This window comes from Pleurodeles waltl, chromosome 3_1 (genome assembly GCF_031143425.1).
Source record: "Pleurodeles waltl isolate 20211129_DDA chromosome 3_1, aPleWal1.hap1.20221129, whole genome shotgun sequence".
Classification (NCBI taxonomy): domain Eukaryota; kingdom Metazoa; phylum Chordata; class Amphibia; order Caudata; family Salamandridae; genus Pleurodeles; species Pleurodeles waltl.
In genome coordinates this window covers 1640156289-1640300467 of record NC_090440.1, presented here as the reverse complement: position 1 = coordinate 1640300467, position 144179 = coordinate 1640156289, and the positions used below count along the sequence as shown (strand labels likewise).

Here is a 144179-nt window from a genome sequence, read left to right as displayed (position 1 = left end):
TCATAGATTGCTACATGGCAAAGGCCCACCCCTTTTGAAAACATTAGCCTCTTTTCACGTCCCTACAAGACAGCTGAGATCTTCCTCTGCTGCCCTTGTATCTATTCCCAGAATCAAAATAACTAGATGGGGAGGAAGATCGCTAAGCTATCATGGTGCTAAATTGTGGAATTCACTACCACTGAATTTATGAAAAATCAGTCAGGAACTTCCATTTCGGAAGTTATTGAAAACCTGGCTGTTTTAGTGCTGGTCCCTTGTGTTGTGTCTTTGAGGATTTCCTTGTAGTGCTGGGAGGCCTTCGGGTAGCTATGCGCTATATAAGTGTTAATAACATAACATAACCAGACTGGGCCCTCGCCCTGGCACCGTGTGTGAACCCTTCCAGTTTCCCTTTGCCTCCTGACGAACGAAAACTATGCTCCTGTGTGCTTACACCTTCTCTGGCAGCCACCACATGATTAGTAAAACCCTCAACATCCTGCTGGTCCCATACGATAACTGGCCAGGTTTACATTTTTTCTTGAAAACCCTTGTCATTTAGCAGTGAGGCATCCCCCTGCTACTTCAACTGTGCTGATGCACTCTCTACTCATGGAGAAACAATACTGCTGTGCTCTCTGGAATTGTTTTTACACAAACACACAGGCCAAGGTCCAGAATGCCCGTAACCAATTCTCAATGGTTCTCTCTACCCTTGGTCAGCTCCTGTCCCTCTTTTCCTTTTCTTTTTGTCGTGTGAGGTCAAGTCTAGCCCGGCCTGGTGTACCTTGAGTAAGGAGAAAACATCTATGAACTCCTTTCCCCAAATCCTTTCCTTGACAGCTAGTGGAACAAGGCTGGCGAGGACTGTCTCTCTTGCCGTTATTGGAGGATCACCAGGGGATGCCTGATATGTTCACATGCTGGTTTCCCTACCCCCCTTGCGACATTCTGCCTGTCTAGACCTTTGTGGGGACACTCCCCTCTGTGGGGGCCCTGCCCTTCTCTGGCTCTTGTCCTGCCACATTACCACTCTCTGTAGTCTTGGCTTGGCCCTCCTGGCTGGCTGTGGCCCACTGGTCCTGGCTTCTGCTCCCCCAGGTTCAACCCCCGCCTGGATGGCCGCCTTTAGTGTCTGCTCTGTGCTCGGTCCGTCCCCACACCACCACCATGGCTCTGCCAGGGGACCACACTGGGCCAATATAGGTTGGGAAACCTAGCGGAAGAGTGGCCACCTCACCCTGCCACGCCCACCATGCTGTGCCTATAAGAGGTGCTGGGGCCTGTACTTGCTGTGGCCAGAGACCCATCCCCCTGAGCCATGGGCTGGCCTGACTGTACTGAGCATGGTTGTGCCCTGTTGCCTGGGACGGTCCTGCTGTTTGGAATTTACTACCCCCACTTGTGTGGCACAATTCGCTATGTTCCCGTTATGTATGTTTGTGCTGTGCTTCTTGCAGCTTTCGTACTGCACCTGAGTCTCACCAATTTGTGCTGCCTGTTGCTTCTTCCTGTGCCCCAGGGTCGCCGCCGTACAGGGTCCATTCGCCCTGTTTTGTTCTCTCTCGTGGTCCTCGTCACTGGCCCCAGCAAATTCCTCCACTTCTGGGGAGGTCAGTGGGTCCTCTTCTTTTGACTCTGTGTGGAGGTGAGATTCGGTATCCCATGCTCTCCCAGCATTTGCTCTCGCCCTTGGCCCAGAGCCACCGCCCTCTTCACAGGGGCTGCCGTTCTGGCTGAAAGCACCCTGCGCCCAGGGGCTACTTGCCTTTGAGTCCCTCTGTGACTCTCGGAGGCCCCGCTCTTTAGGTTCCAGGACTTTTTCATTCACCCAGTCTCTGCCCTTTCTGATCACAAGTCGCCTTGCCTTCATGAGTAGCTCTTCCGAACCATCATACAGCTCTGGTTCAGTGTTGCTTCTGCCCCTTGTCTGCGTCTTCACTGCTGTTGCTATCTCTCCGTCATCTCTAAAGTGGGTGGGGCGCTACCTCTCCCTACCCCAACCCTCATGAGTATTCTCCTGCTCCAGTCAGCTCTAAAAAAGGCAAGGGGGATTGGTAGGGTAAACTGGCACCCCTTTTCAGTGCTCTTGCAAAGATGAGGTCCCGGCCCGTGCCCTTGTCACTGATTAGCAGCTTCCCCCACCTTGCAGAGCCTGAGCACGTGCTTGAGCATTAGGTGGAGGGCTCGTTCCTTAGAGGGCTGTAACTGCCTACTTCTCCAGGGGGATGCCATGGGCAACCTTTCTCCTCCTGCTTGCCTGCACTGCAGCCGGCTCCTGCCTCGAGCGTTGGCCCACTGCAGCCTTGTTTGCTGTGTTCGCTCGACCCGGTTCGGTGTTGGGTGGGGCCGAGCACCTGATCAGATGAGTGGGACCCACAGCGTCTCTTGGAACAGTTGGTCATGTAACTCCCTTCACCTTCAATTCAAAGGATGCGGGTCCCGGGATTGCCGCCTCGACCGCTGCTGCACACACACCTCTTATGCTGCTGGAGCCTGCTGGTACTGTCCTGAATTTGGTGCCTGGTCCGCTCCAGCTGCACCTGCTTCTCCTTCTTTCAGGGGGGCCTATCAGGAGACGCATGGTGAGCCTCACCATGACAGTGACACTTACAGAGATCCGTTTGGTGGTTCTTGCGATGGTGTGAGGTCAGTCCTTGCTGGTGATGTCATCCTGTACCCGCCTTTTGACCTCGATGGCCTCTGCCCCCTGGCACTCTGATTGGTGGCTTCGAGCAATGCCGACCAATCACTGTGCTTGATTTTTGCAGGCTTGTGGCCTCCTGAAACTTGTTGGTCCTGCTTTCAGGAAGCATTGTGAGCAGGCCCCATATTGGTCTACTCCACTAGCTGGCCTGTGACCATAGTTCACAGTGGACATGGATCTGGCTTATTGCTTACTATTTGATTGGCTTCATTGTCCCTCTCATTTGCTTGCTTCTTATTCCTTGTTAAGTGGAGGTTTTACTTCCTCCTTCCTCTTCTGGTGTTTGTCCCTCCCTGGATCATGGACGCATTACTTCTGTCCTTTAACTGCTCCCTTTCCACGTACTAATTGCTTTCTTCTTATCGTCAAGCCTGGAAGAGCATGCACTAGCGCATGTGTCTCGCTTGCGAGACACTATTGTTTACAAAAAACCTTGGAGCCCTCCTATTGCTTACCATATGTTGGCTGAGGCATCCCTCTGCTTTGCAGATTTCTTAATTGGCCAGTACTGATCAAACAACATTTCTGATACTTTCTGTGGAACAGGAACCAAGCACAGATTAATTAAACTTAATCAATGCCCATCCCTTGCTCCCTCCTATTTTTTCCCCCTCAGCATATTCAACCAAATCCAAAGGTAATGGAGCACTTTATATTAGCACTAGTTACATTTGAAACACTTCCAGCTGCACTTGAAAAGAGGCAGCAAGCACATAGGCCTTTTTGTAAAGGCAACACTGAAAACTCTGAACTGCCCTTATCAGCAGCAGACCCTCAGATTCATGCCCATGTACACAGATACCCTGGTACAAGAATTGGTTAATAGAGCCTGGTTTTCAATAATGGGCCAAGCGCTGTCCCATGCCTCACATATAAATTGCATCGGGTATGGGAACGTGTGAGAAACATGATCAACTTGAATTACGGAAGGTGTGCAAAAAATCATGTCAAATTATTGAGGTACTATTTCTTCTTCCACCCATTCTTTTTTTGCCACCTTCATATTGATGTAAACAAACATGTTTCAAAAATGGCATATAGGTAAAGGTAGCTGAGTCCTTTACATCTGCACATGTAAAGTTTAAAGAATTATTTCTCTAGTAAATCAATTTTTGTTTGCTATCCTTGCCAACTTTACATTTTTTTGTTTGAGGACTTTTGTGCCTGCAAAGCAAACCTTCCTCATACCTCACGGGTCTGTACGCTATAAAGATGTTTCAAGCAAATAATTCAGAATCTAGTGCCAATAATATGGCTTCTGGCGGAGGGAACATTATTTACTTCTGGTCTCTCTGTTCCCAGGCTGGTTTATTTCATCTCAGTTAACTGTGCTTTCCAGCCTATATTACCTCTCCCTGGAGGAGGACAGTTTGGTTCCAATTTGTGGACTCCTGTCTCTCTGCTTGTGACCTCTGAAGCGTGGCAAAGGTTAGTAGCGTGAGTGAATTGGACCTTGTGTTTTTTTTAACCATTGAGAGAGCATAGCTTATATAATCTATATTAACATGAAATGTTTATGAACTAATGTGTAATAATGGCGCATAGAAAATGCATTAATGTATTTTGCCATAACATGCGTTTGAAATGTGCCCACGGGGAGTGGCCGCCAATGTATGCGGGGACTAATGAAACAAACTAATAATGTTGAAGTATTATGAAAGAGTACATGTTTGCACTAATATTAAAAGGATATGTATTAGAGTTTTGTTAATAAATCTTTAGACTTTAGTTAGCATGAGTCGAGGCCTAGCTGCCGGACTCTCATATTAAATGTATTTTTCTAACGTGCAGTGTGCTGACTTGCTGAAAGACATGAACTCTTGTTTTCCTAAAAGCTAGAAGCTGAATGTAACTGTAGTAGATCCGTTCTCATGAAATTCGACTTGCTTGTAGGAACATTTTAGCTGAATGCAACACTGTAGATCATCCGTAGGTACAAGGTCACCCGAACCGGTACAGACAATGGAGCCACTGACCGAAGATGTGCAAAGGACCACAAGACTATGAAATCATACCGGACATTCCACCTGCTAAAGACGTCAATCATAAGGACCAATAAAATACGTGAGAACTGTTATGGGGTGACAAATTCGATGAACTAATTTGAAGTTAATTGGTTAAAGATACTGGGGTGCAAACCTTTGTCCAACCAGATTTTAGGGGAATGTACAACAGAAAAGGGATAAAAAACCCCTTGACACACGGAAATGAGTTAGGTAGTTAGGGAGATGCTGATGCGATTTGCTATGACCCAGACACTTTGTCATTTTGCATAGAGATTTTGCTGTTTGGTTCTTAAAACCATTCTTACCTTATATTGCCCGTTTACACTTTACCTCCTTATGAGGGAAGTGTCCCTTTTACCCTTCCTGCCTGAGCTGAGTTCTTGGCTGATGGCGAATCAACTGATGTCCTGAGGACGAAGACAGAACCTGAGTGCTGACCAACTTCAGAGGGTAACTATATGACAATGAAATTGTGATTGTCTGTTTGCTTTTCCTTTCTAGGTACCAACTGCTTCTCTTTTACAGAGACCATAGCTAGATGTTTTCCAAATTGGTGTTTCTAAATTGTTTTGCATGAAGCCCAACATGCCAATGCTAATTCGAGGTTAGGTGAGGGGTTCACTAAGTTGACGCAAATAGACAAATGACTGAATCTATGCTTTGTTGAATAATATATTAATGTACTCTGCGAAGGATAACCTATACTGACGTCATGTTATATTCTAATGTTTGTGATTCTTGCCTTGATGAAATCTTATCAGAGTTGCCATATTGTGACTATGCTAATGAGTTTCTTGGTTTTGAGATTATTAAACTTGCTAATAGAATTGTAATCAATAGGGAATAAATATCACGAAATTCATACTAAACTGGTGTGGTTATTCATGACTGCAAGGTCATGGTGGTTTCTGAGTTTATTAATGTCTTTGACTAAAGTGAATTGTCTTATTCTGGTAAATATTGATGACGTTATTAACATATTGATTGACATGCTGATTAGCTATCTCGTCCTAAGGTGTCTTCAATCAGGGTCAAAAGATTCATTGGCCTAAAACGAGTGCCAAAGTGAGTAAAATAGTCATAAAGGGACACGTTAACACCATCATAATACAGAGTTAAGCACCTTGACCCAGCCAGCATGAGCCCAGCTCAGGAGTAATTTAATTTTCACAGCATTTGCATTTTGTGGCCATTTGGTAAATCTTCAGTAAATATAAATGGGCAAAGTATCGAAGTCCACTCAGAATTTCAAAAGCTGCAAAGGATACACAAAATACATCCAAACATGAAAACCAGTATATAATTAAACCTCCATGTGCAGGGATTACAAGTTGTGCCTTTTGAAGTACTAATAGTTTATTTAGTCTCGTTTATATTTTGCTTTGCATTTTACGCCTTGTGCGATTGCCTTCATTAAAACGCAGAACTAGGAGTACCGCAAAGCCCAGCTAATCTCACTTGCCTTGTGTCTCTCACATGGGACATGAACCATGAGATGTTTTGAATGCATGAGTGCAGCCTCAGTTTATTTAATTTAATGAATGCAGTTTGGGATTTTCTCCATATATTAGCAAAACTAATGCAATCCATGTTTGTGTAGTTTTACTAACGGTGACGTTGGGAAAAAGTGCTATGGCATTATAGCATTTTATTGCTAACTTTACTTTTAACCATGCTACAAAGCCATGCTGCCATCCCACATGGCTAAAAGACATTGACAAAGCCAATAGCTGTGACACAGCGGAGACCTATTGGATTTGCCAATGCCTGTAATTTAAGCTCTCAAGAGTGTGTGTATTTTCCACCTGTCTCCCTCATGTACTTTTCCCCCCTGCCGCGCTCGATCGTATTGCTCTTGCTGCCAACATGCTAATCCTCTGCCCTCTTCCAAGATGCCCTCATCTGTTTAGCCCCAGATGTTATATCCTCGGGCTTGGAATGCGGCGAGTGAGGGTGGAACGCAGGAAGAGAATGGGGATGGGCAGCAACAGCTGCTGGAAGCCTCCCTCCTGGTCATACCATGCTAAATAAAGCACTTACCTCTACATGTGGATTATTTCACCGGCGACGAGCAGTTTCGACACTGAGGAGAGCCGCCACAAACCCAGCATGGTTTCTTCTGGCTGCCTGACTTTTCATTGAGCTGATTTCTTGTGAGCCAGTAAATATACTGAATAAGGAAGGCTGTCAACTGAGGAGCAGCAGCGGATGGTGTTTCCAAGTTCCGACTTGAAAGCAGGTCACCGTACTTTGAATTTAGTAATTGAGGAGACAGTTTGCTGTCCTAAATTGTGAGCAGGTTGGTGTACCTTTGACTCCGATATTGAGGAGGCAGTTGACTGTCTGGGCGACTTCTTGCCTGCTCATTCAACTATCATGTTTTGCGTGCCCACAACTGAATGCTGATGTCAATGTGTGGCTAAGTGAAGCTATTGCAAAGCTAACATACGGAGAATGCAGGTAACTGGTTGCTAAGCAACCTATTTATGTACAACTTCTAGGCCACATGGAAAAGAAAATAAGGCATAACAAGCAATATTGGAAGCAAATATTTGCAGCCTGTCCCTCACAGTTTTAGGAGAAGAGGTCTGGAAAATCAATTACAGTGCACTAATATGTATATTCAGCTCTTATTGTCTCTTTGTAATATTTTCAAGTTTTCCGATTAACTGGTCCGGTGGAGTATTGATTGTCATTGTACAGGGACTGAATCTTTGATTGTGTCTCAGCATGGAAGGTTGTATGGCCCATGCACTTTTCTTAAACTCACCTGGAGAACCAGCCATTACCTGGGAGGATTGGAGAGATGGTTTTGAGGCATATATCTTGGCTGTGAGAGGAGACATTTTCACTGCATACAGGAAGTTGGCAATGCTCAAGCATTGTTTAGGAGCTGAGGGAACGCACATTTTAAAGTATCTTCCACCTATTGAAGAAGAAGAAGAGGATTTGATTGAATTCGATGTGGCAATGCAGCAAATGAATTTGAATTTTGGCAAAAAGGAAAATTAAGTGGTGGGGAGATTACATTTTTTAACAAGGAGTCAACACCCAGGAGAGTTAGTAGAGGGTTGTGTGGCTGGACTAAGAGCTCTTGCATCGATTTGTAATTACAAACATTTTTACAGCGAGATAGTGAGAGACCAATTGGTTTTGAAAGTGAATAATAAAAAAGTGCAGGAAAAACTTTTGAACACAGGTTTGACCTTACAGATGGCCATTGATATAATGAAAAGGGCGGAGTTAACCAATGGAGGTTTAAAAGAGTTGTCTTCATCCTCTGAGACAGTTGACTCTGTTCAACGGGAGTCTCACAAGCTGAGAGGGGCAGAGTTAGCCAGTGGATCCACAAGAATCTATGAGAGAAACAGTGTGACTTGTTTTAAGTGTGGATTGAAGGGTCATGTAGCAACTGATGGTAATTGCCCTGCTATAGGTCAAAGTTGTAGGAAGTGTAAGTCCAAGGGACTTTTTGCGAAGGTATGCAAAGGAAAACAGAATGACATAAAAATAAATAAAGGTCCAATCAATTTGGTGGGAAATCATATGTATGAGACAGAGGATCAATAGGTCATTTTACAAGTATTTCATGTGGGAAGTATAAATGGAGATGGTCCATAATGTGTCATCCAAATTGATGTGGTGAATGTGAGAGTAATGTCTGATTCCGGGGCTAGGTACATGTTGGTGGGGAAAGGATATATGTGCAAGTTTCCTAACCATGAAGTTAAACCTCCTGATGTGCAGTTGGTGGCCTATGAGAAAAAAACAATAGAATTGCATTGGGGTTACAAGGGGCTGAAGTATTGTTCAAGGTATATTTTGTCGAAGATAGTGCCTTTCTCTAAGGATGGCCGCAACAAAGAGATCTGGGGATTTGTCTTGAGCCCAATCATCCGCATCAGGTGTTGGGAGCACAGTCTGATGTGAGGGCTGTGAGCGAATCAACCATTCTGGAAGAGTTCCCCAAATATTTAAAAATGGTCTAGGAACATTGAAGGGATTCATGCATACAATTATTTTAAAGTGTGGAACAGTACCCAGAGCTCACAAGCCATGCCCTGTCCCTATTGATATAAAGGAGCCATTGTGTAATGAGTTGCCGAAATTATGTGAGGAAGGGGTGATTGAAGAAACTGAGGTGTCAGAATGGCTAGCTCCTATTCTGACAATGGTGAACTGCGTCTTTGTGCAGACCTATGAGACCTGAATGCGGCCATCTGGGTGGACAGGCATCCTTTGCCCAACAGAGGAGATGTGGACTACTCAAGGGTTTTTCCACATTGTACTTGTCATCTGCCTATCACCAAATAGTGCTGCATCCCGAGTCTCATGCTTTAACATTTTTTAATACACCTGAGAGTGCGAACAGGTGTACCCTTTAGTTTGACTACAGCATCTACTGTGTCCCAAAGAGCCATGCATCATTTGTTCAAAGGTATACCAGGTGTCACTTATTTCCAAGACAATATCCTAGTGTTCGGTGTTGACCAAAGTCACCATGTCTGGGTTCTAAGAACTGTACTCAAGATTGTACAAGAGACTGGATTGATCATTTAGCAAGAAAAATGTAAGTTTGGAGTGCCTGGCGTGCAATATTTAGGTCACTGCATATATTACAATGGTATTTCGCCTAAAATGAAGTTGGTGTTTGCAATCGAAAAAGCGCCCTCCCTTGAAAACAAAGATCATCTCAGGTCCTTTTTGGGATTAGCGGAGTACTACTCGAGATGTATTCCTGTTTTCTGATAAGACCAAGATTATGAGGAGGCTCATTTTCAAGAATGAATGTTTTGTATGGGGTGAGGAGTGTGAGAATGAGTTCAAGGGGTTGAAAAAATAAATTGCATGTGCTCCTCCTTTGAAACCAGTTAACACTGGATTTGACCATTATTAATACTGATGCCAGTACAATAGCTCTGGGTGTGGTGCTGTGTCACGGTCTGCACATCGCTTCCCTCCGTTGGTTGAAGAACTTGAAGGAGCACCCGGTCTTCTGCTGGTTCTGGACTGACCAAGATAAGGGCGACCCTTTCTAGTAGCAACGATGCTGCTTGACAGGAAATGCCTAAGCAGACCGTACCCTCCAGAAGGAGTCCCAGAGGTAAAAAAAAAAAAAAAAAAAAAAAAGTGGGAAAAATCTCTACACAGGAACTCCTAAAAAAGAGGAAAAGAGATAATAAAAAAAAAAGGGAATAAATGGAATAATCCCTTGCCAAGAGCAACAGGAACTGGAGAAAAACACGAAGAAACAGGAGTGAGGATCACCACCAAGCAGAAGTGCCTGCAACGCAAAGAAGACCAGAACTGAAAGGCTTGTATACCAGGAGACAGGAAGTGACAAACAGAAAGAAAGAGTGACACCATCTTGGATTGGGAAGGCCACATAGGAAAGAATAGGAAAAAAAGTAGCAGTATGAAAGGAAAAAGAAAAAAAGGCATGCTGGGAAAAAAAGAACACCAAGGAGAAGACAACATGGACACCAGAACAAGGAAAGAAGGAAAAGTGGAAGACAAGAAGTAGAAAAAACTAAGAAAGAAGAGGATTCCCCCCAGGTAAGGAAGGGAAAGTGTATCAGGTAGGTAGGCTGGAAAAGCAGCGCGACTGGGCGCACAAAATGTGCTTTCTGGGCCACGCTGCGAGAGAAGACAGGCAGAAATGCGGGCCGCGGCGATGCCTGCGCTCCGATACTTGGAGCGGCGGCCTGACCGCGGCTCGCAGAGGGATGCCGCGGTAGAGCGTGGCGTCACAGTAGGTCCCCTCCCCGAGGCCCCAGGTTTGTCAGGAAAACGAGAATAAAAAAGGCAAACCAAACGGGGTGCATTGACTGAAGAAGCATCCCCCAAGAGCAGTCACTGAGAGGATAACCCTTCCAGTGGATCAAAAAATGCAGTTTGTTCTGATAAAATCAGGAATCACAGATCTCTTGTACCTCATACTCAGGATGGCCATCCACAGAGAGGGGAGGAGGACATTGGAAACGTGGCTGATATGGATCAGGAATGAAAGGCTTTAACTGGGACACATGAAAGACTGTATGAACCCTCCAAGTATGAGGCAACTTTAGCCTAACAGCAACAGGATTCAACAATTGCAGTATCCGAAAAGGGCCCTAAAAGCAAGGTTTGAACTTGTTTTGGGAGAAATGAGAGGGCAGAAATTTAGAGGAAAGCCAGACTTTGTTTCCTGGTTGATACAAAAGTGCCACTTGACGTTGATGATCCGCCTTTCTTTTCATAGCCTGTTTAGAGGCCCATAGGGTAGTATGGATTAGGTCCTGAATATGGCAGATTCTTCATGCAAATGAAGTGACTGCAGGAACAGACGGAGATCTACGTGGAATGGTGGAAAAGGCTCTAGGATGGAAACCATAGGTGCAATAAAAAGGTGTTGCTCCAGATGCGCTATGCACCATGTTACTGTGGGGAAATTCAGCTAGAGAAAGGAAGTCTGACCAATGACTTTGAGTGGCATTACAGAAACACCGTAAGTATTGTTGGAGTTCTTGATTCAAGCGTTCAGTTTGACCGTTGGTTTGTGGATGAAATCCTGATGAAAGTGATATATCAATGTTCAGGAACGCGCAAAAAGCTTTCCAAAAACGAGAGACATACTGTGGTCCACGATCAGAAATAACCTCTTGTGGGAGCCCATGGAGGCGAAAAATATCTTGAATGAATATACAACTCATTTCAGGGGCCATGGACAATTTCTTCAGGGCTGTGAAATGCGCCATTTTGGTAAAGAAATCAACAGTTACCATGATGACCTGAAGAAGATGGTAGAGAACATATGAAGTCTGTGGACAGGGTACACCATGGAGCTGAAGGAACAGGTAAGGGCATCAATAATCCTGCTGGTTTGGGGTATCTTGGTTTGAGCACATACACGACATGCTGATACATAAGTTTCAGTATCGTTCTTAAGGGTAGGCCACCATTCTAAATCCACGATGACCAGCTACAGGAGAATCATAGCACATCTGTAATGCCTCGGTTTGTACCTTCTTAGTAGGTAAGATAAGAGCGTCTTGATAATAGAAATAATCTTGATCCTTTTGCAGTTGAGGAGTCAACTTATTCCACTCTTTAAGTGGAAGATACTGGTATTCAGATTTTACTAGATCAAGAAAGGTCTGAGTGACCCCAATGATTCGATTGGATTCAATGATGATTGGAGAGGAGGTATTGGTGCCTTCAGGATAACGACAGTATGATGCTTCAGCCACTAATTTCTGGGATCCGGGAATGTAGGTTATAACAAAATCATATTGGCTAAAAACAAAGGCCCATCTTGCTTGACGGCTGTTACGACATTGGAAACTCCTAAGACACTATAGATTATGATGGTCCGTTCTAGCCTCACATGGTTCTTTGTAGTGTCAGGGTGCCGCAAGATAGGCGCTTGGGTAAAGGATCGTTTTAGATCTTGAAAGGCCTTTTCTGCACTATCCATCCAAACAAATCCTTTCTTCAGATTTTCTTTCTTAATAGTCTGGGTGATAAAACTTTGTTGATGGGCAAAGTCATGAATAAACTGTCGATAAACGTTTGAGAGCCCCAGGAAGCACTGAGGCCCATATTTATACTTTTTGACGCAAACCAGCGCCGGCGCTGGTTTGCGTCAAAAAATTTACCGCCAGCTAACGCCATTCCTACGCACCATGCAGGTGCCTTATTTAAGGAATGACGTTAGCCGGCGCTGCGGACTGGTCTGAGTAAAAAAAAAATAACTCAAACCAGGCAGCGCCGGAGTAGGGGAAAATGGGGGTTGTGTGTAAAAAAATTGTACAAGTCAGGTTTGAGGCAAAAATCATGCCTCAAACCGGACTTGCACCATTTTTTGACACACAACCCCCATTGAAATGACTCCTGTCTTAGCAAAGACAGGAGTCATGCCCCCTTGCCCAATGGCCATGCCCAGAGGACTTCTGTCCCCTGGGTATGGTCATAGGGCACAGTGGCATGTAAAAAATTAAAAGAAAATACTTACTTGAACTTACCTGTACTTACCTGTGATGGGTCCCCCCATCCATGGTGTATCCAAGGGTGGGCGAGGGTGGCAGAGGGTGTCCCTGGGGGCAGTGAAGGGCACCTCTGGACTCCTTTCATGGTCAGTGACCATGTAAGTGAGCCCACAGGTCCCTTAACGTCTGCCCTGACCGAGGTGTTAAAAAACGGCGCACATCAGTCTGTGCGCCGTTTTTTAAGGCCTGCCCCCTCCTGTGCGTCAAAATGACGCAGGAGTATAAATAAGGCGCAGAGGCCTTAAAGTCATTTTATGGGCGGGAACGCCTACCTTGCAAAGCAGATTCCTGCATCCAAAAAATGACGCATACGGAGGAATTTTGACGTCTGCGGGCTCGGGCGTCAAAGTTTAAATATGGTGCACGGTATGCACCGAATGTGTGTCAACATTTTTGACGCACATTCGATGCAAACAGAGTATAAATATGCCCCATAGTTTCTTTTACAGAAGAAGGAGAGGGTCAGTCCAAAATGGCTTATACCTTGTCCTGATCCATGGCTATTCCTGTCTGATTGATGCAGAAACCTAGATACTGTACTTCCGTCTTGTGAAATTCACACTTTTCTGGTTTACAATATAATTGATTCTGTCTGAGTCTTTCCAGAACTTGTAGTACATGTTCAGTATGTTGATCAGGGTTACGAGAATATATTAGGATATCATCCAGATAAATCACCACGCTTTGATTTAATATGTCCGAAAACACGGAATCCATGAATCGTTGGAATATAGAAGGCGCATTGGTTAAGCCAAATGGCATGACACGATATTTGTAGTGACCAAATGGAGTACGAAAGGCTGTTTTCCATTCGTCTCCTTCTTTGATACGCAAGAGATGGTAGGCACCCCTTAGAAGTCATTTAGTAAACATCGTGGCTCCTTGGACAGCGTCCAATATATCCCTAATCAAGGGTAAGGGATAACAATCCTGGATTGTTATCTTGTTGAGTCCACGAAAGTCAACACAGGGACGCAAATCTTTCATTTTCTTAGAAAGAAGAAAAGAGGAGCCCCTGCAGGAGATGAAGCGGGGATAATTAAGCCATTCCGTAGATTGTTATCTAAGTATTCTTTGAGTACCTTCTTTTCTTGTTCTGTCAAGGAATACATCCGACCAAATGGAACAGCTTTGTTGAGAATCAATGGAATAGCACAGTCATAGGCAAGATGAGGAGGTAAGACAGGCTTGCTAGGCTTCTGGAAAACATCAGAGTATTCCTGATAACAACTAGGTACTCCCTGTATCGTATTAATAGAGCTGTCATTATTCTTGGGAGAAAGTCTTAACCCTTTGGGAGACCAATAAGAGTTCGTGGAGTAGCAATTTTGTTGACAAAACTGAGATGTCAAAGATATGGTTCTTGTTTCCCAATTGATATATGGGTTGTGCCGAGTCAACCAGGGTATTCCTAAAATCATGGTATGGTTGAGTGAGGATATGAGATCGAAAGTAATATTTTCCTGGTGTCTACCAAAACGCAGACAGAGTGTAGACGAAGATTCCACCACTGGTCATGGGGTCAAAGGAGAACCATCTACAGTGTGTACTTGCTCCGGCCTTTCTTTAGGAACACGTGGAATACCTTTTTCTTTGGCCCAGGCCTCGTCTAAATAGATACCACTGGGCTCCACAATCCAATAGAGCAAAAAGCTGCTCTTCCTGACCTTGTGAACAATGTAATGTAACAGATAATATAAATACAGTGGAAAAATTATCTCTGAAGGAACATATTGAAGGTAATTGTACTCCTCCCATCCCCTTCCTCCTCACAGGGGGCAGGAGTTTGTGTTTCCCGAAGGCCTGGATGGGCGAACAGGACAACTACGGATCACATGACCAGCTTTGTCACAATACAGACAAAGATCCTTTCACCATCTTTCCTACTTTTCTGCGTCGGATAAAGGACCACGGACCAAATCAATCTGCATAGGTTCTTCCTCGGTAGATTGTGGTACTTTAGGATGGACTTCATCAGACCTTCGGCTTGTGGTACGGTGTACTCCAGGCTGGTACGCTAATTGAATTCTTCGTCTTTCCATCTTACGTTCTCACAGTCGATATTCTATATTCATTGCTGGATCCATCAGTTCTTTCAGAGATCGAGTTGGAGTGGAATGTACCAATTCATCTTTTATTTCCCCTCAAAGTCCACGGCAGAACAGGGTTACAAAAGTGCGTTCCACCCACGTGGTTTCAGCTGCTAACTGTTGAAAGTGGGTTATATATTGTAAGACATCCTGACTGCCTTGCTGTATATCACATAATGCTTCCTCACCAGCTGCCTCCATTCCAGGTCGCTCGAACATCTGCTTGAAGAGTTTAAAAAATGCAGGATAGTAATTTAAGACAGGATCTTCCGCCTAGATCAAGGGGGTTGCCCAAGCTAATGTGGGGCCAAATAAGGCACTGATTAAATAACCCACCTTGGCCTTGTCAGATGAGAATTCTATCGGTCGAAAGGCAAAGAAGACTGTCAAGGCATCCAGAAATTCTTTTATCTTATGCGGAACTACAGAATATCGAAGTGTTGAGGTGGACACAGGAGGTACATCCATTGATCGGGAAGACAAGACTTGTCGTAGTGCGGTATTCTCAGCCCGCAATTGTTGTTATCCTTGGGCTTGTTGTTGCACTGTCTGAAGCATGGCTTGTGCATTTTCTATGACATCTTCCTCCGGTCCTTCCATGGTTATCGCACAACGCAGATTCTTTTGGCGTTGCAGTCTGTCACAGTCTGTACGTCGCTTCCACCGTTGGCTGAAGAACTTGAAGGAGCACCCGGTCTTCTGTTGGTTCTGGACTGACCAAGATAAGGGCGACCCTTTCTAGTAGCCACAATGCTGCTTGACAGGAAACTCCTAAGCAGACCGTATCCTCCAGAGGGAGTCCCAGAGGAAAAAAAAAAAAAAAAAATGTGGGAAAAACCTCTACACAGGAGCTTCTGAAAAAGAGGAAAAGAGATAATTTAAAAAGGGAATAAATTGAATAATCCCTTGCCAAGAGCAACAGGAACTGGAGAAAAACACAAAGAAACAGGAGCGAGGATCACCACCAAGAAGAAGTGTTTGCAACGCAAAGAAGACCGGAACTGAAAGGCTTGCATACCGGAGACAGGAAGTGACAAACAGGAAGAAAGAGCGACACCATCTTGGATTGGGGAGGCCACATAGGAAAGGATAGGAAAAAAGTTGTTGTATAAAAGGAAAAAGAAAAAAAGGCATGCTGGGAAAAAAGAACACCAAGAAGAAGAAAACATGAACACCAGAACAAGGAAAGAAGAAAAAGTGAAATACAAGAAGAAGAATAAAGAAAGAAAGAAGAGGATTCCCCCCAGGTAAGGAAGGGAAAGTGTATCAGGTGGCCAGGCTGGAAAAGCGGCGTGACCGGGTGCATGAAATGTGCTTTCTGGGCCGTGCTGTGAGAGAAGACAGGCAGAAATGCGGGCCGCGGCAATGCTGGCGCTCCGATACTCGCACAAGGGACGCCGCGGTAGAGCGCAGTGTCACATGCTGATGCAAAGCAGAAATGGAAAGGAGGTGACTGTGCGTATGCATCCAGGCCTCCGAGAGATGCAGAAAAAAAATATTCTACCATTGAGAAGGAAGCTCGTGTGCTGGTGGGTTCTTAGTCATTTTAGGAAATATGTGTGGGGAACAGAGGTTGTGATCCGTACTGACCACCATCCTTTAGTTGAAGTTTTTTCAACCAAGGGGGCCGGAAGGGCTATGCCCCACATAGCACGCTGGTTAATGAGGATGTGTAACTACACCTTAGAATATGTTCCAGGAAAAAAAATGTGTTGGCAGACTTTGTCAATATTGGCAGTGGATGATGGTGTGGTGAGTGGTGATAAACAGGAAGAACTAGTGGCAGCGGTAGTGGAAAGGTTTACTGAAGGGAGAATTTCTTATGAGGAACAGGTATCAGCAGTGCACAATCACTCTATTTCCCTAGGAGTTAAGGGATATGTGCAAGGAGAATGGCCTTCAAAAGGATGTGCTTCAGTTGATGCTGAATACTTACATTAGGTTAAGTGTGGTGGAAGAAGTGATGATGAGAGGTGAGTTAGTGGTGGTTCCTTCTGTGTTACGGGGACGTGTAGTAAAACTCACGCATGAGTGTCATTTGGGTATGATTGCTACCAAAAGACGCATCAGGGCAGAATACTGGTGGCCAGAAATTGATCATGAAGTGGAGCATTATGTCAGGAACTGTGTTTTGTGTGCATAGAACGATAAGGCGCAACAAGTGGTGCAATATCTTCCACTGGTTTCTGACAAATCTGGTGGTCCGTAGAAAAAAATTGCCATTGATGTCATGGGACCATTGTGTGCATTGGACAAGGTTCCCAAGTATGCCCTTGTAATCGTTGACTATTTTCGCAGTGTAGTGAAGTTTTTAGATAGTGTGACTACACATGTGGTGATTGGGTTTTTAAGCGATCTGTTTGATGCAGAGTGTGTACCAGAAACAACTGTCTCTGACAATGGAGTATAGTTATTGTCTGCTACCATGAGAGACTGTCTTGGCATGCAGGGCATTGAACACATTTGGGTGTCAGTTTATCATCCTCAAAGCAACACATAAACCGGGACAGACCAGACATAGAAGTAAGACTAAAGGCTCTAGTCCTACTTTTATTAGTGGCCTGTCCCTGTTTATGCTTTCCAAAATCTGGTCACCCTACTCCTGTTGCCTCCCCAGTACTCTATGATTCCTCTCATCCCCATCTACAAGTCTACAAAATGACACAGCCAGCTTTGCAGGCTTCCACTTTTAAAGAAAAACCCATGCAGAACAGCACAGGGGATGCTATACAGCATGGCTAAAACCACTAGCAAAGCCTGTAGGTCCCAAAGGAGCGACCAGTTGACTTTGCCAATGCCAGTTCTCTATGGTGCTCTCTCTCTCTCTCTCTCCTTCTTTTTCCCTTTTGTCCTCTGCTTTCTTCTGTAGAGTTTTTCCCTTTGGATCATCAGAACCCGATTTTAGTCCTGGCATGCCTAAATTAAGATCAGGGCGAGTTATTACTACCTATGTTCAATAACATTTACTGTGGATGTAATGTGCTATTATTTTAGAAGCCTTTTTTGTGCTTTATCTCCTGCAGAGTAAACCATTTGACCCAGCATTCCAGCACAAGCAGGGTTCCATGTTTTGTCCCCACTCCTCTTGTTTTGTTACCCGATCTCCCTTTTCTTCTTGGTTGTCAGTCCAGGTCTTGTCTGACCACTTTTACAACCATCAAAATTGCTTAATGCTGCCCATTTATTCCATCGTCCTCACTGGATCTCTAAACTAAGAGATCCAGTAGATGTATTTGTTTAAAGCGCCACTGCACAACTGGACAAGATCCAGAATTCCCAGGAAGCACCCATCTTGGGTGCAGCACTTAGAATGAACGAGAACTACACCCAGTACCACACGCTCAATATGGAGTGGTCACGCAGTCCACGTGGAGCCTCTGCAGAATGCTGTGAAAGGAATTCTTTTGGAGAGCTTTGGAGGAGAATCCAAAACAAGAGCTGAAGCTCCTGAGACCCAGAGGAGAGAAAAAATCCTCCTTGATATTCTGGTAGGTACACATAAGCATGTTATAGGACTATGTTCAATGACTTGGCCATAAGAAATATCATATTTTATCACTGCCTTTTTAAGACCACAGTTGAGAATTGGAGAAGAATTTGGTACAACAACAAACTGTGAATTACAGAGTAAAAGAGTAAAGCCTTACTGAAGTGAGATTTGACATTGCTTTAATTGAAAGACATTATTTTGGAAGAGCCAATTATTGTGAAGGCAACAACTACATGAGAAGTCCTAAGGTCTGAAAACAGACTTCCCAGCAAAAAGACTGTGATGATTTAGCTATCTCTGTGAAGACCAACAGTAGGTTGATATACTTGCTTTAATCAGTAATTAAGAGTCTGTCAAATTAAGAATATATTGAGCTAGAGTTTCTTTCATTTACAGAATTGCCATTACAGTAAGGCTGCAAACCCATTACCCCCTAACCCAAAACCAGCCAGGAGGAAGAAAGACTGGTCTCAAGAGGCATTGGAAAAATAGTAATATAGAATTACAATTAATCTGTAAGGTTGCAAGAGTAACTACTAATCTGGTTATTTGTTGTTGCAAGTGTCCTCTGCTGGTCCCATCCCTCAACCCACTCCCCTCACCTGGCCAACCTAATTTTCTGCATAAAAATCAAGCAGAGTTGGTGGTGCCAGGAAATGGGTTCCATTGAGCATTGTCTCATTCCCAGGGAAAAAATCCAAGCATGGCAGTATACTGAGTCCACAAATTATTGGTCCTCTGACGTGATAACCTCAAGATGGCTGCGCTGGATGAAACTGTTAAAAGCTTACAACAAGACATGGCTGCAGCCTATTCTGAGACTGCAGCTTGGCAAATAAAGTCACATTCACACTCCGAAAGCAGTAGGTCCCATAATATTGGGGTCTTTTCAATATCTGGGGGTATCTCATCCAACAACCTTAGCTCAGACCATACCCTCAAACATTACAGTTTCTGTATCTCCTGTAGTCACTTTAGTTGCCCTAGAAATATTTTCACTAAATTCCAGGCTTTTACCACACAAACTCAATTGCACTTCATGTGTAAACCAGCACCCTTCTCTGATGCTTAGTCCAGTGTGGCCTTCATAATCTCCTATTTTGGAAGGTCCACTTCTGGATGATCCCTTTACTTAATCAGGAGGATCCAAAGTTTTTTATAACTGTACACCTTTAAGGCTGAGTTAGAAAAAGTCTTTGATCTCCATACTGCCTTCTTATCTGCAGAAAAGGAGATTCTGGAACTCCATCAAGTATATGGAGAATGTACATATGTTTGGCCCAGTTTACTGACTTGGATGCTAAGACCACTTAGCCAGAGGAGAAGAGACTGACTCATTTCTTTCAGGGTTTGAAGGACGATCTAAAATTTGTCCTCACACAGATAGACTCTCAACCTACTATCTGTACTGACTGAAAATACTTAACCTTATAATTAGATCATAGCCTTAGAAACAGGAAGAGCAATCGTAATAAGGGGGATAAGCCTACTGGGCATTTCAAACTCATCCGTACCTCCAAATCATTGAAAATCAGCTCTGCTCAAACCCCTTTATTTGATGAATAGAAGGTCACACAAAAGAAAATGACATCTGCATGCATTACGAAAAAAGGGACATTTCCTCAGACAACGTCAAACCAAACGTAAAGGAAGACTTGTAAGTTCAGACCCCAAAGAAGACCATGGTTAGTGCAGCAGTAGATGTACCAAGGCAACCTAGAAAGGTGAAGGTGAAATGAAGAGAACAGCTTGAGCAATAGCTAAGAAGTCCTTTTACTATCACTTATTACCACAGGAATTCCTGTTGGTAACCCAGTCTTATACAGGTCTAAGCCTTAGTAGGGGCCTCCTAAATTCCCATAGTAGCTATGATTGACTCCGGTGCTGATGCTGTAGTAATTGCTAAGTTAAAAATCCTAGTTGAAGATACAAAAGTACCAGAAAACGGTGCAGCGGTTGATGGGAAGTGTTTATCGTCCGGGCGATAACCAAACACACCAGAATTGTGACCCTAGAGTACAAGGATGAGGAACTCCAGTATTTACAAAAAAAAACATTTCAATCTTATAGATGCTTCTCAACATAGTTTCATGCTAGGTATACTTTGGTTGGATATCCATAATCCCAGTAGTAATTGGGTGGCTCAGACTCTCATATTCCCTTTCTCTTTCTGTTTAAAAGTTTTGAAAACTAAATCCTTAATGCCTGTACAATCCTTTGTGCATAGTCATGTTGTAGCCATAGCAGCAGCAAAAGAGGTAGTCTTGCCTTCACTATATTCAACATTTGCTGATGATTCTGAAAAGAAATGGCAGAAGTACTACTTCCTCACAGGCAATCTGACTGCAATATTGATTTAATTCCAGAGACAGAAGTGCCGAACTGTACAATCTATGTATTAACTGAAGCAAAGACTGTTCATCTAGGAGACTATTTAGACATATATCTTGCCGGTGGGTTTATTAAACCCTCTAGATCACCTGCAGCCACTCTATTATTTTTTGTGCCAAAATTGAATAATGTGCTTTGTTTTTGCATTGATTACAGGGTGCTAAACAAAATCATGGTCAAGAGTAAATACCCTCTCCTTCTCATCACTGTCTTGCTTGAAAAAGTGATAGACAAGATTTACTCCGAAAAGGATCTACGAGAGCTTATGTTTTTTGGATGAAACTGGTGGATGAGTGGAAAAAAGCTTTCAAAACAAGGTTTGGTCTGTTTGAATATTGTGTTATGCCATTCAGACTATGTAATGTCCAAGCAGCACTTCAGCATTTATCAATGACATGCTCTGTGATTTTCTTGACCGCTTTGTAGTAGTTTACATTAGTGACAGATTGATATACCCTCCTAATGAAAAGACCCATATTTGTCTCAACACGTAAGCATCCTGTGACTACAAATTGCCAAATGTGATTTCCCTGTGACTAGAGTTGAATTCCTAGAAGTAATCTTGACCCCAATGTGAATGAGCAAAGCTGAACGAAAAGTACAAACATTAAGATATATTTGCCAACCCCAAAGACCGTGTGAGAGGTGCAGTGTTTTGTAGGGTTTGTAATTTTCTACAGATTTTTCATAGAACGCTCCTCTCTTGTAATTGCCCCAGTTACTCATTTGCTGGGAAAAATGGCCTTTTCTAATGGTCCAAAGAGGCCAAATGTGCTTTCCTACTTTGGAAACAAGCCTTCAAATCAGCTCCAATTCTACTCGACCAAAAGCTCAACCTGCCTTGTTCCACAGAGTAAACGTATCTAATGTGGCCGTAGCAGCTATCTTGTTGCAAAGACATGAGAAAATCAGGCAGATGCACACATTAAACTTTATGTCTAGGAAAATAAATACTGCAGAATCGATTTACATCATTGCCGAGATATACTCACCATTCAAGAAGCCTTCCCAGAACGGCTGCACCTTCTTATGGGACCTAAACATATCGGAACAGTTTTCACTGATCAACGTGGTCTTCAATACATGCATTCAGATTGAATAGTAACACTGCTTTATTAGAGTTTCTGGAAGAATCTGATTTTATTGTAACTGTTAAACCTGGCCATCAGAATAAAAAAGGATGATGCCTTGTCAAGAAAGGATTCAGCAAAAATTAAAATTTTACATATCCAAAGCTCTATCTTCAAATAATGCAAGTCAGTAGAGTCAACAAACTCAACTGACTTCTAGAGTGGGTGTGATAAGCTTTCCATCTCTGTAGGAGGCATCTTTGATTAGAAAATTTGAATAAGTTTAAGCAAGCAGTATCATTGATTAGAATACGTTTAAGTAAGCAGAATCATTGATGTCTTGTCCTTTGACAACATTAAACTCTTCAAATCCTCTTAGGAACTTGATAGAAAGATTTAACATTGGTGCCATGAAATGCCACCTGCACGACAACTAGGAGTGGTTAAAAAATTGGGTCTAGTCCGAAGAATATTCTGATGGCCTACTCCACCCAACAACATTGTACCTCACGTACAGACCTTTAAGACATGTATGTGTTCCAATGCAGACCATTTGATTCGCCAATTCTCACTGTGTCCTTGAAAGTGCATGAATAAAATATGATCTTTTCTTAGGTCCAAGTCACTGAACATGGTTCTTTTACATTAGTAAGTTTAAAAATTCATTAACTCATTACCCAGTGTTGAAAGATTCACTGGTAAAGACAAATTACTTTTTCAGACAAGCATAGAACTGTCCAGAGACACTTTTGTAAGGCAGAATGAAAAATGCATCACTTAGGTATAACCCTGTTCTGCGGAATAATAACAATGGCTGTACTGGACGTCTTCTCTGTGAATATGATGAAGACTAATAATCTCAGAACTCACGACCAGTTTAGGGAACCACCTCTTTTCTTCTACTCAGCATTCTCTAGGAGTGTATGTGTTTTCTTACTTAGTTTAGGAGTGTTGCTTCCCCCAAACATCTTCCCAATTATTGTGCTCTGTTTTGCTTTGTCCTCCACAACCTTGTCGGTTTCTTGCACTATCCCTTCGTGCCCAGCTTTTATATTTGCTTTTTAAGATTGTCATTTTCTCATGCCTCAATCTCCTCTCTTGCTCCCTACAGATCCGCTACCCCCAGGTCAACGTACCCCCCTGCACGCACCTACACCTGGGTTGCTCCCTCACTCCTCTCATAAAAGTCTTTTAAAAACAAAAAATAATAAACTTTTTTAAATTATTGGAGTGCCCTGGAAGCTGCAGGTTGATGCCAGGTCCTTCTTTTACAAAATGCACTTTTGTGCACATTTAAATTATTTATGTATTCACTAGTCGAATATTGGCAGCTCCCGTATTGAAATTGTGAAACAAGTAATTAAAATGGCAGCAGATCATGCCATATGTGTGTCCATGTGTGGTGATGCATGCAATAGAATATGTCATCGCCTTTGTCTGCTGTATCATTGTGACACTTTCGGGAACATTAACCCTTTACGCATCACTGCTGCAGAGCACTGGCAAAAACATTTGCAAACCCAAATTCTGCATTGGCAGCAAAAAGGTGACACCTACTGGCTTTGCAATGCTTGTTATGAAAAGCATGTAGGGGGTATAGGTTTAATTTCAATACATTGTTGAGGATTATGTTTTATGCCCCTTTATTGGATGTTCCATGCTGCGCTCCTGATGGCAGATAATTTCTAAAAACATTTACTATAGAAAACAAAAGTATATAGATGATAATGTCACTTGGACATTTGCTCTTGGCACTTAGATATTTACCATTCAAATAGCATACAGTCCGGCGTTAACAGGGTATGGCAGCCCTTTTTTACAGGTCCAGGGAGAATAGCAAACGTACATAAACTTGTGTCATGCTGTTCCAGAGCTCCATTAACACAAGGCAAACAGCTGTAAATAGATTACATAAAACTGTACACGTCAACCTATTGTAATCCAAGCGATTCCAATACTTTTCATAGTAAAACATGTCTTCAATCTAAATTGAAATCAAATGACCTTCAGTTTTGAAGTAAACTCGATTAATTAGTTTAATTTTAGAGCAGTCAGCTTGGAAACAACAAAAACAAATTAGGGCAATGCCTAAATGCATAATGAGGAGCTGTTGCCCTACCGATAAATGCTTACCCGAGACAAGGAGTGCATGTATTTCTTGTAATAAGCAAAGTTCATTAATATTATTAGACACAATTTAATGGACTAAATTGTGGCATCCGCGATCAATAGTGAGGTAAGGCCAAAGCTTCATTAACACAATAAAGACCACAGCAAGAATACAAGCCATGTTTATTGAGAAGTACCAGACATCTACTGAAATACATTGCACATTAACATGTTGTTCTCTTCTATTATCAAAACTTTACAAACTATGCTACACTTATATGATTTTTAGATTGCTGAAAAACGTCCTCACTATAACATATGCAGAAGCAAGAAGAGAAATATCTTCCCATGTGGAAATATTTATAGACGTCCTGTCATTTCACCATAATAATTAGGAATCTCCCGTTTGCATACATGCATGCTCAGTGACTCAGTGAAGGTACATATACTAAACAGACTTTTTAATTAAATTCTGGTATAATAATAAAAAACGCAAATTTCTGGCATTTATACGTAATAAATCTCAACACCAAAGAACATTACTACCAATAAAACATAAAATATATTTTTATTTTAAGAAATGTAAACTTTTGCCTTTCTTGTGTGGGCATTTCCTGCAGATGCTGCAAACTGGTTGATAGTGAAAGGCTGGCTTGTTATGAAGACGTGCTTGAGTTATGTTCTCTAACTCAGGTCAAGGCTCCATGTAGTCACCAGAATACACCCTATAGCTTTGGGAAAACATTAAAAAAAATCAACCCGTTTATTTATAAGTGGAATTAAAATGGTTTAAAGTGTTTTAACATATTTGATCTGTGTACTAAACATTTGAGATAGAAAAACTGCAAAAGTAGGAACAAAGTACGCAATTTCTGCAAGATTTTATTCTGTAGTGATATTAGGAAGAAACGTTCTATTTCACTTACTCAAGCATACATACCCTTCCTTGTTGGAAATATATACGGCCTTCACAGTTAAAAAAAAGAAAAACAGATTATAATTTACGCTCCAACTTAAACTCTGCTGCTTAAAAAACTACAACTCTCCAAGTAGAGTACCAGAAAGATTACCAGCAAGTAGGTGAGTTATAATCATTCATGTCATCATAAAAGAGATTTGATAGAAAATAATAAAATGGGGCCTTATGAAAATACACCCGTGGATTTATTTGCAAAAACAAATAAAGTTACTGGAAGGAAACAACCAGGAGCTTCACTGTGCAAAAGGGAGCTTATTAGGAGCAGCTGTCACCCGGGGTCAAAGCTAGGTATGGAGGCAGAGGTTGCTGTGCAACCGTTGTCTTCTACGTCAAACCCAGACAACTCTGGCAGGAAGCAGCAACAACTCCTCTTGTACATCTGACTTGAACACCAGCCAGCAGCTCCATCTAGGAATGCTCATATAGCGATGTGATCACCAAATGTAGTCCCCACCTTGTTCTGGATGCAGAGGGCTGCTTGTCTTTCTTTGGTATCCACGTAGCCTAAAGGAAGCATGCATAGATAAACAAGGGAACAAAGCAAAGAAAGGGAGAACGATTTCCTTTTCTTTACAGTAAGACCACAATTCCACCATCGTTCTGGTTGAGATGAATGCACGAACCTAGGTTTATAAGGCAAAACAGCTCTGAAGAAACACTGAACTGTACATAGTAGGGTGGAAATAATTTATGGTCATGTAGATAGTTGCAGGATAGGTAGTCTCCCTAACACCTCAAATTGGACAGTTGAGGCCCCGCTTTCGGAAACCATGTGTTTCTCTTACCTCTGCATGAGGTGAGTGGGGGAGGGAACTGCACGTTTAGTGGGCTGATTTATGTGCTACTTCCACTCTGCCAAACCCCAAGTGATCCCTTTGCCTGAAAACATGCTACAAAGAATTTTCAAGTTTCGGGATTCCCCTCTATTTTTAATCTTTGAATGCTTTGATGACTAGGGCACCTTGATGCACAACAAAACTATTTCTGTCCTGTGAATGGTAAGTCAAGGTATTCCTTAGTGTGACATTATGTTTCCAGTAGCACAGCTAGATATGATGAAGAGCTACCACCCAGTGTCTCTGCAGTCAATGCTGCAGCTTGAATTGCATCCAATGCAAAGTTTGAAAGAAGTGTCACGTGCAGCTAACTGCTTTCAATAGTTCTGATGACAACTCAGACCTCTCAGTCTGCCTTGCAAATCCTGACAGGGACTGTGAAGTGCGAGCTGACCAGTGTTGCAGAGCAGATCCCATTATGGGGCCAACAAGGTACCACGGTACTACTTCTTCAGGCACACTAAAAGGCGCTTTGCTAAACAGGAGAGGAGGGAGTTCACTTGACAAGCTTCTGGGAGTTCCAAGTAAGCTTTCTTCAGTCCATATAGACTCACCATAAAACACAAATATATCAACCTGTCAGGTTTTTCCACTCCCTAAAAATGACAACCCTGACATCATCATGGAGCAGTAACATTGAGGTAGGAGATTGAGGGTACTGACTGATCATTCCTGTAGAGGTATCGACCACTGTGGACAGAATTAAAAAGTTATCCTTCAGCTGAATCAGTAAATCTTTGAATGCTACACTCTTGATACATGCCCCACTGCCTTTATTAACAAGAAGAATTACAGGATGTTGGCCAAACACCCTTACAAGGAAGAAAGCGGTCTGACATACTTTGCAAGGGATGCAGCAACTACCTAGATTTCAAGAGCTAGAATAAGCTCTGGAGACTAATGAACCCCTGTGAGAATGTTTTCTGATTCTCCATCTTCTATCCATCACAAGAGGAGGAAAGACCTCTCCTCTTATTTTGAGGGGACATGTCTCCATTTTACTTGTCCTGGTCTCTGTCGTACAAAAAGGACAGACTCCACACATTTACCTACCTTGTATTTTGTTCCAATAATTATTTAAGCCAATGAAGGAAAAAACACCTGCACAAACCTTACATCATTACTCAATCAAACACTTCTGCAACCTAGGGAAAATGACTGCATATGTTAAATGATGTATACTGGAACTGGATGAATGGCTATGGTATGCTGCAAATGCGAGTGAATGGACACCATCAATCTGCCATTCGACAGGTGCCTTCATCAAGTGCGAGGCGTTCTTAGAGCATAATGGAGAAGAACTAAGGTACCGGAGCCTGCACCTCAATTGAGGGGGCATATGGGTTTTCATGCATCCAGCAAGAAGTTCTGTACTGGGTTCCAAAGTGAAGGCCATTTCATAAGAAAGGGAAACACTTATCTGAAAATGACCACCATCTGGAACACTTATCCTGGCTCCCCACCAAAAATATGTAATTAGGCTTACAGAAATTACAGGCATTCTTATTTTTGTCTCAGATAAATAAACAGAAAAATAAGAGAGGGACAATTGTGTTAATGCCAAAGCAGGCATTGTACTAAGAAAACTCAAACAGCTATAGTCCCTGAGGCCTAGTGCAAGATCCAATTAACCTGCCTGAGGCACCATACCAATAGCCACACTCAAAAATGTACTATTCAGCATATTGAAAAATGAATATTGCTGCTGAAACCTGTCTTGCTTTTGCTAAATACGATATGCATTTAAGTGCTATTTTGCTAATTTTTTATATCCCTATTTTTGAATTAAAAATATTTTTGATCAGATTTATAAACATGAATATGTTTATACCCCAAATATACAATTTCCATGATTCAGAAATGGGGTGCTTGCATATTGGGTGAGACAACTTTAGTAAGCAGAAATGTGGACCTTGCTCCTCTGTGCTTGTAAACCCTGTATCTGCCATGGCTCACTAGATGCTCAGGCCCTCACTTCTAGTAGCACGGTATAGGATGAGGTATTTACCACACACAGTAAATATTACCTTAGGAAGAGGTGTTTATAAGTTATAGTAAATACCTCCTATTCCAGAGTGCTAACTCGGAATAGGATGACATGCAGAATCGTTATTTAACACACTGATTTCCACATGTATTGCCATTTTATGTTTTTTTTCTCCCGGCACGTTTTGGCGCATTTGACCTGCCAGAATCCATCAGGAGAAAACTGCAATGATGTGATAATTAATCAGTTACTTACCGGTAATCTTTATTACCCCGATAAAGGGTCCTCCTTGGCCCAGTCGTAAACTGAGTGTGTTCCCCTCCCCTGACAGGTGTAACTGCTTTAAAATGTTGTTACTGTATTAACCCTTTTTTCATTTTTAAAGGTCTTTCTTCTACTTTTTTCCTCACATGACCATGAATAAGCCCTTCTTCCTCTTCTCCTCCTGCTGTATAACGAAGCTGAGACAAAAAGAAAGATGCACCAGGGTTGGCATGAGGGACGGAAGTGGAGTGGGATGAGCACGACCCCTGATACGGGTAATGAAGATTACTGGTAAGTAACTTATTCATTGCCCTCTCATGGAGTCCTCTTCGTCACAGTGAGGATTTACGAAGCTGAAATACAAATGCACCACTCCATTCAGATGCATAATAATTTATTGACAACACAAATTACTTCATTGCCACTCAATAACCTTTGAACCACAATTTCCACCCACATCATCAGAAACAGAAAGTCTGTAATGCTTGATAAAGGTCTGATGTTACAACAGGTCACTGCTCTGCATTTCTCAAGTAAATAAACCCCTACTGTCTCTACTCAGGAAGGCGAAACGGGTCTAGTTGAGCAACCTTGGACATCTGCAAGAAGAGGATCCCTCACAGACTTATATGCCTGAGCAATTAACTCTTGAACCCACCTATTCATGGTCTGTGTAACTACTTTCTTCCCTTTTGCCACCAACCCTTGTGAAATAAAAAGGGATTTTTAGATTCTTAAAGGTTTAGTATGCCCTACATAAACCAATAGATTCCAACACACATCCAAAGGAGAAGATATAGACTCTCTGTAGAGAAATCTCAAAAGACTGGCTGAATCACCTCTTGAGTAGAGTGGAAAGAGGAATGAATTTTAGAGACAAATGTAGGATCCAACTTCATGACTACTCAGTCAGGAACCAATTTGACATAAGGAAAAATAGTTGTGAGAACCCACATGTCTGGCTGAAGTTATTGCAACTAAAAACAACTTTAGCTGATAACCAAACAGGATCTGCTTCCTGTAGAGTTTCAAAATGAGCCCCTTGCAAACCCCTCGGCACAACAGACAGATCACAGGATGGGACATTCTTCCGGACTGATGGTCTCTGCTGTCTTAAACTCTTTAATAATCTTAACACCACAGATGAACGTTTACAAAAATCATCCAAAAATTGTAGAGAGGCCACAATCGCTGTCCACTGAGAGATAAAAGTGTCAGATGGCAGCCGCTTCATACAACGATTTCATAAAAATCAAGAACTTTAAAGGGGTTATTCAAAGAAGGGTTTTCTGAATGGGACAAGCATCATTTAGAGAGGGAATTGTAATGCTTTTGTAGGATAACAAAGTAGAGTGCCTGAGAGAGGACTGAATATCTAAAACAACCTGTTTGGAACAATCGCTCAACAGCTATGCCATCAGCCTTAGGTGTGTGATAATTAGCGGGGACAACTCTGGAGACTGTAGGGGAGACTGACTGTGGAGGAGACGGAAGAAACAACCCTTGGACAGAAAGGAGGAGAGGGAACTTTGGGTGCCTTAGTCAAGAAGGAATTATTAGGATTACATGTGGCCATTGCTCTTTTCTGAATCACTCTCAAAAGTAAAGGAATTGAGGGTAAGGTGATCAGCAACCCCTGAGGACAAAGAATTACTAAAGCATTCACTGCCCGTACCTGAGAGCATGGTGGTTAAATACAAAATTAGGGACATATGTTTTTGGAGGGTTGCAAATAGGTCTAACCACAGTGTGCCGAACCTGTGACATACCAGGTGGAACTGGTGGGTGGATAAATTATACCTTACTGAAGATGGCATATTTCTGTTGAGGCCGATAACCAAATAATTCAATGTGCTTTGAATGTAAAACGTCCTCATTCCTAGCACATCACCCTCTACCCAAGCACAAATCTGAGGCACCATTAGATTGAGAGATCTGCTCTTTGTTCTCTCCTGCCTGTTTAAGTAACACCTCACCACCTGATTGTCTAAGAACATGGAGTGTAACAAGAGAACTATCTGAACTAAAACAGGGAATGCTCTCACAGGGGTTCTCACAAGACATTTCCCCAGTAAACAGTAGAGAGGGAAGATGGTGATGGCTTTGCTGGGGAGCATGGAGGCATATCTTCATGGATGAGATGGTGAGCTTGTGCTACAGAAGGAGGCAAAGACTCAAAGGCAGATGTAGAGCCCTAATGGTAAGCTGTAAATTGCTGGTACTGGTGACGCTTACCTCACTGTCCGTTCAAGGCTGTGACAAAGAGAGGTGTCATGAGGGTAGACAGTGCATGGAAACACAAAGGAAAACATTATGCCACGCAAGGGTTACAAGGGAATTCCCACAGGAGGAAAGTCAGCACGCAAAGCCACAGTCTGGTTGAAAAGAACATCTGCCTTACTAGGAGACACTGTGATTGTGCAGCACACATTCAATAAAAAAATAACTGATGAGGCAATCATTTTGGAGTAGGGAAGAGTTAATATTGTCTGAGGGTGACCCTGAGGCAAGGAGTGCAAACAGGTGGAAAGGGAAAAGATTGCTAACAATGACATCATAGGTGTCGCTTCCTTTCAGAAGGGGCGAGAAACCAAAGAAAGCTGTGGAATGCTTCACAGGGTACCTTTAAGCAGTTGTTTTTAAATAGATGAGGTTAGACTAATAGCGGGTCTCTGGTGCTATATGGGGGTGAGATGGACATACAAATTGAGTTGATCTCTTCAGGAGAGATATACAACTACATAAAAGTGGTGGCAAAGGCATTTCAATGGATGAGGGGCTGTCTGGATTTAATCAGAATGGTCATCCAGAAAGTAATCCCCCATTAAGCAAAGTGAGGCATTTTCAGGAGAACACATGAAAAACACATGAAAAGTACACCTCAGGAAGTGCTGTGAAAGTGTAGCTGCTGACCAGAAGGAGATTTTAGCATACATTAAAGGGACGAAAGTAAGCAAGAGAAAGAAATGAAGTATATTTTCTACTAGTGCAATTAATGCAGAGCTGATTCCTCCTGGTTCCCTAGTTTGCCCACTTGCTCATTGTCTTACCCCATAGAACAAAGTCTCAGTGTTAAAGGTACATATATTGGATGCTTATATAGGATGGAAGCATTGTGCCTAAGAGCTGCTTCATATTGAAATAAGGGTCCCATGTAGTAGGGATTTATGCAGTTGCAAAGGTCTGTGAATCACCTCTGATATTGGGGTGGTAACGGAGTCACAAAGGAGAAGCTCTCCCTGGGACAAGAGCTGGCAGCAGTCTAGTGGATGGCTGTCTGTTTTCCCAATGTGTTTCCACCCAAAAACGTATTTTTTAAAACGAAGCACTTTAAATGATACTGGTGCTTTTAACAAAATATTTCCCATCTGGGAAAGGAAATGCAAGGATGAGTATATCAATGACATAAACAGGCTCTTCCGTGGCATATGCCTCAGAGGCTGTGAAGCAGAGATTCAAATAAATTCTCTAGTGAAATGTAATTAAAACATTTGGAGTGACAAAAATCACACAGGCATATGTTTATGAAACAGATGTCTGAGGAGAGAGTGAAGGGGAGGGTAAGCCAAAGAGAGGAGAAGGCTAGTCTGGTTATCCAACTAAAAAAAGAGAGAACAAGGACATTTAAAGGAGACAGAAATAATGTTTAGTCTTTGTCAGGATAAAAACTAGGTAAAAACACAACTGCATGATCTCGCCAATGTGATGCTTATAACACAACCAAGAATCACAAACAAGTATCAGAGACCTCACCACGGGGACAACTGGTGAACAGAAATGAGCCTTTATTGTAAAATGAAGGGGGAAGAGGTGGAGACTTGATTAGAAGAAACTAAAGATTGAAGGTTGAAGCATCGGAAAATCCAGGTCCATTCAATACTCTATGTCACTAAGTTAAACACTCGGCTGCTGAGGTTTAAGAGACTACACCTGAATACAGAACTGGATGTCATCAACATACAGGAGGAGAGAGACACCAGGGCCAACTACGAAGTTTCCAGGATTCTCAAAGTGAATAAGGATGTGGGGAATAGGATTTAGATCAAATTCTCAGTGCATATTCTATCTAAAAGGGACAGTGAGACCTGGAGTATCCCTCCTCTCCTAGACACTGAGGGTGTGTACAGACAAGCTACCAACTCCAACGTGGACCATGCCAAGAACCTCTGTACCATCCTGGACACCAACCTCTCCATGAGCACAGATCAACGCCGTCGCCTTATCATGCTTTCACGTCCTGCAAATGCTTAATACCCTACAAACAGTCACTGAGGCTCTTATCACAAGTAGACTTGCCTATAGAAACACCCTCTACATTGGAATCCTATCTCATGATCTATGCCGACTTCAAACCACTCAGTATGCTGCACGCCACTAACTCCCAGTCTAGGAAACATGTAAGATACTCCCCCATACCTACAAAGCTCTCTACAACACTGTTCCACCATACCTCAACCACTGCTCAACTTCTACCAACCCACCAGACCCCTTCGATCTGTGTCCCAGGCAAGAGCACACCTCCCACGCATCAAGACGACCAGAAGTGGTGAATGATCCTTCTCATACCTCGAGCCAAGACCTAGAACAACCTCCTGCAACATCTCAGAACCTACCCCACCCTCATGGACTTCTGAAGGAACACCAAGACATGGCTCTTCCCAATGAAACAGGCTTGATCTCCTTCTCCCCCTCAGGCCTGCCCTACTCAACACCTGGACACCCCCATGGGTGATTAACTGTGCTTTAGAAGTGCACGTAACATAACATAAAAATGTGAACTGAACAAATTGACAAAAATGCCACCAATGTGGACGGAACAAATTGACAAATATGTTACCAAACACTGTAACACACCAACGCCAATTAGGCATAATTCACCATGATGGACCTAATAAGCCAAGAAAGGTAAGATTCAACTAAATAAGCCTTGGTCCTCCCTCCCAAGCAGATGGAAAAATGGACACAAGTTCCTTCTGGTTAACCTTGTCAAAAGTGGCCAAGAGGTCGAGGTTGTTGATCAAACATGCACTCCAGGATCCAGTAAGCTCACAGCTTAACTAACGGTGGGGTGTTAATCTGAATACTACATCAAGGATAAAAAGCTGTTGGTAGGGCTAAGAATTACAGTCCACAACTATGTATTTTTAAAATTATACTTTGACACAGCATTCAAGCTTACCCAAAAATGGAAGGCAGTAACACACTGAAATAATAAGGTCAAAAGAGTCTACTGTTGGTTTCTTACAAAAGTACTTGACCAGGTTACAAAGACTAACGAAGTAAACCATGAAGAAATTATCCATAAATAACAAGAAGCTATAATTTGAATAACACAAGTGAAATCAATTTCAGCATCAGCGCAGGAGGTACCATGTCGGCATAACCAAAGCCTCACAGTGGCCAAGGCATTACAGAAATCAGCAGTTTCTAAAATATAAATTTCTCACATGCAGCTACTGCTCTAGATGTCTGAGCAAGCATACGTTAGGCGGTTCGGCAGAAGTGTTTTTGTGAATTAAGTTGATTTTATTAACAAATAATATAATCTTGCAAATTGTTTTGCCAGTGCATATCGCAGTAACAAAAAAGGACAGTTAGCCAACATTTAACTGCTTAACTGCTTTAAATAACGGTTTTAGATAATTGCTGGTTTTAGATGTTTTAGGATTACTTTCCTTGCATCGGATGTTTTTATGAGTATGTTGCTGGAAGAAATGATCACAAAACAGGATAGAGCATCATATGCATTGTTAGTAAATTGAGATTATCTGCAATTAAGGCAAACAACATCCTTCTCCCAATAATGATTTGTAGAAATGTAGATGTAAATCACATTCTGTATTAGCATACGTTTAATGGATTCCAGAATAAGTGCACATTTATTTGCAAATGGTAATTGCTGATGCGCAAGTCACGTTTACACATCTGCAGTCTCTTTGTGAATCTGCCAAGTGACTGTTGATAGGTCACTGTGGTTGTCTACCTTCCATGTTATGAGATGGAAAGATTCAAATTAAATACAAAGGGTGAGATAGCATTTACGGTATTTCTACCACTACCCGCAGGCACTGAATCAGCCATAAGCCACATCTTTCCTAATACCCTGCCTCTAAATTGTCTTTTTTTTATTTTTATTACACACATAACGGACAACATACCTGTCTCTGTCCAAACTCTTTCGACACAATGATATACTTCTTTAGATTATGGAACAGAAGGTAGCACCAGAAGAATGCAAATGTAATTGTAGACATGTATGAGTGTATCAATTAGTATAGGGGGCTGTCTGCCTTTGTTCACGTATTTGGACTAAGTTACACATGAGGCTGAATAGCTGTTTTTTCACACATCCTCGTTCTTGCGTTTATTTTAATAATGAAAGAGAAAAATACAAATGTATGAGCATGTAACATTGATTTACATGAGTAGAGTACTATTTTCCGAACTTGGGAGATTTTTTAATCAGGATCTGGGAAATGCCCCTTTGTAGCATCTAATCAGTAACTATAAACCTTGGGCAAATACCTATTGGAAGATAATCTTTGGTACACTTGTAAACGTAAGACCAAGCCAGTGATATATAAAATATATACTTTTGAGAAAGAAGGCTTAAAAAGGTTTGCTCAATTGCACCACCCACCAAATCTACATTCCTCACACAAACATCCATACTCCTACTGTACTCCTAGACGTAATTCTACAATGAGTATATGCTCTTTATCAGTGGCTGTTTTATCTGTTAACTCATCTGTTATTTCCTAGCGCGTCAGATACTGAAGGTGTCTATCAATTGCAAGCTAATCAGCCAGTATGCATGAGATGCAGTAATTTTGCTTCAATTCATGCATCACATTCTAGGGTACACAGCAACCTCCAGTAGAGCATTTAAAGTCAAATTTTGGGCCTGATTACGACCTTGACGGATATCCCACCCACCATATTTCAAGTTGTAAAGTGGCGGGCGGGATATCCGTCACGTTTGTGACAGAGTATTCAATCAGCTAAGGTTGTAATCAGGTCCTTAATCTTTTTTGTAGGATAGGATGAGGATAAGTTATTTTGCTACAACTTCTCAAAGATTTACAAAGCCTACATTTCATGGTTTATAAAAAAAAGTACAACCTTCCTATTAGAATTTTTAATTATACATTACAATCGACTGCCACATGGTAACTGATAAAATCGATTCCTTTCTATTCACTGTTCTTTGAAGTTCAACTACTGTGTGCAAACCAGCTGCACAGAGTAGCCATTTAAGAGTTAGAAAGTAAGAGTACAATAATGTACATATTAACATTCCTTTACTCAGGAGAAGAAAAATGTTTGACTTAAGCACACATGGCCTATAACGATCAGACTTGGAAAGCATTATTTTAGTTTATGCCTTAACACATAAGTACACTGACATAGTGTTACATAGTTGACCTTTGACCTGCTTCATCCAGCTTCCTTCTTCTGGCAGCCGCCTCACTATTGAACTCAACATCGGATTTGTCGGCGTTGCTGCAGTCTGTTGCAGTGGATTCATTCTCGGTGCAATCAAGGGTTTCGCCAGGTGGAGGCTGGAGTTTGCTGTTTGTCTCTGGTGGGCGCTTCCACTGTGGCCTGGTCAACATCCACAGTACGAATGCCCCAAAAATGAGAATGAGAAAGCCCAGCGTGTTCACAAAAGTGGCTTCTGGTGGGGAAGTACTGTAGAGTGGACTTTTCCTGCAATATAAATGGATGATTTTATAAAACACTTCCAAATACTGTAAAACCCCTTTCAGAACTATTTAGTTTCTACGTGTCACAGTGGTAGAAAATATAATTTTGTCATCCATTGATATGAATTATGAAGAAAAGAAAATGCATAACTGTGCATGTAGATAGAGAATCAAGAATTCTTCTTTATCTTGTATTTTAAAAACCACACTTACAATACAGTAATAAACCAGGAACATGGTTCAAAAAAGCACATCGATATAGCTGAACTGAAAGAAGGAAAAATACTCAAGCAAAGGTGAATTAGGCACACAATGAAAGAGTTGAATATGGCTCACCCTTAAAAAAGTATTTAAGAAGTCACAACGGAAAAAAACGTCATACAAGGTACAACATTTTTGAATGACAATATATTCATCTTTCCATCATAGTTATAACCCCACCCATATTGTAATCTATTTTTGTTATGAGTCTTTTTATTTCTCACGTTTGTTAATGAGTTTCTTACAGTGTGGCTTAGGACCTATCTAAAGTACATTAATCTTGGAACTAATTGTTGCTAATCACTGCCGTAGGTCTTATGCAGGGCCATAAGTCTGAACAGGAACTATGTTTAGCTGACATTGTCATTTCTGTTTTTATGTTTGCTCATTAGGAGCTGGAAAAGGCTGCTTAATCGAGCAGCACTCCGGAGAAGCACTACAAGTAGCATCTTGTGCCAGAGCTCCTCCCTCTGCCAGAAACAGTTGGACAGGTGAACAACTGGTCTCCGTAGGTAAGTTTGCCTACCTTGAGTTGTTACACGCTCCACCTCTGCTATAATTAAAGGGTCTGGTGGTTACGTCCTTTAATCTCCTTGGTGAACCTGGGGGAGTTTGTTTGCTTTCTTGTGGAGCTAATACATTTAGTAGAACTGCTGCTAAGAGGGTTGGAAGGTGATCAAGAGGGTCTCATTGCCCCAGTCTATGGCCATCCCTCTTGAAATTCTTGGATTCATGGGATGTAAGAGTAGGTGCAGACTTAATTCCGTAGCCTCTCAGATATGGACTTTAAGTACTGAACAAAGTAAATACAATCTGCTTTGAGCCCTTGGATGCACTTCAGAGTTGTCATCATCTGATGTACAGCAAGAGATTGAAGAACTATTAGCAGCCCATGAATAAATCTATTGTCTCTATTGTCCACCCACACACAAAAGGACCAATACTAGAGCAGTAGTTATTCTCAGTAGATTACTAACGAGGTTCCGCAGAATTCGCTCTCTGAATGGACACTCTTATGCGGTAATCAACTGCAAATCTGAATTCTACCTCTATCGTGGCATTTAAAATGTAACAAAGTATGACAAGTGCGTTTGGCCACCCCTGTATGATACAGTCCAAAAATAATTCAAAGATAAAATATTATGAGCCCTGAATCGGTAAATTATACACATTTATTAAATATCATATCTTCAAAAACAGATATTTTGAGATCATCAAATTTAACGTGATGTGTAGATAAACATGTTCTCAAATTATTATTAACACATGCAACAATGTAAATTGTTACATATATAGCATCAGCCTACAAACCTCCACAAATACAAAACATATATAGCTCCCTATACTTTCCACACACTAACATGCATACCACTCATACTTCAATCATACCATTAGATATCCATTAAAACACTTTTTTTCTTTTCATAAAATGTCCTCAATAACCAACAAAATACCTCCCAGCCCCACCATTAAGTGTAACCTTAGAGGAACGATATGTGTATAAAGCCTACTTGGTTCTCCACTAGTTTTATATTCTCATTAGTTATGATAACAATAATCATTAGGATACAATATCAACGTGATAAAAGTTCTTCTGTCACTATAATTCAAGCAAAGACACCATTGAATCATCTTCTCATTTATGTGCCCACGCATGTTTTGGTGAGACCCGAAAATGAAGACATCTTCATCAGGATGCCAAAAACAGAGGGACAAGGAGGCAAGGATAGAAAACACCACAGACCAAGACTGGGAATTTACAAATCCCTGGTGTGGCGAGTATACTCAAATAAATACTAGGGAGCAATGCTGCAGCCAGAGATCAAAGAAGAATAAGCCACCCTTCAAAGGGAAGCTCGCAGATAGAGCCTCATACACTTTTTGCCAATTTTAAGTCAGCATAGGAAACCCGATATGTAATAAAGCCACTCGACGTCTAAGACATAACCAGATGGGCCAAGACAGCTGAAGAATCCTCTCACTCTCACTGAGGCTCCTACAGCCAGAGAGTTCTACCATGAGGCAGCGGCGAATGGGCTTTGTTGGTTGAGAGGATCTGACAGCTACCAGATATTATGGTCTTTTCCGCTCCATATCCTTTTTCCTTCATCTGTCTTTCTAGACTTCGAGTGGCTTCATTACATATGGCACTTTTTGTGTTTCCTATCCCGACATAAGATCGGTAAAAAGTATATCAGGCTCTACCTTGCCCCTCAGTTTTTAGCACCCTGATGGAGGTGTCTTCATTTTCCAGTCTCACTGAAATACACATCGGCGCATAAATGAGAACTGTGGAAGACCAATAAACCACTCAACTTATATGTGGAGCAAGAAGATCAAATGTTGTATTTGCTTGAATTATAGTGACAGAAAAACTTATGTCACATTGATATTGAATCCTAAAGATTATTGTTATCATAAAAAATTAGAATATATATCTAGCGTGGAACCAAGTAGATTTTACACACATATTGTTGCTCTAAGGTTATACTTGATAGCACGGTTGGTTGGTACTTTATTGTTTTTTTAGGACATTTTTAAAAAGAAAAAAGTGTTTTAATGGATATCTGATGGTATGTTTTGGTATGATTGAAATATGAGTGGTATGCATGTTAGTGTGTGGAAAGTATACGGGGCTATATTTTTTTTGTATTTATGGTGGTTTATAGGCTGATGCTGTGTATGTAACAATTTACATTGTTCAGGTGTTGTTTTGCTTAATATATATTTTTATTATTTTATGCATCACCACACCACAAACAATTGGCATTTCATATGACTATTACATTGATATTCCATAGAAATTCAGACAATAGCCAGTAGTATGATTGCAAACAGGTGAAGTAAATAGAGAACCCCCAACTCCCCCCGCCACCTTCCTTACTGCTCCTAGTACTTCTCAGTCTTTGTCATAATTTAGCACACAATATCTATTTTCCATTCCCCTTTGCATTTCTAGACCCACCAGGTATTTCGCTGCTGTCGCCCCCCACACATGCAAGGTTTATTAACACTGATCCCTTCCATCTCCCCAGTCATTTATGCTGCACCCAGCCCCAGTTAAGCCAAGCACATGCAATTATTTTAGTCATCCTCTACCATGTCTGGTGGAATATATGGTGCTCTCAGATAGTGCACCATCTGTGTCCAAGCCAGTATGTCATCCACCAGTTTCGCATGTGTGCGGACATGTTTCATCCAACCCTCTTCCGCCACTGCCCATTCAGAGAAGTCCCGATACCAGTCCCCGTACCCTGTGGGAACAGGATTAAGCCACTTGATAGCTACACAAAGCTTTGCCATACAGGAGTCCCAACATTATGAATTTGCAGCTCAAGTTTTTCTCTCTAGGTGTAGGAAGCAGCCCCAACAGTATCAGTCTGGGGGTATGTACAAGCTTCCACTTGGTGGCTCCCTCCACAGCCGTCACTATACTTTTCTAGTAGATTCCAGGGCACTACATTGCCATACTATATGAAAGAAGTCAGCCAAAGCCACAGCACGGGCAGCGAGGGGATAGCACAGGGTACATATGCTGAAGGATATTTGGGGCTAAATAAGTCTGGTGGTTATAGTTATTTTGTATGAGTTTGAACCTCACATTTGACCTGCTAGTCTTAGCCCCTTCATAAACAGCCTTCCATTCTGAGGCTGAAACCTCTTCCTCTGGCACTGCCCCCCCACCTACACTGCGCAGTCGGCATAATACTCGGGATATCATTTCTCAGGGCCTTATAAATATTAGAAACCAGTCTCCGTTCCCCTCCCAGGGACAACAATGCGTCCAAGGTGGCCGAAGCCAGGCGTTCGTCAGGAAAACTGGGTGACAGACCACGAGCTGTCGCCACCATTTTTGTATACTGTAGGGACTGGCCTCTCCCCAACTGGAAAGCGTCCACAGCATCTTGCTGGGCAATAAATTTCCCCACAAGAAAAAGATCTCCTGCAACCTCACATCCCCCATCTCTCAATTTCTTCATAGACATGCTCAAGGCGACTCTCGCAAACACTTGCATTTCCCATATTGGTACATCCCTGGAGTATGGGTTGCATCGCAACACATAGGACACCACTCGGGTCCATAAATTACAGACTTGGTGTACTATATAAGGGACCCCTTCCTGCACCGCCCGGTTCCCCAGCAGCAGGGCTGATAGGGTATGTTCTTCCACACTCCCTGCAAAAGCTTCTACTCCCAATTGTCATCAGGGTCAAGCCAATGTACTGCATGCTGCAGTGGGGAGGCCAAATAATAAAGTTCCATATGAGGGAGCTCAAATCCCCTGCGTTCCCATGTTTGCCGCAGCATAGGCAGACCCACTCTCTTCCTCCTATTTGCCCATAACAACTCTAGACTTAGGCAATCTATTTGTGCAAAGTGTGATCTAGGCACTTCGTACAGGGTATTCTGAAAACTATATAGGCACTCGCTGCAGTATGACCATCTTCGTAATAGCTGCTCTGCCCATCAATGAAAGCGGCAACTCCTTCCAAAATCTAACAGAGGTCCTCAATTCCTCCAGTACCCTGCCATGATTAAGATCATAGTATTTATAAGCAGTATGTGCCAATCAGATCCCAAGGTAGCAAAGACCCTCAGATCCCCATGGTAATCCAACTGCCTGGAGAGCATCAATCCGTTCCCTGCCTATAGCACCCATCGGGAACAAGTAAGACTTACGAAGACTCACCCGGAGCCCAGAACACTCCCCAAATTTTAGCAAGGCACTTAGGAGAACGGGAATCGAAGATTATAGGTGCCGCACATAGACTAGCACGTCATCTGCATATAAGGAGACCACATGTATAGTCTACCCAATACGTAAGCCCCATGGGTTCAACAGCACACGTAAGCGTGCTGCCAATGGCTCCATTACCATAGCAAACAAGAGGGGGGACATCAGGCAGCTTTATCACATCCCCTGTCTCAGCTGAATGACCTCTGAGACCACATCCCCAGATCTCACGCGAGCAACCGGGCGATTATACAAAAGCTGGACCCAGGCGATATATTTCGGGCCAAAGCCCATCTAGCCAAAGCTTTCTTTATATACCCCCAATCCACAGAATCAAAAGCCTGTTCTATGTCCAGGAGTGCAAACGCTACTGGCTCCTTCCACTGTTGGGAGGTATGAAAAATATGGGTGAGATGACGAAGATTAAATATCGTGCTGTGGTGGGGTATAAAACCGCACTGGTCCTCATGAATACGTGTGGGCAAATAAGGAAGCAGGCGTACTGCCAGAATACTACTTAGTATTTTAATATCCACATTTAAAAGCGATAATGGTCTATATGCAGCTGCATCTGCCGGATCTCTATCTGGCTTGGGGATAAAGGTCACCCAGGCGTCCTGTATCGAGTCTGGCAGGCTACCGCAAGCAGCCGCCTCCTGTACCGCCAAACAGCTTTTCAGAGAAGATATCAACATACTTTTGATCAAACTGTGCCGGGAGTCTATCAGAACCAGGCCTTTTTTATGTTTTTAACAGCTTTAAGGCACCTTGAATTTCCTCTCGGGTGCGGGGAGCCTCTCACAGGGCCCTGTCAGTCGAGGAAGTATGACCCCATCAAGGAAGGCCGTCCCACTATCTAGAGGTGCATCATTGGGCAAAGCGTAGAGTATGTCAAGATGCAACGTCCACTAGTGCAGTGGCAGGCTTACGGTCACAGGGTTGCTTTAGCAGACGCGCCAACAGCGCACCCTCCTTGTCGCCCTCCACATGCAGACGATGGTGGTATGTCTTATAAACATGCCTTTCCAATCGTCGCCAGTCATCCAGTAACGCCCATCTGGTTGCACAGTGACTCTGCCTGTCGATACCAGGGATGGGGTGCCACTCCGCAATTTTTTCTGGTTGAGTCACCTTCTGCAATGACCCCCTCTAACATCAGGTCTGTCTGTTTCTGGGACCCACGGTATCCCGCTTGAGGAGACACCATGTCTACCCACTCACTCACCTCTTGTGGATCAGTGAAAAAATTTACCTTTTTGTTATGAATTACTCTGAGTTTTGCCAAGAACACCAAGGTGTAGTGTAGATTCAAGTCCTGCATCTTCTTCTTGACGTCCATAAAGGTTTTTCTGTGAATCTACACCTTCTGGGTGTAGTCTGGAAAAAACAGTATTTGGTGTCCGTCATACAGTGGCTGTCCATTATTCCGCACCCGCTGTTGTATCACGTGCCAATCCTTATAGTGGTAAAAATGGGCAATGATAGCACGAGGCGGCGCCCCAGGCTGTGGAAGAGGCATCAGGGCCCTATGGGCACGTTTGACATTGAAAAAGGGGGGACGTTCCCCCGGGGGGGACCACAGTGCCTAGCCATTTTTCCAGGAAGTCTTCCACATTTCATCCTTCTGCCCCCTCTGGAAATCCCACAAAGTGTAAATTGTTCTGGCAGGATCTGCCCTCCGCGTCCTTCATCGATTCCTCAAGTTGCACAGTAAACTTCTGGATAGAAGAGACAGTTCCTCCAGGGTTGCCACCTCACGGCTGAGCACTCCGATGTTATCTTCCGCCTCTATCACTCTGTCTACCACTTTACGTAGTGTAACATCCACCGCAACAATGTCAATTTTGGTGACCAGTTTAGTGCGCGTTCCTTTGATTTCATTCAGGATATCTGACATGGATGGTTCTTGGGGTCACGGCCCTTCATGGCACACCGCGTAGCTTCCAAGGTTTTGGTACCCATCTTTTCTTTAACATGGGTGGCTTGCATTTAATTGACAATCTTATTGACCTTTGTCCTTACCAATATCAACAGGCCATGCTAGCATTGTGTACCAATCCCATAATAAGTTCCAGTAAAGAAGAATTTTAAGTCTTTCTGGTGGCCTGCCATGTAACCACCAGTGAACATGCCAATTGCAAAACCACAGCTCAGGTATCTCTCCCAGCTTAACCCTCCATTCAGTCAGACGGGGAGATCTGTCACGCCATGCCCAGTATGCATGTAAAATCCACTCTCTAAGCCATGCAAGCCCTGGCACCGATTATCCCCTTGTTTCCCCTATGTCTCCACATTACAGTGCTGTGATTATTCAGGGAATCTCCATGTTGTCCATTGAGCCCAGGGCAATTCAAACCATGCTGCACGGTCAAATGTTAGGGGGCCACATTCCAATCTGTCAGGGCCCAGCACAGGATGTAGGGTGGGCTCGATCAGTCACCAACCTGCTCCCCTCCGCCCCCCCGTCCGCTATCCACGTTCCCCCCTAAGCCAGCGACCAGCCTCCCTCTTCAATCACCTCCTCGCCTTCAGGCAGGGGCGCACACCACAGCGTAGGCTGCGCCAGGAATTTGCCAAGCCGCCACCTCTTTTTGCCTCTTCACGCCAGTAGGGCCGCACCGCACTCACCACCCGCCGGGTCCAGGGAAACAGCCTCCCATGCTCTCAGCCTTCGACTTCCCTCCAACAGCGCCACACAGCTGCCGGTTCACTCCTCGAGGCAGCCGTTGTATCGCTTCCTCTTCCGCAACCACACGGCCACAGGAACGAAAGAGGCAGCCACACTTGTCTCTCGGCCCCAATCTTCGAGCCCAGGCAGCACAGCGTTCGGGTCGGGCCTCAGCTCATGCCCGGCCCACCGTAGCAATCAGCGCAGCCTAGCTGCAGCCCACCCTGGCCAGGGAAAGGCCGCAAACCCAGCCGCTCTCCCGAGCCCGCCCACACTAGCTCGGGCTCCGCAGGGCTTCAGCGGGGGCCTCCCTCATTGGTCTGTGTACTTGGCTTCTCCCCCAGGTACTTACAGCCACTATGCTCAGGATAACATTTGGAATTCACAGGATTATTCACGGGGCCGGCTGGAGTTCGACAAAACAAGTCTACTCGGCCAACTTGTTTGCGCCGCCCTTTGTTGGGGTGTTAATATTAATTTGAAAACATATTTATCTGCAAATCACATTAAATTGGATGATCTCAAAATATCTGTTTTTGAAGATATGATATTTAATAAATGTGTATAACTTACCGATCAAAGGTTCATGATATTTTATCTTTGAACTATTTTTGGACTGCATCAGTGTTTTCCCTTGGTGTTGCCCGCCCCTATATTCTTTTGTACGGGCCGTATTCAGTTTTTTTCGTAAGTGTGGTTGCACCACCAATACATTATAAAAGTGCAAAGAATACTTCTCAATCAAATTCACCTCTTTACACAGATGTCAGTTTGATCAAACATTTTTTAATCCACATTTACACTTTTTCAGTAGAGATACTGTTACTTGAGGTGCTCTTACAAATAAGAGAACAAGATTTGCAATGATTAAATGAAAAAAAAACCTGTTTTGGTTATTTCTGTTAAAAGGACACACCCATTATTTCAAACCTTCACAGGTGCAAATCCTCTAATTATGAAGTGAATTATGAAACAGTTATCCTGTGTTTTCGAATAGTATACAGAATTTAAACCAGGATGTTGCCAGCCATGTGGAACAAGGAAAATTCCATATTTCCAGTTATTAGCCCGGGATTGGTCCACATTCTTTTTGAAGTTTACTCTTTCTTGTTTGGCTAAGAAAGCACAGTTGGTGAATGTTTTAGAAATTGTAAATAAAGGTATTGAGGGTATCTCCCACCTACTGGTGTCTAAACAACCCACAAAAGTACATTAATAGTCTTCTCTCTGAAAGAGAGGTAACATGTTGTTGCAAACTATAGGCCTGATTTACAGTTTGCGGGTCGGTAACTTCGTCATTACGTGGCGATATCCCCTCCCCCATTTTACAAGTGACAGGATATAATGAACTTGTAATAAGGCAGGTGGGATATCCATCACATTTGCGGAAGAGTAGCCCACCTGCCAAACTCTAAATCAGGCGTTATGTTTGGCTTAACTAACATTTTCAATTTATTGCTACTGGAAAGTATTTGGTCACAACAATTTAGCTCAGAATATCTTAACTTTATAATGATAGGAAAGGGAACCAAAGTAGTTTTTCAAAGTAATCCAGCACTATATGTCATAAAGATTCAGTTTAGCAACATTTTGGTTTCAAAAACAGATGTATCTTTAAAAAGAAGAGTTCAGCAGTGCGCATGAAAATGTATATACTTACAAGGAAAATATAAGTTTCTCTGTGAATCCCATTAGAGCAGTCGCAATCACTGTTCCAAATATGAAAATACCAGAGTAGATATGTAGAGGCATTAGTGACTTTCGCAGAGACAATGGAGCAAAGGGAAGTAGGTAAACAAGTAATCCAAAAAGAATCTAGAATAAATGATACATGTACAGCTTTTTTGAGTAAACGTACTGGAAGAGCACAATAAACATGCTTTAGAATCAAACTGAATTTAGACTTTAAAGTGTTCATTTTCCACATAAATCATTGTTATGAAATACTGGTTGCAAGTTTATCAACTAATAAGAAATATTTCCTACCAATCTCTGTGACCTAAACCGGGAAGGTGTGTGGGGTACACTGCAACTTACAAGATGACAGACATTTTTTATTAAATAAACCACTCTATTGGCATTCAGCAGTAATACAAGGAAACAAGAAAAAAATTGACAAGTTATCATGGTAAGATGGCAGACGCAGACAAGAAAGGACATTTCCTTTTGTACCTAATACTAGCGCATAAGCCATACATGTTATTCTGCACCTGTGCAACAATCACCCATGTAACCACAATTGCACTCCAAATCTATTAAGTCTCAAAGGTGCGCATCTCATCATCCAAAAAACAGGATTGGGTGGGACAGGGCTCAGGCACAATCCCTCGATATTGCACCCATTCACTCCAAATCTTGCTATGCTTATCTGGTCAACCTATTGAAATGAATATTGGCTTCTCAAGGAACATACACCTATCCAGTCCCCTCTTACAGTCCACTAATGATAGAGCTTCTACATTCTTCCAAGCTCTGGCTATAGTGCATTTGGCCACAACTAAACCAAGCCAAGTAGGGACTTTTTGTACCTGTTACCCTCTTAACCAGACATAATGTGTGACAGAGCAAATTTGGAATCCCTAGGGAGAAACCAGCACAACACTCCCACTAGGCATGCCAATACCCCCATCCAGAATTAATTGAGGACTCTACAGCCCTGAACTGTGCAATGAAAGTCCCCTCGCTGGGCAGAACAAGGCAGGCATAGCGGTGAAGTGATCACTCCATATTCAAGATGAAAACTTTTAATTATGCTACTTAAGAATCGTTAGCCAGCTGGTGCAAATTTCATGTCACAAACAAAACTCTTCCCATGTTCTGTAGGACGGCTCAGTTTTGAAAAACTGAGAAGAATTTGAGAAGTTATCATGTAGTAGGCAGCCTTGACCAGTGCACAAACTCCCACCTGTAGTAAGAATGGCCTATCTCCCTACAGGGACCTAGCAGGTTATGGGATTTACTGGTGCACCAAAGAGATTGGGCACCGGTCTGATATTGGGAGGGGAGGATTCTGAGAATCTTAGCCATAAAGTGGGAAAAATAAGGTTTCTGTTTGGCACTGCTATGATCCTCCAGCTAAGGTAAGGTCTCTGATCACACTCATGCTTGAGACCCCTGGAACCTGTTGCCATCTGGCTTTGTAGGTTTAAGCCTTGCACCCCAAAACTACCATGTACCCATACTTTCACCTCTAGATCATCGAGGATCCCACAAGTACCTGGAGCTTAACTGTGCCACAGGTGTTGGTAGGCATGAATGGTGTCTGTGATTTATGCAATGGAAGGGTAACTGTGTCTGCTGCTGGGCTGAACTGCTGATAGGATCAGGGCCAGTTGTGGGTGGCGAGCTGCTACTGGCAGTGTCCTTGTTGGTTCCTTTGTTGGATATATGATTAGCCTAACTGCTGAGGACTGAGTGATGTAGCATGTGGAGGAGATACTGAAATCCAAGTTCTCACATACATAACTAGGTCACAGGCTGGCATCATGTGCCAGTGGGCTGTCACATGGCAGCAACAATTACCAAGGTAATCATGGAAAGCAGGGTACTTAAGGCTGGTATCCTGAGAGCAGTCAACTAAGACTGGAATGATAATAGCCACTGACACTAGTCCCAGGTAAAGTTCTTAATGCTCGTCTCTCCCAGATGCTTCCGATTGTGACATAACCTAATGCTGCAAAGACCACAGCAGGGTGAAGTAGAAGCAGACCCAGCCCATTCCACATCAAGCTGCTGAAAAGCCCTGATCTTTACTACGTAGAGGTCCAGTCTGAAGTCATCAATCACATCAATGAGGTCAGTGTCGACCCATACGACACAAGTGAAGAATATTACTGGATTGAAAGAGCAGAATTTAGTCAAGCCAAACCTTTTATACTTTCTTTGCTGGACTTTAAATTTGGCGACTAGACAAAAACATTCCATGATTTCTTTAAATAAAGGAGTAACCACTATGCATTCATTTTTTGGAGAAACTGAACTGCTGCCCAAAGGATGTCTCAGTCACTTCAAGCATGATGTGGTTAAAGGTTTTGGTCAAGAAAGATTAGGCATAAGTCATCCGTCCTACAAGGATAACATTTTACTTAAATGAGGGTTACAATTTCTCTTTTCAGGAATCTGCCAATGAATCATCTGAACATAAGAAAAAAAATATGCACCTAGATAGTCACACATTTGTTGTAACACAGACATACTGTAGGATAGAGTTGCAGGACTGAGAGATTATTGAAAATGTGGAATTCTTTTGTGCATAGTAACCTTAGAGACTTCTATTAGTCTCTTGCACATGTATGCACTACACACAACTAGCTTATCGTTTGTCTTAACTAGAATATGGTTGCACTATTTGGTGATTTTATTTTAATGGGCTATTCTAGTACGAAACTGGGGAGTCGGATCTGCTAATTGGTGACATGACCACTTCAACAGACTCCTCAGGGCGTTTCTTGTACTGTGCAATGCAAAGAAAGTAGGTGCATTCTACTTTGATGTTTTTGCAACCAGAGATGAAGAAAGATATTACCACTTACTGCAGCAATTGTGAATCAGCTCTGGTGTTCTCCAATAGAGGCAGGTAGGTGTAGAAAGGGCAGACTCCCTGCTTAAGCTACATGGTGCACAAACGTGCTTCTCCTAGGACTCATATTATGGATGTGGTGTCCATACTGCCAGGAGCACATCCTAAACAACATTGATTGTAAGACTGTGCATGATGATCATGGCTGGACTTGGGAACCAAAAGCAACCGAGGGCAAAAATGCTCAAACTACCCTCAGCTCTCTTTGTCTTCTTGTACTCTCTTTCCATCCATTCTCTGTCTCTCCTTCTCTCTTCTCTGTTTTTGTCTCTACCTTCCCTCTCCCTCCATCTTTTGCAGCATTCCCACGCCTGCTGTAATTCATGTATGGGAGATTAGGAAAGTGGCAGAGGCACCAGGAGCGATCCTGGGTTTTCAAAACCGGCCTCCAAGGGCTCCAGCCCACTGAGGAAATGGCCAGTGGAATAAAAGGCCTGTCCAGCCCGGATGATCGCTGTCAGAACCCAGGTCAGAGGGCCACAGAGGAAACAGGATTTATGAGGCCAAACTGTGGTGGTTGAGGCCTTTTACGCCTAATGTCCTGGGACCCAACCTACTATGGATCCCACTTAACTGGGCCAAGCACCCCCTTCTGCACCTGACTAAGCTGGGTAGCATAGCACGAACAGTGAAGACTCCTTCAGAGGGAAGCGCAGACACAGATCTCCACTGAACAAGACTCATAACTAAATGTGCTAATAGTCCGAACCAAAAAATCAATGTCCAGTCAAATACTTGTTTTTATATAAAAATAAATATTTTAATTTTAACTCTACACATGGAAAGGTAAACAACATTCAAAAGCAATAACACAATTCCCCTTGAGGTTGGGGCTCTAGTAGTTATCAGCCCACTCACTGTCTTCCCACTTCTAGTGCAACGGCTTCAGTGTTATTCCCCATTCCCTAATGACCGCATCCAGGGAATGTAAATTATTAGGCTGTACTCAAGAGTTCTCCCCTCAGACTCTGATCATAAGTTCAGTCACTATAGTCTATGAGGTTGCAGCACCAATTGCGGTATGTCCCCCAGGGACCCAAAGGCCCAGTTCTTGGCTTACCCACTCTGGCAGTTTGGAACCCTTCAGCACTACAGCACAGTCATGCTCTGGATAGGCAAAGTCTGGCTGAGCGCGGTCACATGCATCAGCACCTGGCAGGTTCTCTACCTCGAGCCACGCGACCAGCTGTTTTCGCGGATCATGGTTGCTCCTGCTGTGGCGACCGTACAGTAAGTCACTTTTCCCTCCACAGGGATGGGTGAGTGGTCTCCTTACTACCGGCGAGGCTCCGGTGGTGTCCTGTTGATCCTCAGGTCTACTTCAGTGCAGTCCACAGAATGCAGGCTGGTCCTGTTCTGGTCACAGCAGCAGTTAATCAGTATCTGGCAATTACCAAAACCTTTGGCCTTAGCTTCTTGGCTTGTTGGGTCACTACAACAACACTGACAAGTTCCGTCACACAGACCTGATGCTGGCATCCACAGTAGCCCCTCCTGGTATATGGGATCACCGAAATAATCTGACACACAGCAGCGGCCCAATTAGTAGCGGAGTAGGTTTCTCACATTTGGCCCTCTTGGCATCCGGGATCACGGATTTAATCTGGCACATGGGCTACAGCCCAATTGGTGCAGTAGTGGATTTCTCACACTTTGCTCCATAGCTCAGTCCACAGTAGCACCTCCTGACATACGGGGTTAATGAAGCAGTCTGGCCACGGCCCGATCGGTGTGGGTGTGGATTTCTTACATCAGTGCTCCCCTCTGGATCTCACTTCCTCCAACGCTCTGCTTCCCTCACAAGACACACCAATCTTGGCGAGCAGGCAGGCGTTGGCGCGCTAGGTTCCACAGCATGTGGTCTTGGTTTCCCTGGGTGATGTCCCCTCACCCAGCAGGGAGACTAACAGGCTTGGGCCCCTAGTCCTGGTCACAGGCAGACGTCTTGCAGAGCTTCCTCTCTTCGTACAGCCAGTTAGGCTGCTCGGCAGATGAGAGTTTTGGGGTCTCAGACTTCCCTACTTATGGTCCTTTGTCAAACACAAAATGCAATTTAGTGTTTGGGTCTTTGACAATCTGTGTTGGCAATCTGCTTCTTTGAAATGGGCATCTTGACCCTTTCTTTTTCCTACTGAAAGATGTCTGTCACAGCAGGCAGGACTCCGAAACTGATTAACCCACAACAAGAAGATTTATAGGAGTGACCGGGGTTCACATCTGAGTGTCAGCCACAGTGATATGTGCATCAAAAGGTAAATCCTGGTCCCTCAGCCCCACTCTTTATGATTATCTTTACAGCCTCATCACTCTCTACCTGAAATGTGTCTAGGCCCCTTCCTTGTGATCTATCACTGAATAAAAAAGAGCCCTCTGAAATGCAGAGAGAGAGCCTGACTCTCCCACCCTCCAGTACATATTCCACTCAGCTTATAGGAATGCAGCAGTACACAAATCTCTCTGGGGGGGTGGGGATTCTTTTATTCCTAATTTCCAAGATGGAACCCAAAGTCCTCCATGTAATGTACCAGTGCAGGCACTTCTGCACTCTGTTTACATCTACAGCACACTCACTACCCAGTACTGTTATGCCACCACCAGCATACTCACACGCAGCATATGCTCTCAAATCTGTGAGCTCTGTTCAGTACTGCAGCCTCTCTGTACTGTACCAGAGTGTGTTATTTTAAAAACACGCTGCCGTACCACACTTCAACCACTGTGTAGTATATTTCTTGCAAGCTCACATGCATTCAGCATGTTTCCATCATAAACGCACTTCAGCGTAAACCTGATGTACACCAGAGTTGAGTTAAACACACAGCAACTGAACTTTTATGAAGGTGAGTGAGCCTGTAGGCCTCGCTCCAGTGACACAGGGTAAAATGAACCTGTTCACTGCTACTGATTACTACATTGTATGCTGCCACCACCACACTTGTGCTGCTTAAATCCTGGTAAAGCCCATTCCGGTCCAACAATACTGCAATCTGTGAGACAGGCCTATGTCATGGTGCACACGCATAATCCGTGTTCCCCTATGACAAAAGAAACTGCATTATGGATCCAGGCAACAACACAGATGGACACTCAGGGCAGAGGTGCACACAGTGTTTAATTTGTGCTTGTTGTTTCCGGTGCTGAGCACCGGCCCTTATTTGTGAGGGCCGGGGCTTATTCTTCAGCCTCAAGCATTTGCTGTGAGCAAAAGACACATCTGGGAAAGACGGAAGAAGGAAAAACTAAAAAGCGTCATAAAGGGAGAAAGTAAAAAGTTGCAGGATGAGCTGAAGGGGCAGGGGTGGCCGTAAATGGATTGAAGAGGCCGAGGTGGCTTCAGGATTACGTTGCCTCAGTATTCAGTGCTGGCAGATTTAATTACAGCAGCCTCGTGTTTAAGAGAAGGGCTTTGAGCCCCGGCACCTCTTTATTTACAAATTAAGCACTGGATGCACATCTCTTACAATGCAGAGGACATTTCAGTGCCAACAATCATATCCTTCTGTCAGACAATGGTCGACCCGTGCAGTCATCCACATTAGCATACTGCTTCCCTTCTACCCAACAGGAACACATTAATCTGACCTTGTGCATTCCACTACTGTACAGCTTACAGTGAATTCCAGTTCACACATCTCAGCGGGCTGTAACAATGCCTGCTAATCAGGACAGCAGACAGCCTCTATTGACCGATAACGGCTGAATGAAAAATAAAAGCTTGCAACTTGGCATAAAATATTACCAAAGTAAAACCCAACCGCTGAAACAATATCTGAGCACCCAAAGCGATGCTAATATGAAAGACTCAGCACAAACCAGGCAAATCCAATGCTGAGAGCATCTTCGTCGATCTAAATTATACATTAGCACTCAGAACCAAAAACAAGTAGTTATTATAATAAAGTACTGCAGTAGAGGAATAAAGTAAAACAATATTAATCCCAAACAGACTCATGCTAAAAGCACAAAGCTACACACTGCAAAAACAAGAAAATTAATATCAAGCAAACGACAGCAGTTAGTGCCACCATTTCAGCCAGTGTGATTGGCATAACCAAAGCATTCAAGGCCGGATGCCTTTATCATATTAAAAGAGATTTGTTGGGTGATTCACAATGCGACTTGCTTTATTCGAGTCACAAAATCAAGAAAATACTTTTAAAAAAAGACTATTTTTTGCGAGCACCACTGAAGACAATGGAGCGGCAGAAGGCATATAAAGACTAGAATTGGTCTCGTGCTCCAATGTTTCTCTTTCTGATTCTCCACGTTTCATTTAAAACAATGCGACCTAAATGCCGGGAGTGTTCTAATAGCATTAAGGCCAACCTGTCTCGGGTATATTGGTTGTTAAATGCCCTCCCAGTGTGGGTCTTTGCCTGGGGACATGGGGGTGAGCATGAAGATGACTGAATGGTTCTTGGCAGGGACATATTATGCTCTAGGGTAGATTTTCCGTTTTGAGGTTTTCTTTACTCTTATTCACTCCATCTTTGCCCAGATCATTAAAGACATCATGGCTGGTTTCACCGAAAATAATTACTTTTTCTCTCTAACGTTTGTTGAAACGAACTTCTTTGTGCAAAACAGCAAGACTCTCACGATAGAAGGGGAAGAATTCTGGTCTCCTCTTTCGGTGGTGATCTGTGCACTGGTTTTATTTCAAACAGTTTTCAATTAAAAATATTTAGATGTTGGAGGGGGGCGTACATTTCCATACGACTATGTCCCAGTTGCAGCATTCCTTCAAAACCGACAACAGTCCTCTATTTTTAGGAAATCTGCCTACTCACTACCACACTGGTCCTAGGGTTACGAAGCCCTTTGAATCTGTGAAAAATCCCTTCAGACATTCATGATGTCTTGTTACAAGTGTAAAAGTGCCACCCTCTAAAACAAAAACAGCACCAAATTTCATTTAGTTTGGGAGTGAGCAGGCCACTCGAAAGAGCTGTGAACAATACCGTTTTTTTCGCCTCGATACTGTATTACGTTATGCCCTTGATTTCCACACCCACTGACACATTCTTTCTGAGATTAAATGGTGTGTTAATATTTGTTTTGGCTTTCGTGTTGCGCATATACATGCCAACTTCCCTGACCTTGCTGCAAAGGTGTCCCCATTTTCAAATCTTTCTTCAACATTATAACTTGCTACTAAATAAAATATTTAGTTCCGTCGATAAATGTCACCAGTGAAAGATCAAAATGTTGGCAGGTATTTCTGGCACTTAATCAAATGTAATTCAGACTTCCAATGACAGTCACAGGTTTAGCTTCCTTTGTCCGGTTCCTGTTTCTCAAGTAACCAAAAGCTCGTGTTCCAAAATGATTCAGGAAGCAATGTCACAGGCCTCAGGCAAGAATATTGCAAAACTGAAGGCTCAACACACATGCGTTATCTATAAAGTGCCTTAAAAATATTCTTGAAGGAAAGAGGTAGGCAAATAGGAAGTAAGTGGATTTCGTTAACAAATAGTTCAGTACCTTTGACATAACAAGCACTGGCAAAGACAAAAGTCTCACCTATGCAAGAGCTATTGGCTTTGAGAAAGTGTTTTACCAGTGTTGTACATTAGCGTGGCTGCTGTTCTGCCTGCCTAAAAATCAGTGGCATAGAGGAAAGTGGCAGGGAGTGGAGTGTCGTAGAGTGGAGTGGCGTAGAGTGCCGTGGAGTTGTGTGAAAAGCAGTGTTGTGGAGGTGTTGTAGAGTGGAGAGAAGTGTCATAGAGAAGCATGGAGTAGAGTTTAGTGTAGTAGAGTAGAGTGGTGTAGAGTGATGTAGAGTGGAGTGGTGTAGAGTGCATAGAATGGATTGGCTTGGAGTGGAGTGCCATAAACTGGGGTGGCACAGAGTGGTGTAGAATGGAGTAGTGGAGTAGAATGGATTAGTGTGTCAGAGTAGTGCAGAGTGGCCAAGAGTTGAGTGAAGAGGCATGGAATGGTGTAAAGGGAGCAGAGTAGAGTGGTGTGGCATACAGTGGAGTAGAGTGTCAAAGAGGGGAATGTCAGAGTGGAGGGGCATAGAAAGAAGGGGTGTAAAGTGGAGTAGAGTAGAGTTGAGTGGCAGGGAATGGAGTAAAGTGTCATGGAGTGGCATAGAGTGACGTAGAGTGTTTTAGAGTGGAGTTGAGATGCACAGAGTGGAGTAAAGCGCCAAAGAGTGGAGTGTAAATGTCAGAGTGGAGTGGCGCAGTGGAGAGTGTTGTATAGTGCATTAAAGTGGAGTGGAGTAAAGCGGAGAGACACAGAGTGGCCTAGAGTGTCGTAGAATGGAGTGTCATACAGTGGAGTGTCGTAGAGAGGAGTGGAGTGGCCTAGAGTGGAGTAGCATAGTGTGTTGTAAAGTGGAGTGGCATAGAGTGGCGTGGACTAGAGTGTCGTAGAGTGGAACGGGATAGAGTGGAGTGTCCTATAGTGGCATAAAGTGGTCTAGAATGGCACTGAGTAAAGTGGCACAGAGTGGCGTGGAGTGGTACAGATTGGAGTAGAGTGGCGTGCCATAGAGTGTGTGGTGAATCCATTTTAGTTCCCCACTGGGACATAGGAACAGCTTAGCCTTTGGCTTGCAGGCCTGTTGCCCCCCTCACCTAGTGACCTTTTACCTACTTAGTATGCTTTGTTTTATTCCATTTATTTTATTAATTTCCTCGGCTTTTATCATTGCTTACATTTTATAAGAAATGTTTTGATTTTCATTATCTGTGCCAATCTGAGAAGGCATCATTATCGGCCTCATTAACAGTGATACATGTAGGTATTGTCATCATGTCCCTTTCTCACTTAAGTGTGATAGGAGTATCATGAACACTTGTTAGGGATTGTTTATGCAATTGCTGACACAAGTCTGCCACATTATCAGTTGTTTAGGAACGTACCTGCGTCAGGGATCCTACATGATCTTTATAAATACACCTCATATGGACAAGGTCATTAGAGGGGTTCTTTTCAGATACCATCTATACTGCACATCACCTTGCTGCAGAACTCAGCCTTTGTGTCTTCAAAGAGTCTGACCTACAGACATCATTCCAAGGTAACGAGGGTTGGGGGGCGCTCCTCAGAGGCATGGTACTGGCTGATTAGGTTTATCATACCTAGCGCTCAATAAGGTAGAGATTAGGTTTTCTTGGTTAGGAATGTTTATATCTCATGTTTATTGTAAGATGGTGAGGGTTTTTATATTCACAACTATCATCTTCACAATTCTGCTTTTATTACTGTTCATTGTCCTAATCATTGCAGTACATGCATTTTATCGTAGATTGCAGTCTTTTCAATAAATATATTGAAAACATTCCTGCATCTACTTCATTGCCTATGTGTGTATGAGACTTATTGCTAATGTCAGAAACGGGAACCTTCGGTTCCACCACGACTTCCCTGAGATGTCTAATCTAGAGTACATGCGTAAGGCTGCCACAAATCGCCTTTGCTGTCTGAGTTTTGGTGAGGTGCTGCTTGTGAGCAGGGAGGATTGGGTCAAAAGTTGCGACTTGTTGTAGGAATGACCCAGTTGCCTACAAACAGAAGTGCTGTCATCCCTAAAGCAGCAGCCTCACTAGGTGAGAGAGTCCAACTATGACAAGTGCCACGGATATGGAGTAGAGTGTCGCAGAGCCGAGTGACTTAGAGTGGAGTATGCATGGCGTGGTAGTGCACTGCCATTACAGATAACACACTTTGAATTGAAATGTGCATTACATTTGCACAGACAAAAGGTTTTATTGATAAAACTATACAGCACACAAACAATAATGGGTGGAAATTGCATCACCTATTGTATTGATTTGTTTTGATGAGAGAGAAAAAGACACTCCCTTTCACATTCTCAGATTATAAAATAAACCATCTCACTTGAAAGTCAGAGAAAGAGAAGTATACATCAATTTCCCACGGAAGACAGTGCCTGACATTTGACCTCTGGCCTTGAATACACACCAAATGTGACAAGATAAGAACAAAATTTAAAAGGCTGTTTACAAAAATCAAGCACTTGTGGAAAAATACAGTAAACAGGCTATGCTCCACGAGGGTTGGATTAACTCAAGCTGGACAACCTAAAACAAATAAAGCAAGCAAATACAAAGCAAGCCAATGTCATTTACAGGGAGGACCTGCCCTGACAGTTTGGGCTGGACTGTTCCCATAGGGAACAGGGTCAAGACTGATTTGCATATGGCTAAGACCAAACTGAGAGGTTATGGTCATAAAATGCAGAAGAACAATGGATTAAACCCATTCTGTGGCTCGGTGAGTGTTTGCAAAGTTTCAGCACTCGTCCATCATCCTTTTGTGTTGCCTGAGTCCCCAATGTTAACTGTGAAAATTCATATTGCACGTCAGCACCATTGTATCATTGGACAGCACTACCAATTATGGTTTCTCTGGGGGCAGCCGATGGATGTTCCATCCGACCCATCTGAGTACATCAACCCCTCTAAGTTAGTTCTATGTTTGAGTTGGGGATGAGCGACAGATGCTTCTTTAGGGAGGGCAGTATGGGGTGGGGAAGTTTGGTGGGCTGGGGTTTATTTTTCAATTGTATGTTCTTAGATTGTTTTGATTCCTTTGTTGCTCAGTACCTCTAGATGCACTACACAATCCCTCATTATTTACAAACCTGGTTCTGTGCCTCCACCGTCCTTCCAGGCTTTGCCCTTCGAGAGTGGTGGGGAGCAGCTATTAACGTGTGCACTGCTTCACTTGCCAATCTTACTACTACTAATATGGGGGTACACTCGGTGATTACGTGGAATGCCAGCGGTCTCTTAGACCGGATCAAGAGGGGTGGTCAGACTCTAATTTGAGCAACAACATAATCCCGGGCCTTGTTGCTCCAGGAAACCTATCTACAGGGTCACAATTACCACTTCCTGGCCCTCAGGGGCTACGTAGGGTGTATCATGTGGGGTACACATGTGGGTCCCACGGAGTTGCCATCCTATTACACAAAACACTACCCCAAGCGGTAACCAAGGTCACAGGGGTCAATCTGGGTCAGTATATAATCCTGGAAGGAGCCCTAGAGAGTGCCTCATATAACATAATTATTGCCTATGTTCCACCTGCCATGCATCAATCAACTCTAAGAACTCTTAGAGACCTGGTGCCCCCCCCCCAACCCCCAACTTCCCATACCTGCCCAATCGACTATTGTGGAAGGAGACTTTAATGACATGACAGAAAAACTAGACTAATATAGAGCCCAGAATAGTCCCCCGAGACAGGGCAAGGGCCTGGCAGAGTGGTCGAGAGGGCTGCGACTTAGTGATTCCTGGCGGGTTTGGAATCCTGGGAAAAAAGAATATTACACATGCTTCTGCAGCTCATTTGTTTCTTCCAGCTGAAGATCTCCTCCATATAACAGGATCACAAATATTCCCCTGTGGGATTTCGGACCATGCCCCAGTGTTGACTCACTTTGGCATCCCATATGTTGGGTACTGCCCAATGTGGCGCCTCAATGCCTGGCTGCTTGTGGACGACCAGTTTAGGGATTACTTGATGAAGGATCTAAAAGCCTTTATAGACCTAAATAGGGACACGGTGAAGTCACCAGGGGTGTTGTGGAGAGCGTGCAAAATCTCCATGAGTGGTATCAGCCTTTCCTATGTTAGGGGAAAGGACTGTGAAAAAAGGAGCCACGTACCAGACATGGAAGTCTCGCTACTGGCGTGGAAGCGTGGGAACCCCAGTAGGTTGACAGAACTGATGCAGTGCTAGATCGAGCTCGATAGAGCAATGCTGCACCAATTATGCATGGAGGAGGCCTGGAAGTGTTGGTTGGCATCTGCACGTAGAGTTTATGAGTGGGGGGATAAATCGAGCAAGCTCCTACACTGGTTGGCCACGAAGTACTCGGAAGCTAGGGTGATACCAAGCCTAATGGATGAGGCCAGGCAGATAGCTGAGGATTCACAGGGCTAGCGGAGGTCTTTGCCCGATACTAAGAGAAGCTGCACACAGCACAAGCCCATCCAGAATGTGAATTTATGACACTCTTGGTCACCAAACCTTCCGGTGGCTTGAGTGGTGGTGGCAGACAGGGCAGCCCTGTATCAAGCCATCAACCTTGGGGAAGTGGTAGATGAACTCTGGGAAGATGCCAGGGACGGATGGCTACCCAGTGGAATACTACCGCAGGCTTCGGCTGGATGTTCTCCCGTCCCTACTAGATATATTTTCTGAGGTTAAAACTGTTGGTCATTTGCATGTGGATGTGGACCTGGCTAAGCTGGTGGTCCTGTCCAAGCCAGGTCTCCCTCATTACAACTATGCATCGTACAGACCCATTTCACTTATGAATACGGAAGTTAAGCTATACGCAAAACTCCTCCCCAATGGCCTGCTATGGGTCATTCCGCATCTAGTCAATCCGGACCAGTGCAGTTTTATTCCATGGCGCAGTACTAGACACTGCATTCGGAGGGTGCACTTCGCACTGGCTTGCATTCGAGTTCTGGGTGGTCCAAGAGACTTTCTCTTGATAGACTTTGAGAAGGCATTTTACACAGTCAGCTGGTCCTACTTGGAGGAAACCCTTATTTGGATGGGGTAAGGACCTAAGTTCCGTGGGTTTGTCAGGGTCCTTTTCATTGGTCCACAAGCCCGGGTACATATCTACAGGTGCCATCTACTAGATTTCTCATAGGGAGGGGGCACCAGACAGGGATGTCCCCTATTCCTCCTCCTGTTTGAATTGGCCATGGAGCCTTTGTCTAGATCCAGTGCAATGAACAAGTATGGGAATTTGGTTGGAGCCTGGCAACGGAAGATCGTAAAACCCTTTATGGTGATGACATCCTGTTCTTATCCTGACCGGCTGATACTGGACCTCGCCTCCGGGTTAAAGGACAACTGGGACAAATCCCTGCTGGTTCCCTTTAGGGGTTACCACTGGACAAGACCTGACATCCCCACGTCCCAATACGTCGCCTTAATTTTCAATATCTGGGGCCTTACATCTCCTGGGATTCGGGCCTTACCTTGAGCTTAAATCTTTGTCTGGTGACACTGAGGGCTCAGGAGCACATGGCATGATGAAATAAGCTCCCCCTTAATATCCTGGGTAAGATAGCACTCTTCAAAATGAATGAAGTCTCCTATATGTCCTTCAAAACTATCCCCTACACATCCCAAGGACCTGGTTCAAAGCTGTGACGACTATAGGGCGTAGATTTATATGGGTCGGCCAAAAGTGGCATTTGGAAAATGTGTCTGTATGGCCTACTATGGTGGCCTCATTATGGCAGGCTTTTGCCTGTATTACTGGGTGACCCATCTCTTGCGCATCAATGATTGAATGCACTGGGGTTAGGGCGATCCCACGTGTCAGGGTAAGCTGTCCCTTCTGGACTTTAATACGTTGATGAGTATCCTTTACTGAGCGCCCATTCTGGCCACCTTCCGAGGTGACACAGGTGGTGTTTCATGCATGGAGAGTGGCTCTGAGATGGACTAGTTGGGATCGCAGAATTACACTCAACACCCCCTTGTGGACAGGCCAGTGGTTGAACCACGTCTCAAACTGGAGGGCTTTAGAGGTTGGGACCATATAGGGATATCGAAACTGGTTGATGTCTGAGAGCTTGACCACATAAGATCGTTCCAGGAGCTATGTGCAGAATTCCAATGCCAACCTCTCAATCCTTTTCATACCTCCAACTGAGGCATGTGCTCCACGAATACCACAGGGACCTAAGTGACGTTCCAATCCATGACCCACTAGAAGGAAGGCTGCATATGGGTCATCTGGGAAAGGTGGGGATATTGCAGATTTATAAGACCCTGGTAGTTCACTCGCCTGACCTGATGGGAGAAGTGGGAGGAATGTGTGTGAACACTGGATGAGGACTATTGGAGGAATGCATGCGTGGCACACTGTACACTAGCGATACCAGCAAAGCTCCGACTGGTGCAATTCAAATTCCTCCATCAGGAATATCTCACACCTCTCCGACCAGAACCCATGATAATTCTGCCTGCAACAGGTGCCAGGACCCATGAGGGGATTTTAGCATATGATGTGGTACTGCCCAGTTACAACAGAGTTGACTGCCCTCTCTAGGGGTGATAGGAACACGCATTGAGGTTCATCCAAGCATTGCACTGCTGGGAATACTAGATGATGTGGGGGGGGGGGCTAAGAACAGTAGTGGCCAAGACAAACATAGCTACAGTGGAAATCCCCTACAGCCCCATCCATGGCATCATAGATAAAGGTTTGGACGTGTGTGGCAAGATGGAAGAAATGGGTTATGTGGTCAGATGCTGTCCTCGTAAATATGGCAGTCTTACAAATATCCAAGATAGGATTATTACCTAGAAAGGCTAGTGTGTCTCCCTTTTTCTGTTTAGAATGTGCTATGGAAATAGCAGTTTCCTTGTGGGGTTTGCCAAAGGCTACAAATGCTTGATTAGGTTTCGTGATTGGTTTAGGTCTGTCAGTATAATACATGAGAGCTCTTTAAGAATTCAGAGTGTGAAGCACCCATCCAGCTATGGACTTTGACTGTGGCAAAAAGATGGCTAGCTAATTAGTGAAAGGATAAGACAACCTTAAGCAGGAATTTTGGGTTAGTGCAAAGAACAACCCATCTCTCTGAACCTAAATGCATGGTTTCTGAAATGTAAGAGCTTGAAGCTCACTAATGCATCTGAGGGAACTGAATGCTCCAAAGCCACCCTCCAAGCAAATATTGTAAAACACATGAATGCAAAGGCTCAAAAGGAGGAGACATAATGCATATGAGTATGACATTTAAGTCCTGTACAGGCGCAAAAAGTGTCTTTGGAGGGACTACCCTTTTAAACCCTTTCGTGAAAACTTTGATGACAGGCAACCTACAAACAGAGGAATGTTGTCTATTTTGCAGAAATGCTGCAATTGCAGTGAGATGTAGTCATACAGAAGTGTATGCTAGGCCTGCCTTTTAAAGCTGTGTAATTACTAAATGACACAGACCCCGACCTAACCATTTTCAATGATTTCAACTGCAAAACAATACAAACAATCACAAAAACATGCATTTATCAAACAAATATTCAAATGATAAAATAAAAAACTTCTATTTTATTCAAACAAATATAAAACAAATCAGTTTTTTAATATTACTGAGAAGGTTGGAGCTTTCTTAAATTGAAGTGAGTCCACTCATCATCCATACTATATTCTGTTAGATGTACTTGCACTGCTTCCACTACTTAATCTGAGGATACTAACTTAATTTATAACCTTCATTTTCCAGTTCTTTCACATTTACAGAATGTTTTAAAATATTACATTTTACATTTTGCTTCTTTATTTATTCATACTTTATTTCATCTGTTAATACTATTTAATTTTATATGCAGTCACAGCCCATTTGAGTAGGCTTCACAGTCCCCCAGAGGTCCCCGGAGAACAGACGACGAACCACTAGTGCAGAGGGTATGAAACATTCTGCAAACAAACTGTAAAGGGAGCTTCATGTTTAAAAAAAAAACAGTAACACATAAACCTTTTCTGCTTTACTACATAGCAAGCACACGTAATGGGTTTCCTCGCCTGCCCCAGAATTACCATGCATTCCAGTAGGAGGTTGAGATATCAGAACTCTAGGTGCTCAGGTGCCAGAATGCTAACCTGAGTTGTTTGGGTTTGGGGTGTTTGTGGGACCCTGATGCTGAGTGAGAAGGTCCAGCTGTAGTGAGAGGTTCTGTGCAGGGAGACTGGCAGCTGTAATAGTGATGGGTACCAGAGCCCATGTTGGTGTAGCTAGGATTAGAGTCTTGGACACTTCCCTCACCTTCCTGATGTCATATGGGATTTGGGGAAGGAGTGGAAAAGCATATCTAAATATCTCTAACCAGTTGATCAATAACTTTTGCTCCTCAATTGAGGGCGGGGGTATACAGCAGTGCAATTTTGGCATTGTGCGGAGAGGTGAACATGTCTCCCAATAGTGGAAGTACTTTTGTAAGACTTATAGGTGGATTTTTGACTTGTGTACCGGTTGGTGCTTCCTGCTGAGCAGGTCCACAAAGCTGCTGTCCACTGCCAGTAGATGTTCCGCCAAGAGGTGAGTGTTGCAGCAAACTGCCCAGAGCATCACGTCTAGCTGCGAGAGCTGGGGGCAGTGAATACCATCCCTGCTTCTGACACAAAACATAGCCATCATGTTGTCAGGCCTTACCAGACCAGCATTATCCCAGAAAAACAGGAGAAATGCGCTGAGGGCCTATTTGATGGCTATTAGTTCCAAAACGTTGATGTGGCAACCATGGTGCAGTGAAGCCCAAGTGCTTATGATTGTCATGTGGTGAAGGTGGTGATGATCACCTTTGGAAGAGGGTCTACAAAGAGCCTGCTAATCAACAAATTGCTGCTGTTCCACCAAAGGAGGGAATGCTGGGCATTTGTTGTTACCAACACAAGAGTTTCCCATTGTCGTTCCGCTTGCGCTGATTGCCGAGATAGACACTCCTGTAATTGTTGCATATAAAACCTAGTGTGTGAATCAATTGTTATACAAGAATCCATCATTTCCACTATTTTCATTACAGTGAGGACAGTGACAGGAGGGCATCTCTCAAATACAGGAATCAGCTCTTGGAATGTCATCACCCTCTATTGGAAGGGGTATGCCTTGCCTGTCTCTGCATTGAGGACTGATCCTAGGAAGGGCTGGATTTGCTGGAATTGATAAAGCAACTTTTTTCACATTGATTTCGAGTCCCAGTTTGTGCAGTGGAGGCACTGCTAGTTGAATGGGTGATAGGCATTGGTCTTCAGCCAGTCATCTAGCTTTGGAAACATATGAATGACATGTCTGTGTAGATGGGCTGCCATGACTGCCAGGCACTCTGTAAATAGTGGTTTACACGTACCATGAAGTGCTGGATGTACTGGGGTATGAAAGTGTGTGTCCTTCAGATCCCATGCAGCTGTGCCTTTCCACTGCAGAGTGATGTTTTTTTGCAATGTAGTCATGTAAAAGTGTTAGGAGGAGATGAACATGTTCAGTGGTCAGAGGTTGAGTATCAGCCAAAGCGTGCAGTCCTTTGTGGGAGCAAGGAATAGAGAGTAAAGCCCGCCCCTCCTTGGCATACGGGAACAGGTTCTATAGCACACTTTGCTAGAAGTGCCTGCACCGATTCCTCCACAAGATGGAGATGGTCTGAACTGAGCACACAATTGCAGGGGGGGTGTTGGAAGGGTGTGTGTGGGATCTGAGGTTGTACCCTTCCTGCACTATGGTGAGGACCACTGGTCCAATGTGATGTTTTCCTGGTGCAACAGAAGAAAATGGTATTTAACCTGTAAGTATCTGTTTGTGGCATGTAGTTCTATAGATTCACACGCTGTGCATACTTCTGCCATCTAGTGTTGAGGTCGGACATATGCAACTTGTTTTTCTTCAAAGACGTCTTTCGAGTCAAGGTATAGTGACTCCTATGACTGGTAATACGAATGGGCATCGGCTCCATTGTTAAATTGTTTTCATTTGAGGCGGGTGAGGATAGAAATGGAGCATACTAGTGAAAGAAGATGGCCATGCACGTAAATGTAGAAAGGAAAAAAGTAAACAAGGCTTCAGGGGAGGAAGGTAGGCACATATGAATCTACAACACTACATACCACAAACAGATGATTACAGGGTAAGTAACATGTTCTGTTCATAACGTGTAATTGTAGATACATATGCTGAGCATAGATTGTAAATCAGTTCTTCCCTATGCGGTGGGTAGCCAGAGGATGTTGCAGAGGATTGAAAAAGTGTACGCAGAACAGCCTTGCCAACTTTTTCGTGCTGGCATGCTTACACATCCACACACGTTTGGTGAACGTGTGTGGGGTGGACCCGGAGGCTGACTTCAACTATTGGGATATTACCTAGAAAGGAGAAGAATGCGGCCTAGATGGAGCTGAGAGATCTGTTTTGGTCTTGGCATCGCACGTTTGCATGCACTTGACTAGCCAACAAGCTACCCCTGCTTTTGAAAGGGAACTGACCTTGTGTGGTTTGGTTAGGCAACAAATAGCTGTTGTGTTGTTGTTCTGTAGAAATAGTACAAGAAGGCACTGAACGGAGAAGAGTGTTTCCTGTTCTGTAGGTAAGCTGCAATGGCAGTCAAGTGTAAATGAATAGACATGAAAGCCAGTCCTGAGCATTGTAATTGAAGCAGGTAGCAAGCAATGTTTGCACTGCAGGATTTAGTGGGTCAGTGTGTTTGAGTAGGCAATAACATCAGGCTTGTGTGCACAGCAGGCTTGTATAGTGAGTCAACCAGCCTCTTGAGGATGGACATACATTCCAAGGCAAATTAAGGTAACCAAACTCTAAGACCTCAGGAACCAAATTGAAATGTTGAGTAGCCTGCAGTTTGGGCGCCTAAGCATGCCTTACTGCTGATTGAGGAGGTCTGGCTGCTTGGGCAGCTTCTCGTGTGGGACCTCAGACAACTTGAGAAAGGTTGTGAACCACAGTTGTCTCGCCCACATGGGTGCCACCAAGATGAGGGTGAGGGATGTTTGCCATAACCTCCGATCCACATATGAAAGTAGTGGGAGAGGTGAAAAAGCATATGCAAATATCCCTGACGAGTGCATCCATAGTGCATAGGCCATGGATAGTGGGAGCTGAAACCTGGAGGCAAAGTTTGGAAATTTGGCATTTTCAGCAGTTGCAAACAGATCTACTTCGGGGAACCTACAAAGCTGGAAGTACAGGAATAGAACTTGCAGGTGGAGTTCCTCCTCGTGGACTTGCGGGTAGAGTTCCCACTCCTGCTTAGCAGGTCTGCGAAATCATTGTCCACTCCTGGAAGGTAGATACAAACAAATGTATTCTTTGGTGAACTGCCCAACACCAAACGCTCTGCACTGACAGAAAGGTGGGGAGAGTGCGAGCCTCCTTGTTTTTGAATGTAGTACATGACATTACCCCCATTGACGTAGCCATGTCCTTGTCTTTCTTGATTTTCTCTAGCATCTGATCAACCTGTGGCTCAAAGAGGTGTTCCATGACAATGGGTAGGTTGATCAAATGCTGCTAGACCTCTGGTTTAAAGCAAGAGACCCGGAGCCAGGCATGATGGTGAATGAGGATACTTGAGTTAATAACTCTGACAGCGGTGTCAGCCAAGTCAAGAGCACACCTGATGGTGGTATTAGAAACTATCTGACCTTCTGTGACATACTCTTGTGGCCGCTATCTATACTAAGCCAGGCGGTGCTGGTTCAGGCCCCCGTCTCATCCCACTGGGCCCTATCATATCTGGGGAGTAAGCCTTTAGTTCTGACAATGTGCATGTGGGTGGCAAATTGAGTGACCATCTGTTTCCCCCTGCTGATCTTTTTACTCTTCTTATCTGGTGGTGGGGTATCTCTGGTACCTTGGGCATTAGTTCACTTATGAGCAGTATGCACGTCTAAAGAGTCTGGTGGGAGTTGACTCGTTCTGTAAGAGAGGTTCTGAGGGGGAGGGTTTATAGTTTTTATCCACCCTCGGCGTAACCACACTAGCTTTCACCAGGGCCTTAAAGGTATCCTCAGCAGTCTTTAACATGCCATTGAGCATGGGGAAATACTGAACTTAACACTGGGTGTTAGATAGCACTATAATTAAGAAGTTATCCACTTCAGGAATTGTGTGAAGATCCACCTTGTGAAAGGCAGCTGCACTATGAATAACCTTGTTGTACGAGGTGATGTCATCCTGAGGGAATGGCTTTGGTGGGTACAAGTCAGGGCTTATTGTCACCAGGGGAACAGTGTCATAACCGTCCAAGGGATAGTCTCTCCCTGTAGGACAAATGAGGGGAACCCTCTGCAGAAGGTGTTGGGGTGGACTTAGTGATGGAGAGGATGGAGTAGTAGAATATGGTGGATGAGGAGGGGGAGAAACGGTGGGGCAAGAAGGTAGAGAATTAGAGCCCCTATCTTGATGTTTTTGCAGATTTGGAGGTGGTGGAGGCTCTAGAAATAACTGCTACTCAAATGTAGGCTTCCTTTTGCGAGGAAGAGTCTCCTGCACCTTTGGTGGTGGCTTCGGAGAAATCTTGTCCATTTGTTGGTGAATAAATAGTTGTTTCTGCGGAGTGTTCATCTCCTCTTGGAGACGCTGCAGAATGGGTTGGTCATATGCCTCGGAGTCTGCAGAGGAATGAGCAGTTGATGGTCGAAGAATGTTTTGATACTGAGTGTTGTATGCTCTTATGAGCCCTTACGTGCCAGCTTTGAGGAAGGCTGGGTCTTGTGTGGCTGTTTTACACCAGGAGTGGAGACAGAGTCTGCTCCAAAGTCTAATGCTGGTGCCGGTCATGGCTGGTAGGCAGTGGTGGACAAGAAGGCTGCTGGCTGGGTTATGGGCTTGAGGGCTGACCCCCAGAGGGGCAGTGTTCAACTTGGTGGTATGGTCGAAGCAAACCAGATTGTGGAACCCTACCCCCATTTGCTGTCTTCTGATGCTGCGCCGGCTGAAGCTGGTGATCGTTTGTTTCGGAACTGGAGGGAGAACTCAGCTCTAGGCTGAAGGAAGGTAACTGGTCAGCAGATGAGCCAACCTCTGCTTCCCCTAAGAAGTCCCTGCTGAAGATGTCTGGTGTGTCAAAATCATGTCGCTGTGCCATGGTGTGAAGAGCACGTCGACGATCGTGCCAGTAAAGCCACTAAGGGGCAAGGTGGGTACTAGAAGATGATGGTAACCTCAGACACATCCATTCTTCCACAGAATGTCCATTCGTCTAGACAAGGTATCTATTCTGTGGGAGTGCTCTTTAGGTGGATGCAGGGGACTGCATCCTCCCAACCAGATATTAAATGGGTCACAAACATGCACTGTATATACTAATGGTTGCTGAATTGTGTTTATCAACTGCCTTGCTATATTGGTGGGTGTTTACATAACATATCTTTGATATTATATGTTTAGTTTATGTATGGTGCATTTGATTTCCATAAACTGTAACAATACTTTATAGTATTGAATATACTGCCATAGTAGATGTATAAAAGGGGTCTCTCTGGAGTGTTCCCAAATTGTAATTGAGGGTACAGGAATGTGCTTTTTTGTTGCACTGCTTGACAGTCAGGGGAACTCAACAAGCACTGAGTGTCCTTGTTCACTTTGGAAAGTGCTGTGTCACCTCTCAAATGTCTCTAACAAGACTGTGTTCATTATGAGCAGAATTTAAAACTGTTTACTGTTCAACAGGTTTGCATCCATAAATTGCAAATAAAAATTATCCACCTGCTATTTTCCTTAAAATTCGGCAAGAAAAATTGACCTTCAATGAAACTTTTACTTACTTTCAGCCCTTAATGTTTAAATGCACCCCTTCTTCCCTTCTACTTTCTCCCTGGTTTTTCTGTATGTAAATTACTCTAATTCTCATTCCTATCTATCTTAAGCTCTTTTTGGAAACCATACTATCTATTAATTCCGGCAAGCAATTGCTTATCATAATGGCCACCTCCGAAGATCACATCTGGGCCAATAAGGTATCATAAATAAATTAGAGTGAATGCATGAAATGAGCATGTGAAACTAACCCAAAAACTAATGGATAGACCACTAACTTTCGGCTCCCAGTTAGCATGCTACTCACCATTAAGACTTTCAATACCTCTTCAGGGGTAGTAAGCGCTATTTAAATGCAATTTAAATACTTCTTAAATTTAAAGTGAGACAGGCAGGGCAAGAAGTCTCATCGTGCTCTGACGAAAATCAAAGGTTTCACACCTGCTAATCATCTGTCCACAGGTACTTTGAGTAATACTGTGGACAGTACTGAAAAGGAGACTTTTGCATCATGGTCTGTGCATTTTCAAGGACGAAAGCTCCAGGACACAGAACTGACATACCCTTGAAAGAAGCAAAACAAATTGCAGAATGACGATTGTTTCTTGCCAACAGGAGTGGAAGAAACTAAAGGCCCTGACGACCACCACTACACGGCGTCAACTCAGAGCTTCAGCGATCCACATCCAAACCCGACAGCAGAAGAAAACAATCTAACAATGGAGCTGATGCCCATGGCATTAGCAGTCATAGGAGGAGTCACTATTTTACCTTCTGACTTCAAAGACTTCTTTGACGAAAAACAATTTGCACAGGTCTGAGCCCAACAGTAGATGGCAGGAGTATGCATAGCATGTGTAGCAACAATGACATGCCACGAACAAAATTTTACTTTTTTTTTCTGTCTTTTGAGTCACAAGGTGTTGAGCAACTCCTGCCTTAGAAGGTATAGTAAATAAACATTGACTTCCATCATTGTTAGATGTTTTTCACACCATGTAAGTATGGAGTAGAGAGTGAGGAAAGTATGACTGTCATGCATATTATATTTGTGCAATAAAGGTTGAGGATAAGAAGATGCAACAGACAGTGGCTCTGGGCACATGTGAATCTACTGCACTACATGCTAAGAACAGGGTAACATTTTCAGTTTGTAACGTTTGTGGATGCAGATACACATGCTCCGCACAGACTGTAAATCAGTGGTCAGCTAGTGGAGTATAGAGATGTCTGAAACATGTTTCTAAAGGCTTTCAGGTAAGCTCTGGCATGCTGGTGGGCTGAAATATCTACACAATCATGTTTTGCAAACATATGAGGAGTTGACCAGGTAGCTGCCTTGCAAATATCAGTTATGAGAATATTACTTAATAAAGCCATTTTTGCACCTTTCTTACAGGTACTGTGTGCCCTGAGAGGGATATGTAGAGGTGCTTTGGCTTTGTGGTAGCAGAAATGGATACATAAGACAATCCACCAAGCTCTGCCATCTTTAGATATTGGCCCTTAACGTATGAGGGTTCGCAAAGGGAGAAATAGCTGTTGAGGAAAAAAGTCTAATTCTTCCAATGCAAAGCTGGATGTCTGGGTGGGTAACTTTTGTTAGTAAAGTTAGTACTGAGATTTGAGTTTGGGAAGGAACTTAATGTTAGTGCTAAGGACGATCCTATTGCACCTGAAAGATAGGTACTTTCAAAGTAAGAGCTTGTAGTTCACCTACACACCTTAAAGATGTAATAGTTAAATGGAAATCAACTTTACAAAGAGGAACTGCAAAGGGCAAGAGTGTAATGGTTCCAAAAGAGGTTCCATTAGTCTCTGAGAACAACAGGGACAGGTGGAACCCTGGATGGAATAACTTTTAAAGGAATTTCATAATAACCTAGATCACAGGAATTCTAAATAGTGAGGAGTGTTCCCTGTTTGCAAGTCAGCAACCACAGCAGTTAGTGTAGGGATAAAGATGCCATATTAAGTAGATTAACACTAAGAGCTATGGAGAATGGGTCCACTCTTGCTTCTGCAAAACATGGCAGTCATATTGTCTGTTTCGACTAGGACTAACTTGCACTGTATTTCCTAAAAGAAGGCTTTGAGAGCTAGGTAAACAGCTAGAAGCTCTACATGACTGATGTGGAGATCTCTTTGGTAAGGAGGACACAACTCATAACTTGTCATGTTTTGTGACAAGTGAGAGGTGTCCAAGGTAATGGTGATGGGATCTATGAAGGATCTGCCCTGCAACAGGTTGCTGCTGTTCCCCCACAGCATAGCGTTGGGCACTGGTCCTTATGAACACCTGATCTTCCCAGTGACCCTCTGCCTCTGATCACTGTGGAGGGAGGCACTCTGGAAACATGTGCCTATGGAGCCTAGCATGGAGAAGTATGGCTATATATGAGGCCATCCTGTCCAGGAGAACTATTACTGGCCTGGCTGTGAGCTGATAATTTGATTGATTAGCATCTGAAAAACTAGCACTCTTTGTAAGTCTTGCCAGTGACAGCATTTAAAATGGACTCAAAAAATGGTTGCACTTGGAGGGGTTAGAGATAACATGTTGGTGTTTATAGTAAACTCCAAGCTATGGATAAGGGAGATGGAAACTTGAGTGTGGGCTAGGCACTCCTGCCTGCCTTCATTCTTGATAAGCCAATCATCTAGATAGGGAAACACATAGGTGCATCTCCTTCAGAGGCAGGCCACTACTATTGTTAGATATTTTGTGAAGAACACATTGGGGCTCTTGGTGACCCAGGATGGTAACACTTTGATTTGGTAGTTCTGACCACTTAACAAAAAGCAGAGGTAGCAACAATGAGCAGGGTTGATAGGTATATGTCCCTGAGGTCTAGCGCTGTCATGAAGTCACCTTGTTGCAGCAGAAGGATGACATTCTGCAGGGTTACCATGTGGAAATGTGGAAATGTTCTGAGAGGATGTACTTGTTGAGGGGGAAATCTATGACTGGCCTCAGAGTGTCATCCTTTTTTAGGATAAGGAAATATCAGAAGTAAACCCCTTGCCCTAGTCATGATGAAGTACTGGCTTCATTGCTCCTTTTAGGAGATGGCTTTGGACCTCCTCTAGTAGAAGGCGGTGTTCTGAAAGCTATGGCATATGGGATGTTTTTTGGGCTGAAAGAAGTTCTAGGCCGTACTCGTGCCAAGTGATCACAAGAACTCACTAATTTGAAATGATTTCCTCCTAGTGTGGAAGGAAATCCTGCAACTTTTCCCTGACAGGTGTATGATGGTGTAGGTGTGTGGGGTAAGTCAATGTTTGGAGACTGAGGCTCCTTTAGTTAACAATCCCTGTACCACAACCGATGTTGGAGTTGTTACCCCTGAATGCTGCAAGCCCCTAGCCTCTACCATCCTAGTGGTATGACATGCTGTTTGTGTTTGGTCAAGGGAAGTGGCCTGGGCTCCTGCCCTGCAGTACTGCTCATGAAAGGAGCTCCAGTCAGCGGGGATCTGCAGGGCAGCCACTGACTTTATAATATTGGTGTCCTCCTTGATCTTTTCTAGCATTTCATCAGCCAGTGGTCCTAAGAAGTTCTCTCCCACAAATGACAGGTTGATGAGATATTGCTGGACCTCTGGCTTAAAGCCAGATGTGCTAAGCCAACAGTGACAGCGGAGTATGATGGAGGTGTTTACTCCCCAAACAGCCATGTCAGCATGGTCAAGGACACAGCCTATAGTAGTATTAGAAATGGTTTTCCTTTCTGAAACTTTTTCCCCCATCTTTTCCTGAATCAGTTGTGGAGATGCCCGTCTCTCCAAGAACTAAGGATCTTATTGTACAAAAAGGCAAGATGGTAAGCATGCTTGGATTTGGAGACAGAGGTTGCAGATATAAAAGTGGTCAGCCTAAGTATACTTAGCTGGGCTTCGACAGCATTTCCCAGATGGCTTCCGTTCCATCACCTACTACATGTTGACATTCTCTGATGTTCAAAACTGGAAACCAAAAGCAAGGGACTTTGGAGGGGCATGGGTGCCCCAGGATTGGGAACCCAGTGTTGCAAAACGGGGCTCCAAAATGTATTTGAGTGAAGGATAAACAGTCAAAAGCGAAGCTGTAAAGTCGTTCTAAGAGGCAGGAGTGGAAGGTTGAATAATGAGGGCCCAAAGAATGACAGGGGCATACACTAAATCCATAAGTCCCATTAGTACACATCTGAACCCAATGGCGGAAAAAAACAATCTAACAATTGAGTAAATGCTCATGCACCTTTCCTGTTAAGGAAGAAATCACTCAGCACTCCATGTCTCAAAAAACTTCTTCAAAGAATAACAACTTGCATCATCCGAGCCCAACACTAGATGGCAGCAGTATACGCAGCATCTGTACATACAGCCACACTTGCTGGTGACATTTGATCGTCCTTCCCAGAGAGGTGTCGTGTGATCGGGAGAAAGGTAAAGAGTCCCTGCTTGGTAGCAGAGGAAACCTTGGTGGTGTCAGATGTGCTGCTGGCTCTACCATTGCCTCTGAAAGGACTTACCTTGTTGAGGGTCCTGAAATGGGTGGGTTAAAAGAGTTGTAAGGGCTGCCTTTGTCTGGCACCCCCTTGTCTTTTGCCTCTCCTAGTGTACTGCTTACAAAAAGCAGGCTTTGGTATGCGGGACTGTAAGGCAGAACTTGGCAATGTAGGAGTGTTTTAAAGCATCTAATTGACCTGTGGGCCAAAAAGATGCTGACCATCAAAGAGTACATTCAGACAGTGCTATTGCACCTCTGCCCAAAATATCGACACTCTAAGCCAGGCATGCCTACAGAGTAATAGGCTAGTGTCAATGCCTTCTAGCTGCTGTGTCCACAGCATTAATGGCACACCTTATATGAGTGCTGCTGATGGTTTTTAGCCAGTGCTTCACCTTCTCCCTTCTTGAGGTAAGCCTTGGGAAGGTGCTTGATGAGCTCCTGTGTTGCTTTCAAATGTTACCGGTCGTACCAAGAGAGGAGGCCCACCAAATTTGTAATCCTTCAATGAGGGGCTGCCCCAAAAGCTCCCCTTTTCCCTGCCGCATCAATCTTTTTAGTGTCAAGCTTGCTATAGCAAGGGCTTGTGCATGCGTTGGGAGACATTGTTATCAACAAGGGCTTGGATCCTGCTCATTGCTTACCATATGTTGGCCTGCCTGGCAATATTCTTTACAGCCTCTCAATTGATCAGTCCAGGCCAAGCATAATTTCCATTCCTTTCTGTGGAGCAGGGACCAACCACTGATTTATTCAACTTAATAAGTGCCAGTCCGCTGCTTTCAATGTGATTGAGGTACTAATTTGTTCTTTTTAACCTATAGTGCCATACAAACAGAAGGCATGTGACTAGCAAAAACGTGCCCAGTAGGACAAACAAAACTGCAAAGTTTTATTTTTTATACTTACCGTTCTTTTATTTTGCCAAGTCTAATTTTGCACTCATGTTTTGCTTTTTGCTAGTGGGCACTGTTCTCAAAAGATTATGTTTATCTTGTTCTAAATGTTGCAAAGCAACATTGTTTCTTTGTTGAATGTAAATTCCGAAATTATGGTTTGACACATAATAATGCAGTACACACCAATCCAGCCCACTCCAATCCACCCCACACCAATCCACCCAAACTAATCAACCCACTCCAATCCACCCCAATCCAATCCACTTCACCCCAATCCAATCTACCCCAATCCATCCTGCTCCAATCAATCCACCACAATCCACCCCACTCCAATCTAACCCACCCCACTCCAATCCAACCCATTCTACTCCAATGCAACCCACTTCATTCCAATCCAACCCACCCCGCTCCAATCCAATCTACCCAATCCACCCAATCCAGTACAATCTTCCTCACTCCAGTCAAATCCACCCCCCTCCAGTCTAATCCAATACATTCAAATCCAATCAACCCACCACAATCCAATGTAATCCACCCCACTCCAATCCACCCCTCCTATCCAATCCACCCCAATTAAATCGACCCCACTCCAGTTCAATCCACCCTACTCCAACCCAATTCACCCCATCCAATCCACTTCAATCCAATCCACCACAATCCACCCCACTCCCCTCTACACCAACCCATCCCTCTCTACTCCAATCCACCCTACCATACCCTACTGCACTCCACTCTACTCCAGTTCAATCCACCCCACTACCTCAATCCACTCCAAGCACTCTACACCACTCAGTGACACTACACCACACTCTCTGCAACTGAACCACTGAACTCTATTCCCCTTTACTCAACTGAATGACACCCTGCTCCCTTACTCTGCTCTATGACACTACTCCCTCTACTCCAGTCTACAACCCTTTATTCCTTCTACTCCACTCTTACACTCTACGTGTCTACTTCACTATACAACACTCCAACAAATCCACTCTACAACACTCTACTCCCCCAGTCTACTCCCCTCTCGACACTCTACGATACTCTACTTCAACAAATCCACTCTGACACTCTACTCCCTTTAGTCCACTATATGACACTATTTCAACAAACCCACTCTGACACCTTACTCCCCCTACTCCACTCGGACATTCTACTCCCCCTACTCCATTCTATTCCTCGTACTCCACTCTGACACTCTACTTCAACAAATTCACTCGACAACACCTTAATCCTCCTACTCTATTTTGTGACACTCTACTCCCCACCTCCATTCTACTCCCACTACTCCACTCTACTTCAACAAATCCACTCTACAACACTATACCTCCCCTACTCCACTTTATGACACTCTTCTCCATACTCCACTCTATGGCACTCTACTCCCCCTACTCCACTTTACTTCAACAAATCCCCTTTACTCCACTCTCCTTTTTCCTACTCCACTCCAGAACACTCTACTTCACAAAATCCACTCTAACACACTCTACTCCCTCTACTGCACTCTGTGACACTCTACTTCCCATACTCTGCTCTAAGACTCTCTACTCCACCTACTCCCCTCTACTTCACTCTTCTCCCCCTACTCCACGACGCTAACTCAACAAATTCCCTCTAAGACACTCTACTCCCCCTACACCACTCTATGACACTCTACTCCCCCACTCCACTCTATGACATTTTACTTCAAACAATCCACTCTACAACACTCTACTCTCCCTTATTCCACTCTGCAACAGTCCATGCCTCTAACCTTTAGCCATGCTGAACAGCAGCCTCTAGCATAGGTGAAACTTATTGGTTATGGCAATGGTTGTTTAATTCCTTACGCGGTGGGGGCGCATCCCCTGTGGACTGAGCAGAGGCCCTCTCAAAGTGCAGTAAGTACCACCAAAAAGTCAAGCATGATAGTGCCACTAAAGTAAGTCAGGTTTTGTAGAGCTGGCTTGTACTTCTTCTCGGCAGTGCAGTTACAACCCTGGCCTTGGATAGGTTCTGGAAAGTGTCTGCCATGGACTTGAACATGCTGTTATGCATAGGCATATAAATGACTAACCCCTCAGTTTTTGACAGGGTTTAAAGCAAGAAATCCTCTTCATCCCCTGCTGTGTGCAGCTGGACCTAGTGACATTGAGCTGCCCTCTGTATCACTGGATGATATGTCGAGGTATCATTTGGTGGGGATGGCTTGGCTGGGTAGGGCTCAAGGACTGAGTCGGTCTGCGATTCAACTATGTTGTCTTCCCAAGGATCCTCTCACCCGTGTGGCATAAGGGGCTCCTTCTCTGTGTCCTGAGGGCAGTGGGAGTTCCCTACACCAGAGTCCATGTGCGATGTGTCAGATGGTGAGGAGTGTGGAGATAGAGGAGGTTTGATGGAGGAGGTGCAGAAGGCACTGGTGGGAAATAAGGACTGGTAGCCATATGCCTGTTTTAGGATTGGTGGTGGTAGAGGATGAGGTGAGTATGGTTTTCCCTCGAAGGCGAAGTGCCATTTTTTGCAACAGTGATGGGTCTAGAAGCTGGAAGCTTAGTTAGCTTAGTTATTTTTTGCAGTGTCCGGGTATATAACCAGGTTGTTCTGCTTCTCATCCAGGACGTCACTGAGCCTCTCACATATAGACCCCACCACAGCCTTCAAACAGGGTGATGGGGATGACCTCAGCATTGACTTCGAAACACAACTGTGCCCACAAATAATCCAAATATTTTGCCACATAAAATTTGTAGAAGACCTCTTTTACCTGTTGGTGGTAAGGTGCATCCTAGACTCGTTTAAAGCCACACAATCGTGTACTTGTACCTTGCTCAGTTGTAAGGAAAGGACAGTTTCCAGGCTCTCTTCTGGCTAACACTGATGCTGTAATAACTGACTTCCGTCTACCTCCAGTACTTTCTTACTGCCTTGAAATTCTGATTTGTAAACTGCCCACTCAAAAAAATTAATTCCGTGTTATCCAAAATTCCAATCACTAGCAGAAACCCTGAGAAAATGACTACCATGCTGGTGAGCTGTGTGGTCTTCCTGTCGTTTTTGACTTCCGGCGTTCTATTATTTATGTAGACTGACGCATTTAGATTCACTATTCGCTTTGTTTTACTAAATGTCACTGTAAGCTTAGCAGGAGATCCAACTTTACTCTTGTGATAAAAAAGTCAGCAATTTTTGGTCACGACTAGGACACATTGTAAACAAACACCTCTTCAGCCTACATATTATGTGCACAAAAGGGATTATTAGATAGAGCACATCCCTCATCATACTCCTTGGTAAAATATTTGCATATGTGGGAGTCACATTAACTGCCCTTTCCAGTACCGATGATTTGCAGATAGAACGCATTCCATTATTGAAATAGTTGTTGATCAAAATCAGCCAAAGGGCAGCCTGTGGGCAAAAGGGATTACTTAATGAGCGGATTTAATCATTTTTCCGACTGACTGTGTTTCCGCCCCCACCCTAGAACATTACTTCATGACTCCTGGATGCAGGGATGTAGTTCAGGCAGTCAACGTTTGAAAAACAAGTTTAATAGAAACGATATCAAGAAATTGTATTATATTTGTTATAACTTAATTAACACAGATCACGTTTAATATTTTAAGTAGTTTAAACATTTGCATGTGTTCTTGAATGTCTGTTACATGTACGGCAAAGGCAAGGTTTTTGATAAACCATTTTAGAGATAGTGACGGCCAACTTCGGCACGAGGGCTATTGTTAACCAAACAGGAGCCTCTGCTTCCAAATACATTTTGATGGCGTCACTTTCATAGAGCTTCTAGTTGTAGCAATCCAGGAGTAATACCGTGTGGGCAGAGGATCTCCACCAGAAACAAAAAACTACAAAAAGGCACAATATGGAAATTTTCATCAAAAACTATGGTGCACCAGAAAAAAGATGTGTTCTGAAGGTCTGAAATCAACTGCACACACATAGCCACCTTCAATGGAATGTCCGCTTTTAGGAGCGGCGTCCCGCGTGGACAGGAACACGGGCGCTTCATTTACTCACTCCCACCTCCCGCGATTCAGCCAATTTCTACTATTCTTTCACTGATTGCGAAAAAACGTGGCTGTGCAGAATAAAAGAATACATTTGAAAAAATAAAACGGTTTCCTGACCTGCATGGCATAAAGGATAGCGAGAGTGAGTCCAACCCAGCTGTGCAGACTGTACATGTTGGGAATGCTCTTGGCATTGTGGAAATCAAACACAGCGACCAGGGACACCACCACGAGAATCAGGGCAATGCAATGCAGCCCAGCATGGATGAACTTCATCAGCAGCTTGCTGCATTTCCACGTCCAGGGTAAGCGGTACACGACGATCGCTGAAAGAAACGAAGACGTACATGGGAACAAGCGGCTGCTGATTCCGGCTGACAACGGTTCATACATCAAAGAATAGAAATCCGCTTGCTTTTGTTATTTGATATTTGCAAAGAGCACAAATAGCCATTAGTATGGCATTGCTACACTTCTGCAGAGTAAACTCTTCACTGCTTTCTATGGAAGGTGTGTGTCGATCAATAGACGTATGAAACTAACCTTGCAACATTTGGAAAATAAGTGCATGTTACATATATTTATTATACCTATATATATATAATATATATATGTATATATTATACGTATATATGCATATACATGCATATATAGAGAAAGCTACATTTTTTTTTAGAGATATATATATATATATATATATATATATATATATATATGTATATATATATATACACACACACACACAAGGAAGGGTACATAAACGTATTTCATCATGATGGAAAACGATATGGAAAACATGACAAGGTTCCCTGCGAATTAGGATTTCATCATCATAATATCAACCCACCAAAGCGCTCTGTAGTGTATTACCGTCGCCTGGGTTCCTAGGATTATGGGATATGGAGGACCAAAGTATGCAACAAAAATACAAATTGTGCACCACTTTCTCTGACTATTATTTTCCCCCATTTTGCAAGAAACAATATTTTTTATGAAACCTGCAAATTATGCAGCTACAGTGGGAAATACATAATTAGGAGGTAAGTGCTGCAGCCAGAGAATCATTAAATTCACTTGCCCGCCCCCTAGCCTATTGTTTTAACATACATTTATTCAAGAAAGACAAACAATACCCAAAGATTATATTTCTAATCAGCATCTATTACTAGTTGCACTTTGAAGAAAACAACTTTTTCACGCTTATTACTAAAAAATAAATAGGTAATATAAAACTATATAGTGGGTTACATGTAACATGGTCCTGCATTGCAATATAGGGGTTCTGGTGACATTTATAAACCACTCAGCTATTGACCTTGTGGCTTATGATGTCAGCAAACCTGTCAACGGCAATACTGAACCATATTACAAAGTCACCCATTATGTATCCTCTATATATATTATTTCAGCTGAAAAAATGACAAGTAAAATTCACTCAGCTAGAAGGTTTTGTTAGGGCACCGGCAGTGGAAAACCAAAAGATAAATAGTGAATACCAATGTCTGATGCAGTGTTTCATACTCTTTACCTTGGTGATCACTTAAGGAATATGCATCAGCACAGAAACCCCCCAGAGAGGCACAGGTTGTAGACAACCAGGAAGGGGTCCACGTTTTCAAAGTGTTGTCTTCCTCATCCCCCATAGGAGACCTTTGCTGTCACAAGATGACTCAGCTCCTCCTTCCTCAATCTCTCTAACAGATGAGACCACTGCTCTAGCAGTCCTTGCTCAAGAGAGGTGAGCAGCCCAGTGCTAGAAGACGGGGATCTCACCAAGTCCCGGTTCTGGCAATTACTGGGCCAGATCTGGGATCTGTCGACCAGAGCTTCATTTGTAAGCGAAAGAGTGCCAGTGCCCAAAGCTCTGTTCTGAAACACGTAGCTGGTTAAATTAAATGTGCATGTACAGAATACAACCTCAGCACTCTTAAATCCACTGCCAGACACCGCTGCCCCTTCGGCTCACTCTTGCAGGTTGTTTTCTTCCTTTGAGACGGTTTTCCCATCTTTCTCTTCCTCCATCTTTGCTGTTTATGTGTTTTTACCTCTTTTACTCTTAAAATTAAGAAAATAAGTGCAGGTTCTCAGAAATAACTGCTGTGCCCCCACCAGTAGCCATCGGCTCAAATTAAGCACAGCCGTCAAACCACGGAAACATGCTGAATTTGTCCTGGTGTCATTATCCAATACCAGTACTTAATTTAGCAGTGTCTGCAAGTTGTCTGCACTCAGTTCGTTGCAGAAACCTGCAGGCAAAGAGTAGGCTTTTTTATTTTCACATCCAGCTGGGCTCAAAACAAAGGCCTGATTTAAAGAGCCATCAGACTTTCTTTTGTTCATGTATGGCCATCTGGAACCTAATACCGAGATTTCAATGCAGAGGAAGAAAACAAAGTCACATAGCATATCACTTAAAAAGAAACTATGACTTGGAGGCAGGTTTTTGACTTTGTTCAACCCCCCAATGTAGGGGATGTGCATGCACTGTAAGAATGCAAGAACTGTCTGTATGAGAAATTACTCAAATTATGATTTAAAAAGCATTTAAAAAGCATCTACTAATTTTTTATTTAATTCCTTTACAGTGCTACTCATCCCAGAGTAGGGTGTCAGAGTGCTTTACATCACACACAATAAATCATACAAGTGGGTAAATCAATATACAGGAAATGTTGCATAAGCTAATGAGAGTCATATGGGGTAGGAATCACAAAATGTCCATACTGGTAGACGTTATATGTTAAGAGTAAAAAGTATGGATAAACACAAAGTCAGGATATAAAACATAAAGCAGTGTTTGTGGTTGTCTATACTGACAATACTTTGTTACCTCCCAAAGGAACCCTTCTTTCTAATCTAAGAATAATAACAGGTTGACACAAAAACAATAGGACCTAAGCCCATGACTTACAGTTTGCATGCAGCTCCTTGATTACGGTAAATAGATCACTGTGCTGTATTAGAAGGACCTTAATGTATGAAATGGAAGGAAGAAAATTATTTCAGTGTCAAAAGCAGGAGCCTGCTAATCAGATTAAATACACATCTGTAACCTGAATGTTACCTGACGTGCCGTGCAGCGGAGACAATAACCCTTTCTGTTATTTTATGAGTCAAAACTGTAACTGGAAGCTGGGTGAATGACTGGGCCTCCCGCAGTAGTGACCATTAAGGGCAGCTTCTGGTTAATTTAACTGAAGTTACTTCACATAACTTATTACACCAGAACATTACTCCACCAAATGGGCTGTCTAGGGAAATGTGGACACAACGGCACATTTATCCACAAAAGGTGGCATTTCCCGGGTATACGCCCTTTCTGGGAATATGTGAAGTACTCCCTGGAAGGGAGGGGTGGTGGGAACACCTTTTGACCGGACAACCAGGTGGCCCTGCTGGGCATTTGGGGGTCCTTGGAGCTTCTGAGATATCAGAAGCTTCTGGTAAATGGGGGCTTCATGGCTTCAAAACACGACATCTCCCAGAGCTGGGAAAGTGAGACACACCCATCCTCCAGAAAGTGGGAAGAGGGAATGGCTCAATGTAAAATAATTGAACAAGAAGTGAACAGGGGGAGAGGCAACGAAAATACGTTTAAAAAGCTTTGGGGGCCCTGGGACCCAGGTGGGGAGGACTAGCAGGGGCACTGACAACGGGGCCCAACACAGTGGGAAGACAATGGTGGCGTAGGGACGAAGGGAGGTGCGACCACATAAACACAATGGAACCTACCACAAGTTGATTCAAAATAGTATATCCGGTGATTGTCACAGACTGTAACATGATTAAATTTACAGGATCATATGTAGTAGTGCCAGTGTACTGTTTGAATGTGTAACACTCGTTCATGCTCAATACACCATGTAATGTGATGTTTCAAAATAAAAACAAAATGCAAAAAAACTGTAACTGGACAAAACCGAGACCTGTCTCAGAACTGTTAACCACTTGAGTTATCTTATCACCATTATATCTCCTCAAATATTGCTACACATATATATCTGCAGCAGGTATTTTAACCCTTTAAGATATTTTAAAATGCAGCCTCTTTGTGGCGGATTAAGTAAGTTAGGAAAGATTTTGTGTCACATACATATTTACATTCTTGTTTCCAATTGCTGTGCAGCAGATTAAAAAAAAATATATATATATATATATAAGATTACCGTCAGACTCTGCTTTTCGAGCTCTGTCCCTCGTAATTCCACCCCAATTTCTCTCCCACCCTTTGACCCCAATTTATGGGTTCCCGGAGTACATTTATTCATATTCCAGCGCTGGTTTAAGTTGACACAATGTGTGCCAATGTATCTGCCTGGTGAGCAGTTTCTGTAGTGCAATAACACGGCCCGTTATGCGGCCTTTTAAATGGGATTTCTCCTGCTTCCCAAGGTGTAATTTACATAATCACGCTCCGAGCTGGTGCAGTCTGCACTAGGTAGACCCTCTAACACTGCTAGGTTCTGATAGACGCTGAGTTTCTACTGAGTTCTGCTTCTGAAATATGCAGCATTTAGCGAACACAATGTTTTTACTGGATTCAGTTTCCAGTGCCAAGCGTAAGAGATAAAAAAAATATGAAACTCTGCTTCCACTCTGCATTCCCTGCTCCTCTATAAACCTACACTTTTTTCGCTAATGCAGATGCAAATTAATATTTCTCAATACACCATGAAAAAAGCACCATCAAAAAATAAATATTGTAGAACTTCCACTCTACCCGTTAGAACAGTCTCCAAAATCACCTTCTTTCGACTGATTTTCTATTTGCTAAGTGAGCTTTCAAAGTCATAATTTTCTACTAATTTACTAAATCGATGTGAAGCTTCATTGCTACCTATTTTTGTTGAATAAACGTTTTTTCAAAAGCTGCTTTTTAAATAGACAATCTAAACAATGAGTGTTGGGTTTTTAAATCCATTTTTTTTGTTGGACGCGTGTGCTGTGAAGGTATCTTTGCTTCTGCGTCCTGACAGAAGCGCCTTCCATGAGTTTAGCTTTGCAGGACCGCTACTCCGCCACTGGCTTCACAAAGACACAACTAGCTCAAGAGGGCAGGCAGTGTTATATGCACAGCAGAAGCACGCCTTATACGGCAACTATGAAAAATACCGCACAACAATAGCAAACGTAAACAGAGAAGTCCATTCGGTAAGAAACAATTCCACGTACCCGCATGTCCAACAATGGGCGCTGTTCTCTATATCCCAAATCACTTGTGAGGTTCTCTCCGCCACATGACTACCCAGACTCACTTACCTCACTTTGGTTTTATGGTTTTAAAACGAGTGCCTTCACCACGCATGATAAATATTTTGCTGATGACGTCAGTTTTTTAATCACTACCTCAAACGGCCCAGCCTTAAATTTTTCATTTCTGACATGGTAGGTCTTTTTGATTTTTATCACGTCCACCCACGTTTTTTTCGTTATCCTTGGTACAATGTAACTGGTCTCATCTCTCCTTAGTCTACGCTGCTTCCGTACTGTTCCGCATTTTAGTTTCTTTGTAATTTTGACAGTAAAAATGTTCTTGATTCCTAGCAACAGAATGGACAGGAAAAAGCTAAAATAAATTGAGTGTCACGTTTCCTGGGCCTCCCCCAAGGGTTGTCGATTGAACATCAGTTCGATATCGTGTTAAACCATTAGCTTTCAAGAAGGACTGGATTTCAGTATGTGAGGAATTCAGATACATATACTGCAAATTTACGCTTAACCAATTTACTTGTGGAAGAGCTACACATTGTTTTGTGGAGATATTTGATTTGATTTATGATGCAGGAATCAGACAATTCACCCCAGTAGACGGGGGAGTGCTACCTGTCCAAAGAGATTGTGCATGCAACTTTTTACATGGCTTGGATTTGTGGGACCGCATGAGATAGGACTTGTAGGTACATGGTGCTGGCTGGGTGGCTGGGAGGCTCTTAGGGTGCTTCTGTAGCCACGCCCAATATTTAAAAATAGCTCATTTTATGTTTTGGAAACCAATAAAAATTCTTTAAAAAAAAATAACTGATGAATTTCCCTGGGAAGGACTGTCCAGGGAATGAATATTAGATCATGGATTTCAACTAGGTTGAGGTGTAATGTAGCAGTTTCTAAAAGGCCCAGTCATGTTGCACAGGTCATATAGTGTAAATCTCCCACCCCCGTGAAAGGGAGTACGCTCACAGAACGTGGCCATGGGATGTTGAGAGAGTGTTTATTCGAGAGAGGTTAATAAATTGTCTCCAGTAAAAGTAAAGTGAGAAATGATGTGGCTACATCGCAATACATCACACTCCACAAAAAGTGTGCGTTTTTTACTACATTATTTTTTTTCGATGTTGACATGCTTTTCAAGTCACTTCACTCCTTCCACATACTCACTTTAATGCTTTTGGCTATTCACATACTAAAAATGTCCGAGCACAATTTACCTTTCCAAACTCAAGCAACTTTGAATTATGCTCCCAGGGCAAACTTTTAACCCACAAATCATCCATTGAACTAGTCTTTCCAACATATGGGCAGTTCTGCTGTTTTTTGTAGGAAGGAAGGTGGTGGCATCACTGTTTTCATGAGGACAAAAGAGATTTAGCACAAATCTCTGTATCTGGAAAGGAACAACTGTCACTGAGAAGAAAAGACCCTGAGGCCCTCTTTATGACTTCGGCTGTCTTTTCCTAAGACTGCTGAAGCCACGGGCTCCAGAAGACCACCAGTGCTGGCGGTCTTCTGACTGCCATATTACAAGTACTGAAGGATTTCCACCACAATTTGGGCGGAAATCCTCCAGTAGTAGTGCTTGCAGTCGGAGGCACAGAGGCTGTTCCACTGCCGGCCCCAACTTGTCAAAAGGACTCCGCCAGCTGTATTACGACCAGTTATATGACCTGGCGGTGTCCTGATGGTGGGGCTCTGCCGGTGGAGGGAGCGCCTGGTCCCATTCCCTCAGGGAGGAGCACCTCGTCGGATGAGGTAAGTGTCCTCCGCAAGGGGAGGGGTGCAGGGTGTGTGAATGGATGTGTGTGAATGTGTATATGCATGTTATGAATGGGGGTAGGGAGGGGGAGTGTTTGTGCGTGTGTGCATGTGTGTCTGTGTGTAACTGTGGTGATGGCGATGCATGTGTGGGTGAATGTGAATGCTGGGTAGGGGTGCGTGAGTGCATGCATGTAGATAGGGGTGGGGGTTGTGTGTGTATACATGTTGTTCAGATTAAGCATTTAAATAGATCCATATAAATCTACTTGCACTGTGACTGCTTTTCCAAGAGGATCCTGGAATATTTCATATTGATAAGTCTTTGAAATTATGCTGGGCATTGGACAGACCAAAATGCTTAGGAGATAATTGTAATGTACAAAGTGAGAATGAAAGGCTGACTTCCAATATCCCGTGGATGTATTCCTAATACATTATGTGTCCCATGAAGTTCAGTTTCATATACCAACAGGCTCTTTCAACATCATACAATAAGGGCAATGTGTGGAAGAAGATACACACTTTTAATAGTTATTTCATTTACTTCCTGGAAATCTATTCATGGTCGTAGATCTTTACTCTTCTTATTCACAACAAAGTTTCTGCTGGAGATTGGGAGTGCAGAAAAAATAACCTTAGGGTCCACGCCGCCCAAAACTGTGTGTGTATTCTTACTCAGTCAGGTGTAAAGAGATACAAATGGCACATGTGTGTTTCTAATTGATTTTTGTCTGTGATTTTACCAAAGCACAGCCAAAAATACATCACCAGAATATTGTGGTCGGCCACCGATGACATTTGAATCATCTTAGACCGAGGAGAAACAGCGGCCTTCATCCTGCTCGACCTCTCTGCAGCGTTTAACGCTGTCTCCTCTAACACCCTCATCAGAAGACTCCAAGAGACAGGCAGATTGGCATACGAGGATCTACTTTCAAATGGATCTGTTCCTTCTTCACAGGAAGAACCCGAAGGATCAGGCTGCCACGCTTCACATCAGAGGCCAAGTCATTGAAATGTGGAGTCCCTCAGCCCACCCTTTTCAACATATACATGACACCATTCACCAATATTATCCGATCACATGACATCACTGTCATCTTCTAAGCCTATGACACCCAACTCATCCTTGTCTTGATGGACAAAAAACCTCTGCCAGAACCAACTTCACAAACTGCATGACCTGGTAGCAGATTGGATGCAAACCAACTGCCCGCAGCTCAATTCCAACAAGATGGAAGTACAGGTCTTCAGCAACAATACCTACCCATGGGACTCCACCTGGTGGCCGTCGGAGCTAGGACCGACTCTCACAGGCCATGCACAAAATCTAGGGATTACCCTGGACATCAAGCTCAACATGATGGCTCAAGTCAACGCAGTGTGCACCTCATGCTTCCACATCCTACGCATGCTGCAAAAATCTTCAAATGGGTGCCTTAAAAACAACTCTTACACAGGCTCCAGACCATCCAGAACACCACTGCAAGGCTCATACTGACCTCTTACGCCACATCCACATCATATAGCACCTCAGGAAGCTTCACTCACTCTTTATTCACAAGTGCAGCAAGTTCATACTTCTCACGCACATATACAAAGCCCTACACAAAACAGGACCAACCTACCTTAATAGTGGAATACACTTTCACCAATCCACCAGACACCAACGCCCTGCCTCACTCGCACACATTCTCCGCAACCACAAAAGCAAAACTGGAGGTTGCTCATTCTCCTACATCACACCCAAGACATGGAACAACCTCTCTCAACACATCTGAGCCTCCTTCTCTCTTCTTGAGTTCCACAAGAAGCTGAAGACCTGGCTCTTCCTATAAGCACCTTAAGGACTACAAACCTACACACCTGCCCAAGCGCCTGGATACCCTTTTGGGTGATTAGTGCGCTATCCAAAGCAACATAACATAATATTAAGCTTAATAGTTGATAGAATCTTCAGTGAGGACAGCCAAAACGAATTCTAAATTGCACTAGGAGGCAGAGTTGTGTTTCCCCAACAATAAACCTGTTAACCTTTCTAGGGACTGAGAAATATCCAAAGTAAATGGAATATGCAGTTAACATGTAGAGTTGAATAACTCCGAGAAACAAGAGGGAAGATCAACGAAACAAAATCATACAAAGAGAGAGCAATCAATTTTTGCAAAGGATACAGATGTGAATAGCCTTTCCAGAAGAAAGCCGCTCCCTTTTATAGTGGTGTACTGCAGGACATATGCCCAACTCTGTAGTTTCTGAGCACGCACAAGGAAAAGATGCTGCATGCTTAAGCAGGTTCGGTTAAAAATGTAGATGGCATCCTTAGGGCTCCATATCCGTTATCTGTGTGAGTAGCACTATTGCAGGGTTATCTCCTTGTTGTCCCATTTTCATAAAGAGAACACGGATGAGAAGTTCCGGGTCACTAAACTCCCCTCTCCTATAGCTGGATTTCCCAAACTTTTCTAAATCAAACATGTAGGCAATTAAGTCTGGGATCCTACGAGAAAGTGCCCTTATTTTGCCTTCAAAAGAGGATTCACTTTTAGGGACTATCTAGTTCATGCACAATTCTGGAATAAAACCAAAGTAAGACCTCAATACAGTACAATATGGGATTTACTTTCTGTACAAGGCCCCTTTCCCTGTGGATATTGTTTGGTTTGTGGCCAAACAAAGCCCACTATGACATTTCAACGGGGTTTCATCACCCCAATTGGTTTAAAAACTATTCACTAACTGTGACAGCAGAAATCTCATCTTTGTTACCACATGTTCATGTGGCCACATGTATGTGGGTATGACCACAAATAAAATATAAGTGCAAATTCAGGAGCACAAACGTACAATTAGGCGTGCTACTCCCACCCTAAAACTTGTTCACCACTTTAGGGAAGACAAATACAGTGCATTCTTTAAAGTGGATGATCATTCAAAATGTGTAAAAAGCAAAGTGATTTTAGAACTAGGTTACATTTGGAGCACAAGTGGATCTATAATGTACGTAGTGACCAAAAGGGTTTGACTGATGACACAGAGTTACCGGCCCTTAGTCATTAAACATACTTTCATTTCTTATTCACCATGGTCCCAGTTAGGATGAAAATATACGTTAGTACCCTCTTTTGCATTGCAACATTGTTCTGATTGGTCTATAAAAAACGATAGGGGTGTTTGGATACAATATTCCTCTACAGGAGATAATGGTGGGTCTCCTTTTTTATTTTTTCAAACCAGTACAAGTGGTTGTTTAAAAAACGTTTTGGAATAAGATGTGAACTCTCACTCTTAAAAAAAAAAAAAAAAAAGGTCACATGTGAAAAGGCATCCTAATTCACACTTTGCACACACTCCAAACGCCTATCCTATGACCACTTTGTTTGTCTTTATTTATGGTTTGTATTCCTAGGAAGAGAAATTTTCCTATTGGTGCTACCAGCTCTTAACGGGTCCAGATGCTGGTAAAAGAATCCCAGAGGTACATTCCTTATTGCCCTGAACTGGACATGCTCAACCTCTTTTATAGTGAAACATGGGGTCCGCCAGGGAAGTGAAATAGCTCCCTTTTTGTTTTTATTTTATATTAAGGGGTTGGGAACTGCTATAAAGAATTCTGAGGCTGATGTTTTATCGGTTAATAAAAAACGTGTTCCAGCGCTCTTATAGGCAGATGACGCTGTGTTGCTTGCCAGAACAGTTAATAGTCTAAAGGTTTTGATTTCTTCCTTTGTGCTGTTTATGAAACATTTAGAGCTAGAAACCAATTTATCAGAAACCTTTATTATGGTTTGCGGGCCAAGAAATGCTAAAACTCACCAAATAAGTATTGACGAGAGAGGGGATTAATCGAGAAAGGGACCCAGTTACCCTATTTAGGTATAATGTTTGATAGTGGGTGCACTTGGACCCTGTGTGTTAACAATAGAAAAAAATACTTTTTGCAGATAGTTGGTACAGTGTTCTCCCTCGCCTCTTCCATCGGAAATAAGCCCATTCTTCTCTTGCTAGAAACCTATAGGAGGAAGTGTCTGCCCATTCTGAGCAATGTGGCAGGGGTATGGCATTATAGGGTTGTGGGTTGTGTTCAAGGGTTATAGGGATGTGAGTTGTGTTAAATCGGAGAACAGAATGTGTTGTCGTCTTCTGGGGGTCCCTCTAACATCATCCTATTTTTCTATCTAGCAAGAACTGAGCCTGGAGTATATTGAAGACCAGATTAACCTTGCCCCTTTGTTGTTGTGGTGCTCAATATGGCAAAAGGAAGAAGCTAGTCTGAATAAAGAGATTATTTTAGACTGCCTTGCATGTGACTACTGGAAAAAGATATCTTGGTTTAAATATATTCGGGAGACAACTCTGGTTCTAAGATTTGCCAATTTATGAGAAACCTTCAGTCATTTGCTAAAGGGATAGAGGGTGGGTCAGGGAGTTTTTTTTTCTTCAACAGAAGGGCTAAGAGAGAAGGCACAGATCTCTTTCAAAGCCCTCACTGAGGGATTACTGCCTTACACAAACCACACTAGGGGTTCCACCTTACTGGAGTCTGGTGCCAGGATCTCTGGAGCGTATGCTGTTATCCCGTTTTAGACTAGGCTCAATCAGGTGCCTACTCTGTTTCCCACAAGGGCAATTTGCCACCTCTGATATTTGCATATGCCCCCGAGATGAAATGTCACCCCTGACCTTATTGCACTTTGTTTTCTTTTGTAGGTTTTACCTCCCCTTGACTAAATGTTATTTGCTTCCTGTGTTAAGGAAGCATACTTTTAACAAGTGTAGAGTAGTGTTGCTGTATTTGTTGTAATTGGACTGTCTTGATGTTTGTATCGCAGTAGGGCATTTTTTTCAAAAATGCACTTGGTCTGTGTAACACCATGATGTTTTAATGCCATCCTTTAGCTCTGACAGTTTAAAAAACAAAATATTGAATTAAAAGTATTAAAAGCTCCCGGCTGTGTTTCAGGGTGCGGCGCTGATCCCCGGATTGAGCGTGCCGACAGCAGGATATAGTGCTGACCCCGGGAGGAGAATGCGCGAGTCCCGACATGCAAGCCTTCAGGCGGCCGCTGAGGAGCGGCGGAGGCGGCAGGTGAGAAGGAGCCCCACGCGGCTGTGGGTCGTCTCCCCCCCTGACCCTGGAGGGCCGACCGGGCCGGTGGCCTAATCGAGGAAGGGGCAGCCTCGGGCCCGAGATCTGGCCTCGGGCTGTGCGTGAGGAGGTGGCTGCCTCCGGGACAGGAGCGGCCTGAAGTACTGCAACACACTGTGCCTGGCCTCATACCCGGAGCAGAGTCAAACGAACTGCCTGGTCGCGGGGGCGCGGCTCTCAGAAGGAATACAAGCCTCCCATTGAGCAGCCGGGAGCATGAGGGGCGGCGGCCTGGCTGTGGGGGCCGCGACCTCCTACTGGTAGATTGGCCCTGGGCCTAGTGAGTGAGGACAGGGGCCCCTGGGGCTGGTTTGGCCCGGATCTTGGATGCGCTCGGCTGGGAGGTCGCCGCTGGAGCGGGGGCCGGCAGGGCGGGCAGCAGCAGTGGTGGAGCCCGCAAGAGGAGTGCTGGACTTCCTGGTGCCCTGTGACAGGCTACATCTGAAAGGTCCTTGGTGCTCAGTTCGGGATGTGAGGGGCCCCTTTGCTGCTGTGGCCAACCTGGAACACCTGGATGCTGGCCGGATGCAGCCGGGTGGATGCTGCTCTGCCCCTGGTGGGGTCTGCTTGTTGTAAGGTGGGCTTGCCAGCGACGGCCTGCTGTGCGGCCATCGGAACGGATTGCCTCCCCTGGATCGTCCGGGCTGGACTGGGGAACTCCCCCCACCGGGAAGTGTCCTGTTAAGACCTGGGGACACAAGAGATAGCACTGGGATTGGAAACCAGTCCTGAATTTTACGGGGCGCGGGGAGGCTGCGTCGCACCCTGGAATAAACATGGGGAAGGATAGAGCAAACAGGCAACCGCCGCCCTCCCAGCAGAAGATCGACCAGTTCACCACACCGGCTGCCTCTCGGAGTGATGGGGACGCGATCTCCGGAGGCCCGGCGCCGGATGGGGTGTATGCCATCCTTCAGGCGATCCAATCATCACAACTAGCCGTGGAGACTAAGATAATAGAGGTAAGAGAGGATATGGGCCTCATCAGACAAGATCTCAGGAATTCAGTGGGCCGGATCACTGAAGTAGAGGGCTGTGTCTCACAGGCTGAGGAGGAATTGGCCGACCTCAGAACCAAGGTGGCTCAGTTGCAAACCTGAACTGGTAAACTTCATCGTCGTGACGAAGATGCCAAAAACCGCTCTAGGCGCAACAACCTTCGCTTTATAGGATTCCCATATGGAGCAGAGGAGAATAAGGCCTCCGAATTTTTAGAGCATTGGATTAGGTCCTGGATGCCGGACCAATCCCTCTCGTCCTGGTTTGCAATCTAGTGCGCCCACAGGGCCCTGACCCCGCGACCCCCTCCGTGTGGTCCCAAGAGACCGATGATTGCTCGTTTTCTAAACTTTAAAGACTGGGACAGCATCCTTAGGGAGGCCAGGAGCTTGGTTGACCTCCACTGGGAGAACAACAAAATCCTAATATTCCCGGACTACACCCATCAGGTCCAGACCCGGCGTCGGTCATATGAACACGTTAAACAAATACTCAGGGCCATGCAACTTTCCTACATGCTCCTTTTCCCAGCGCGTTTAAAAGTCCTTATGGCCGGAAAGACCTACTTTTTTGAATCCCCAGAGGAGGCGTGGGACTGGCTGACTGAAGAGCGCGTCGGGCCACAGAAGTGTCCCACTAGGCCGGCTGGGGGCTCCCTCGGGAGTGGACTGCCCACTCGGACGGGACAACGGAGGGGCCGAAGGCGTACCCGTTCAAGATGCGGGCTGAGTGGTCCCTGGGGGCCTGAGACCCGGCACAGGTGACGGACGGCGACCGCCTGAGCCAGTCCCCGACGCTTGGCTGACGCAAGAAACATGACCTCATCTATGGTCGATAGATCTTGATGGATCCGCCCAGAGCTGACAAGCACAGTTCGGAACAGGGCCCTGTTGGCAGCCGGGTGGCCCGTCCACCGCCAAAACTCTTTACTTTTCATGGTTTTGACTTCTGTCCATCGATTGTAGATGATCCGTTTTGCAAGGAGGTGTCCACAACTCCACTCCAACAACAGTTTAGCTAGCTGTATTGTTTTTGTTGGGTAGTTAGGCGACAGATGCTTCCGGGGTAGAAGTATGGGGCGGGGAGTGGTTGGGGGGTGAAAAGTTCACTATTGAGTTAAGAGGTATAGTGTTTGTACGTTTCCTTTTTTGTTTTGGAATTTTATTTTATTGTTCAAGACGGTCGTCCTGGTGCCCATTGACAGATACTCAACATCTTTATGCTTCTGCTCCCCTCACGCGTGGCCCGCACTGACACTGGTCCTTTCATGGAACGTGAATGGACTCTTAGATAAGATCAAGAGGTCCGCAGTGTATAGCACTCTTTCTCCCGGCACCACGATGGCTCAACAGGGCGCTGGGGAAGACTGGCCACAACGGCCCCCGGAGGAAACTGGAGCAGAGGGTGGAGGACCAGGGGGCGATGGTTCCGCGAGAAGACGGGGCAGCAACGCAGGTGAGTGGGCCGGAATTGACGTCATACCCAGCTCGCCTTGACTTGGTACTACGAGATTTTTGGGCAGATTAAAAGTGGGACCGACTCTTAAATCTAGAATTTGTCCTGGGTGGGTTTCAGAAAGCCAGTGTTATTGGGTTCTGGAACAGGAAAGATACAATTTTGGTCATGGGAAAATGTGATTACTGCCTAAAGAAAGTGAGCTTTTGAATTGATATTATCACGAGGGTCTGTAAAGGAACTAGCCTATCGTGGGTTGGACACCCATTCATGGTATGTGGATCGGGAGTGGAAAGGATTGTATGCGGGGGAGGGTAGAGTCTGCTGTAAGAAAGTGGTGTTGTGTGGTTGTCTGGGGACAGGAAGTGATTGCACTAAGGTCGGGCAAAACTTTAAGCTGTGGGGTCTGTTTTGCAAGCTTTGTCACCACAGGGGTTTGTGGCAGTTAGGGATGTTATTGGATTCAGGGCAGTAGGTGTGATATTTCTGTAAAGAAAATAGTGCAGTGAGGTTGAGCGTTTCAAGGAATGCAGTGGGGGTCTGGGAAGAATAGCCACGAAAAATGGTCTGCACCAGGAAGACATGTCTTTCTGTGCGCTTAAGTAATTGATCTACCGTCTCTGTGCTAGAAAGTAATGGCATGGGTGATTTAGACTGATTTCAAAGTGCAGTAAGTATTGTTGTAAATTCCCAAAGTAAAGAAATTACGCATGGTCTCTCTCCAGGTTGTCGTAGTGCGAGTCGTCCGGAGCAAAGACGTGGGAGGAAAGAGATATGATCCTATGGTCTGGGTCAGGAAAAGATGTCATAGGATTAGGAAGACACAATGTAATTAAGACGTTCACGTAGGTTGCAGGAAGTATATATGTGGCTTGGTCGGGGTGTTACGGGTGGCGTGTGTGATAAGTATTGATGTGGGGAGTTTAGGGCAAGAAGGGATGGATTTGTAAAGGTTACTGGTCCCTAAAACGATTTTCTCGTAGTCGCAGGTGCAGGGAATGATATCCGTGAAGTTTGGGAAGAAAGCAGTGTTGCTTATGTGCTGAGATAGGAAGTGATTCATTGATTACTATTGGTTGGGGAATTGTCTTGCGGCTGAGGGACCTGTGGCGCGAGAAATGTCGTGGATGGGGTTCTGTGTCTTGTTGTAATGTGGTAAGTAGGGGGACTCGTGGGCGATGTGGCTGCTAGGGTTCTGGGGCCTGGCGTGATGTTATAGGTAGTGGTTCACAGTGATGATGTAGGTTAGTAACAGGTCGCACCATTCTGCCATAGCTAATGTTTTCTAAATCAAGCCTTCTGAAGCGTTCAAGAACAAGAGAGTTAAACCTTCAGACCGAACCTGTGTTGGACACCATTATACTTGATAAACCATATTTAAATCCTGTACTTAAAAATGTTGGCAAGTCACTGTCACACGGTGTGTGTACATATTCAGATGACAATGACTTTCAAACACATATATAGAGACAGTGTGTGACTTCCCCAAAATAAATCTCTACATATATGTATATATATCTCCTGCATTCATCTCACCCTGCTACTATGCTCTCCCTAACCCTTCCACATCCTCTTCCCCTCCGCCCCCCTTTTATTCATCCCAAGCCTTTGGATTGAGTAAATGAAGGATAAACTCCCAATTAACACTTCTGGATATCTTTCCTCCTCCACCCCTCCATTACTCCAGTCAATCTAACTAACAAACTCTCATATCCGCAACTCAAATTAACTCCTAATAATACAAAAACTGTACTCATTATTAAATTATACTAATCCATCACTAATTCTTGTTGGGTACCAGAGTAGCATGCTACTCATCGAAAAGCGCTTCGACGCCTCGTCAGGGGTAGTAAGCGCTATATAAATACGATTACAATACAATACAATTACAATAGTTACGCCCCCCCAGTGGTCTTACTACAGGAAACACACCTCCTTGGGACTAAATGCTCCATGCTTGCAAGGGGGTATGGTAAAGTTTACCACTCAAGTTTCTCCAGGGGCTCCAGGGGTGTGGCTATTCTTCTTCACCGCTCATTGCCCATGGTGATCACAGCCTGTCAGTTCGACATGCAGGGTAGATACGTTGCAGTGTCTGGGTCGCTCCATGGGCTGCCGCTCAGCCTCGTATGTGCATATGCCCCCCCCTGACCGGGTTTGACGCCTTTCTACGCTCACTCCGCCAGGTGGTGTCTGGGCTCCCTCAAGGAGCTACACTAATAGGAGGAGACTTTAATGCCGTCCTGGATCCCAGACTGGATGTATCTGGAGACATTACTATCACCAGGTCTGGTCGGGCCTCGGCCCTGAGTGGCTGGGCAGGAAGTCTTGGCCTCTGCGAGGTTTGGAGATCTTGGCATCCTAGGATGCAACAGTATACTCACACCTCAGCAGCTCATGGGACGGACGCCCTAATCGACCTTGTGTTCATGCCAGCTGGGGCTGACATCTTGCCCCACGGGGTCTCTGACCACGCACCAGTTCAAATCCGAATAGGCAGTACAGATCCTGCTCGGCTTCCGACGTGGTTCCTGAACGCTTTGTACCTGCAGGATGGCGACTACACACTAGCGGTCAGAAACCACCTTACACAGTACTTTGAACAGAACGTGGGTTCGGTCCGGTCCCTGGGTATAGTTTGGGCAGCATGTAAGGCTACCGTCAGAGAGCATGCCAAACATCTCCTTCGCATACCTGAGCGTGCCCGCAATTTCCGAGTGTCAGAGCTAGAGGCACGCGCTCTGCGTCTCGAGCGCTCGCACTCAAACTCCGCTTCGGCTTCTTGTCTGAGGCAGCTTATTGGGGTGCGAGAAGAGATTAAACACCTGGTGTTGCAGTCTGCAAAACACATTTGGAGGGCGTTGGCTGCCTGAGTGTATGGTTGGGGAGATAAAAATGGGAAACTCTTACACTGGCTGGCCACACGACCTTTGGCCGACAGGGTTATCCCAGAGATAGTAGACGAAACGGGATCCCTTTCCAAAACACCCATTGAAATCGCACAGAGTTTTGCTTCTTATTACGCACGGCTATATGCGGAGCGCCCCCGGCCGCAGGTGGAGAGGGAGTCCCCCCTCATAAACAAAATTACCCTTCCTAAAATTTCCCAGGTGGTAAGAGAACACCTAGATGAGGCTATCAGCCTGGTAGAAATCACCGAGGCGGTGGCTAATTTATCTAACCTGGCCAAAAGCGGTCAGCGTATCTTACAGATCCTGGACCTCTTTTCAGAGGCCTCTGGCCTTACGCTAAACCCCCACAAATCCCTGCTGGTCCCTCTGCAGCCCTCCAGGGACTGTATTGAGTGGCAACACAACATCCCCATCCTTAGGAACAGTTTTAAATACCTGGGAGTGTTCATTGCACTTATTCCAGAACTAGCATGGGAACCTAATGTCACATCACTTACTAGAAGAATCAAGGACGATTTACAACGTTGGCCATCCCTACCTCTCAATCTACTAGGGAGAATAGCTCTCTATAAAATAATGATTCTTCCCAGGCTCCTTTACTTATTCCAGAATTTCCCATACCCAATCCCTAAGACATGGTTCAAGGAAATGGACTCGATGGCGTGCCAGTTTCTCTGGAGCGGCACCCGTCCTAGACTGGCCCTTTCCACCTGCCAACTGGACGTCTATGATGGAGGGTTGGGAATGTCCAACATTCACTATTACTACCTTGCAATGCATCTGCTCGTAATCAATGACTGGGTAGGAGGTGGTTGGACTGACCCCGCATACCGATTGGAGCTTCAATCACTGAGCTACCATGGGGTCTTCGATGCCATGTATGGTTGCCCGATCCCTAGGAATGTCCCAGATGTGACAAAAATGGTCATAATGGGGTGGCGTGCAGCCCAGAAGGTGTCGGGATGGTGGGGTTGCCTTACTACTTGCAGATGTCGCGGGGCTGGAGGGATTCCAGAGGTGGGACAACATAGGAATCTCCACGCTGGAGGATGTCTGGGGGGGGATCTCATGTGCGGTCCTTCGAGGAGCTCCAGGGGGGACTCTTCTCGCTAAATAAGACACAATTCCATAAATACCTTCAGCTGCGCCACGCTTTGTCAGTGCACATACGAGCGGGAGATGGCGTTCCCGAATGAAGTCCTATGGAGGTGAAAGTGTTGGCAAGGGTGGGGTCTCCCAGATATACCATTCCTTAGTGGCCAACACTACCTGTCCCATTGAGGGGCTCCGCCGGAAATGGGAGGATTCGGTGGGACCGATGGAGGAGGAGGACTGGGTGGAGGCGTTGATGGCCCCTCGGACCCTAACAATGGCTACGCGATTCCGGCTACTTCAGACCCTATATCTGCACATGGCATACCTCACTCCTATCAGATTACATAAAGCGGGCCTCTGAACCACAGCTGACTGTCCCAAATGCTCCGGTCCAGATGCTGACTTCTTCCATATGGTCTGGGCATGCCCAGTTATAAAGATTTACTGGAGGGCGGTCTTGGGGAGGTCTCTAAGGCCCTGCAGGAGGATATCGAGGTGGCCCCATTACCGCTTTTACTAGGGGTCATGGGTGAGTCGGGTCTAAGGAGAGCAGACAAGATTTTCTTGGGAATGGCATGTTTGGTGGCCAAGAGAGATATAATGGCAGATTAGAAGGCCGGAGTGGCGCCGGCATTGATTAAATGGAGACGTGGAGTGGATTGGTGCGCACAGCGTGAGAGGCTGGTGTACGAGGCCAGGGGGTGCCCAAACAAATACAACAAAGTGTGGGGGAAGTGGGAGGATGCGGCATGCCTTTAGCCTGAGAGCATTGCGACTCGGAATGTGATACTCTCATGGAGTTTAAATATAAACTACTAACTATTCTTTCTGTGTATAGATATGGTCTACGGAGCCCTGATTTGGTCCAGGGATTGATTGTCACCAAACACAAGTTGGTGTTATGTTTTTTGTATTTGTATTTGTATTTTCTTGTTTTCATAAAATCAATAAAATGTCTTTATTAAAAAAAAATCACAACTAAAACAAAAAAATATTGTTTATGTATTGATTATTTAAAGAGATATACAATTATTTAAAACAAAATTATATTTTAAATCAATATTTCTTTAAAGTTTACATTTAAAAAAACAATTTCAATATTTTAAAATTAAATAATTCATGTTTTATTTTTAGATAAATATTTTGAACATTAAATTAAAGTTACCTATTTTTTAAACTATTTTAAATAATTTAATGTAACATTATATCCAAAGGGTTTTTTATTTTAAGTTTCTAGCCTCATTCTTTCCTATGGGAGGGAGTTGCAGTACCAATGGCTGGCCATGTGTGGTGTTGGGCTTACTCCTGCTCTGAGCTGGAGTAACGTACTAGTTTTTGTGTCTCTCTTTGGCTGCAGTAACATTAGAAGTACAGCTTGTGAATAGCAATGGAATTACTCTTTTCTTGGTGGGAGTGTGTTCCTCTCTAACCTGCTCTCTAAAATACTCTTTATTCCCTTTTAATCTTAAGTGTTTCCCCATTTTCCTGCCAACCTCTGTTTTTATTATTCTTGAACTGGACTGTTTTTTCTTTTTTGTGTAATTTAATAATTTATGAACCATTGTATGTATATTGTGCTTTTTATGATTTGCTTTGTAAGTGATCAAATAGAGACGGAATACAATTGAAATTATACTTGTATATGCACAACAAAACAATGGGTGATCCGACACATAAAATATTTCCAGTTAAAGTAACATAATGGGTACACAGTCACACACTTGCTTATGTAGAAGGAGACAATTCAAGATATAAATAGGGGATGCAGTCAGGCCCCACTCCCGAAAGATCATTAGCAGCGCACAACAATATTTATCCTCAAATACACTATAGCACCAATAAGGAGACAGATAAAATAAACACCTTGTATCCATAATAAAATGGGTGTTTGGTGACACTGTGGTCCAGTGGAAAAGAACTAGTGAAGTGATGCTGGGGTCCTCTCTAATATCCTATAAAAGGTCGTTTCAGAATCTTACTTTTCCTCTCTTGTTTTATCTATAATATGCCCTCCTTGTTTCATCGGGATATAAGACAGGACAACCGTAGATGATACATTCATCTAAGAGTATGAGACAACATTGTTGCCTTAACCCTAGAGATAAAGTTCAGTTTGGGAATATTGAACGCATGTCCCAATAGTGATAAGATAGAATCCACTAATCAGTACTAATGTAGGGCATCATTACAAAGCTATTGACATTGATCATAGTTTATTATGACCAACAATATGCAGCTTGTGCCCTTGTGATACTTGTGTCCCAAGACAACTGAAAATAGTGATCAAAGTTTCAAATTTAAACCAGTTATAATGTACTGGACACAAATCCTTGTGAAAATCATTCAAATATGTCACAACGAAATGGTTTCTTACCTGTGGGAGTAGTTTGCACCCTGAAGAATTTTCTGGATTCAAATGCTGTGCATTGTTCCACTATCTAGGTCAGAATTCTTCTGTATAGTCAACTTGTTCTCTGTTTGCTTTATTTTATTTTTTGTTGTTGGGCGTCGACGGTCCCACAATTTAGTGTCTGATCCAGCCTCTCCTGATATCATACGGCCACCTTGGAAGCTTCAACACATGATCACCATCTTCAGATTCTTTGGTTTTTTTGTATCCCTCACTCATCTTTTGGGGAGGTGGGTGGGTCACATGTGAATCCAGAAAATTCTTAAAGTTGCAAAACTCCTCCTGCAGGCAAGAAACCATTTTGTCCTACAGCATGAATGTTTTGTGGATCCACATGTTGTGCATTGTTTTTGTAGCGGTTTTTAACCTGGTAGTGGTTGGGTTGAATACGAGTTTGAGCTTGTAAATGAATGTTTCAATATTCTGTCCCACTTGAACTTCCTTATTTATTTAAATGTCTATGCAGTAGTGCTTTGTAAACATGTGTGCTGATGTACCAAGTAGCTGCCCTGGAAATGTCCTTTAGTGGTATATTTGGATGAAAAGCTATTGTTGCTCCTTTTCTTTTTTGGAAGAAGAGTGTGCCCTTGGTTTAATTTGGAGTTGTACTTCTGCTGTTTCATGACATTTGTATTGTGTGTGTTATCCATCTTGAAATGGTACTTCTTTTAACGGATTTCCCTATGTTGTTGTCTATGAATCACATAAAGAGTTGTTTTCCTCTGATGATCGGTCTAGTTTTCCCCATATTGTACATTGCCCTTCTGGCATCTAACGTGTGTAGCGCTCTCTCCACTGGAGTTTTTTGATCTTTGAAGAAACTTGGTATTTAAATTTGTTGATTTATGTGAAAAGATTACGTAAGAAATTAGGGTCTAGCCTCATGACTATTCTGTCTTTGTGTATTTGCATGTATGACTCTTGGATTGTGAGTGCTCGTAATTCACTTACTCTGCAAAGAGGTATCAATGTGAAAAGGAAAGCTGTCTTTAAAGTGATCATTTTTAAGGATGCTTTGTGAAGAAAGTCAAAAGGTTTCTTAATTAGTTTTGTTAACACCAGATTTAAGTTTCATGTCGGAGCTGCTACTTTTCTTTTCTTGCAGGTGCTAATCTTTTTGCTCCGTCAAGGAATCTTTGATTACCAGGGTTGTGAAGAAACGCCTTCCTATATGACCCCTGGTGTAGGCTACTAGTGCTGTCAAATGTACTTTCAATGAAGCATAATCCAGTTTTCTGTCTAGCAGATATGTAAGGTATCGTAAGACCATAATGTCCTTCATATTGTCTTGTAATAAGTCCAATTTTTGGCACCATCTTGAGCATCTTTCCTAGTTGGCTGTATAGCATTTTCTTGTTGTTGGGCTTGCTTCCCTGAAAACCACCATTGTGTTCTCTGGTAGACCTAGGTGTCCAAACTCTATGTCCTCAGGAGCCAAGGTGCTGGACTCAGTGTTTTTGGCTCTGGATGGAGAACTCTCCCCGCTTGCATGGACAGTAGATCCTGTTGACCCGGTAGTCTCTGTATGTTGTCTTGTGCTATTTCTATTAAGTCTGAGAATCAGGGTTGTCTCACCCACTGTGGGGTGATTGCTTGCATTTGTTGATTACCTTGTATAATAGTGGTATCGCGGGGGAGGAATGGGTAGGAGTGTATGCAAATCTCCTTGACCAGTCTATCTATAGAGCATTACCAAGGGTGCTGGGGTGTGGGTGCCTAAATTAAAAGAGCTGGCATTTTGCGTTCTCTGGTGTTGCAAACAGATCTATTTCTGACATTCTCCACTGTCTGAATATCTGTGTGAGCACTGTTTGCTTGAGTTCCCATTTGTGTGAGGAGGATGCTTGCCTACTCAACCTGTCTCCTTGTACATTGTCCTTCCCTGGCAGGTGTATTGTTGTTATGTTTATATGTCTCTGGATGGCTCACTCTAGATCTCTTGCACTAGCTTTAACAGTACAGATGATTTCGTGCCACTCCGTTTGTTAAGAGAGCACATTGTTCTTTTATTGTATGTTTAAATTAATAATGACTTTCCCCACAGCTGCTTCTGAAAGATTTTTAAGGATAAGACCACTGTCTTTAGCTCTAGTACATTGATATGTTGAACTGCTTCCTATTCTCTCCATATTCCTCTAAGATTCCCCATATGAGCTCCCCAACCCATATGCAATGTAGCTGTGGTAATGGCTACCATGGGAATTGTTTCTGAGATTGGTCTTCCAATTGCTATATTTGTCCTGCTCCACCACTTCATCTCTTCCTGCACTTTCGGTTTGACAACCACTAGATCTTCCCAACTACCTGAGGCTTGAAACCATTGAGTTTGAATCTATTGTCATATGTAGCTTTGCATATGGTATGAGAAGGCTGAAGGAGGCCGTTTTCCCCACAGTCCTCAATGACCCTTCTGGTATTGGTGAGTTTTTTGCAAAAAAGGCATTATCCATTTCTTGCAAAGGTATGCTTTTGTCTCTATGGAGTTGATTCATGCTCCCGGGAACTGCTTTTTTTGTTCCGGTTTGGGTGATGATTTTTCCCTGTTCAGAGAAAACCCCAGATTGTGTAGTTGACTTCACTGTGTCTATGTGTTCTTTACATTTGCGTTGGGAGTTTGCTCTTACCAGCCAATAGTTTCAATAAAGGATATACATATATTCCCTTTCTTGCGCCGCCACTGCGGCCAAACACTTTGTAAACACTCTGGGTGCTGACTTTATTCCAAACACTAGCACCTTGAATTGATAGTGCTCTCCGTTTACCACAAAACACAAGTATTTCTTGTGACTGTGGTTCATTGGAATGTAGAGATATGCATCTTTTAGATCTATTGTTGCCATAAAATCTCTTTGATACAGTTGCAGTCTGACATCCTACAACATTGACATTTTGAATTGCTGTGTCTTTATGAATTTAAGAATACAGGATCTAGAATTGAACGAAGAGGTCCGTCTTGCTTCGGTAATAAGAAGTACATTGAGTAATTTCCCTGGTTGATTTCATGATTGGACATTCTTTCCATTGCTTTCTTCTGAAGCAATTCTTGTACTTCTTGTCATAACCTGATATTTTTCTCCTTTGTATGGACTACTTTCTTTGGCCCCTTTGATGTTTAGTATCCATTTGTCTGTTGTTATCTTCTCCCACTCTTGAAAGATGTCCTTTATCCTCCCTCCCACAGGTGCTATGTGTGTGTGAGGGGACCCTGTTGTGTTGAGTCACTTACTGGATGGTGTTGCCGCTCCCCTTTGTGGCTTCGGTCTCCTTCTTGCTCCCCCCAGAAAGGCTGCTGTGGTATTGACTGGTACTGCCATTGTTAGACTGATGTTTGTGCTTGGCTTGAACTCTGCAGCCTTAATGGGAGGTTGCACCCTGGAAACTTCCTCTATCTACAGGTTTTCTTGTAGGTGTGGATCCTCTTCTTAGCCCTGAATTGCAATGTTCCCATAGAGTTTGCTGTTTCATTGTCCTTTTTAGCTGTTACAGTGTTTCATCAACAGCACTGCAAAAGATCTGTTCTCCATTAAAAAGGGTGTTAATTATATTATCTTGGAACTCACTCTTGAATTGAGGCACCCTTAGCCATTCGTGTCTTCTTAGGGTGTTTCCCACCATCATTTGCCTGCTTGTTCTATCTCCAGCATCTGGTGCTGATTTCAGACAAGTATTGGCAATATTCTTTCCCTCCTCTGCAAGGTTCTCTCCTCTGGTATTGCTCCGGGAGATGTTTTATGAGCTCTGCCATCTCCTCCCAATTCTGATAAGCATACCTGTTTAGCAGGGTGTTAGAGTTGGTAATGCACCACTGAGTAGCAGCTCCTCTTTCAAATGTCCTTCCCAGCATGTCCATCTTCTTGCTCTCTTTGTGCAGAGGTGGATTGGATGTTTTGGGAATGTTAGCTCTCTTTCTTGCTGTTGCTGCAATAATAAGAGTCTACTGAAGCTGTCTCTTTAATATATGGTGGGTACTTAGATGAATGCTTAAATTTCTTTTCAGCCCTTGGTGTAACAGACCTGCATGTTGCTGGTTCTTAGAAGCTTTTCTTCCTTGGTCCAGTATACTTGGAAGCATGGGGAGATACTGACTTTTACTTTAAGATGGTATTAAAGTCTCCAGTAAAAAGCATTGCTGGTCTTTTTCTTCCACCAGTTGTACTTATCAGCATCACTCTTGATATTCTGATTATACATGGTGCTCTCGTCTGGAGGTGAGGGTCTTGATGGATACATGTCTAGCCCATCTTCTGGGGATTCTGCTTCAAGGTCTTGCCATTGGGTCTTGAGGTATTCAGACCCCTCTGTTTCCTGAAACATGCCCTGTGTCTCCAGGTCTTCCTATTCCTTAAAGAAGATGTTTTGTTTCTCCTCCTCCAGAGGTTCTGGTGTTGTTGGGGGCTGGAGTTCCTTGACATCCTTTGTCTTTTCAGTATGTCCCGTCAAAGCTTTAGTTGATATTTCAAACATTTTAAGAGAGGCGTCAAACTTATTCTTCTGAAAAAATGCAGCCATCTCGGCTTCAGACACCTTTTTTTTGCATTTGATTTCAGCCAAGCGATCTTTGGCTTCAAGGAGGGGATATTGAATTCCTTTTTGACCTCAAGCATTCTGTTGTTAAGGTCTCAACTGCTTTTCTGCTCTTTCTTGACTTCACCCCTTAACGCCTTCTCTGAAGCTCTGCTGCCTCCGGTGTCCTTTGAATGGAACTTAAAGGGTTCTTTCACCTTCTGCTTGCCTTTGGTCAGCGAATTTTGGACTATGAGGCAGCTTTTGGTGATTTTGAGTCTCATGAATGCAACTTGCCCCACATGTTTTTTCAGCATTACCTAAACCTGTTTTTTCTTTGACTTTGTGTTCCTGCTCGACATTGATGGCCCTCTTCTCAGCATCCAAGTCCTTTCCTTTGGCCACCTCAGCGATATTATCCTTCTCCTTGCTTGATAACCCAGGTCTTTTAGCAATGGAGGGTCCTACTTCCCCAGCAAGGCACAGTGTGCCTGTCTCTGTTTCTCCCTCGCCTTCAGAGTCTTGGGTTTAAACACTGCACAGGTGTAGCAGTGGTCACTCCAGTGATCTATCAGGAGGCAGGGGTTGCACACCTGGTGGATACCCTTCTGTGCAAACTTGTGTGGCACCTCGGGCAGAAACGTAATGGTTTGTTTTCCATGTCACATGGAACAGAGGGCCCAATGCCCAGACATATTTCGGTCTTTCTCAGCAGTGCAGACACTTGATGACTCCAATCCAATGTTTTTTCTAGTCTCTCGTGCTCTTACTTCCACTAACTCTCAACAAAATCTTCTCTCTTCATGGTGCTTGGCAGAATGGCAGAAAAAAAGAATCTGAAGATGCTGACCATGCATGGAAGCCTTCTTGGGAGGGCGTATGATGTCAAGAGAGGCTCAATCAGACACCAAATAGTGAGACCATTGATACCCAACAAAAAAAAGAAGAGGGACTAAAATTACACAGAAGAATTCTGGACCCAACCAGTAGTTGGAGGAGTAGCGCATAGCACGTGACTCAAGAAAAATTTCAGACTGCAAAATTAGCGGATCCCCCTCCTTGTAGAGGCTTAAATGTTTTGAATCCATCACTCCTCCTGGAGGTGAAAAGGGACCCTTTTTATTGTTCCTTATTTGCCTCTAATCCTTAATAGAGTGATAGTCAATGCATTTTGACTTTTCTGACACAGCATGCACACACTGGTACTTAACAGAAATTTTTTCAAACTTATGTTGGATTTTGTCACCATTGTCAAGTGATTTAAACTTTGCAAATGTATATCGCATGAGGGAGGAGCCAAAATGGCGGCTGAGATGGTCGCTTGAATCGAGCGCTCCATCCTGGGCTCGACCAAAACATCCTGAAGGGTGCCCCTCAGAACTCCGCAGCCACACTGGAAACGGTGGTCTGCCTGGGGCAAGACGGAGCACCCAGCGGGGGCCGGTCGCGGCTCGAATCGAACAAGCGGCGCTGAAATCCAGCCGTGAGAACTTCACCCCGGACGAGGCGACCGGCGCGGGGAGCTGCTTCGGCAGTTCCGACCGTGCCCGCGCTCGGCGTAGCCGGCGCCTGCCTACCTTCCTCGCGGCTGTGGGAGCTGGAGCACCACGGACGCGCCCACCAACCTCGGGCCGCCGACCGGGACTAGGTCGGAGTGGGCCGGGACCCGGGAGCGGCATCCTGCACCCTCGCAGCACGGCAGGTAGTCGGCGCGAGGCTGGTGCAGGGATTCAGGACTGGGCTAAGACGCCGCAGCGCCATACTGAGCAGAGCCGCGGCAGTGCTTAAGTGAACCATCCTGCTGGGCAGAAAGGGCACTCCTGCCCAGGATCAAAGAACACTGCAGCTAGTGGCCTGAAAGGGAGCTGAGGAGTACAAGCACAAGCCAGCACATCGCGGTAAGGGGGGTGACCTGATGGGGGAAGCTTGAACTACGTGGATGGGACACTGCTAAACCTCCGGTCCCCCCACCCCCACTGCCTCATTATTTTCATGGCAGACCTGCGCCCCTCAAAATGGCGGCGAGAAGCGCTCAAACCTAGAGGGGGGGTCAAGCCCAGAATGCGCCACAGGTCCCTACAGGCTTCGCCTTGACAGCCCGCACAGCGCAGACGGCTGGCACGAGCCGTGAACGTTCGAGTCGCGCCTGGGCCCCACAGACTGCATATGTGTAGCAAGAAACTAGCTGTCCTGCGCCAACGCAGAGCCTGCCCGCGGCCCCAGACACCTGCTCCTCTTCTTGAACCCGCCCAGCTGCGCTACCCGCCTCAGCCACCAGCTGCGCCCCCTCTCTCCACCGGGGGCATTCCTATCACCGGGCCCCGCCGCCACTCCTGAGAGTAAGAGCACTTTACTCCAGCTTACACAAGCCACATCCCCCTCTGGGGCATCATGAATAGCCTCATGGGGACTCAAAGTTGGACCGACGCGGGGCTCGGCTGCCGTCGCATCGACCAGTGAACACACTGCCACAGGCAAGCTTTTCCTTGGCACTGCTAGCCAATCTCACACCCCAAGTTCCAAATGCGCATGTCATATTGAGGACATAAAGCAAAAGGCTAATCTGCCGAATCGAAAGCGCCAAATAGTGAGAAATAAATGCATACAAGGTAACTCTTGGACAGCCACATTGGCCGGCAGAGCCAAGTCAGCTAAGAACCTGGACCGTAGCACCCATGGAACAACACCCATTGACCAGCAGTCCAACCCGTCCCTACAGTCACTGGAAAACACTCTCATGTCGCACTCTGCCCAGTTTGAGAAAGTATTACAGGCGATTATGGACACTAAATCATCTCTAGAAAACAGAATTGACGCAGTTGCACAAGACTTGAATCTCCTGCGCGTGGACCACTGAAATCTAGCCAAAAGAGTGAAAACGGCCAAGGATGAAATATCCGACTTAACCCCAATGGCTCAAGGCAACCAAAAACAGATCCAGCGCATGGACGCGGAGCTGAAGGTGCTCTGGAGGAGATCGGAAGAAATGGAGAGCAGGGCGCGCCGCAATAACGTACGATTCCTGGGTTTTCCAGAAAGCATGCGGCAAACAGAATCGGAAATTCCCCTGGAGCAATGGCTAATCAAGGAGGTGTTAAATGGGGCTCCATCCAAGTTTTTCTCCGTGGAAAGGGCATACAGAATACCGGGCAGACCCCCGGCCCCTGGTCAGCCACCTAGACCACTGATCGCCAGATTCTTGAACCATAGAGACCAGGACGCAATATTACAACAATTCCGCAACAAAGGCCCATTTAAGTATGAGGACTCGACTATTAACGCATACCCAGACTTTACACAGGAGGTGCAGAATCAACGCAACTCCTACGTTAAAATTAAACAGCGCCTGCGTGAACATAACATAAAATATGCCTTGCTCTTTCCCACGAAACTAAGGGTGGTAGCGGAGGACCGCACCCACATATTCACTAATCCAGAGGATGCTTGGACATGGCTGCATGCCAAGGGCCTAGCTCGCCCACGGGAAGACGCGGAGGGAGATGAGGAATGGCAAACCTCTGCTTCAAGGAAGCGATCCAAGAGACGAACTAGGGGCCAATCTAATGACTTGCAGGCGGCAGAAGAAAGAGCATGAGTGCTGAAAGAGACGCCTTTACACATGCAAAGCAACTTTGCAACTGCTAGGAAACCCCCAGAGCTGGGCTTGGACTCCGACACGGCCAGTTCCACATCTACAATAACTGGAGAGCTGGGTGGGCCAAAGGTCACCCCCAGGTCCGCAGACGAACTTTAATTTGCATACATCTACTCCGTTGGTCCGCCGGCTTTAATTATGCTTGATCTCCGAAAACCACCAGGGACTCTGCGGCGCTGCCGAGGACCGGGGCGAATGCGCCTCCAGCAATGTGTATCTTTGATATAAATGTAAAGCTAATTTATAGGGGGCCCGCGGGGGTGGGCTGTGTGTGGCGGGGCTGTGCTGGGAGGAATAGTCTCACATCCCGAGGGGCGCCCAATGGTATTAGCAGACTAAGGCCCTGATTCTTACCTTGGTGGGCGGCGGAGGCCGCCCGCCAAAGTACCCCCGCCAGAACACCGCACCACGGTCGTCAGACCGCTGCGGTGATTCTGGGATTTCCACTGGGCTGGCGGGCGACCGCCAAAAGGCCACCCGCCAGCCCAGTGGAAATCAACCTTCCCACGAGGACGGCGGCTCTGAATGGAGCCGGCGGAGTGGGAAGGTGCGACGGGTGCTGTTGCACCCGTCGCGTATTTCAGTGTCTGCAAAGCAGACACTGAAATACAAAGTGGGGCCCTCTTACGGGGGCCCCTGCAGTGCCCATGCCATTGGCACTGCAGGGGCCCCCAGGGGCCCCACGACACCTCATACCGCCCGCCAGGAACAGGATGGCGGTATGGGGTGTCAGAATCCCCATGGCGGCGCAGCTCGAGGATTCTTATGGGCAGCGGAAAAACGGCGGGAGACCGCCGGTTTTCCTCTTCTGACCGCGGCGCTTCAGAATGCCCTGCGGGGCACCGCCAGCCTGTTGGCGGTGCTCCCGCCAACCCTGGCCCCGGCGGTCCATGACCGCCGGGGTCAGAATGACCCCCTAAGTCTGCGGAAAGATGTGAGCCCCTTATAAGAGCCACATCTGGAAGATATGAGAACCCCAATATGCAAATCCAACCGGATACGGGTTAGTTCACATGTTTTCGAGTTTAGTAGTTTCACACCAGTTGTAAGTAGTATTGGGGATCCATTAAGGGGGGATGGGGTTGGTAGTTTAGCAGAAATGCACGCGTCGGAATCACTCAAAACACAAAGTAAAAAGCTGCACTTGCTACTTTTAACAAATAGCAGCGACAGTAGCGTAGTGACCAGGTGGGCCAATATCAAAGCTCAGATCTCAAGCACAGAGATTTATCCCCAAAACCCCGTATGACACCTTCCGGTAAAAATAACAAAAACCAGTATGCTATAGTAACATGGAATGTAAGGGGCTTGGGGGCGCTGAGCAAGCGGACCAGAGTACACGCACGTCTTAGGCGACTAGGAGTGCTTATTGCCATCCTACAAGAGACGCACATGCTAGAGGGGGACATACGTGATCTGCGCACGAAATGGGGAGGCCTGTTGATAGGCACAACGTACTCAGCCTTCGCGAGGGGGGTGCTGGTCTGGATAGCGGCGGGAGTTCCATTCCTCTTATCGACACATAAAATAGACCAAGGAGGAAGATACGTGGTAGTGGAGGGCAGACTGGATGGCAGACAAATAGCAGTGGTCGGTATATACGCTCCAAACAGTGGGACTAAGGGATTTCTTAGCACCCTCACTCCAACATTACAGTCCTACCCCATGGCCCCGGCCCTCTGGGGCGGAGACTTCAACAGCACACCATCTGCAACATTGGATAGATCTCATGCCCAAGCAAGCTCGCTGGCAAACAGGAAACCCACAGGTCCCCTGCAGGACTGGGCAAGTGATATGAGACTACACGACATATGGCGCCTAGGACACCCACAACAAAGGGAATACTCATTCTACTCAGCACCACACAAGACCCACACCAGAATAGATATAATATGGGGCACCCGGGATATAGGGGCACTGGTCAGCGAGTCGGAATACTTAGCGAAGACACTGTCGGATCATGCGCCACTGAGAGTAACACTGAATTGGGGTAGGTCACGCCAGGCGGTTCCCACCTGGCGGTTCCAGGCGGAAGCACTACAGGACCAGGCATTCGCCGAAACATTGAAAGAATCTATAAGCCAGTACTGGGATACAAATGCCATGTCCGCAACAACACGAGCGATAGAGTGGGACGCCCACAAAGTAGTGGTACGTGGAGTATGCATATCCTCCACGTGGGGAGTGAGACGCTCTTTGCAGGCGGAGATTGGCAAACTAGAGAAGGAGCTCAGAGCAGCAGAAATAGCGGTAGCGCTAGGGGAAATCCCTCACACCGTCCTAAAAGAAAGGCGCTTAAAATACAATGACGCTGACAGAAAACTCCGTTGTCATAATTACAACTATCATCTAATAAGGCTGCAAACAGAAGGGGATAGATCAAGCAGAATGTTAGCATGGCTGCTCTGGGAGGATAGACAGCAATCTCCAATAGGGGCCATACGCGTGGGCGCACATGCTATGGCTACCACACAAGCTGAGATAAACGAGACGTTTAGAAAATACTACTCAAACTTATACACTAAACGCACCTCATGCACTGCTCCACAACTTGAGGCTTTTCTCGCTGACTCTCTTCTACCACAATTATCACAAACTGACAGAGAAATAATCGAAGCTCCCATGACAATGGAAGAAATAGAATTAGCCCTTGCACAGTTGCCTAGAAATAAAGAGCCTGGTGCAGATGGCCTCCCGTCAGAATACTACAAAGCCCATTTATCATGCCTGAAACCTCACCTTCTAAAAGTGTTCGAAGAAGCGTGGACTAACGAATGCCTGCCCACATCCCAAAGAGAAGCTATGATAGTGGTACTCCCCAAACATGGCCGTGATCCCACAGATGTCAAATCCTACAGACCACTATCACTTCTAAATTTAGACTGCAAAATACTAGGCAAAATACTAGCAAACAGATTAGCCCCCCTCATGCACTCTTTGGTGCACGCAGACCAAAATGGCTTCATTCCAAGGCGTAACACCTTCCTAAATATTCGCAGATTACTGAGCATAATGGGTGATACTCCCCGAGACACACAAGAAGAAATGGTGCTCTCACTGGATATTGAAAAGGCTTTTGACATGCTCGAGTGGGACTTCCTTTTGGCCACAATGGCCCGCATGGGAATAGGCCCCAACTATATCCGCTGGGTCCGGACACTATATTCCAACCCAAGTGCAAAGGTGAAGAAGGGTGGGGTGATCTCCGACATTTTCTCGATCTCCCGGGGCACAAGGCAGGGCTGCCCCCTATCCCCGCTACTGTTTGCTATAGCAATGGAACCATTAGCGGCAAGAGTACGTCTCATGGAGCACGAATGGGGAATAATCAGGAACCGGCTCCACCACACGATCTTGCTATACGCAGACGATGCCTTAAAATACATCCGGAAAGGCCGCACAGCTGTTCCCTTAGTAATATCCTTACTGGCCGAGTTTGGAGACCTGTCAGGCCTAGTGGTAAACTGGGAAAAGTCTTGTGCGTTCCCTCTGGCAAAGCGGCCACCCGAAAGTCAGGGTGCTCCTCAGATAGGGCACCTAAAATGGTGTCCGGAAACGTTCAAATACCTTGGGATAAACATATACCACGACACAGAAGATCTAAGAGATGGTAACTTGGGGAGGGCGCTGACCTCCATAAAAGGCTCATTGCAGTTTTGGAACAAGCTCCTGCTCTCGCCGCCTGGCAAGGTGGCGATCGCAAACATGTTGATCCTACCTAGGCTGCTATATTACTTGGCGGCCTTACCGATAACCATTTCCAAAAGCTTCTTTGGCAACTTAAACACAGCCCTGCTGCAGCTCATCTGGGTCGGTGGCAGAGCGCGTGTGGCACTAGCCATGCTACAACGGCCGGTGGATATGGGCGGTCTGGGAGCCCCCAACTTCGAACGCTATTATGCAGCCGCACAGCTGCAGTGGGTTCAGAACTGGATCCACAGAGCACCGCAGGCAGAGTCCACGTGCCTGGAGTCCTGGTTGAAGGGGACCCCCCTGATAAGGTGGTTAACATCCAAACACCCCAAGGCGGAACATGTTAACCCACTGCTTGCGGTGGCGCACGCGTGCTGGGCTAAATTTGTGCAAAGCGGAGTGGACAAGCTCCCCTACTCCCCACATATACCACTGGACTACCTACTGGTGGGGATCGCAGCTGGAACGCGGGCGTCGATGGTATGGATGGAAGCAGGAGTACAGACAGTGGGCGACTGCTTCGAAGATGGCAAGCTAATGTCATTCGAAGCCCTACAGGCACTCACTGAGATGAGCCCCGGCCAGTTCTTGACATACCACGCTATATGCCACGCAATTAAAAAAACGTGGGAGGCAGGCACCTCAGAACCAGACATCGCCCCTGTAATTCATCATCTCCTACAATATAATGACCAAATAAAAATAATATCCAGCCTGTACAAAATCCTCAATAAATCTCCCGAACCACAGGCGGAGAAAGCCCGAGAGAGATGGAACGCTGTACTTCCTGCCCCGATCTCACATGTGGACTGGCCAAAAGCCTTGTATCATGCCCGCGGCGTGTAAAGGAATCCCAGATTCAGGTACACTCAATTTAACTTCATGCATCAAACATATTTATCCCCTGCCAGGATAAAGCGAATGTTCCCCGACTCTGAGCCAATATGTCCCAGATGCAAAGCACCGTCAGCACCCTTCTACCACATGGTTTGGGACTGCCCTAACATACAAACAGCCTGGTCGGAGGTGGTACGGGAGATTTCCGAGGTAACAGGGCTTGTGTTGATAGCAGACCCCAAGTCCTGCTTACTGGGATTGAGGGAAAGACCTAAAAAACAAAGATACCTGCACAAATTCGTAGATCTAGCCTGTTTAATGTATAAAAGAATGATAGCGATGCATTGGAAAGCCCCCAATGCTCCTGATCGGAAATCTTGGTACACTCTAACACTACGCTGGGCTCGCACGGAATACCAGGTACTAAAAAAACTGGCGCGAGAGGGGCGACATCATACAGGGTGTACCACCTGGGAAACTCTGGTAACCAAACTTGAGGCCAAAAATGATGATATGCCCCCATGAGCCAGGGAACGCATACCTGTAATAAACGCGATATAAATCTCTCCGCATATCTCATCACAGAGGCATAACCCGCAGGGTGGCCCGTCATAATAGCGCAATCACCTCCCCCCTCTCCCTCCTGAATTCACAACTCACCAGTTCTCCAACGCAAGAACACCAATAAAACACAGGGCGAAGTACCAGCCCGGTAGCCATCCGCGCCCACCAACCTAAACGGGGCCTCCACCAGGTGACTAGGGATATAGGCTCAACAGCAAAGGGTCCACACTGGTCACGAGCGAGCACCCCCAATGATAGTCAACACACGCAAAGCCTCCGGCAATTGCAGGAAGGAATGATACTGTAGGATTGGTAGTGTTCCAAGACATGTTTAAAGTGTGGGGTTCGGGGTTGTTAAATGGTTTTAATACTGGATAATGCTCTAGGTGATCCTGTTGCCGATAATTGAACAATTTGTATTGCATATTTGAAACATAAAACCAATAAAAATGTTATATAAAAAAAACAAATGTATATCGCATGAAGTACTTGAAGTGTGTATAATGCACACTGTAAACAGTGACAGATTTTTTTAAAACTGTTCGTAGAATGTATTGTCATTCCATCAACATTTCTTCTCAGTCATTGGTGGACTCAACCTTCTGAATCTAGTATTAGACATAGAGGTATGGAAACTCTCTTCCAAACACTTATGAAATTCTTCTCCAATCTAATTTCCCTCTCTACATTTAACTAGCAGAGGATCTTCTCTATTCTACCAGAAGACCAGTAGCCCAAAAGCCCCAGGAGGAGTCGGACATCCATTTTGTTTGCCACCATGAAATATTAAGCATGCCTACAGAATGGTGCAGATCTTGTCAGAATCAAATATCTAGCCTTGGAATGATCTGCTAAGTCTAATCCTCCAAGTTCTTTTTAAAAAACAAAATCAAAAAAATCAATAAAGCACAGCTTCACTTATTATTATGTCTTTCACACACGACCACGGAAGTTACAGTCAAGTGCTGCAAGAGCACAGAAAAGCTCCCCTGATGCAGATTCAAAGGTAGGACATGTCTCAGCAATCCAGCCCAAGCTCTGTCCCTTTCACCGACAGTGCTGCACTATATAGCCAACAAGGCAATGGCTATTGGTTTAACATTGCATAAGCCACCTTAGCATGTGGATAAAGGGACAAGATACAATGCATATTCTGCAGATATTTCAGGCGTTGAGACCTAAAAGCAGAGCGACATCCCAGGTGTCCAAATACTTGGTGCCCTTTAGTACCACTGAGATAATGTGTTATATGTGTTCTATAGCTGCAAAGTCTGTACCTGTTTTATGTGCTGGGGTTTGCACTGTTGCTACCTGTGCTATACTTGTGCAGTGGTGATTAAATGTACACTGCTGCTGCACCTACAGGACCTAGTGCATGTTTGTTATGAAATGTGCATTGTTGCTTCCTATGCTGTACCTATTCTGCGTTCAAAGTAAACTGGTGCTCACATGGTGCATTGGTTTTTTACAAGAGAAAGTGGCACTTTTGCTGCCCAGGATGTTCTAGTTATATGTCCCTGAGGTTTGCACCTTTGTTTCCATGCTGTTCTTAGGTGTCATGGACACTCACTCTTCCTCTATCTGGCCGAGTGAGGGGGGGTGAGGGGGGTAGGGTGTGTGTATGCACAGCAGTGGCCATAATGTATATCTTTCTATGGGTATGTGTTTGCTGTGGTAATTCCACTTAAGAGTGACTGTAGATATTGTGTAGCTGTACTATGTTTATGAAGGAGGGAAGACTGTATTTCTTTTACCCCATGATGCACTGCTGCTACTGTGCGCTTGTGAGTGTGTGTGTTTGTGCGTGGTGTGCAACACTGCTGCAAGCTATGCCTTATCTGCTCAGTGCACAATGTAAAAACGAGTAAAGTTGCTGTCTGAGCCTTATCTGTTTGGTGCAGGTCAGGGAAACTACTAAAGTTCCTGCACGAACTGAACTTATTTTCGGTCTGACTGCAGTTTACACAACCGTCTCATGCCACCCATGCGTGGTCCTTTTGTGGGTGTAATGCAGGTTTTGCTGTGCTGCAGGTTCAGCTGTATTCATTCTGTGTGTGAGGCATGCCTGCACTTCTGCTGCCTGTGCTGTAAATCTCTTCTGTGTGAGAGAATTCTATGCCTCATCTATTGTCTATTCTTGACTGCTTGTATTTGTTTGTCCATATGTGAATATATATGCGTGATAAGCGCTGCTCTGTTGCTACCTGTGCTTTAACTGTTCTGTATGTAAATGAAGTTTACACGCCTGTGCCTTGTACTAAGCACAAGAGCACAAAAGCAATACACACACCCTCCCTACTGCAAAACGCAACATAACAAATGTGCTTGCCACACATTACTCCCTCCACTAATCTGATTTTGGTATATGGTGATTACACCAAGCACTATCTTACTGAGCTTCAAGGACAAGTACAGCGCTAGTCAAAAATGTTTTGCAACCCGACTATAGACTTTATAGCGATCTCAATCTGCACCCTTCGAGAGCGGTATAGGCAGACAATGATCTAGAGGTGGGTGATTCAGAAAGAGTTCACATAACCATGTCACCAGTTCCTCTCATTTGTTTCCTTTCTTTAATTTGTCACTGAGCATGGGAAACTGTATAACTGTATATATATATATATATATATATATATATATATATATACACATACACACACACATATATTTCCAAATGAAGAGAATTTTTTGTTTTGCTAATAACTTTAGCGCTGTTTGACGAATCTGCACAAAAAACTTTCAAAAAAAAGTTCATGCACCTCAGCTCCTTCCTGGAAGGTTTATGGGTGATCTGTCAAGACGAGGCCAAGAAAAGGTGTGTGTGGGGGAGGAGGGCTCCCAAAATGTGGATTTCCCATTTTAACTCCCATAGGAAATGTCTATTACAGCTACAGAAAAAAACAGCTGAACAGAAAACACACCAAATTTAGCAGAAAGTTAAATGTTTTCTTAGAAAGCATGTTTTTGTGATTTTGTGTAAAGATTTTCAGCTGTTTGAGACATTTGTGTTCACAGAGGTGCTGGAGGTGGCCACAAAGGGCTTAAGAATAGATGTAGATGAACTGTGTGTGTCCAAATATACTCTAACTGCCAATTTAAAGTGAGCTTGTCAGTTACATGGACAAATTGTTGTGGCAGCCCTTACAGGATTTGTGGTTATGGTTCTCCCTGAAATGCATTGTAGTGAATGCTAGGTTTTGAGGGTCACAAAAAGGAGCGATAATAGATTTAGTCATAGTGTGAATCATTTGCTGATGGTATTATACTCAGTTGAGAGGTTCTGGTGAGTGCTCTGGTTGTTTTCACCGTATGAAAAATGCTGACCCCTTGCTGGCATTTGATGAACCATGTTTGAGAAAAAACAGTTTTCTGTCATGATTTTCTCAAAGAAGAAGGTGTTCTAGAAGCTAAAATGAAAGCACATTTTCACACTATCTTCCTCAGCCATGTAGGAATACAATTTGATATTCTGAGTAAAACATGTAATTCCTGCAGCAGCAGCTTGCTGATTTCCCAGTGGTCTACTGCTGCTTCCTGCAGTGTTCTAATGAATATTGTTTTTAACAGAGAGTGTTAACATTCTGTATTTATGACACACACATCGCACACCTGAAACCATCCTCATGGAGTCAAAGCTGTAAAACTTAAAGCAATTCCTTTAGAAAATAACAAAATTATGGTGTTTGTTTTGTCACCGATATTTTGGTTAGTGCTCCACAAAGCTAAAATGAGGACCCATTCCTATGAGCTCTCAAATATGTTCCAATCCATGACAGTAAAACAACCTGAAGACTGAAACACGTACTTTCAACACCAGCAACAGTCTATCAGTTAACTCCCCAGTGTTTCATTGCAGCTTCCCATAGCGTTCTAATGAACAAGCGTTCCAATGAACAAGTGCGATCATTCTGTATCTATGGCAATGTGTGGCACACCTGAAGACATCTTGATGGATTCAGTGGATTCAAGGCTAAGAAAAACCTAAACCATTTCCTTTAGAAATGAAAGAAATAAAGAGGTTCTTTTTGTCACAGAAATTATTAGTGCACTAGAAAGCTAAAATGAGGATATATTCTATGAGTTCAAAGGGCGGCTGCAGATGCTGATGCTGAGCATCGGGCGCCACTCTTCTAGCTTTTGGAGGCATGTGTATGGTAATTACAAAAAGCAATTACCAACCACATTTCTTTTAGAACAATACCTAGACCTGTCTGACTGTCAAGCTCCCTAACAGTAACAGATCAGGCTGTTTTACAAAGCATATGCACTATCAGGAATGTGCCAGTAATGTGTCTTTTTGGAGTGTAGATTTGGTAGTTAACTTTAGCAGCCTAAGGACTATAGAGGTGCCAGACTGGGCATGCAATAATCAGAGTTCTTAAGGGATCACCCACTGATGACAGGAAACAGCATCATATTTTAAAGCCTATACTTTTCACACAATCCCGTTACTCCATTGGTTTGTTCAAGTGTCACTCACATTTTGCTTCGGCCCACAAAAGCATAAGCATGGGGCAATTAGTAAGCCCCCTTCAGATATTAGCTGTTTTCACTGTGAGTGATGGCATTTGGTTTATGTACATGTTCACATCCACCTAAAAAGTAGTCAATTTCCATGTCAAGATAATCCCTATTTCATTTCTGCTGTAATTATTTTTTTATAAATATTTTTGTAAAGGCTATTTTATTACTTTTTGGAAAACATTTGACGATCAACATTACAGAGTGCCAACTTCACATTAAATGTACATTGAGTAGGTTTGCAAAAATAAACTAAATTGCAAGTTCGTCAACGGCAGGCCTATTAGCTTTCCCAAGACTTACTGTTACATTTTATCAATTATATCACCACAAAATACTTGGAAGAGAATTGCCAACATACTATCCTTGTACAGAGGTCATTTGATTTTTTGTCCACTTTAAAAAACTACTACTAGTGATCATTCACCATTAAAGATAATTTACTCCACCGGTACTCAAAACACTCCTCCAGAGTAGAGGATGGCAACCTGGCACCTTGCGGAGGTCTGGAGACTAGACAAAGCCACCAAGCTATATATTAAGAAGACCAAAAAGTCAGTGTTGAGTCAACTCACAGTGTGGGAGACTTACAAGGCTACCATTAGGGGCACTATTATATCACATAACGTGAGAACAGACGGGATTGACACAGTATATTGAGTCAACTAGAGACCAAATTGATGCAATGTAAAAGGGAGTATTTGTTGAGTCCTACTCCCATTCAATTAGAGGAGATCGAGTTGAAAAGAGAAGAGTACTGTGTAGCGGCTCAGAAAGAGCTCAAAAAGCCATTCATTGCAAAATAGCAACGGATCCATGAGGCAGGAGATAAAGCAGGAAAACTGCTAGCATGGCTTGGAAGTAAAGAAAGAGAGAGATTACATGTGAGAGAACTAGTCCTGGACAGTGCAGGAAGGGCGTTAGGTAGTGAAGGGACAGCAAACGTTTTCGCTACTTACATGGAGCAATTTCATAGTAGCAAGCTCCAGGCCCCGAGGAGGAACTACAAGAGTTTATTAATGACTGGCCAATGCGTAGCCTCACCCCAGAGTGGAGGACGGCATTGGAAACTGATTAACGGTGGAAGGAGTGACGCTGGCAGTGGCACAGATGCAGACAGGGAAAGCCCCTGGACCCAACGGTCTCCCTATAGAACTCTTTCGTAAACTTCCCAGACATGTGGCGGCCCCCTTGCATGGAGCCTACTAGGCTGTGCTGGAAAATTGGATACTATCAGAGGATCAACGAACAGCGACAATCGTATTGCACCCAAAAGAAGGGAAATTGTGCAACAAATGTGAATCATAAAGGCCGATATTGCTGATTAATGCAGATACCCAAATTCTGGCAAAAGCCTTGGCTACAAGGCTACGGGCAGTAATAATGGACTTAGTACACAGAGAATAAAATGTGTTCATTCCAGGCCGCTCAAATAAATTGAATCTGAGACGGTTGCATAATAACATTGCAAAAGTAGAAAGGCTGGGGGATCCAAGAGTTATTGTCTCTCTGGATGTGAACAACGCATTTGATTCAGTGGAGTGGCCGTGCACGTTTGGGATTTTGGCCAGAATGGGGTTTGGCCCTAATCTTATTGGGTGGCTAAGACTACTATATCATCAACCAAGAGTGAGATTGAAAGGTATTGGTTGTATTTCCTGAACATTCCCGATAGGGCATGGCACCAGGCAAGGATATCCGTTGTCACTGATGTTGTTTGCAATGGTGATAGACGCATTGGCAGCATGGGTAAGGGTAGATGCCCAGGTGTGAGGTTTGCTGGGAGGCAAGGGATAGGAAACGTTTATTTCCCTATACGCTGATGATATATTGCTCTAGCTAACAAATCCAGTGCAGACACTATCTTGACTAAGAGAGATTTCAGATATTTGGCAGATACTCTGGTTTCGCAATTAACTGGCATAAATCATTATTATATACCGTGGGAGGATGGGTGCAAACAGAGGAGCTATCTCTTCCGTTTTGGCTAGAAACCCAAAATTTAAATATCTTGGGATCTGGATTGCACGGAATGAACCCACACACCACAAAGCCAACTTGTCATCACTGATTAAATGGTTGGAAGTGGAAGTGAGGAGCTGGCACAAATTGCCACTGTCCCTCCTAGGTAGGGCAGCTGTGTTTAAAATGATTGCATTACAATGGCTACATTGTCCAGAACTGCCCACATAGAATCCCAGACACCTTTTTCTTAGGAACCGACAGGATGATTCGAACACTATTTTAAGCCGGGGTCAGCCTCGGATAGCACTGGGGGGCCTTAAGGGCAGCAAATACGAGGGAGGTGTAGCACTTTCTAACATGAAGAATTATTATGAAGCTGTACAGTTTGGAGTGGTGAATGAATGGGCCTATTCTGAATGGGATGATCCAACCTTTACATTGGATAGAAACAATATGGGAGATAGAAGATACAGCTGTGTGTTATACGGGCTGGACATGAAAGCAGGTTATGCCACCAAAGCAGTGGTGTGTATATCATCCATTTGCAGAAGGAAATGAAATGGGTCAAATGCTCACCTCCAGAACACCTCTGTGGGAAGAGCATAGGCTGAAAACAGTCACACTGCTGGGTTTCCAAGGTTGGGACAATATTGACCTTTCTGCACTAGCTGATGTCTTGGATGCGAACGGAATGGTTCTGTTTGAGCATCTGCAGACAGAATATGGACTGCCCATGACAAAATGGGTACGTTACCGGCAGTTGAGACATGTACTTCGAGATAGTCCTGCGGAGGAACATCCCCAGAGAGAAGGTTCCTGGATGGCAGAATAGGTTAAAAAAAAAAAAAAAAAAAAAAAAAAATTATCTCACTGACATATAATGAATACACTTATGAGAAATACACAGGACCAACTCATACAACTGAAATGTAGGTGTGAACAACATATGGGGGAAATGGGTGATACAGACTGGCAGACCGCATTGGGATTTCCAGCGGCAGTTGAGATCAAAGCCAGTTACCAATTGATTCAACTCAAGATGTTGCACAGGACATACTATACTATACTCTTACTCCACAAAATGGGGAAAATTGTGAATGAGTTATGCTCCGAGGCTGTGGCATGGAAGGCACACGCATACACATGCTTTGGAGCTGCCGAAAACTGCATTAATTCTGGGAATGAGTACGTGATTCTTTAAAGCAAGTGGTTGGCATGTCCATGAATGGTTTTAAACATGTTACGGTTCAACAGAGCATATATCTCAATATAGCATGCTGTAGCATCAGAGCAAGAACTAAAATACAGCTTAAAACAACACAACAGAATGGAAACAGGGACTCTGGATCTTTAATGGCCTATTGCTTACCTATGCACTCCACTGTCATGCCTTTCCCCTACACCTGAAGAGGATCCAGAACTTTTTTTCTCAACTGCCTTTGGTCCAGAGCAAGACAGGGAAGAAGACACAAGTAGGAAAGAAGGAGTTAAAACAGTGTCAAGGGAAGAATACAGGGATAAAAAAAGAAGGTGAAAAAGTGAGATAATGAGGCAGGGAGTGTCTGGCTACGGATTAAAGAGGCATCAAGTGTAACTAGGACTGTGCAGCCTTTGTATTTGCCACCCCTACTTTCAATAGCACTGTATGCGTTTCTGAGCATAACTATGGGCACCGGCACTTGTTATTTTACAAATTAAGTACTGATTAGGTCCCTCCCCTCTGCTCCTGTGAGGGAGTCAAGATAAAATATGCTGAATCAAGTTCAATGTGCCAAACTGTATCATTCTGTCGGTCTCCCCTTTCACTCTTTTGATCCTTCCCTGCTCCCTCCCTCTGGTGGCGGAGCGCTGCAGGCGGTGGGAGCGCTGGGTCCCATCCCCTCATGGAGGAGCACCTCGTCAGACGAGGTAAGTGTCGTCCGGAAGGGGAGAGGGCTGTGGGGCTGTGAATGGGTGTGTGTGAGTGAATGCGTGCAGGTGCATGTATGTTTTAATGTGTGGATGGTGCGTGTGTGTGCGCGTGTGGTGAGGTACGTTTGGGGGGTAGGAGTGAGGTTGTGTGAAGATGAGTGGGGGTGGGGGTTGTGTATGTATGTATGTAGTTGAAGGGAGGAGGTGGGTGATGGAGAGTGTATGTGTGCGTGATGTGTATGAGTATTTATGCATGTCTATGGGGTGAATGTTGTGAGTGCGTGTGTGAGTGTAGGTGTTTCTGTGTGTGATTGTGTGTGTGCGGGTCTATGCGTGCGTATGTGCGGAGGTGTTTGGGGGTATCCCGGGCACAGGAACGCAGGTTCCTGTCATCGGGATACGTTTCCGCCAGCATTTTCCTGGCAGTGATACCGCCAGGAAAATGCTGGCGGTGTCACGAGTCAAAATAACCTTAACGCTTATTCCACTCCCACCGGGCTGGAGATGGAAACCTCCAGCCCGGCGGGCCACGGTAAAGCGGCTGGACAGGCAGGGAAGCGGCAGTTTGGCAATGGACCGCCAGGGTCGTAATGAGGGCCTTTGTCACAGATTGGGCTGAGGTCAGCAGTCTCCCTGAACCCATCCCACTCTGTGACAAGGTTGGGACTGCTGCCTTCATTCATTGCCAATGAGTGAAGACAGCAGTCCCAACCCTCCTGGGATCTCCGAAGCTTGGGACTGCTGCCTTCCCTCTCTGGCTGACCTAAGGTCAACCAGAGAGGGAAGGCAGCAGACCCAACCCTCCTGGGACCTCCGAGGCAGAGCTAAGGTAAGTGTGTTTTTTTTAAGTTAATGTTTGGTGCATGCATGAATGTATGTTGGAATATTTGATAATGAGTGCTGTCAATGAATGCATGTGTGCATGTGTGTGTGTGAAAGAATGGGTAATAGTGAGTGTGTATGTGTGCATGTGTGTCCCGTCCGTCCCCTCTCCCTCCTAAAATTACTGGACCCCACTGTCAAATAAAGCAACATCAGGTTCAAACTCCCACAGCCACAAGTTTCCTGGTAAGCTAGGCAGATAAAACAATGTCTTTTTGAAAGATTGTCCTTTTAGAAGACTCTTCTAGCATCATGGTGCAGTGTCCTTAAAAGAGATGTCACCAGCTCATTCCAAAATGGAAGCAGAGTTCTGGCAGTCCTGCTCAATGATGGTATGTTGTTTCAGGCAATTGATAAATAAATAGAGATGGTGTGTTGTTTTGTTTTTTGTAATTTGTTGCACGCCTTTGTCTCTTTTTGTGGTCTGGCGGAGGTTATGCTGCGGGCCACCGGAAGGGGTGCGCTTGCAGCCAGACAGGCAGGTGTACCAGTTGCAATGGCTTTGTAGATGATGCAGATGGTTTTGAAGATGGTGCAAGCTGGCAAGTGGAGCCAATGGAGTTCCGCCTGGACGGAAATGGTGTGGTTATATTTCTTCAAGTCCTTGACACAGTGACTTGACCAAGGTTTTCACTTTAAGGTCTTGCTTTCTATCTGACAGCATTTTCCAATCTATCGGATTTCAAGGAATGGCTCAGTAAATTACATTGCAGGACATCTACTGTACATAACATGGGAATACTTGTAATCAATAAATCCAAAAAACGCAATAACACACTGCTAGAAGGCAGTAACTTGTAAAACTTCCTGGTCACAGAAACAATGCTCTAGCTACCAGCCTTCAGAAAGAGTCCAAAAACTGTTTTCTTCTGAAATCACTCCCCTCTTGAACCAACCTCAATGGAATAGCCCACCCAAACATGTTGCTGAAACAAACCAATGCTGTTTGGGATCAGACTCCAATTGCTTTGAGGGATTCCACACTCTCTTAGAGATCTCGTTCTGTGCCAAGGTGCAAGTTAGTCTGCAAGGTGTCTGGTAAGTAACATATCTGTACTATAAAAACAATAAACTTTTTTTTAAAGTATTATTTTTTATTACCTACCTGAATTAACTATTACTCACTTGTGGTATTGCTCTGGTAGGGTTTATGTTTGTACTGCCTTAGCCTAGGGTTCAACTGTACCTAGGGTTCAACTGCAGTCCTGCTAGTCCACTCCAGAAGACTCAACGCGCTACACTGTCTCACCAACACCCATGTTCATGATTTCTTTGCATTGGGTTTCTACAGAAGTGAATCTTCATTTCTAGCTGTTGCCTGATTATCAATTTTGTCTATCGGGGCTGTAACTGAAATTGATGAGAAGATGCCTCAACAAGAAGTTCACAAACTACAGGTCACATTTGAACACTGGCAGAGCGAATTCGCCAATAAATTAAATACAAACAAGTTAGGTAATACTACAATTGTTATTTACAGCAATACGAAACTGCAAGATCTGCATTACCAAGCTCCATTAAAAAAAAGCACTGGCAAAGCCAATAGTTCTGGCCTTGTTAAGCTGATGCAATGGTTAATTGTTCTTTTTATGTTTTAATGAAAGTATATGGCAAAACATAAAAACGAAGAAAAAAGAAAATATCCTTTCACCTAAATGTCTAATACCACATACAGGAACCCCAATATTCTTTCAGAAGACTGGGTAATACTATTTGACATAACAAACACTCCTGGAGGCACCATTAGCTGTATTATAGATACATAGGCATACTTGTTTTTTGGAAGTACTTATGGTTGTTTTTCTCCTGCATTGTCCCTCTGTTCGTTCTACTGATATAGTAACTGGTGTCTGCCATTTTTCACTATGTCACTTAGGCCCTGATTTAGATATTGGCGGACGAGGTACTCCGTCACAACAGTGACAGATATCCCATCATTATATCCTATGGCATTTAGATTTTGGCATACGGGATATCGTCACCGTTGTGATGGAGTAGCTTGGCCGCTAATATCTAAATCAGGCCCCTTGTCATGAGATTGGTCTCTAATACAGAGAAGACTGGAGACTGAAACACTGACATCTATTCTGTAATTGCTTTGACAATCTGGGGTGGCAAGCATGGCCTATATATTTGATTTTATGGACAGTCACATAGAGAGACTTTTTACACCTATATGTCACAGATGTCCATGGTGGACATACATTTGTGAATGGTGTCATGAATTCCCATTTGATTTTTGGTACTGAAACAAATGAATACATTTTCTATGTATTGATCATAATAAATACATAGTACACCCTTAACCACCCAATTGTTTTACTTCATTAGATTAGTTCAGAGGTATTCATTTTACACGGCATGATGTTTGTAACAACTACCCCAACCCACTCACTAAATGTTTCTGTTGAGATTCTTCACTGAAATTGTGCATTCATGATCTTCTAAATGTGGCTGGCAAATGCTTGCAATGATTTTTTTATTTAAAAGCATTCACTGATGTGGCTCTTTTAGTAGTGATGTTATTTAAACAACAATCCTTTGAGTTGTGCCATGGATTTTATTATTATTATGTGTGAAGAAGACAAGACTAAATTACCACCTATTGAAGCATTCAAATCACAGAAAGGCTACAAAGTTTGCACATTTTATAACACTAACTTTTAAAAAAAAAGATGGAAATTAAATAACTAAATTGACAACCAGTATTTAAAAGTTATATAACTAATACATTTTGTTGGAAAATGGGTTATTGGTAAGGGCAGGTAGGTACCTACACCTAGCAACAAGCCACTAACCTCCACGTAGGTACAGTTAGGTCTCAGTAAATTAATCCCAGCTCAACCCTTGGTAGCTTGGCAACGAGCGTCAAGGCTTAACTTAGGAGACAAAGTGTAAAGCATTCAAATATCACAAAACAGTAATTAAATAAAACACAGGAAACAGTTTAAAAATCCAAAACCAATTTATAAACATAGTTTATATTTTTATCTTTAAAATGACACAAAAACGAATAAAATTGGTTCAGGGGAACCGGAGATATGAATTTTTAAAGTATTATTATTTTTCTAGCGCTTAGAAACAAAAAGCGCCAATCGGGTCATCTGGTTGCACCAGGACCGGGGCAAGGTCAAAGTTTCAGGCCGACCGCGATGGAGCCCTGCTCGGCTACAAGTCGCGGGAGGCCTCGGTTAAAAAGTTACCTTCTGACTTAGTCTTTATTTTGAAGTTTTTCTTCACCGGGACGAACCTGCCAGTTGAATCCGACCTCCTGGTGCCCTTGTCCGGATACGCGATGTGGGTTTCCTCGGTGGAGACTTTTACCTTCGGACTTAGTCGTTTTTTCGAGATGAAAATCCTTCGACCGGGGTAAACCTGGATCTTGATCCGACGTCCATGGAGCCCTTCTCGGATACGATGGCTGGGAGGTCCCGGTCAACTTTTTACGTTCGGACTTAGTCTCTTTTTTGGATGTTTTTCTTTACCGGGACGAACCACGAAGTCAGGCCGGGTCGCGGTTGAGGCAAGCCGGCTAGAATTTCCGCGGCGGGTCGGTCCCTCTCTGGAGCTTTTTTCAAAAAATTCTCAAATCTTTTCCAAACTTCTGGGGCTTCACCCAGATGTTCTTTTAAGGTTCTTTTGGGGTCCACAGCTCACCCCAAGGGTCCAGAAGTTCTGTGATGGTCCTTGGAGGGTGCGGACTTCAACTCCCAGAATTCACCTGGCGCAAACTCCTTTTTGGCCACTGGACAGTGGTCAGCTGGTCGCTTTCTTCAGGAGTTGGTGCAGGGGACTCTGGTTTAGCAATTTTTCACCTGTAGCAAACAGGGAGTCCCTCCTTGAACCAGTTGAAGCCAGGCAAAGTCCTTCTTGTGGTGAAGCCCAAGTGTGCAGCTGGTGCAGTCCTTCTGAGTGCATGGTCCAGGTGCAGGCCAGGGGTCCAGCAGGGCAGTCCTTCTTCTTCTTTAGTTCCTTTCTTGTTGAATTCTGGAGGGGATCTGAGGCGTGGGTGCAGGTCTGCCAGTTTTATCCTTGCTCCTGGGTGAAAAGCAGGGGGGCCCTGGTTCTCCAATCAGGGACAGGGTCGTCCCCCTGTGATGACCACTTCCTGGGAAGTGTGGCAAAAATCCATCCCAGAAGGCAACAGTCTCTAAAAATCCAACATGGATGAATCTGATTTTTGGAGGTTACATCTGGCTGAGCCCACCCACTGGTGTGGCTAAAAATCATAAACACACCCCTCTCCTGCCCTCTCCTAATCTAATCAAGGGGGCACCTAATTGTCTGGGGTTGCAGGATGTGGGGGTGTTGCTGGGTGCTGCAAATGTCCTTCTCTGCCTTTGAAGACCAGTTTGGCAGCCCTCCCCCTTCCTGCCTCACCATCTGCTGAGGGGAGATTCTCTCCCCCAAGCACATTCCTTTGTGTGAAGCCTGGCCACTTCACACCTCATCAAGGCAGCCTGGCAGAAGCTGCTGCAGGCTGGCCAATCAGAGCACAGCAGCAAAAACAATGCAGAGCTGAAATTGGCAACTTTTTAGGTAAAGTCTAAACTTTTTACCTGAACAAGTTATATTAAATCCAACAACTGGAAGTTGTGGGATTTATTACAACAATTAATTTGATACCAAATTCTTGGTATGTAACATTTAAGCAGACTTTAAAATTTTAAATAAAGTCTGCCCATTCTAGCCTATGAAGGCCATTTACTTCAATGAGGGAAAAACGAATTTGGCTGTTTTTACCTCACCAGGGCTTATAAATCTATTTTTATAAAGTCCCTGCTTATAGTTACATGGCACCCAGCCCTAGGGGCACATAGGGCACACCTTAGGGGTGACTTAAATGTAAAAATAAGGTAGTTTAAGACTTTGGAAGTACCTTTAATTCCAAAGTCGAATTTGCATATAACTTTAATTTAAAAGCAGCCAGCAAGGCAGGCTTGCTTTTAAAATGACACTGGGCACCTCAGCAGTGCACCTAGGTGTGCACCACCTATGCTGTGGTCCCTAAACCTACATGCCCTACCATATACTAGGGACTTATACGTAGGTTAACTTAGCCAATTATAATTAGCCTCATTTGCATATCCATTTTACACAGAGCACAGGCCCTGGGACTGGTTAGCAGTACCCAGGGCACCATCAAAGTCAGGAAAACACCAGCAAAAAGAGGAAAATGGGGGCAAAAAGTTATGGGGCCTCTGCAATCAGCCCTGTTTTCTCACACATTTTTTTTTTAAAACAATGTGAAGCAGCTTTATCACTAAGGAATAAGGAACTATTTTCAGGTGGATGTGAACAATGTGCATAGGCTTCTTGCAGTCACTCAAAGTAAAGGGATCCAATGGGTAAAGTAGACAGGCCGTTTACCCTATACAGTATGCTTTGGAGTGCGGAAGCAAAATGTGAATGACAGTTACAAAGACCAATAGGGGGCTGTGGCCAAGATGGTGGACAAGTAGTAGCAGCACAGAGGAGCTCATCTGCCAATTCACTAAGATGAGCAGTCATGGTCAGCAGACTTTGCCAAGTCCCTGAGCGAGCCCCACGGGAGGTGGCTTGGAACCAATGGATACATTGATGACACCAGGCACTGCCTTGAACAGGTGGACAGGGAACCAGTGAGCCCAGGGCCTGGTGGGGATCTGTGCTACTGCAACACGCCGGCTGGGCTGCAGACATGTGACTCTGGGCCCTGCCGTTCCAGTGGTGCCCACGGTCCCCTCACTGGTGACCATTAACCCCCACCTTGCCAAGAAGGGCGCAACAGAGGCTGTGAGGGCTGCACAGTGGCTGATGTGTGATCACTGAGACACAGCCCAGCAGAGCTCAGGGGGGAATGTTTGGCCGTGAACCAGAAATGCACCTGAAGCCTCTCCAGCACTTCAAAGAACCAGGATCTCCTCCTCTAGTGCAGCAGGTACTGAGCCACTGCTAAAAGTGACCCACTATTGGTTCTACACCCCGAAATGGAGCAGGAAAGCTCTGCGCTCTGCTGGAGGCACTGTGGCCAGGTGGGCACATTGACCCACCTCCTCCGGCGATGCCCGCAACTTAAACAATCTGGGAGGAAGTGCTGAAAGACATTAAAGAGATATTCAACACAGACCTTCTCACACTTCTGAGCTACGTCCTGCTAGGCCTCCGAAACTCCCTCTCATTTCCACTACGCTCCCTCAAAGGGAAGGCCCTTGCAATGGCACATTGTGCACCACCAAACAGACTATCACTGCTAAAATGGGGCACTGACACTACAACGGGTCAGGAAGACTGACTCCACAGACTGTCGGAAATCATGGGGATGGAGAAAATCACGCCCTCCAGGGAAGGTAAACTGGACCAATTTGATAAAATGTATATCCTCACCTCAGTTCCCTTGCATGTGACTTCGGAGAACTTACATGCCCGAGATATTTTCAAACTCTCAGACTAATTCAGGATGAAAGTCATGGGGCAACACCCCCACCACCCCCCCAGTGGCCCCTGCCGACCAAAGAGTGAATGTTGCAGCTGAACTGCTATGCTGGGCCTACTCCCATCAAATGCCGTACCAGTGACAACTTTGACAGCACCATGCTAGAGATCACAATTACCCCCCCCCCCCCCGATACCTCACCTTATGCCTCCCTACGGTTCAGCCCCCCACTGCCTCCTCCACACACACCCTCCTCCTCCAACTTCTTAGTTTTGCCTGATCAGACGATGGTTGTAGGTGATTCTGTTCATGTTTTAATTTCGTAAATACCGAAAAACACAGATTTGAACCATAAAAAGACCAATGGACAAATCCTTCTACGTATGGATATTATGTGTGATAAAAATAAACACTCACAATAGTCTGGTTAGACGACTAAACATTTCTTGGAGGCCAAATCTGAAAATGTGTCTAGCAGGCTAAACCTAAAAAACGGGTTCTTAATTATTATTGTTTTGCAGCCTATGACTTAAAAGAAAACCATACTAGTACAAATAAATAAACGTTTGGGTGTACGACATCTTATGACTTAGTCATGGTTGCTGGGAGAGCTGCTACGTCAAATCAAGTTGAGTAAACCCTGTGTACAAATAACAAGTGTTCTTCCATACTTTGTAAACTTTTCAAAAGCAAGTGTTATGACTCATCTCGCCTTCTTCGCTGCTTCGTCGTTAGCAACTGCAGCAACAGTTATTTCAAGCACCCCGGCCTTTTTAATGTAAAAAAAAAAAAAACACGTTGTGCAACACTATTGAACTGGTGCAGATGTGCACTGCTATGCTCGGCGCAGCAGGCAGAGGCCCCGGCCGAGCGCGTGTGATTTACTAGGAGCGGAGGAATGCAAACAGTTACTCAACATCCTCCAATCCCGGGAAGACGCCTGCACTGCGGGCGCGTCCACCCTCAAATTCGGGGGAACTCGGCTCTGCTGTGAGGTTACGCAAACAGGGCTGGCATTGGCGCACGGTGGAGGGCAGTCAGCAGATGTTTACTGAGTGTCAAGTCTCTCGGGTCCCGAGCGCAGCGCGCACCTACCTATCCCCTGGATGAAGATGAAGCCCGCTATCATTAGCACGGGGTGCCAGTTGAACTCGGCCGGGCCTCCATCCCAGCCGAGCCCTTCCCGCCAGTGGAAGACCCAGACCAGGGCAAGGAGAACGGCGAGGAAGCCCAGCACCAAGCTGCAGGCGAGGAAGCAGAGGAAGCTCTTGTAACCCTCCATCTTCGCCCAAAACTCTGTGCTGCAGGGGGCGGGCGGCAACGCCCTCCTTCCCCCGCCCGCCCCCTGGCCGGCCAGCAGTGAAGAAAGGGGCGGCTCCGACGGGACCGGGGCTGGCGCTCCCGACTCCGGGCCAGCTTCGTTGGCACTAGTGTGCCAGCCTGGCCAGGCGTTCAGTGAGGCTTGAAGTACGAAGAATCTGAGTTAAGAGGCGCGGCGGCGGCCCCAAGCCCTACTATTGTATTTCTAGGGGCTTTAAAAGTGCCAACTATAACAATAGAAACCAACACCTTTGCCCAATAGTCTTCAGTGTATCCAACTGTTGAATAGGTGGGCAAGACACCAAAGTCACAAACATCATGTGAAATATGATCAAGTCCATTTAAAATTTCAAAAAGTGTATTTCTTTGGTATGTGGAAGCTTTGACATTAATAGTGCCCGGTATAGAAGTGCACGAAGAAGTACTTATTAAAGTGATAGTTTTGTACAACTGGTATTCTGCACACACATATTTGAACGTGCTTTCTTAAGTGACAGCGAAGAAAAAAGAATTGGTGAAATAAACGTTTTTCCTAAGATCACACAAAGTAAGTGGGGAAACCACAATTTATCCAGGTTTTCTTGTTACACTTTGTACAAATCAGCTGGTAAATGGATATCTATTCGGCTTCCCTTATGTGAAGGCTTTGTTTTTAACTCTCAATGTGTTTTTCTAATGTACCACAAACTCAACCCAGAGGTATGGAGTGCTTTACATGTGCACCAGTTACATTACACAAAGTCACATGTATTGGTTATAGGCATGGGGAGATTGTGATTTGCTCAGAATCACAGGATGTTGATCCGATGCCGAGACTCAAACCTGGTTCCCCAGTCTGCAGTTCTGGCCCTTAGGCCACATCCTGGGTAGAGGGAGGAAGGCAGGCAGAAGCCATATGAAAGTTCGGCCTGTTATGGGCTTGAGGTTCCAACAGGACACAGAGCTGACCCAAAACCAGGCTTAAGCTTCAGGCCTGGCTCAAGTTTTCAGTGGCTTGCCCACCTCTAAACTATTGTGTATGATTATTGAACATTGCCCCTAGGCAGCAAATTCTGTTTTCTGCAGCCTTTTGTGATATTGCTGAACGTTTTCACTTTCAAGCAACGCACCCATCATCCACATGAAAAGTAATTTCTGCAGCAGTTGTTTGCAATTGCATTGATTATAGCTGTCAATTGTTCAGTTTGTTTATGAGTGACATTTACATGTTTTCAGTACCTTTATTAGCCACATTTCTCTGCCTTATGTTACACTTTAAGTGACAATTTAGAGCATGTTTAAGAAAGCAGTTATTTTCATGTAATGGAGTAAATATCCGAAAGGGTAAATTTTGAGCAAAATGGAGGTGTTTCAATCTGCCTTAAAACAGTTGTAATGCTCCTGAAGTATTGAGGTCACTAGCACCTATTTTACCCAATTGTTCTTTCCACTGTATATATCTTTGTCATGTGCTGATGAAGAATTTTAGGCCACGATCCATGAGTAGGGACACCCTGTCCAAAATAAACACACTCAGCAGCAGACAGTGACTATTTGCAGAGATGGACCTTGAGATTTGTGGATGTGAACCATTCCCCTTACACCTTCAATGGTATTCTAGGTCTGTATTGCAAGCGCCTTGGGTGTCTCACCCTTCCAGAAGTGAGCCCGGTAAGCAAAGAGGCCTTTTTTTGCCTTTGGCTGTGGGCAGGCCAGGGGCCTTATTTTGAATAATGTGTTAATGTGAAATCCTCAGATTTCTGTAGAAAGTGTTAAACCCAGAATAACCCACTGGTGCATTCCCTATGCATTACTGTCGTTACAGTGAAGTAAAATAAACCAATATTTTCTCCCCCTGTTTCAGCACATTATCCAGGAACAGAAGTCTGTGCAACAGTACTCACCACTATATCAGGTTTCTAGACTGCTGGACTGCAAGGGGTCTAAAATGTGAGGCACAATTTAAACACATGCCAGTGTCAACGCCACTGTAAACCATGACTGCACTTTCCAACACAGAGTTATCAGGGCCATATCTGCTCTTTGATGTCATAGCTGAGCTATTATCCTCTGTATCATTGAGAAAAGAGGGACGCATATATCAGACCCAGCATCCAAGATTGAAGGAAGGCACTCGAAGCCACCACTTGCGGATCCAACCTCCAAAAATAAAGGGCAATATTTATACTTTTTGACGCAAAACTGCGCTAACGCAGTTTTGTGTAAAAAAAATTAGCGCCGGCTAGCGCCATTCTGAAGCGCCATGCGGGCGCCGTATTTATTCAATGACGTTAGCCGGCGTTAGCCGCCGGCACTGCCTGGTGTGCGTGAAAAAAAATGACGTACACCAGGCAGCGCCGGCGTAGGGGAATATGGAGCTTGGGCGCCAAAAAATGGGGCAAGTCAGGCTGAGGCAAAAATATCGCCTCAACCCGATTTGCGCCATTTTTTTTGACTCCCAACCCCCATTGAAATGACTCCTGTCTTAGCAAAGACAGGAGTCATGCCCCCTTGCCCAATGGCCATGCCCAGGGGACTTCTGTCCCCTGGGCATGGTCATTGGGCATAGTGGCATGTAGGGGGGCACAAATCAGGCCCCCCTATGCCACAAAAAAAAAAAAAAAATACTTACCTGAACTTACCTTAATGTGCCTGGGATGGGTCCCTCCATCCTTGGGTGTCCTCCTGGGGTGGGCAAGGGTGGCAGGGGGTGTCCCTGGGGGCATGGGAGGGCACCTCTGGGCTCCTTCCGAGTCCACAGGTCCCTTAACGCCTGCCTTGTCCAGGCGCTAAAAAACGACGCAAAAGCGGCTGGACGTCATTTTTTTTGACCCGCCCACTCCCGGGCGTGATTTTTGCCCGGGAGTGTAAATACGGCGCACATGCCTCAGAGTCAATTTTTTAGACGGGAACACCTACCTTGCATATCATTAACGCAAAGTAGGTGTCCACGCTAAAAAGTGACGCAAACTCCATGGACTTTGGCGCTAGACGCGTCTAACGCCAAAGTATAAATATGGAGTTCGTTTTGCGTCGGAATTGCATAAAAAAAAACGACGCAATTCCGGCGCAAACAGAGTATAAATATGCCACAAAATATCTGAAGTTGGGTATTCAGCCAGGATGCAAACAGGTCTATCTGAAACTGCCCCCATTGAGAATTTAGTTGACAAAATACTCACTGATGAAGTCTCCAATCACTGGAATCCCTCAGAAAACAAGAATTCCAATCCGTGATGACAATGTTCCGGCCCAGAATATACTCCGCAGTCACAGATATCTGATATTGGAGACAGTAATGCCAAAAGTCCTTGGCGATTGACACCAGGACACAGGACCTTGTCCCTCTCAACAGTTGATATACGTTACCGCTGAGTTTTTCTATTTTTAACAATATAGAACAGCTGGTCTTGTAGGGAGACAGAGTGCAGATCGCAAACGACCCCACCAGAAGTTCCAGTCAGTTGATATGGAGGCAAAGCTCCTCCGGGGACCAACGACCCCCTGTTTCCATCTGGCCACATCTGGGTACCCCAGCCCCAACAACTGAAATTGGACTCTATTATTACCTTCGAAACTGGAGCAAATATCGCTCTGCCATTCCAGGCATCCATGTTATCCAGCCACCAATTCAATTCTGTCCGGGCTTCTTTTGAGAGGACTATTTTCTCAGACTAAGCAAGCCCCTGACGAAGATTTAAAATCTTCAACCGTTGAAGGGCCTGATAATGGAGAGGGCCCAGAAATATTGCCTGAATTGATGATGCTAACAACCCTTCCAGGTGAGCCAATATCCTCAGGGATATAGTCGGAGAGGCAAGTACTCTCTTCAATTTTTTCTTCAAACCCCAGACCCGCCAGCCACCCACCGGTAACCACGAACCCAACGCACCAAGAAACACCAATCCTCTATGCTCCTGGACCCTCGTCAACAATAAAGACACCATCAACACCATGGCCTCCATCCACTCCCGCTCCCCCTCGGACCCCTGCCCACACCAGATCTTCAACAAAGCCAGCAACATCATCGCCCCCAACTCTGCACCATCATCAACAGCTCCCTCGAGACAGCCACCTACCCGGAGAGATGGAAACATGCCAACGTCAATGCACTGTTGAAGAAACCCAAAGCGGACCCAGACGACCCCAAAAACTACCGGCCCATCTCCCTCCTCCCCTTCCCTGCGAAGGTCATTGAAAAAGTTGTGAACAGCCAACTATCCCGCTTCCTGGAAGACAGCAAAGCGCTCGATTCCTCCAATCCGTATTTCTCAAGAACCACACCACGGAGACAGCTCTCATTGCTGCCACAGATGACATCAGAACCATGCTCGACAAAGGAGAAACCGCAGCGCTCATTCTTCTGGACCTCTCCGCAGCCTTCGACACCGTCTGTCACCACACCCTTCGAACACGCCTCCACAACGCCGCGATCCGCGGTAAGGCCCTCGACTGGATCTCTTCTTTCCTCTCCGGCAGAACCCAGAGAGTCCGCCTTCCGCCCTACCTGTCCGAATCCTCCAAAACCATCTGTGGCGTCCCCCAGGGATCCTCCCTCAGCCCAACACTCTTCAACGTTTACATGGCTCCTCTTGCCAACATCGCACGATCCCACCACATCAACATAGTATCCTACGCAGACGACACCCAGCTGATCATCTCCCTCACGAAAGACCCCACAACCGCAAGAAACAACCTCCACAATGGACTTCACGCCATTGCCAACTGGATGGAATCAAGCCGCCTCAAGCTAAACACAGACAAAACAGAGATCCTCATCCTCGGCAGCAACCCATCCGCCTGGAACGACTCCTGGTGGCCTACCTCCCTTGGAGCCGCGCCCACTCCCACCACCCAAGTACGTAACCTGGGAATCATCCTGGACTCAGCACTCAGCATGACGCAGCAGGTCAACGCAGTCTCCTCTTCCTACTACAACACCCTCCGCATGCTCCACAAGATCTTCAAGTGGATTCCCGTCAAAACCAGAAAGACAGTCACCCACGCCCTAGTCAGCAGCCGACTGGACTTCGGCAACGCACTCTATGCAGGAACCACGGCCAAACTACAAAAGAAAATGCAACATATCCAAAACACCTCTGCCCGACTCATCCTCAACGTCCCACGCTGCAACCACATATCTACCCACCTCAGAGACCTACACTGACTACCCGTATCGAAGAGGATTACCTTCAAACTACTCACCCATGCACATAAAAGCCCTCCACAACACAGGTCCGGCCTACCTCCACGACAGACTCACCTTCCACACCCCCGTCCGCCAGCTCCACTTCGCCAGCCTCGCCCTCGCCTCCGTCCCCTGCGTTCGCTGCACCTCCACCAGAAGAAGATCCTTCCCTCACCTTGCTGCCAAGACCTGGAACTCCCTACCACTCCACCTATGCCAGACCTAGGACCTCCTGTCTTTCAGGAAACGCCTCAATTCATGGCTATTCGACCAGTAGCTCCCACCCCCATCGCATTGAGACCCTGACGGGTGAGTAGCACGCTTTATATATTACATGATTGATTGATTGATTGATTGATTGGTTGATTTCTTGATCAAGATCCTTTTCTTTAAGGGCAGAAGAAGTTGAGCTGTGAATGAATCGACTTGAAAACCCAGGAACTCTAATTTCTAAGTCAGAACCAGACAGACTTGTCTGAATTTACAAAGAACCCCATATCCTGTAGGAGGTGGACTGTCCATGAAAGATGAAGGACCACTGTGTCTCTTTCTTGGGCCATACTCAGGATGTCACCAGATACATTACTAGACACACCCCTCGTTTCCACAAAAACTGAATCACTGGTCATAGTAACTTGGTGAAGCAACAAGGGGCAGAAGACAGGCCGAGCGGCATTGCTGCACACTCATGCCACTGATGACGCCACGGATATTGGAGAAACCTCCGATGTGGCGGGAAGATAGAAACTGATAAATCAGCATCCTTGGGGTCCAAGCGGCCAACCAATCTCTCTCCTGCAATAGGTCGCGAAGCAAGTTTATGCCCTCCCTTTTGAGGTGGCAATGCACGATCCATGAATTGAATCTTTTGAGATTGAAGACTAAACGGAAGCCCTTGTCCTTTTTCTGCACTAGAAATATCGTAATGACAAAATCCTGAGGATGTGGCGTAGTGGAAGAAATTGCTCTTTTTGTGAGCAACAACTGAAGCTCTTCGTCTATGAAAAAGCTCTCTATCAGGGGAAAATTGGAGAGGAAGAGGAGAGGAGCTCTGATATTGGGTTGAACTCCAATCTGAACTCCTGAATTGTTTGTAATACCCAGCGGTATTGAGTAATCAGCTCCTACTGATGTTGAAACCCCTGAATCCTCCCCCCACCCAATGCCTCTAAAGCCGTAATCACACTTACCTGCATAAGAGGAATCAGCAGTGGTATTGCCTCCTCGATTTACACCTCTTTGGGTGCATCTGCACCCTCCTCTGTTGCTGGAAGGCTAAAAGGAGGACTATCCAGAGGGGCAACCTCTGCCTCTTTGATAGCTTCTGGAAACCTGATAGGTACCAACGCTAGGCACTCGGCCTCGTAAACGTCCAGTCCAGTGAAAAAGGCCACAGTGGAATACCTTTTTCATGGGTATTTGAGCCTTATCCATGTCTGCGAAGGCCGACACATGTTTTCCTAGGTCTTTCCCAAATTTGTCCCCAAACAGAAGACAATTCGCCATAGTTCCTGCCTCCGTGGAGGCCAACTCCGTCAACTTAAATGCGCATTAAAAAATGACTTTCATCATTCAATAGACATAGCACAGTTCACATTGCCCAACATACAAATGGCTCATTGAGCCCACTCTAATACCTCTCCTGGATCCAGTTGTGTATTTGCCTCCTTGGCTTGGACTGCCAAATTTTGTGTGTGTGTGTGTGTGTATCAAATAGCATGTTGTGTCCTGTCTGCTACCCCTGGCATCTTCATGTAGTGAAGTCTGTTTCTGCGCCCTCCGTCCTCCCATCAGTATACCCTCTTCTCTCCCATCACTGTGCCCTCCTCCCTCCCATCAGTATACCCTCTTCTCTCCTATCACTGTTGCCTCATGTCTCCCATCAGTACACCTTTCTCTCTCTCATCACTGTTCCCCCCTCTCCCCATGCCCACTGCCCTACCATCAGGACACCCTCTGCCCTACCATCACTGTGTCCTCTGCCCTCCCATCACTGTGCCATTTTGCCCTCCCATCAGTATACCCACCACTCTCCTATCACTGTGCCCTCCCTCTTCAATCAGGAGGGGACCAAGTAGCTGAGATCTGGTGCCAGAGACAGGGGCTGAGCCAGCTTCCAGCAGATCCCACAGATTTCTGGGTGCAGGATCTGGTCAGAGGCACAGAGGAGCTGAGCAGTGGGAATGTCACTGGGGAGATCAGAGTGGAACAAGCCCACGGAGATGGAGTCAGAGCGGAGCTGGGAGGGGCCACAAGGAGATGAGATCCGGACTGAGACAGGGCCAGAGACAGGGATGAGTCAGCCTTCTCACTGCTTCAGGTGCATCCCACAGATCTGTGGATCCACAATCTGGTCAGAGGCACAGAGGTCAAAGTGACAGAAGTGAGGCTTAAAGCACCACAGGAGGAAGGGCAGTGTCATGGCTGCTCTTGGGTGCTGACATCTGGAGAGCACAGCAGAGAGCCACGATTCTAGCACATCCTGCAGGGTTAGAGGACTCATACGGAAGGCACCTCATGGAGGGTTAGAGGACTACAACTCAGACAGAATTCTACATGCTAAATCTACAACTAAAGAATTTTATACAATTCTCAATGAAATTCGAAAACCTAAATGCATGGAAGGAAGGCGTCCCACTACTCAAGCTTTCACAAACTGGCAACTCATTACACAACCAAGGCAGGCACATTGGGCTCCTATTTAAAACAGAAGAAAATTATCAGCACCAACCCCTTTCCTAAACTCCCCTCCAGGAATAAACCAACCCAGCCTCTGCACTCCTCCAAACAAATATCACAAGATTAATTTATGGATTTGGACAAAACAAGTAGGCCTTCCGGTTGCCCTTCTGACCCTTGTCCACCATACATCTTCAAGAATATTCTTTTATCTACTTCTGCTGCCACACCTGTGAGAAGAATCATCAATAACTCTTTAACTATAGGAACTTTTCCTGAAGACCTGAAAAAGGCATACATACATCCGTTATTAAAGAAAACAAACTTAGACCCACAGGACCCCAACAATTACAGACCAATCACAACTGGACATTTCCTTGCAAACTGATAGAAAGACCAGCATTCGCCCAGATGTCACAATTCATTGAAAACAATTCCATACTTTCAGACTATCAAACTGGATTCCGCCCAGGAAGAGGCACTGAATCGGCGCTCATAGCAATCAGGGATGATCTTAAAAAACAGTCAACTGCAATGGAATTGCTGCACTACTTCTCTTGGACCAATCAGCTGCCTTTGATACTGTTGACCATGACACCCTAATTCAAAGACTCCACAAAGCCGGAATAGAAGGGACTGCTCTCGACTGGGTTACATCCTCCCTTCAAAACAGAACTAATATTATCTATTCTCCTCCCTTCTCGTCCAAACCCTACCTCACAAAAGCAGGGGTCCATCAAGGATCAATCATCTCACCTATGCTTTATAACATCTACATGATGTCATTACCAGAATTGATCAATGATTTTCAACTCACATGCTACAACTATGCAGATGATGCACAAATACTACTTAAATTTGAATGCCCCAAAGACATTAAAAAGTCACAAATCTTCAGTTGCCTCAGAGCCATTGATCAGTGGATGACTTGGAGCCTTCTCAAACTGAATGCTTCCAAAATGGAAATACTCACATGTGGCGACTGAAAAAATTATGACCCAGTGTGTGCCTGACCTGACAATCTCGGACCACCTCCTCAAGTATCCAAGGAAGTTAAAAACCTTGGAAATACCATGGACTCCATGTTAACAATGAATGCCCAAGTGGACAAATTGGCACAATCAAGCATCATCACCGTGAAGACTCTGCGACACATCTTCACCCACCTCGGATTTCCACACAAGGTGCAGGCTATGATTTCTCTTATACTATCCAAACTGGATTATGCCAATGGCCTCTACCATGGATCATCTCCATCTATTATGAAAAAAACGACAACATATTCAGACCTCAGCTGCCAGGCTACTATTACATGTAAAGCCACAAGCCCACATCTCCCCTGCCTTGAGAGCACTACACTGGTTACCCATTGCCAGAAGATCCACCTTCAAGCTGCTTTGTATCACTGACAAACCTATACATAGAACAGCACCGCTTTTCATCACAAACCAAATAACCAAATAAATTAAACAAAGAAACCTCCACTCAAGATCGCCACCCCATCTTAAAACACCACCATACAAGAAAAAGACAATAGGTGGTACATCCTTCTCTGTTCAAGCAGCCAGACTATGGATTCATTACCCCCAAATATAAGATCCACGGATAACTATCTTGCTTTCAGAAGACTACTCAAGAGTTGGCTTGTTCCTTCACAACCACCAAATTCAAACAGCAATGGACTGCATATGCCTGTGTTGATAAATATTTACAGTCTGATTATGTGTATATTTTAGATATGTATAGTTCTTTAAGAAATATGGCCCTCATTTTGACCCTGGTGGTCTTTTGACTGCCAGGTTAATGTGACAGTATCACCGCCAACAGGCTGGCGGTGTATACCGCCACATTATAAGTGTGGTGGGTTGGCTGCTGCCAACCCGCCACATGTCCACACATACCACCATGGCGGTAAGAATCGCCGGGATGGAGATGTTCATCTCCAACCCGGCGGTCCACAGAAGACCGCAGGCGGCATTATGAGCTGGCCTACTGCCATGGTTTCCGCGGCAGTAGCACCACCACGAAAACCATGGGGGTAGGCCTACAGGTGACAAAGAAATCCATCCCTGTCACTGGTAGACGGCTCCCCCAACACCCCTCAGCAATCACCTGACTACCCCCATCCCCTACAGTCACAGCCTCCCCTACCCCCCTCCCCACATACATGCACACACACACCCACACACACCTCCTCCGGTTCCATCCACGCATCCACTCACACACATCCATACATGCATCCACTCACACACATCCATACACGCATTCACTCACACAGACATGCATTCAGGCACGCATCCATACTAACATGCTCACACGCATACACACTGACAAGCAGACACACACTCACTGCAACATTCATAAATGCATTCACTCACATGCATTCAACCATGCATACACCACAATACTCACAGACACATTGACACACGCACACACACATTCAAATACACAGGCAGACATCACACACAACACCCCCTTCCCTGTCTGGCTCTTGACTTACCTTGTCTGGCGAGGAGGTTGTCCGGCAGGGAACAGGAAGGTGTGCTGCTACCGCCGGCAGCGCCCGCCAGCAAGACACCGCCAGGCCGTACTTATGGTCATAATACAGCTGGCGGCGTCCTTCTGTTGGGGTGGAACAGGTGGTTGCACCGCCCAGGTGCCTGGACCGCCAGCATGGCTCCTGCCATATCCGCTGTAAATCAGTCGGAAATCCGGCAGTAACCATATTATGGCGGGCAGAAGACCACCAGCACTTGCAGGCTTCTGGCGCCCGTGGCTTTGGCGGTCTCGCTCTGAGACCGCCAAAGTCATAATGAGGGCCTATGTATTGTTACTATTCCATAATAATAAATTATACACATACTTTTTAAGCCTGTTTAACAAATGTATATTTACTCACAGTTAAATATATACATATGTGTATGTGTGTGTATATATATATATATATATATATATATATATATATACATATATATATATATGTTTGTGTGTATATACATATATAAGTGTATATTATTCAATGCTTAACATGTTCATAGTTCATTGCATAGCTCCTAGATAAGTTGTTATATTAGATACTTATGAATCCATGCTTTCTTTTTTATATGACAATGAGAAAATGTTATAACTATTTAACAGCAAGCATTTTGCTCTTCAAAAATTGAGGAAAGATAAATGAATGTTAGAAAAGTACACTTATTAATTAACTTCAAATTTTACAAATCTTGAAAGTCTATATTTATACAATACCACCTTTCTTCTCATATTATTATATTCCTTGCACATACATTCCATAACTATGTATTTATATATCTATTTATAACTCTAGTCCTACTGTGCTAGAGAATAAATAAATAAAATTAAATCTATAAATAAAATTCAAAATATAAATAATTAAATGACATAATAAAAAGTAAATAAAAAAATAAAAAATAATATATATATATATATAGATAAATAATATATAAAAATAATATACATTTTACTCTCTCATAAGCTTTACTCTCTCCCCATCACCCTATGTCACTATCAATCTATCCTCCAACCCCACTCTGACTCATCCCAAACCCATTCTACCACTTTCATCTCCAAAATAACTGTGCCTAAGCTCTTCCCTCCTCTACAGCATCTATCTCACCCTAAACCTCAGTTTACAACCATGATCTCCCAAACAACCTTACTAAATTCTTCCTCATTTAATCTCACCTTTGACTCATCTAAAACCCCTCCTGCTACTATGATCTCCCTAACCCCTTTCCACAGATTCTTCCCTCCTCCATCTCCCCTTTACTCATGCCAAGCCTCAACCTATTACTAAAAGCTCCCAATTAACACTTCTGGATCCATCCCTCCTCTATCTCTCCATTACTCTAGTCAATCCAACTAACAAACTCACATATCCTCTGCTCAAATTAACTCATAATAATACGAATACTGTACTCATATTTCCCTGTAGTAATCCACCACTAATTCCTCTTGGATTCCGGAGTAGAGTGCTACTCGCCGAAAAGCACTTCAACACCTCATCAGGGGTAGTAAGCGCTACATAAGTACAATTACAATTACAATCTGCGTCCGAGGAGGCATGCAAAGACATGGGAGACACCTCTGTGATCTGGGGATTCGCCCCAACAAGGTTCCCCAAAACATCAAAAGCTGCTTCGTATCCATATTCAGGGACCCTGAGAACCGATGTTGCGATTTCCAACAAACCTCTGCCAACCCTGAAGCAGAGTTGGATGCAGTACTCCCACCCAAGGCTCTGGGTTGGAAATTTCCCTCTGTAGTCATCCTAGGCAAGGATTGACCTGACGCACCTCCAAATTCTCTTCATCCAAAACGTTCCAGGGGCTGCGTAAATGGCCTCAAAGCTTTAATTAAAGCTTGGTTCATGGAATCCTGCACTTGATTATTCAGTGCTTCCACTAGATGCTCTTCCATACGCTGGTCATATGGTACCTAAGCATACTCTCTGTATCCTTCCTCATCATCTGCGTAGTAACCATGATGCCTGACAAATTTCAAGCAATGAGGGATGGAAGTGGTTAAGGGGGGAATGAAACCTGTGCAGGTGACAGACTTTGCAGAAGCAGCAGTACCAGTAACACTATGGCCCTCATTATGTTATTGACAGTAAAAACCGCCTACCACCACGGTGACGGCTGCCAAAAGACCGTCGCCGCAGCTACCAGCCGTCCGCCGTATTATGACCACAGCCGGATTTCCGCCAGAAGTATGGCGAAAATCTGGCTGTGGCCATGCTGACGGATGGCGGTAAGGTGGCGCTGCTGCCACCAGCAGCGCCACGACAGTAGACCGCCGCCAGTCGTATTATGACTCATAATACCGCCTGGCAGAGTTCTGCTGGCTGACGCTGCTGGTGGCAGCAGCGCCCTGTCCCGTCTCCTGCCAGAGGACCCCCTAAACACAGGTAAATGGGTGCTCCAACGGGGGAGGGGGGTGGGGGGGTGATGTGTGTGTGAATGTTTGTGCATGTGTGAATGCGGGTGTGAAGGGGGGCATAAATGTAGGTGGGGTTTGGAGAGGAAGGGGTGGAGGAAATCTGGGGGGTGGGTGGGGAAGACCTTTATCAGTGACAGGGTGGGGATTCCCTGTCAATGATAGTGCCTACCGCCATGGTTTTGGTGGTGGTAAGGGAGTCACGGAAACCATGGTGGTAGGCGGGGTCATAATCCCACAGGTGGTACAGTGACGGCCGCTGGGCTCGAGATTGATATCTCCAGCCCAGCGGCCATTACCGCTGTGGCGGTTGGTGTGGTACATTGGCGGCTTGGCTTCAGCCAAACCGCCAATGTCATAATATGGTGGAAAGTACTGCCAGCCTGTTGGCAGTTCTTTCCAACATATTACCACAGACCGCCAGGGTCATATTGAGGGCCTATGTTTGATAAAAAAGTCTGTTATATCACTGAATCCAGAGTGGAGGGAGCCTTCTGCCACATTCTCTATCATTATCATTATTGTAGCCCCATGGGCGTTCCGTGGGGATTAGGAGCCTGTGAGCCACTGTTGTGCACGTGTTACGAGCTGATCGGAAGAAAAAGCCCAAATTCGGCTCACCACACATGTGCGAGCATGGCCACAGAAAGAGGACTATGTTTCTCGTGAGCGGAGCTCCACTCCAATCTCCATTCCTGCTCCACATGACCTAAACATTAAAATACGACAGATATACTAAATAAATATAAACCACAAAGGTCGAAAGCGTCACGAAGAGTGCTACGCGCCCGACATAAAATTCAGTATAATTAACAATTCGGTACACAAAGAAGTAGCGTAAGTGAGAAAACACTTAACTCGGCTGCTGCAGCAGCAAAGAAAGAAGAAGGACTTCTCCGTGATGGATATTTATTGAGGACTTGACGCCTATGATTGGAAGAGGACAAAGGGTCATGGAATATGTTGTTTAAAATGTTTTGTTTCTGGTTGGCTACTGTTAAAAGGCAAGTAAAGAAAGAGATGCATAATCAGAAGCCTCCAGTCCTGACATAGAAGCTAGTCTTCCCTTTTGTGTTACATACCAGGACACTCTTGACATCATCTCCTATTCCATTTCTGTCACTATCTTTTGATTTTCCATGTATTCCCCCCACTCTCCTTTTGTTGTATCCCTGTTCGCAACTTTCTCTCCCACCCTCTACTCTTTCCTGTCACTCTGCCAATCTCTTATTCTTCCCTTCCTCCCAAATCAGTCTTTCCTCCAACGTCATTGTCTCCCTCTTGTGCCTTTCTCCCAGTTTCCTACCTCTCTCAATCTCTGTGCTCTTCTATATTTTGTTTCATTCGTAATTTCTTCTTTCCCTTCTGTTGTTTGTCCCTTGCTTCTCCCAGTGGCATAACAAAACGTGAGGGCCACCCGCAATATATGCTGAAAGCACCCCCCACTCACTTCAGGAGGAGCCGAGGGACCCATCCAGTATGGTTAAGCCTTGCCCCCCATGCACAGCGGGGGCTGGCGGGAACACTGTTACAGTGCTTAATTTGTAGATAGAAAAGTACCGGTGCTCAGAGCTCTCTTCTGAAACACGCGGCTGCTGCAGTTAAATCTGCCAGTACTGAATACCGAGGCAGCGTAATCCTGAAGCCATCTCGGGCCTCTTTAATCCATTGAAAGCCACTCCCTGCCCCTTCAGCTCATTCATGCAGCTTTCTGCTTTCTCCCTTTGTGGCGCTTTTTCGTTTTTCCCTTTCTCCGTCTTTCCCATATGTGTCTCTTGCTCTCAGCAAATGCTTGAGGCAGAAGACTAAGCCGTGCCCTCAAAAATAAGTGCTGGTGCTCAGCACCGGAAACAACAAGCACAAATTAAGCACTGCTCTGTTACGCCCCTGGCATCTCCTTTTACCACTTTTGTCTCCTTTCCGTTCTTTCTGCCTTCTTACCTCTATTGTCTCTTTCCTTCCATCATCACATTCCTCTCACATTGCCTGGTGTCTTTTAGTCCTCTTTCCTCTAACATGGTGTGAGAAGGTAGCCTCTTTCTAGCCTTGTTACCCCCACTTTTGGCCTGTTTGTGAGTGTATGTCAGGGTGTTTTTCACTGTTTTCACTGTCTCACTGGGATCCTGATAGCCAGGCCTCAGTGCTCATAGTGAAAACACCATGTTTTCAGTATGGTTGTTATGTGTCACTGGGATCCTGCTAGTCAGGACCCCAGTGCTCATAGGTTTGTGGCCTATATGTATGTGTCACTGGGACCCTGTCACACAGGGCCCCAGTGCTCATAGGTGTGCATGTATATGTTCCCTGTGTGGTGCCTAACTGTCTCACTGAGGCTCTGCTAATCAGAACCTCAGTGGTTATGCTCTCTCATTACTTTCAAATTGTCACTAACAGGCTAGTGACCATTTTTACCAATTTACATTGGCTTACTGGAACACCCTTATAATTCCCTAGTATATGGTACTGAGGTACCCAGGGTATTGGGGTTCCAGGAGATCCCTATGGGCTGCAGCATTTCTTTTGCCACCCATAGGGAGCTCTGACAATTCTTACACAGGCCTGCCACTGCAGCCTGAGTGAAATAACGTCCACGTTATTTCACAGCCATTTTACACTGCACTTAAGTAACTTATAAGTCACCTATAAGTCTAACCTTTACCTGGTAAAGGTTAGGTGCAAAGTTACTTAGTGTGAGGGCACCCTGGCACTAGCCAAGGTGCCCCCACATTGTTCAGAGCCAATTCCCTGAACTTTGTGAGTGCGGGGACACCATTACACGCGTGCACTACATATAGGTCACTACCTATATGTAGCTTCACCATGGTAACTCCGAATATGGCCATGTAACATGTCTATGATCATGGAATTGCCCCCTCTATGCCATCCTGGCATTGTTGGTACAATTCCATGATCCCAGTGGTCTGTAGCACAGACCCTGGTACTGCCAGACTGCCCTTCCTGGGGTTTCACTGCAGCTGCTGCTGCTGCCAACCCCTCAGACAGGCAGCTGCCCTCCTGGGGTCCAGCCAGGCCTGGCCCAGGATGGCAGAACAAAGAACTTCCTCTGAGAGAGGGTGTGACACCCTCTCCCTTTGGAAAATGGTGTGAAGGCAGGGGAGGAGTAGCCTCCCCCAGCCTCTGGAAATGCTTTGTTGGGCACAGATGTGCCCAATTCTGCATAAGCCAGTCTACACCGGTTCAGGGACCCCTTAGCCCCTGCTCTGGCGCGAAACTGGACAAAGGAAACGGGAGTGACCACTCCCCTGACCTGCACCTCCCCTGGGAGGTGTCCAGAGCTCCTCCAGTGTGCTCTAGACCTCTGCCATCTTGGAAACAGAGGTGCTGCTGGCACACTGGACTGCTCTGAGTGGCCAGTGCCACCAGGTGACGTCAGAGACTCCTGCTGATAGGCTCCTTCAGGTGTTAGTAGCCTTTCCTCTCTCCTAGGTAGCCAAACCCTCTTTTCTGGCTATTTAGGGTCTCTGTCTCTGGGGAAACTTTAGATAACGAATGCATGAGCTCAGCCGAGTTCCTCTGCATCTCCCTCTTCACCT

The 144179-nt window shown here is 44.7% G+C and overlaps 1 protein-coding gene across 1 annotated transcript; it reads right to left on the bottom strand.

Annotated features, from left to right (window-relative positions):
* Nucleotides 1-24038: 24038 nt before the first annotated feature.
* On the bottom strand, nucleotides 24039-127923 carry CYBRD1 (cytochrome b reductase 1). Its single transcript, XM_069225326.1, has 4 exons — nucleotides 127596-127923; nucleotides 76680-76888; nucleotides 44970-45124; nucleotides 24039-35648 (listed from the first exon to the last, which is right to left on the bottom strand). Exons 1-4 carry the CDS (start codon nucleotides 127780-127782, stop codon nucleotides 35351-35353), a joined length of 849 nt encoding a protein of 282 aa, XP_069081427.1. The 5' UTR covers nucleotides 127783-127923; the 3' UTR covers nucleotides 24039-35350.
* Between the last annotated feature and the right edge of the window lie 16256 nt (nucleotides 127924-144179).

Excerpts from the sequence above, each read along its gene's own strand:
- CYBRD1 (XM_069225326.1), bottom strand. The coding sequence starts at position 127,782 with ATGGAGGGTTACAAGAGCTTCCTCTGCTTCCTCGCCTGCAGCTTGGTG. Across the intron at positions 76,889-127,595 it reads CATCTTCATCCAGGGGATAG|CGATCGTCGTGTACCGCTTA; the intron begins GTAGGTGCGCGC and ends CGTTTCTTTCAG. Across the intron at positions 45,125-76,679 it reads CTATCCTTTATGCCATGCAG|ATTCTTTTTGGATTACTTGT; the intron begins GTCAGGAAACCG and ends CATTTATTCTAG.